Source organism: Delphinus delphis, chromosome 10 (assembly GCF_949987515.2).
Source record: "Delphinus delphis chromosome 10, mDelDel1.2, whole genome shotgun sequence".
Lineage (NCBI taxonomy): Eukaryota > Metazoa > Chordata > Mammalia > Artiodactyla > Delphinidae > Delphinus > Delphinus delphis.
In genome coordinates this window covers 61,261,977-61,405,671 of record NC_082692.2, presented here as the reverse complement: position 1 = coordinate 61,405,671, position 143,695 = coordinate 61,261,977, and the positions used below count along the sequence as shown (strand labels likewise).

Here is a 143,695-nt window from a genome sequence, read left to right as displayed (position 1 = left end):
TGGGTGGAAGAGTCACACTTTGTGGTTCTTAGTAGGAATTTCTGTGTTCATGAGGTTTCTCAAAGGTAGTATTAGAGGTCCTCTAGCTATGTGAGAGTTTTTGAAAATCTAATAGAAACGGTAGATTTCCACGTGGTAAATCCACGGATCTTAAAATGTCAAGCTTCTTTACTACTTTTGGCTGGAATTTAACGCACCTGATTAGAAGCCCTGTTTAGCAGCACACGGGCATGACTGATTAAGTTTTTTGAGAGTTGTCATTTGTTTGTAGACAAGGAGTCGGTGAGGAGAGAATAAAATCAAGTGACTCGTCTCCTAAGGCTCCAGATAGCTGGGAGTCTGAGATCTGTGCTGCAGTGATGGAAAATGTCCACCAGATGACACCAAGGAGCTGCTTAACTGTTGGCTCCCCAGATAGTTAGTGACTGGACCACCTGAAGCCCATTTAAACTTCTCCCCACCTTGTAAACTAAGGCTCAGCTGCAGCCACACCTTCAGCTCTGGTCCTTGACTTCCCCTGCACCCGCCCACTCAGTGCTGCTGCTGCTGCTCTGTGTCGGCTGCGTCTCACCACACTGTGGGTGTTGACTCTTCCCCTGGATGGGAAGCTTCTTGAGAGCAGCGCCAAATGAGTTTAAAGCTTATTCCTTTCAGTATTTCCAGCAGTGCCGGGCACAGGACCTCTGAGGTGCAGTGTTGAATTAACATCTCTTGGTGATCCGTGCGCTAGTTGTGACCCTCCATTGCATTCATGTTCAGTATGTTTTTTGTCTTGAACGGCATGTTTATTTTCCCAGCTGCATAAATGACTTGCTGGAGGGGATTGTGTAGTTTCGTAAACCTTACTCCAAACTGCACCCTGACCAACCACTTTCACTAACTTCCAAGACAGTTACAGAGATCATTCCTGTGGAATGATGGGTCTTCCCTGCAGCCATGCAGTTGGCCTTGGCGGTGGGACTTCCCTGCGTGTTAGGCAGCAGATGGCCTCGGAGTTGTTAGGCTGTGCGCCGTATGGGTAGGAGCTTGGGAAAAGCAGAAAAGAATCCTCTGTAGCTCTCATCCCTCTGCCTTATCTGGGCTCCCAGCGGGGCCTCCCACAGCGAGCGGGTTTGGCCTGGAAGGGAGGCCTCTTGCCAAAGAAGGGCCGGCCCGGGAGGAGCAGTAGTACCACAAGCATATTGTAGCTGGATTGTGTCATTTTATTGGAGACCATTAAGGAAATGGACGTTCATTTTTTTCTTTTCCAGAAAGCAGATAATGGCTTCTAAGCCAATTGGAAGGAAATTTGAAAAGGTTTCATAACAGTGTTATTTCATTATTACAGCCAGCCTCCACAGGCAGCCAAGTTGTTTTCAGGCCCGACCCTGGCTCTGGCTTTTTCGTTGTGTGGATACCTTTCCAAAGTGTCTGATTTGATGACACATTCAGGGGTTCTGTGTTTGATAGCAGCCCCAAGAGTGTGCAGAACTCTGAGCAAACAGCATTTACATTTACCTAATGTAATTTTTAAAATGAGCCACAGTCTAGGTGATACTGGAGATAGTAATACTGATGTGGTGTGTCTGGGCGTTTCTTGAAAGGCTGTTTGTTTAGCTCCCTAGCGAATTTGATAAACCAAGGCCATATTTTTATTTCTAGAGCTGGGAGTTCCCCAAGCTGGCCATTTTGACCTTTGAATGTTAGGAGCCCCAGAAGTTCTGATTATGAGACAAGGAAAAGGCAAAGCTTTTCTTGTCCATTAAAAAACTCAGGACCCACTCCTGGCATTCCATTGTCCTACAAAGAGCAGAGAATGGGACCCCTGCTCTTTGGGGTGGTGTTACTTTAAAGACAATCAGAATCTACCTGTTAAATGCTCATCTTCTCTGTGAGTCTGTATCTTGGTTATTATTACCTTTGGCAGTTGAATTTAAATCCATTGGGGATGGGGTGGGGTAGTTTGTAAGTACATTTTCAGAAATGCATCTAAAAGTCTTTTCAGGAAAAATTTGGGACCTGCTAGTGCAAATTAGCATCACTAATACGGCTGCTTTGTTTTTAGGTGATTGGCGAGGACAATGTGGCGGTGCCCTCCCACCTCTGCAAGGCGATCCTGGTGCGCAGAAGCCCAGGGTCTACTGAGCCCCTGGCACTAGGGGCTTCGTGGTGCCCAGCGAGGCCACTGGCTTCCAGCCCCAATTAAGTGAGCTCCAGGTGAGCTTGCAGAACCTGGAGAAGTTGTCAGGACTGGTGTTTTTCCCTCATCTGGATGGAAATAGTGACATCAGGAACATCTGCTTGGTGGACACCTGTAAGCTCCTGGATTTCAGGAAGTTCACTCTGAGCACAAGAAAGATTCAGGGAGCCCGATCGGTACTCAGACTGGAAAATCCTTTCATGGAAAATTTGCGGAACGCAGGCATTGAACCCAGTGAGGACTTCATGACTCACTGCAAGAAGAAGCTGGAAGAACTCAAAGCTCAGAGCAGTCAGGGGTCCTGGAAAGAAAGCCCTCGTAGTTCACCTCTCAGAAGTGCGACATTGTCTGTAATGAAGCAGGTGCAGCCTCTTTGGGATACTATGTTTTTGTGGCTCTGCTTTAAAATGATGGACTCCTAAATTTCAGACTAAATTTCTCCCCAAAAGATCAAGGATGTCAAATGTTTTGGTTGGTATTTTATTTGACGTGGGAAACTAAGGAAACTGTTAACGCCTGCAGATCACGGGCTGGTCTTGTGTCAAGTTAACAGGAGGGCTGTGTCTGTAGGATGACTCTGTGTGCGTGTCTCTCTGGATGTATTGTACGTGAAGGCATTATATTTTCTGCCTCCACATCATACAGTGTCTTTGATGTATCTGCTCAGCCTTCGTGGAACCAAATATTGTACGTGTTCTTTCCCTGGGACTTGAGCTGGTCTTAGAGATGGCTTTTGGAGATCCCCTATGCATTGTCCTGACCATGTGTATCATATATTTGTTTCTTGTTCCTCCCCTCATGGGCCTGCTGTTCCTCCTCTTCTGTCAACTACATTTTCTGCTCACTTAGTATGTTCTATATACTAAGCTCAGTGCTTTACGTGTATTATCTTACAACTACCCCCTGAGGGAAATACCACTATCCTCATTTTACCCAAGAGGAAATTGAGGCTTAGAGAGCTGAAGTGTTTTGCCCAAGGTTCATCTTCCCAAAGAAGTAATCCACAAGGAATGGGCACACAACATGGGGTACATTAAAATCTTCCCTGACACAGAGGCTTTTGACTCAGAAAGACATATGTCCTGAGTGATGGAAGGGGTGTCTGTGATCCTGGGGCCTGCTTGGTAAGAGGGGTCTGGTTCCTTGTCTGCCATCGAGCCAGAGGGACTTTAATGTCCTCTGACTTGAACCCTCCTTAGTTCTTTGGGAAGAAACAGTCACAGGTATTTGCAGGTTAAAGGTCAGTGCTTTTTGGGGTTTATCAAGGTCCCCATTTGCCTTCAGAAATGCAATTCTTCTAGAGACTGGCTGGTGCCAAATCGATGTGTTCCTTGCTTTCCAGATGGGCTTTTTGTTCTAGAGACTGAGGAACCTTAGAAGGGTCTGTGCCCACAGATTCACCAGCTGGTGGCTCACCCACCTTTGTGCCAGCGTGCCTACCTGGATGGCATACATAGGGCTGGTGGTTGGCCCAAAGACCCAAAAACTGTTACCTCTGGGGGAAACAGTGGCTGTTTTCTGAGCCAGATCTCTAGATTTGGGTTTATGTGGAATCCTTTCATGGGCTTTCATAAGTGTAGGCAGTAAAATGTCTTAAAATAGGGCACAGGAACTTGTCTGACTGTGTCCTGTCACAGTCTTTCCAAGTGCTGTTACTAGAACAGTTTTCATGGTGCTTTGCGTTTGTCTCTAACAGACATGCCAAGGCTTTAAGATAAAGGTAAGATGATAATGATTGACATTATTCTGCTTTACTTGGGTAAAAAAGAAAGAAGTTGGGGGGTCAGAACACTGCAGCCCAATTAATACCTGCCTGTTTTATCACACTGTTCCCCATTAGCTTCTGCCAGTCTTTTTCTTCTCAGGGAGCAAGAGCCCAAATGTCACTGTGACCAAAAACTCTGTTACTTTCTCTCCTTGTTGGAGAGGTGACAGTGGGGTCTGGGTGTTTTTCCAGGAGCCTGAGGGCGGCTCTGTGGGAGAGGTCCTACCGCCCATCTCAAGAGGCAAGCCCCCATCCGCTGTCCCCGGGGCCTGTCACTACATTCTCCTCTGACCTGAATTTCCAGCAGCCTTGGGGTTATTCCCATGCTGTTCTCACTCCTGTGTCACCACCTCAATGGTAGAGAATCTTGATTTTTAGATCAATAAATTAAAGTGTCTTAACATGTTTTTAGTTCCTATGAAAAATGCTACCTGGTCATTGTGAAAAAGAAGAGATAACTACTTACAATTAAAAAAGCAGTCTCCCAGTCCTCATTTTTATACGTAAAAGTTTTGTTGATATACGACAAGTGATGCTTGAATTGTCTCAACACTTCCACTAAGAGTCCCTCCAAAACAAACTTTGAAATGTAAACACTGGGTAGAGCTCAGGACTTTCCTCTGGATCAGATCACTTCTGCCTCCCCCGTGGGACTGTTGAGTACTTGGATTCAGACGCAGCAGAGCCCTAGGCCTCCCCCCAAGCATCAGGTGTGTCCCTCTGGTCAAAGAAGGACCTCATTACTGACCTGAGCCAATCACCATCCAGCCGGGCCCTCTCCGGGTCCTGCCGCGGTCTCAGGCTGCACCTGGGACTCTGCCTTCCACTCTGTTTATGCTCAGGGAGCCCCTGGTCTGAGGGAGGCTGCCGAGGGAGAAGGACCCAGGCTCTGCTGCTGGGACCCCCCTCTGGGGGCGAGGGACTCACTCCCTAATCTCTCTCCACCTGCAGTAACATCTTTTTTTCGAGACTTCAGGCTCTTTGGTCTGTGGATTGAGACTATTTCGCCTATATCGTATGCAGCAAAGGGGGACCTTACACAAGTGGCAAAGGTAGGATGGGTGTGCTAGCCCCTTAACTACCTGCTAGTGTTTCTGCACTTGTGACTCCATCTTCAAATGACTGAAAACCTCCGTCCCTCCTTCAGGACTTAGAATAGAGCCCAGCAGGAGATACAGAGTCTGATCTTGAGGGAATGGCTTCTTGCAGAGCTGGGCTCAGCCTGCAGCCCTGCTCTTGGAGTGACTGTGAGTATTACCATGTCGCCTGTGTTCCCTGCCTTGATCGTGAGTCCATAAATGTCATTGGTGTTAACATGACGAATCTCCAATTTCCCGTCAGCGGCCTGTCCCCGACCCCAGGGTCTGCTGTTCTGTTCCCTGCTAACTCCCTACCACATCCACCCTGTGTGCCCTTCCCCTTTCTGGGCCCTCACTCTCCTCCTTGAGCCTCTAATTCATTCTGGTGGAGCTGGTCAGGGGTAGCCTCACATCGACCATGGAAGCCCTGCTCTTGCCCACATCCATGCCCAGCCTCTCCACCTGGCCTGCTTTTCTGGTTGTCGTCATGGACATGGTCTATCAGGAGATCCAGTGCTGCTTTTTCAGTCCAGCCTCACCTCCAGGGACCAACCCTCAGGTCATCAGAGGGCCGAGTGGGATGCACTGCACTCTGTATAATTTGGGGCAGGGGAGATGGGGTGCTTGGATAGGCTTCTCTTCCATGTTCCTGAACTTGACAATTCGGCCAAGGGCTGGTTCACCGTGAGTGCACAGCACCTCTAGGGGTCACTGTGGCCTAATGCCACACCGCTGGGACCTCGCCCCAGCACAGAGCCTCAGTAGGCAGGCTCCAGGCTCTCAGGCTGGATGGGACAGGAGGGGTCATCTCTTCCAGTGCGCCTCATGTTTGGCTCACATCAGAGAAGCCTAGAGAGTTTAATTTTTCCCCCCAATTTTATTTTGAATAATTTCAAGCTTTCAGAAAAGTTGAAAGTGCAACGAATGCCCTCTCCCTCCATACTGTGTTTCATTTGCGTTCTTGTCTTGAACCATTTAAAAGTAACTTATTGTCTAAAAAAAATGTAAGTTGTAGACACAGCACTTCACTTTTCTTCTTTCTGTTTTTTTTTTTTTTTTTTTCTTTTTGGCTGCGTTGGGTCTTTGTTGCTGCACGTGGGCTTTCTCTAGTTGCGGCAAGTGGGGGCTACTATTCATTGTGGTGCGCAGGCTTCTCATTGCGGTGGCTTCTCTTGTTGCGGAGCACGGGCTCTAGAGCGCAGGCTCAGTAGTTGTGGCGCACGGGCTTAGCTGCTCCACGGCATGTGGGACCTTCCCGGACCAGGGCTCGAACCCGTGTTCCCTGCATCGGCAGGCAGATTCTTAACCACTGCACCACCAGGGAAGTCCTTTGCTGTTTTTTTACTTTATTTTTTTAAATTGAAGTATAGTTGACTTGCAAAGTTAATTTCTGCTGTAAGCAAAGTGATTCAGTTACACATTCTTTTTTAAATTATTCTTTTCCATTATGGTTTACCATAGGATATTGAATACAGTTCTCTGTGCTATACAGTAGGACCTTGTTATTTATCATCCTATATATAATAGCTTACACCTGCTAACCCCAACCTCCCACTCCATCCCTCCCCCAGCCCCCTCCCCCTTGGCAACCACAAGTCTGTTCTCTATGTCTGTGAGTCTGTTTCGTAGGTAGGTTCATTTGTATCATATTTTAGATTCCACATATAAGTGATATCATGTGATGTTTGTCTTTGTCTGTCTTACTTCACTTACTGTGATCATCTCTACGTCCATCGTGTTGCTGCAAATGGCATTATTTCATTCTTTTTTATGGCTGAGTAATATTTCATTGTCTATATGTACCACATCTTCTTTATCCATTCACCTGTCGATGGACATTTAGGTTGTTTCCATGTCTTGGCTATTGTGAATAGTGCACAGCACTTCACTTTTTCATACTTCAGCCTGAATTACCTAAGAAAAAAGACATTCCCCTATTTCCAAAGTAACTATTATCACATCTAAGAAAATTATCAAGCATTCGATATCGTCTAATAAACAATCTCAATTAGAATTTGCCTGCATGTTCCCCAAATGTTTTTTATACTTTTTTGAAACATCCAGGCTTCAATCAACGTTCCTATATTATATTTTGTTAATTATGTCTAGTCTCTCAATCTAGAATAGTCTGCCTGGTGAGCTTCAAAAGAATAGTAGATTCTCCAACCCCACACTTGAAGATTTTGATTCAGTAGATCCGATGTGAAGCTGGAATCTGTATTTTCTAAACAAGCAACACTGGCAATCCTGAGGAGCAACCAGGATTTGGAACCAGACCATATGCCCTTCTTTGCTCCCACCCTCCCCCAAGGCACACATTCCTTAGACAGAAGTCTTCTGGCAAGCAGGTGGTCTTTGAGTTTGACCTTGTGACTATCAAGGGAAAACTTTCTCCTATCCCATTAGGCCCCCAGGTGCCCAATTTTCTTTATAGAAGAGCTGCATAACATTCAGCTGAAACCTTCCCCTGTAACTCCTGCTCATCAATGACAGGCCCTAACCGCCTTTCCAGGCTACACAGAACTGGCTGGCACCTACTTTCACCTGATAGCCCTTTAGAGATAAGGTGCTCCTAATGACATCAGGGCATCTCATTTCATGCCCAGGCATTCATGGATTTCAGACCCTTCACCATGATTTCACATGTCTTCCTGGTGTGGCGACCACGTCTGGACAAAGCATTCAGGGTGAGGTGATAGCAGTGCTGAATCGAGGCGGGGGATTGACACCCCACTTTTCTCACTATACCACTGGTTCACGTGGGACTCGCTGCAACTAACGGCTTCGGGTCTTTTCCACATGATCTACTGTCAAATCACTTTCTCATCATGTGCTCACGTAGTCAATTTCTGGAACACAAATATGGCATTTTATGTATGCCCAACTATTAAGATTCCACTTGATTATAATTCCTACCCATCTTCAGGCGAGTTCACATTCTCGATGATCCTGATTTGGCCATCTGGCATGTTAGCTATGCCTCCCAGCTTTGAGATTGCAGATTGGAAAAACAAGCCTTCAATGTGTCCGTTAAAAACATTGAAGGAGACAAGAGCCAAGGAAGGTCCCTTTGGTAAAAAATTCATTTTACATGGCAACCTGCTTCACATACCCATGCAGCAAGTTTCACGTGATAATAATGGGCTCTGATATTTTCAGAACTTACATTCAATTCTCTTCTATGTCTTAAAAAAAAAAACACTAAATTGATTGTACAATGCAGAAATAGGTCTCCATGAAAATTTGCCTGTGAGTCACTCTGGGACAGGGAGATTGCCCACTGCACCTCTGGTTGCACACAGCACGGCTGGGCCAGCGTTTTGGACACCTGTGCTATGCAGGGAGACTGCCCAGCCCATCTTCCCACTTACACATGTAATGTTTGCCCTCCACCCCGCAAGGCTGTTGCCGTTACTTTACTTTGCTTTGTAGTTCAGTCATTCATCATTTACTTGTCTTTGCCCTCCAGGGCCTGCTAACTTCCTGGAGGCAGGCAGATTGCAGAGTTGACTCCTTTCTGCGGCCTCCAGAGGGTTCTGTAAACAGCACGTGCCCAAGACGTTTTATGGAGTTACCAGCAAGTCGGAAATGTTGAGCTTATCCTGCTTGAGTGTCACTGCGCTCATGGTCCCTGTGAGGGAACCCAGGAAGGCTGAGGACTAGGGCCTGGCTGGGGGGCCAGTCCCCCTGCAGGGAACACAGAGACTGGCCTCTGAGATGATGGCTTCTCAGAGGAGGGAGGAAGGCATGTGCATTGTTCTGGCTGTGAGCTTGTGGGCAGGCGCTGCGTGGAGCAGGGCCCTGTGCTGGGATGACTCCCAGCGGCGTGCTGAGCACTGCTTCCAGCCGGCTGGAGTTCCCCGGGCGCTTTCCCCACTCACTTTTCATCAGGATCCACAGGGTCTGGTCCTGAGGCCGCCCGTCCCAGTGGGAAGATGGGAGCACGGAGGTGCCCGTCAGAGTGTGCTGAGCAGGGCTTTTGTGTGTTTGGCCCAGAGAGAAGCGGAGTTAAATTTAGGTCTTCCAGCTGTGTGCAGGTGTGGAACCCTGCCCTCTCCCCTGCCCCCAGCCAGGATCTTGGAATTATTTCTCTCCTCTGCCTCCCCCAGCCCCAGTTCCTCGACAGGCACAGGATGAACCGTCATGCCTCTGGTGATGCCAGGGCTCATTTCTGCCCAAATGTCTTCTAAGTCTGGGGACAGTGGCAGACAGTGGCCTTGAATTTGCCAGGCCTCCCCAGGAGCTCCGAGGCCTTGGCACATCTGGGGCCCAACTGGCTCTTTCTTAGCCCACTAGGCAGGACACATATTTTAGTTCCCACCACCTCCCATGATGGGCCCCTGACTTCTCCCCCGGCCTCCTGATTTCTGTGCTGTGTTTCCCCTCTCGCCTCTCTGCCCCGCACTGCCCCACACTGCAGAGGGAGCCTTCAACCTCTCGCTGTCATTGCCATTCAGACACGGGCAGAGACCTTGGATCTTCTCCAAGGTCAGTGGAGTCCAGGACAGTGTGACGTGTCTATGTCCTCTTTCCCCATATGAGGCTGAAACTTGAATAGACTGGGATTCCTCAGGGGTAAGTGTGCTGTGACGTCTCCTTCACTGTGGCCCTGGGACCCTTCCTCCGGGCTCCCTGGCTGAGGCTCGGAGCCTTACAAGCTCTGGTCTAGGGTCAGAGCCTAGCTCTGCTCCTCTGCATACTTGCAATATGATTTCAGGTAAGTGGCACCCCCTTACGCCTAGTCCCCTGTGTGCAACGTGAGATTGGGCCGGACACTCTCCAGGGTCCCTCTGTGTTCGGTGTTCTGACTGCCCAGGGCAGAGCACTCCTTCTCATAACGCAGCCTGCAGGGGTGCTTTGCAGGGAGATATGCAGGGGCAGCCTGGAGGTGCGGGGGGTAGTGGGCTGAGGGGCCTCAGAGGAGGCGTGAATGAGGGAGAGGCAGAGCAGGCCGGTGTGGACAGCCCTGTCCCAGTCCTATCTCCCGTCCGCGACACCCTCTCCACACCCCAGCCCCGATAAGCGGGTGTGAGCCACGGCCGCCTTGTGACAGGTCCTTCAGTGGGGAGGGGATGGCGGGGGTCCAGGTCTCTGCTGAATCCGGACGTCAGCGCCTTCCTCCCCCACCCCCTTTTCCCTGCTGGGCTGGACAGGCCCAAGCAGCCCCATCCTCCCTGACACTCGGCCAGCGAGGTTCAGCCTCCTCAGGGGTGCAGGGAGCAGAACTCCCTCAGTCCTTTCTGGCAAAGAGCCGAGGAGGACAGCCACCCCTGCCAAGCTGCTCCTGCAGTGACCGTGGGGCTGGGGCCTGGATGGTCCTCTCATCTCCTGCCCTCACCCAGTCTCCTCCAGTCTCTGTGGCCATCAGCTTTCAGTCATCCCCCCTCAACTCTGACTTTGGGGCCACTGTTTCATCGGGGCCCACCTTCTTTCCTCCAAGGCCCCAGCCAGTGTTCACCACCAGCAGGCCAAGGCCAGAAACCCCTAATTTCTGGGTTTGTGGGCCTAGGGGTCTGAGAAGAAGAGAAACTGAGCTTGGAGCTCTCAGGAAGGGGAAGGGAAAGGCAAACAGGCTGGGCTAGAGGCTGCAGGACACCCCCGGGAAGGAGGGTCTTTGCCCCCAGGCCTAAGGCACTCAACTCGGAGCTTCCTTCTGCTTTCTCAGAGGCTCACTAACATGTTCAGAGCCGAAGATTGCTTTGATTCTCAGTCTGCCACCATTGTGCATCGGGCAGCCCATCCATGTGCATTTGGGTGTAAAGATGTACGTGTCCTCTGTGTATGTTCCCATCCCCGGGTTCCGTTCTCAGCCTCCACACAGCTTATGAGGCATCAAGGCCCACTGGCTAAGAGCACAGACTCTGGAGCCAGGCAGATTGACCTGGGGTCAGATCTCAGCTCTGCCATCTTAACTGCTCTGTGCGTCAGTTCCCCCATCTGCAAAAGGAAGATGACAACGTGGACGATAGTACCACATTCCTTGTAGGACTCTTGCAAGTATCAAATGAGTTACTACATGTAAAGTATTTGAACAGCACCTGCCACAGAGTAAGAAACATGGAGTTGTTGGCCATTATTATTATTTGTGTAAATTTTACTTTAATGTGATTTCACATATATCCTTTATGCAGAGTCACCAATTATTTATATTTTGCTCATTAATTTTATAATTCTCTCTCTACATATATGTATGTATAATATACTGTATATTCTATATTGTATATATACTATACATAGTATATACACATACAGATTTTTTTCTCTGAATCACTTGAGAGTAAGTTGAAGACATCACGCCTTTTTACCCCTAAATACTTGAGAGTGTATTGGTGAGGACAAGGATATTCTTTTACAAAATCACAATGCAGTTAACAAAATCAGAAAATTTGTTATCTAATCCACAGGCCATATTCAAATTTCATCCGTTGTCTCAATCATGTCTTCTTTCTATTTATTTATTTTTCCTGGTCCAGGGCCACCTGTTGCATTTAGTTGTCACGTCCCTTTAGTCTCCTTTAATCTGGAGGAATTCCTTGGCCTTTCCTTGTGTCTCTTGAACTTGACAGTTTTGAAGAGTTTAGGCCAGTTATTTTGTAGAATGACGTTGCTCAAGTTCTGTTGCTGTTTCCTCATGATTTGTTTCAGGTTATGCATTTTTGGTAAGATTACCACAAAGGGGATGTTGTATCTCTCTCGGAGTATCACTTGGGGAGGCACGCAATATCCATTTTCCCATTTGGTAGCGATGTTGTCCCCGATCACTTGGTTTAGGACGTGTGTGCCAAATTCCCCCGCAGTTAAATTAAGTAAATTAAAGAGCAGCTGCGGGAGGATACTTTGAGACTATGTTCCTCATCAAACTTTTATCCTAATTTTCATCCACTGATGATTTGCTACTCCCTCCCTCCTTCTAAACTTACTAACTGGACCATTCAAACTGGCTCCCATGTCTTTTGACATGTATATACCAGTCTAAGCACTCTCTTACTTTCTAGGATGGTCCGGGGCTCATCTTGTATTTTTTCTCTGCTCTAGCGATGAATCAGCCATTTCACCAAGGAGTCTGATTTCCTGTGAATAGAGAATGGTATTTAGAAACCAAGACTTGGGGCTGCATGTGCTCATTGATACTGGTGTATTATTGTTCCTCCTTGACCATTTTATCATCTGTTCACTTGTATGCGAATGTTGGGGCAGCACCAATGAAACTGCAGCTTGGAGATGGGAGGGGCAAAGGAGCAAGGTGACCTGCATAGAGTCCCCTCTCCTCTCTGGCTCTCTGAGTCCTCCCCACCTTCTCTTTCCTTCTTTCCCTCTTCATCATGACCTCATGTGCCCTTTCTTGGTCAGAATTCCTCTGGAGATTCCAGCTGTGGGAACCTCTGAAACCATTTCCCCAGCTACGTGTGTGATATCAGAGACAGACAACTATGTAACCTTTGTGTGTGAACAGTCAAAGGCAAAGATAATTTACAAGAAAGTTTTTGCTTAGAACAATCTGGTGACAGGGTGATTGGGGAAGACACATTTGGAAGATTTCCACATGGAAATGTTCCTTTTTCCAGCATGGAAAGCACACAGACCCAAACCTGTGCTGAGGTTAAGGCTGGGGTACCGTTGGAGGTCTGCTCTCCAAATAAGCCTCTGCAAAGCCCAGGGGACCCGCAGGAATGGTTACATGCCTAGTGCAGCCCACTTGCCATGTCCACAGGTAGCAGGTACAGGTGTGGCTTAAGAAGAAACTGCCTGGAGTCCGGGGAAGGCCACTTGGCTGGCTTTGTTCGTTATTCAAATGTAGGGTGAGTACCTATCCCTGGTCCCCCACTTGGGAGTTAGTTAACTGTTTTGAGACTATATTCAAGGCTTCCTCTCTCTGAGATCTGGGGTATGGAAAGCTGGCCTCTGGAGGAAGTGCATCAATTTACAGAAGGACCCAGAGCCTCTGGGATGGAGGAAACAGTATCCAGCTGCTACATCCTGAGATGAGAAGGGAAGGAGGTGTATTGTGTGGGAGTGGCATGACCACAATAAAGGCCTTGGACCAGTGGCTTCTGAAATGAAATCATCTTGGGGAAGCAGAGGTCGGGGTAGTGACAGGATCCCAGCAAGGGCTCCCCTGTGTTTCATGGGGGAACGCTGGCTTCAGCGTGGAGTCAGGCTACTGCTGGGAGGTGCTGAGCTGCGCTTGTGCTCTCGACTGGAGACTGTGGTTATTTATCCACAGGAGTGTCACCTAGAGATGAATCAAAGTGGGGTTCCCTCCCTGGGCTCCCCGTGACTTTGAGGAATGGTACCGCCTTCTGGTAGCCTGGGCTGGTTCCTGTGAGGTGTCCAAGTGTCCTCAACAGTGACATGGCAGTGCCGTCAGACCTCAACCCCAATTTTGTTTTGTAAACAATTCAAGCAGAAGGGGAAGTTCCCTCAAGAGAGGGACTGGATGTGTCATGTAAATTCTTGATAGGTTGATAGAAAACATTAAAAGCTGATTGAGAGTATTCCCTGCCAGTCCAGTGGTTAGGACTCTGAAGCTCTCACTGCTGAGGGCCCAGGTTTGATTCCTGGTTGGGGAACTAAGATCCCCCAAGCCACACAGCCAAGAAAAAAAAGCTGACTGAGGCCGCCTTTGTGCTCTATGCTCAGGGGGCAGTTCATATAGCTACATTCACAACGACCAGAGAAGCAGTGTTTTCCTATCAGCAGCGACATAGTGCAATGCTTCAGGCGGGTACAGGAACTTGCTATCTTGTGGAGCTTCTGCTGTCTGTGGTAGACATAGGAGGTTCTTTTCCATTATGGGTTATTACCAGATATTTTCCATTATGGGTTATTAACAGATATTGAACATAGTTCCCTGTGCTATACAGTAAGTCCTTGTTGTTTATCTATTTTATATATAGTAGTGTGTATCTGTTAATCCCAGACACCTAATTTATCTCCTCCCCTTTCCCTTTGGTAACAGTAAGTTTGCTTTTCTTTATGTCTGTGAGTCTGTCTCTGTTTTGTAAGTAAGTTCATTTGTGTCATTTTTTAGATGCCACGTATAAGTGATATCATATATTTGCCTTTCTCTTTCTGACTTACTTCACTTAGTGTGATCATCTCTAGGTCCATCCATGTTGCTGCAAAAGGCCTTATTTCATTCTTTTTTATGGCTGAGTAGTATTCCATTGTCCCTGTGTACCTCATCTTCTTTATCCATTCCTCTGTCAATGGACACTTAGGTTGCTTCCATGTCTTGGCTATTGTAAATAGTGCTACAGTGAACTTTGGGGTGCATGTATCTTTTGGAAATATGGTTCTCTCTGGATATATGCCCAGGAATGGGATTGCTGGATCATATGGTAGCTCTATTTTTAATTTTTAAAGGAACCTCCATACTGTTCTCCACAGTGGAGAATTAATTCTTAAATAGAATAGGCCCCCAGTGAATCATCCACCCTGCTTGCCAAGTACTCTTTGGGGCAGATGTCAGAGGCCTGAGGGCCAGCCCAGGAGGTTGCCTGAGGAGGCCGACAGCCTCTTGTGGCACCTTCCTTGTTGTCCTAGTCGGAGACCAGAGGCACCTCCTCACCCATTTTTGGGCGCTCTGTTCTCCAATTTTGCATCCCAAATTGCTCCCAAATTTCTCACCCTCCACCGTCATCTCTCCCTACAGAGACCACCTGACCTGTTTCCCCTCATCCATTCTTATGCCCCACAGATCTTTCCCTCAGAGCAAGAGGTAGGATCTTTCTAAAGTACAAACCCAGCTGGCAACCTTGCCCCTCCCTGCAAATAATAGAAAGCATGTACAACAAGGCACCTCTTTGTGTGCCGCTGGATCACGTCCACACTCTGCTCCTGGCTCGTCCTCACTCCCAAGCCAGCCACGTGGGCCATCTTTCCCTTCTGGACCAGGCCACGACTCTTCCACCTCAGGACCTTCACACCTGCCCTTCCTGGTCTCTGCCTGGAAACACCCACCTCAGTCGACAAAAATGCCATGTCTTCATCAGAGGTCTTCCCTGATGTTTGTACTCATTGTACTTTGTCCCACCCCACCCCCTCACTGTTTTGTAATTATAAAGAGCTCTGGTTTGTGGATTTTGAGGTTAATGTCCGTCTCCCCAGCATGACTGAGTTCCATGAGGGCGGGGGTCTTGTCTGTTTGTGCTCATTATTGTGCTCTCCAGAATCTGGGAGATGTTCAGCACATGTTTGCTAAAGGAAGAATGGACAGATGCCTCAGTTTCCCCAGCTGGTCCCGTGTGTAGGCTGACATCACTTAGCAGGAGTGAGTGAGTGAGGAAAGGGACTCCTTTGGCTCCGGGGCCTCCTGTCCCTCGCACCTGGGGAGTTTCGCTGCCATCAGGCCCGCAGGCCAGGCTGTGGCCCCACTGCTCCATTTTTATTTATCCTGCAAACACCAGAGTCTCTACAGGAGGAGGAGGGTGGTCACGCAGCAGCTGGGGCTGGCGGGAAGCAGACACATGGGGCCAGGTGGTCTTCAGCCGGGGCATAGGAGCAGAGAAATTGGCACGAGGGGCTCTGCAGCTGGGGCCTGGCAGCAGGTGGGTGGCGAGGGTGGCACTGAGTTGGTGACTTGCCTTGGGGAGAGAAGGGCACTGTGGCCAAGGTGCCAAGAGAGTCTGGGCTGATGGCTAGGAGGGCTGGCGGGCTGCCCATAATCGAGGAGGTGACAGTGGGCGTAAAGAGCCCACTTAGTGTAAGCGAAATGGAGGACTGGGGGTAGGAAGTCCAGAGCTTCAGCACCCCGAGCCAGCCGTGCCCCTGGCCTCTGGTCTTCCTCACGCCTCCTGTACTCCAGCCCCTCACTGCCTCCTAGTCTCCATGCTCTGGGCTTCTAGAACCCCCAGGCCCCCAGCCCCTGTGACGCCGTCCGCTCTCCCAAACTCCCTGTCCCTCAGCTCCCCAGTCGCCACCTCTGGCCTGTCCTGCCAGCGGCCTGGGCCCTGCTGGTCAGCCCCCTTCTCTCACCTCCTTCCACTCCCTGTGGCGCCCTGGCACCAGCCCCAGGTCTGTGTGGACTGATTTCCCAACACTCCTGTCCTCCCTGCCCCACACCCCCAGGGAGGGGCTCTCTTGGGGATCCAGCCCCCCAGAGATCAGGTGGGGGGAGGGTGTGGCTGATGGAGGGCCTGGTCCCCCACCCCCCGACCCTGAGCTGTGGAGCTGAGCTAGGGAGAGGGTGGTGTGGGGAGAGGGAAGGGCATGCGGGGCCCTGCGGGGCAGGGGATGGGGTCCCAGAAAGGCCACACTACCTTCCCAGCTTTCTTGGTCTTGCCTGGCGCCATCTGCCCTTCCCAGCTCTTCCTCAGTCTCCACTGTCCCCGCCTGGTCCTTCCAGCTTCTCACAGTCTCTCTCATTGGTGACTGAGGAGCTGGGGCCTAGGCCATTCTGCGTGTCAGGAAGGACGGGCTGCAGGGAGCTTTCTGCTGCATTGTGTGTGTAACTAGTGTCCCGGGGGGTGGGTGGCTATCGGGGGTGCCCCTGGGTGGAGGAAGGGACCTGTGAGGGGTGTGTCAGTAAACAGAGAGCAGTTCAGGAAATCAGTGAATGTTACTGTGGAAGGGGTTTAGAGATTGTCCCTAACCATTTACAGATGAAAACACAGGGCTCTGGAAGAGGGAAATTGGATTGGCATGAACAAGTCACATGGGGGCTGGTAATCATGCTCATCATTATCATGCTGGATATTTATTAAGTGCTACTGTGTACTAGGGATTATTGTAAATTCTTTATGTGTCTTAGTTTACACAATCCTCACACTACCTTAGGAGGTAAGTATTGTCATGCCTATTTTACAGATGAGAAAATGGAGACTAGAACAGTGAGGTCAGTTTCTCCACATGGTGCAGCAAGCCCATGCAGAGTGGTGGAATGTTGTCACACTACACAGGGAGTTTTGCTCCTTCAAATGGTGACATATATATATGTCACATATATATATAAGTGACATATATATATGTCACTTATATATATATATATATATATATATATATATATATATAAAGTCTGTCTTTAGAGCTCCTTAAAAACAATAGCAGACGTTTCACCAAAGAGGATATAGGAATGGCCAGGAAGCACACGAACAGATGCTCAACATCATTAGTCATCAGGGAAATGCAAATTAAAATTATAGGATACACCCACCCAACTGGCTAAAATTAAAGGAAAAAAAAAGACTGACAATTCCAAATGTTGGCATGGATACGGAGCAACTGGAACTCTCATTGCTGGTAGGAATGGATGATGAACAACCACTTTGGAAAACATCTGACAACTTCTTATAGAGTTAAACATACACTAATCAGATGAAACTGATTAGTTGTCCCCTGAAACTCAATTTCTAGGCATTTACCCAAGAGATAAAAACATATGACCATACAAACACCAGTACACAATGTTGATAGCAGCAGCCTTATACCTGATGGTCAAAAATTGTAAACAACCCAAATGTCTATCAACTACTGAATGCAAAACCAACCATGGTACATCCATATAATGGAATACCTCTCAGCAATGAAAAGGAACAAACCAACACAGGCAGCAACATGGATGAGGCTCAAATGCATTATGCTGAATGACAGCAGCCAGACACAAAGGTTACGTGCGATATTATTCCATTATATGAATTCTCCAGAAAAAGTAGATCTATAGGAACAGAAAACAGCTCAGTGGTTGCCAGGGGCTGGGGTGGAGGAAGGGGTTGACTATAAAGGAGCATGAGGACGTGATGGAAATATCTGATATCTTGATTTTGGTGGTGATTATACTGCTTATACATTTGTCAAAACTAACCACACTGTGCATTTTAAAAGGGTGAATTTTGGGACTTCCCTCATGGTCCAGTGGCTAAGACTCCATGATCCCAATGCAAGGGGCCCAGGTTTGATCCCTGGTCAGGGAACTAGATCCCACATGCTGCAACTAAGAGTTCATATGCTGCAACTAAGACTTCGCATGCTGCAGCTAAGAGTTCACATCCCCCTGATTTAAGTATAGAAACAGTGGGCTGGAGAGGATAGAAAGTACGATGGTCATTGTTGCCTCATTGCAAAAGTGACATCAGATGAAAGAGGGGAGCCATGCACTCTCTGGGAGAAGACTGTGACAGAGAGGGAACAGCCACTGCTGAAGCCCTCAGGTGAGGCGTGCACAGCCTAGGCAGGAGCCAGCAAGGACCTGGTGTGGCTGAAGTGGAGTAAGAGCCGGGGTTGTAGACGGGCTCAGACAGGCCCTGGGGAGCGGGGTGCATTGGGGGGCTGCAGAGGGCTCAGGCTGTTCTCTGTGTGTGATGGGGGCCACTCGAGGGTTCTGTGCAACTTGCCTTTTTTTTTTTTTTTGCGGTACGCGGGCCTCTCACTGTTGTGGCCTCTCCTGTTGCGGAGCACAGGCTCCGGATGTGCAGGCTCAGCGGCCATGGCTCACGGGCCCAGCTGCTCCGCGGCATGTGGGATCCTCCCGGACCAGGGCACGAACCCGTGTCCGCTGCATTGGCAGGCAGACTCTCTACCACTGCGCCACCAGGGAAGCCCCAACTTGCCTTTTAATAGATGCCACTGGCTGCTGTGTTGAGAACGGTCTGGACCAAGGACCAACCAGGAGGACTTTGTAAGAATCCAGGCAAGAGGCGGTGGTGGCTCAGACCAGCATGGCGACGGTGGTGTTGAGGAGTGGTCTGACTTGGGATATATTTTGAAGGCAGAGCCGGCAGGATTTCCTGCTGGATTGGATGTGGGGTGTGTGAGAGAGAGGAGGTAGGGATGATGCGAGGGTTTTTGGCCTGAGCAGCTGGAGCTCCAGTTGAAAACCCCATGGGGGCTGCTGACCGGTGTTACCTGTCGCCTGGGGCCTGTGGCTGAAGTCAAGACAGATACAGGGGAGGGCTCAGCCCTGCTCCTGGCTCTGGGGCTCAGGGGATGGGCTGCCTGTACTGGTTATTCCATTACCCTTTATTTATTGGCCTTATTGGCTTTTGTCATTTCCTCGTTGTCTCCTGTCTGGAGAGAAGACTATAAATGTGATGGATTGATACAGGATACAGGAGGCCCAATTATCTCTGTCGAGCCGGCCTCTCCTCTTGGTCAAGCCCTCCCCGTTCTCCGTCTTTGCAGCATCTCCCATTGCCTTGAAGGCAGAAGCAGCCTGGTCCCTGGCTGTCCAGGAAGAGGGAGTGCAGCCCAAGAGGATGAGTGGCAGACAGACGGTCCCCAGGAGACACGGCTCCAAGAGCAAAGACAGGAGGCAAGCTCAGCCCCACAGAGGCCGCGCCGGAGGACAGCGGGGTGGGAGGGCAGGACGTACCGCCGCCGGTCAGCCCACATCCGGGGAGGGGGCTCTGCTTCGACTTGCACGCCTTTCTGGAATCCGAGCTGGCGCCTCCCTCCACGAACACCGGGGCGATGGGGCTTTTCTCTCCGGCAGCAGGTGCCTGGCAGCTGCCCGTGGATGCCAGCCCCGTGAACTGGCCTGGGAGGAAGTGCCTGTCGGAGTGGTGATTGTACGTGCTGGGCTTGGGCTTGGCCCTGGCCCGTCCCCGTCCCCTGCCCTTCAGGCTGACTTGGGACGCCCACAGGAGAGTGGCACCTTGCGTGGGGGCCCCCCGGGTCCCTCTGGGATCCCCCCAGGATCCCCTGAGACAGAGCTTGGCAGCTGCCGGCCTTTGAGTGTCATTTCTGAACCAAATCCCTCGGCCCCCACCTCAGGCCTGTCTGCCTGCCTCTGTCCCTGGGAATGTCCTGAGGCCCCTGGTCCAGGGTGGTTGGAACAGGAAGCCTGAGGTTCCTTCTTGGAATTTCAGGCATCTCCCTATGGTCACGCCCTGCTCGCTCTCCAACACGGATCCTGGTTGCTGTGCCTTGAGTGTGCATGTGTGTGAATCCGCACCTGCCTCTCCATGTAGGCGAGGATCTCATGTAGGTGGCGTCCTTCCAGAAGAACAGAATGGAAGGTGGGGCTGTGGATGAGAATAGGAGCCAGGGACCTAAGAGAACAGAAGGGCAGGAAGGACTCAAATGGAGGAGAGGATCCAGGTGAACCCAGTGGACGGTGAACAGCTGGGTTGAGGGGGTGTCTCTTGTGCCAGCACTCCAGGGCTGCTCTCTGTGCCAGGCACGGGGCGGGGGCCAGAGAGTGTGGTGCGAGCGGGCCGGCCTGGCCTTCCCCAGCCCTCAAGCAGCGCACAGGACGGTGAGCTGGAGGGGTGTGCAGGAGACACAGTCCTGCGGCTTCCCCAGCCCATCCGCGGTGGCCTTTGGCACCTCCTAGCCCTCGGCCGCTGCCCACTCTGTCTCCGCCTGTAGGAGTGAGCGCCTGTGCTGTGTCCCTGCCCCTCCCAGCCGCCCAGCACTGAGTCTCGTGGCCGTCAAGGCTGAGGCGGAAGAGCGGCTGGCACGGGGCAGGGAGCAGCCAGGGCCCTGGCCCCAGGGTGAGAGCTGACGTCTGTCCGGGAGCATCTCTCTCCCTGCCAAGGGTTGAGATCCTGGGCTGCATGCCTTCCTTCTGACACAGGAGCCGGCATCCGTCCCTCGTGGAACCTGGACCTCAGCCTCACCCCAGAGTGGCCGGGTGACAGCTGGTGGTGTGGTGACCGCAAGGCCCACTCTTGCCTCCCTCCAGATGTACCTGACACCTCCCAGGCCAATATTTTATATTGGGAGTATAGTTGATTTACAATGTTGTGTTAGTTTATTGTCATTTTCAGGTGTACAGCAAAGTGATTCGGTTATACATATACATATATCCATTCTTTTCCAGATTCTTTTCCCATATAGGTTATTACAGAGTATTGAGTAGAGTTCCCTGTGCTATAAAGTAGTCCTAGTTGATTATCTATTTTATATATACTAGTGTGTATATGTCAATCCCAACCTCCTAATTTATTACCCCCACTACCTTTCCCGTTTGGCAAACATAAGTTTGTTTTTTTTATGACTGAGTCTGTTTCTGTTTTGTAAATAAGTTCATTTGTATCAATTTTCAGGTTCCACATATAAGTGATATAATATTTGTCTTTCTCTGTCTGACTTACTTCACTTAGTACCATCATCTCTAGGTCCATCCATGTTGCTGCAAAAGGCCTTATTTCATTCTTTTTTATGGCTGAGTAATATTCCATTGTATATATACACCACATCGTCTTTATCCATTCCTCTGTCGATGGACATTTAGGTTGCTTCCATGTGTTAACTATTGTAAACAGTGCTGCTGTGAACACTGGGGTGCATGTATCTTTTTGAAATATGGTTTTCTCTGGATATATGCCCATGAGCGGGATTGCTGGATCACATGGTAATTCTATTTTTAAGTTTTTAAGGAAACTTCATACTGTTCTCCATAGTGGCTGTTACGAATTTACATTCCCACCAACAGTATATAGGGGTTCCCTTTTCTCCACACTCTCTCCAGCATTTATTCTTTTTAGACTTTGTAATGATGGCCATTCTGACTGGTGTGAGGTGATACCTCATTGTAGTTTTGATTTGCATTTCTCTAATAATTACCAACGTTGAGCACCTTTTCATGTGCGTTTTGGCTATCTGAATGTCTTCTTTGGAGAAATGTCTATTTAGATTTTCTGCCCTTTTTTTTTTTGCGGTACGTGGGTCTCTCACTGTTGTGGCCTCTCCTGTTGTGGAGCACAGGCTCCAGACGTGCACGCTCAGTGGCCACGGCTCATGGGCCTAGCCGCTCCGCGGCATGCGGGATCTTCCCGGACCGGGGCACGAACCCGTGTCCCCTGCATTGGCAGGCGGACTCTCAACCACTGCACCACCAGGGAAGCCCTTCTGCCCGTTTTTTGATTGGCTTTGTGTTTTTTTGATATTGAGCTGCATAAACTGTTTGTATATTTTGGAGATTAATCCCTTGTTGGTTGCATCATTCGCAAATATTTTCTCTCATTCTCTGGGTTGTCTTTTTGTTTTATTTATGGTTTCCTTTGCTGTGCAAAAGCTTTTGAGTTTAATTGGGTCCCATTTGCTTATTTTTGGTTTTATTTTCGTTATTCTTGGAGGTGGATCCAAAAAGATACTGCTGCAAGTTATGTCAATGAGTGTTCTGCCTATGTTTTCTTCTAAGAGTTTTATGATATCCAGTCTTACATTTAGGTACTTAATCCATTTTGAGTTTATTTTTGTGTATGATATTAGAGGATGTTCTAATTTTATTCTTTTACATGGAGCTGTCCAGTTTTCCCAGCACTTATTGAAGAGACTGTTTTTTCTCCATTGTATATTCCTCCTCCTTTGTCAAAGATTAATTAACCACAGGTGTGTGGGCTTATTTCTGGGCTTTCTGTCCTGTCCCATTGATCTATATTTCTATTTTTGTGCCAGTATCATACTGTTTTGATTACTGTAGCTTTGTAGTATAGTTTGAAATCAGGGAGCCTGATCCCTCCAACTCTGTTTTTTCTTTTTCAAGATTGCTTTGGCAACCTTTTGTGTTTCCATACAAGTTTTAAGATATTTTGTTCTAGATCTGCAAAAAAATGCCATTGGTAATTTGCTAGGAATTGCATTGAATCTGTAGATTGCCTTGGGTAGTGTAGTCATTTTGACAATATTTAGTTTTCCAATCCAAGGACATGGTATATCTTTCCAACTGTTTGTGTCACCTTTGATTTCTTTCATCAGTGTCTTACAGTTTTTGGAGTATGGGTCTTCTCCTCCTTAGGTAGGTTTATTCCTAGGTATTTTATTCTTTTTGATGTGATGGTAAATGGAATTGTTTCCTAATTTCTCTTTCTGATCTTTCATTCGTAGTGTATAGAAATGCAATAGATTTCTGTGTATTAATTTTGTATCTTGCAACTTTATTGAATTCATTGATGAGCTCTAGTAGTGTTCTGGTAGCATCTTTAGGATTTTCTATGTACAGTATCATGTCATCTGCAAACAGTAAGTTTTACTTCTCCTTTTGCAACTTGAATTCCTTTTCTTTTTCTTCTCTGATTGCTGTGTCTAGGACTTCCAAAACTACATTGAATAAAAGTGGCAAGGGTGGACATCCTTGTCTTGTTCCTTATCTTGGAGGAAATGTTTTCAGCTTTTCACTGTTGAGTATGATGTTAGCTGTGGGTTTGTCATATATGGTGTTTATTATGTTGAGGTAAGTTCCCTCTAGGCCCACTTTCTGGAGAGTTTTTATCATAAATGGGAGTTGAATTTTGTCAAAAGCATTTTCTGTATCTACTGAGATGATCATATGGTTTTTGTTCTTCAATTTGTTGATGTAGTGTATCACACTGATTGATTTGTGGATATTGAAAAATCCTCACATTACTGGGATAAATCCCACTTGATCATGGTGTATGATCCTTTTAATGTATTGTTGGATTGGTTTGCTAGTGTTTTGTAAAGGATTTTTGCAAGCAGCTGTGGGCTCAGGAAGACTGTAAGCAGCCTGTCTGCTGATGGGTGAGGCTGTATTCCCACCCTGTTGGTTGTTTGGTCTCAGCACTGGAGCCTGCAGGCTGTTGGGTGGGGCCAGATCTTGGTGACAAAATGGCAGCCTCTGGGAGAGCTCACACCAATGAATACTCCCAATACTTCCTCCACCCGTGTCCTTGTCCCCAAAGTGAGCCACAGCTACTCCCGCCTCCCCAGGAGACCCTCCGAGTCCATCAGGTAGGTCTGGCCCAGGCTTCTGTGAAGTCACTGCTTTTTTCCTTGGGTCCCAGTGTGCATGAGAACTTGTGTACATTCTCTAAGAGTGGAGTGTCTGTTTCTCCTGGTTCTGTGGAGTTCCTGCAATCAAGCCCTGTTGGCCTTCTAAGCCAAATGCTCTGGGGGCCTGACATGGGGCTTAGAACTCTCACTCCTGTGTGAGAACCGCTGAGATATAATTATTTTCCAGTTTGTGGGCCACCCACCCTGCGGGTATGGATTTCATTATATTGTGAATGCGCCTCTTCTACCATCTTGTTGTGGCTTCTTCTTTGTCTTTGGATGTAGAGTATCTTTTTGATAGTTCCAGTCTTTTTTGTCAATGGTTGTTCAGCAGCTAATTGTGATTTTGGTGCTTTCGTGCGAGATGGTGAGCTGAAGTCCTTCTACTCCGTTGTCTTGTCTCACACTCCTCTCCTCATGTTGTTTTCACTCTTTTTGCTGCAATTTCTAATACAAAATATATTTTCTTTCACCACCCAGTGTACATACAGGCACTCACCCAAGTTTTCTATGTATATCTGAAACAATAGCTTCACAAAACAACACTTATCCTAAGCACATAGCATCCACTGCTATTTTAAATTCTGATATCATTTTAAAAAAAGCTGGTCGTGGCCCACTACACTGGGACATGGCCTGCCCTTTGAAATGCCCTGGTCCGGCTGGGGAGACAATTAAACAAGTGTCACAGGAGGTTAAAGTGGACTGTCTCTGCCCCTGTTTTGACCAAGGGACCAATACCAAGGGTTTCAGGTTGCCAAACCATGTGTCTCTTGTATGCAGATGGCTTACAAGGGAAATGGAGCCGGACATGGGGACCCCGTAGTCACATCAAGGATAGAAAAAGGGGTCCAAGGGAACCTGTTGTGAGTGGGTTTCTTGCAGAGAACTGTCATGAGTTGTTTCCAGGACGCTGTGGCTTTCTTCTTGAGGATGGCCAGTGTGTGGAGGGTGCCACCTTCTAACCCTGGCCTGCTGAGGGGGGCTTCCAGGGCCTTCTTGGAGAGCTTTGACATGGAGGACTGGGCCTCACTGGGCCTGAGAAAGCTCAAGTGGACCAGCCCTGGGACCTGGAGGGAGGGTTGCTCTGGTGGTGGCCTTGGAGCACACTGCTGCCGGGGCCTAGCCACGGGCCAGTGTGGGTGGGGCAAGTGTGCTTAGTGCTTCCTGAGGACCAGAGGCAGCAGGCAGAGAGGGCCTGTGTGAGCCTCCACAACAGGGCTACCGGGAAGGTCCAGGGGCTTGGCAGGAAGAGGCTGGGAGTAGACCCACAGGTGCCCACAGGCAAAGGAAGGGTCACGGGGCACCTGGAAGAGTGCATTCCTAGGGCTGAGGAGACTACAGGGAGAAGGCCCAGTAGGGAGTCTCCAGAAAGCCAGAAGATGCCCGTATGAGAGTCCCCTCTAGCCGTCCAGCCACCCTATCTCCGACTGTCGTAGGACTGGACACTCTCAGGATGAGGCTAAGATGGTATTTACAACAGAGTGGCTGAAGGCTGCTGTTTCACCCAAGACTGAGTGGAAAAGCCCCAGCATTGGCCTGGTTTTTACCCGGGGCCAGGGAAGATTGTCTCCACTGAATGAAGCTGAAAGGGACAGGAAGAGGCAAAAATAAAGGCTGGATATATAAAACTGAATCACTTTGCTGTATACCAGAAACTAACACAATATTGTAAATTTGTAAATCAACTATGCTTCAATTAAAAAAAAAGAACAGGGTCCAGGCCAGGTCATGTAAGCCATTTATTGGTTTGTTTTAAAAATATGTATCTTATTTACGCACGAAGTTTGGTGAGAAGTGCTTGGGTAGTTCAGACAACGGCTGGCACTTGGTGCAGCCAGCGTCGTCTGTCAGCGGCCGGCCCCGGGCACCTGCCTCAGGCTCCCAGGCTGTCCCCACATATAAAACCCCAGTTGCCTTCTGGTCAGCTGGGCCTGCAGGCCAGCCGGCCTCCCAGCCTCATCCCCGTCCATGCAGCAGGCTCTGGGTGCCAGGTGCCAGGGAGGGCACACACCTCTCCAAGCCTTAAGAGCACAGCACAGAGAGCTACAAAAATAAGATTTCCACTCAGAGAAGTGTCGCTGGGACAGTTAAAAACCACATCCCACGCTGGACTCAAAGGGAACATGGGAGAAGAGAAATCACTGGGGTGGAAGGGGGTGGAGGCTGGGGCTGCCACCAAGGGAACTCAGGTGACAAGAAGAAACATAATACTTGTCTCGCCGGCAGTGTCCCCTTAGCTCCCCACGGCCAGCTCCCTGACGGCTCGGCGAGGTAGGTTAGGACAGCCAGCTTCTGGCTTCCCGGGCTGCCCTGAGAGGTGGCTGCCGCCGGGTGGAGGGCGGCTTTGCTGGAGAGCGGATTTGGGCAGCCGAGCCCCTGCCTGCACAGGCTCCACCAGCCACCACTGTCACTCTCAGGGTGACAGTTCTCTACATTAAAAGATTTGCATATGCTAAGTAGGATTGTCAGCAGCTGAAGAGGCCCTGGGGGTGGTAATTGGACTAGAAAAAGTATTTTTCCCTGAAAAGCCCTGCTCACAAGACCTATGGGCAGCCTGGCCGCTGCCCCAGAAGGTCCTGCATGCGGGTGCCACCAGGACCCTGGGCTGAGCGGGAGGGGCTGGTCCAGGGTCACACTACTCCCTTTCCCAGGGGGCCTGGGGTCCATTCCCCTCCCAGGGCACAGGGACTGGGCCTGAGCCTCCTGAGGCCCCTTCTCTGCACAGGGCCCGAACAGCCCTCCCCACTCCCATGCCACTGCATCTGGAGAGGAGCTGGAGGCCACACGGGCATCCCCTCACAGCTGGGCAGAGGCAGAAAGGTCTGGAGAGAGAGCCTGGGTGATGACAACAGACTCCCTTCTCCACATGGGCCAGGGGCCCCCGCTCTGAGGGCTGTTGTGTTTCTCAGCCCTAACCCCACGGGCTCAGCCTTCTCTTCCTCGCCTGTGGGGCAGGGCCGGCCAGGCTGGGCAGCAAGGACAAGCTGGGTGGCAGGAAGTGAGTGGGGCTCCTCCCTCAGGCCCTTCGTTTAACGTTAATACACTAACAGAGGCCACGCTCTCCAGGGAAGAAAGGCAACATCAGTGCCAAGGACCAGCCCTGGGACCTGGGACACTCTCTTCTGGAAGCTTGTTGTATCTGTAGAACTGACCCCAGGGTGGCCTGCATAAAAATACAAGGGGAAAATGGACCTTGGGTACAATGGAAGGCCAGGATGAGCCCCGGCTGACAAGAATCCCACCCATGGGGGCCGGGAGGAAAGGCCTGTCTCCCTTAGGCTAGGGCAGAAGAGGCTGCCTGGTGCTCACCTCGGGGAGCCCAGGCCACACGTGGCCTGTGTCTGGCCTCTGTGTGTATGGGAGCGTGCACACGCATGAAGGGGAAGGGGTTCAGCCCTCTTGGCACCTTAGCCCAACCCCTGGGCAGTGAAGGCCTGTGGGACCCACACTGGATTTCACTTTTGCTTTGACAACAGAGTCCCAGCAGCTCCATAGACACTCTTGTGCAGAGTTAAGAAGAGGCAGCAGGAATTGCCTCCGATCCGTCCATGAAAAAAGTTAGTTCTTTGCTCAAGTAAAAAAATATCAAATATAATAAATTTATGAAAGCCCATTCACAACACCTACAGTCTCAGTTTTGTATTTTGTCTCAGCAGCTGGGATGGAGTTGCTTGTCAGAGCCCTGGGGTGTTGCCTGACCAGAACCTTCCGCCAGGACTGGTACACTTGGGGCCTCTAGGGGCAGGCCACCCCGAATGGCTGGCGTAGCCAAATGCTTCCAGGCATCAGCATGGTGCACAGGGCTCTGCCTTGTCGGTCCATGGGGCTGAGGCTCATTTCTCACTCCTGAAGCCCAAAGCAAGGACAGATGGCCCAACGGCTGCTGGTCTGGGGCTGCATTTGGGTTTGCCATGACGCTGTGCGCTGGCCCACCGGGGCACGCTCACACGACAGATTCACGGTCCCTGTCTGGGGACGGGGGGATGTCCGCGAGATCTTCACTGGGGCTGTAGTCAGATGCCCGCGCCTGGGGGTTATCGCTGGTGGCCCTGGTAACGCTGTCGTAGGAGGGTGGGAAGGACGTGGAGGAGATGGAGGAGCTGGAGGGCGGGACAAGGCGCTGGGAGAAGTTCTCGTTCATCATGTAGGCGATGAGGCCCTCCTGCTCGGGGGCATCCTCCTCGGAGAGGCCGCTGCCGCCCGCCTGCTGGCGGAAGAGGAAGGAGGCGTGCTTCATGGAGCGCCGCAGCAGGTGCCTGCGGAAGGCCCGCTGGATGATCGAGGCCGACACCTCCTCGTGCTTGCGCCGGAGTGTGGTGGTGATGGGCTCATACGAGATCTTGGACGGGTTGGCCGCCATGAACTTCTCCTCCATTTGGATCTTCAGGGCGTCCATCTCCCCAGACTCGCCCAGGACCCTCTTGGTGAAGGCAAAGAGGATGTCCATGCAGTGGATACGGTCCCCGCTCACCATGGGCAGGTCCATATTGATGAGGCTTATCTGGTTGGGCTTGGCGATTCGGAGCGGCTCAGACAGGGCGTCAGCAAAGTCGGACAGGGCCGAATACTCAATGAACTGGGTGGCCTCCGGGTCAAACTTCTCCCAGATCTCATAGAACATGTCGAAGTCATCCTCGCTCAGGGGCTCCGTGCTCTCCTCCGTGGCCACACTGAAGTTCTCCAGGATGATGGCGATGTACATGTTGACCACGATGAGGAAGGAGATGATGATGTAGGTGGTGAAGAAGAGGATGCCCACGGCGGGGCTCCCGCAGTTCCCCCGGGAGCCGTTGCTGTTGGGCAGGGTGGGGTCGCAGTAGGGAGGCCCCGTGTTGAGGATGGGGCTGAGGAGCCCGTCCCAGCCTGCCGACGTGGTGATCTGGAAGAGGCAGAGCATGCTGTTGGCGAAGGTCTGGAAGTTGAACATGTCATCAATGCCAGCCTCCCACTTGACGTAGGCGAAGTTGGCCATGCCGAAGATGGAGTAGATGAACATGACCAGGAAGAGCAGCAGCCCAATATTGAAGAGGGCGGGCAGGGACATCATGAGCGCGAAGAGCAGCGTGCGGATGCCCTTGGCCCCGCGGATCAGCCTGAGGATGCGGCCGATCCGGGCCAGGCGGATGACTCGGAAGAGCGTTGGGGAGAAGAAGTACTTCTGGATGATGTCTGAGAGCACAGTGCCTGTGGGAAACAATGCAGACTGTGGCTACTGATGGCATTGCTGTCCTCCCTCCAGCCCAGCATCGCTGGGAGGGGTCTCTGTACAGCGAGGAGCCAGGAAGTGGAGGCCTGGGTCACCTGGGGCCTGCAAGGACCCTGCCTCCACCCACCTCTTTGAGCCTCCATTGCTGCATCTGTGGTCCAGAAAAGGAGGACCTACAGTACCTGCATCTTTTGCAAAGTGCCTTCTTAGCTCTCCTTTCCTTAGGCTCCTGAGAACACCTGCAGAGCCGTACCAGGCCCATCTTCCAGATCTTGGGTTCTGAGGCCTCAGGGGACTTTCTCAGCATCTTGGTGGCCCACCTTGGACCAGAACTCGGGAACTTTTAGCTCCTTGCTACTCAAAGTGTGGTCCAAGGACCAGAAGCCTGATCTCCTGGGCACTTATCAGGAATGCAGAATCTCAGCTCCGCCCCAGACCCACTGTGTTTTAACAAGCCCAGGTCGTTTGTGTGCACACTGAAATACAAGAGGCACTGGCCAGGCAGTCGGCCCACTCCCCGCACCTCACCTGTCACATCTCAGCCTCTCTGAGGTGCTTCCTATGACCCTCTCAACTCTGCTAGCTGCCAGGCCTGCCCACCCATCTCCACTGACTACTCTGGATTTGGAGTTTCAAGAAGCAGGGATGTAAGTTATAGGGGACAGAGTGGAATGCACTTGCCTCGTATTGGCCCAAGTGACCTTTCCCAACTCCTCATATGATAATAATGTCACCGGCTGACATATGTCCAGTGTTCACTGTCAATAGGGCACTGGGCTGAGCAATTCATACCCATCCATTTAGCCCTTCCAACAGAAGAAAGGGCTTACCCTAGAAGGAAAGCTGATACCATCATCCTCATTTTCTGGAAGAGGAAACTTATCTAAGTTACCACCTAGTCAGTGAGAAGCTGCGATTTGACTCAGACACTCTGGCTCCAAGTCGACATGTTAACTATGCCTCTCTGGTACACAAGCTCTGGGATCACCAGGTGTTCCTGAGGACAGACGGCACCTCCTGGAATCTCTGAGACTATGCCTCAAGGGCTCTGTTCCTGTTCCTGACACCCGCATTCTCTAAAGCTTCTCTCCAGTCCTACCAGGCACAATCTCGCCCTCACCCCTGCCTGGGACCTCTTGGAGCATTTCCTGACCTAACTTCCAGCTTCTAACCATCTGTCCATCACTGCAGCCATAGCAGCCCCTGCTTTTGCCTCTGAGGCACTGAAGGCAGGGTCTGAACATGGCAGAAAGATGAAAGCCAGTCACCCCAAGGCAGCGGTCTGTGGAGGCAGGGTCAAGACTGGGCCCTGAACACAAGTGACAAAAGAAAAAAAATATTGATAAATTGGACTTAAAAATAAAAGCTTTGTGCTTCAAGAGATAACAACCAATAAAGTGAAAAGACAACCTACAGAATGGGAGAAAATATTTGCAAATCATATATCTGATAAGGGACTGGCCTCCAGAATATATAAAGAATTCTTACAACTCAATAAAAACATAAATAAGTCAATTAAAAAATTGAGCAAAGGATTTGAAGACATTCCTCCAAGACATTTCTCTTATTATATACCAAGATATACCAAGATATACCAAGGAAAATGACCAATAAACACATAAAAAGATGTTCATCATCATTAGTCATCGGGGAAATGCAAACCAAAACCGCAATAAGATATCACTTCACACCCACTAGAGTGGCTATAATTAAAAAATACAGAAAATAACAAGTGTTGGTAAGGATGTGGAGTAATTGGAACCCTCATACATTGAGGATGGGAATGTAAAATGGTGCAGCCACTTTGGAAAACAGTTTGGCAGCCCCTCAAAATTTTAGATGACTGGTTGCCAAGGGGCTGGGGAGAGGGAAAATGGGGACTAATCGCTAAATGGGTACAGAGTCTCTTTTGGGGATGAGGAAAATATTCTAAAATTAGAGTGTGATGATGGTTGCACAGCTATGTGAATATACTAAAAAGTACTGAAGTACACTTGAAAGGGTGGATTTATGTTATGTAAATTATATCTCAATAAAACTGTTGTTAAAAAAAGAACTTGGGCTCTGAAGTTAAACAGATATGGGCATGTGCTATGGTCTGAATGTTTCTGTCTCCCCCTAAATTCATATGTTGAAATCCCAACTCTCAAAGATGATGGTATTAGAAGGTGGGACCTTGGTAGGTGCTTAAGTCATGAGGGTGGAGCCCACATAAATGGGATTAGTGCCCTTATAAAAGAGGCTCATGAAGCTCCCTAGCCCCTTCCACTTTGTGAGGACATGGCAAGAAGGTGCAGGTTATGAACCAGGAAAAGGACCCTCACCAGAAAACATTATTATGCTGGTGCCTTAATCTTGGACTTCCAGCATCCAGAGCTGTGAGAAGTAAATTTCTGTTGTTTATAAGTTAACCAGTCTGGTATTTTGTTATAGCAGCCTGAGTAGACTGTGTATGAATCCTGTCTCTGCTTCTCCCTAGTTGTATGACTTCCCTGCCTCAGTGCTGACTTTATAAGGTAAACTGCCTGAGGCAGGTGATGTCTGAAGGAACCTGGCATATACCTGGGTGGCTAGACTCCAGAATTTTCCATCTCCAGGGATAACTTCTACTTTAGAGGGCCACCTGCCTCCCGACTCTGGAACTTCTTCCTCCTTCAGTCTAAGGGGCAGGCTTCCCTTGGGAAGGCAGGAAAGCCCCCACAGGTCCCATTCCCTTTCCCAGACTCATCCTTGAAGCTCTCCAATCAGAGAGCTGTGTTCCAGGGTTCCAGGGAGGGTGGGGCCAGGAAGGGGTGCTGGGTCCTCTACCAGGTTGGCCCCTTGGCCTGATTGGGCCCTCCCAGATGTGTGTGTGTGTGTGTGTGTGTGTGTGTGTGTGTGTGTGTGTGTTTATGAGATGGGGGTAGAGGCAAGGAATGTAGAGAGAAAAGAATGTAGGAGCCTGGTGTACTTGTTATGGTGAAGTACAGATCCAGGGCTGGCGGAGAGGGAAAGGCCTGGCCTGGGGAGGGCTTTTCTGCCCAGCCAACTTGCATACCCACCCACGATGGAGAGGATGACAACCACGAAGTCAAAGATGTTCCAGCTGTTGGTGAAGTAATAGTAGCGCAGGGCAGCCATCTTGACGATACATTCGCCTGTGAAGATGGCTACGAAGAGCAGGTTGATCTTGGCCAAGATGTTGACCTTCTCAGGGCTCTGGTCATCTGTCTCCACCATCATGGTCACCATGTTCAAGCAGATGAGAAACATGATGGTGACATCGAAGGCCTGCTTGGTCACAATGTCGAATATGAAGCCCTGGTACTTGTTCTGAAAGGAGGGGCAAAGGACGGGCTCAGCAGGGGTCTCAGACAGGCTAGCACGCCCCCATTGCTGCCTCTCAGCCCAGGCCAGCTACCCTCCTACTTCATCCTCTGCGGGGGGGCCAATGCCCCCAGTCACGGGAAGAAGAAGAAGTCAGGATGCTGGCCAGCCTGGCTCTCCTGCTGAAAGTTCCCTGGGCTTCCAGGCCCAGTCCTAGGCTCTCTCTTCCCTGAGACCATCTCTGATGGCTCTTCAGAAAGGGACCTCTCTTACCCCGAGTTTCCTCAGCACATCGTTCATCATGCTTCCCTTTTTGTTCCCACTGTCTGAAGGCTCAAGGTCAGATTTAAATTTCAGTCCTAGTAATTGTCTCAGTCCTCAGGTTAACAAATTTTCTCCACCCTTTTTATGGAATTTATTTTATTTATTCTACTTGGGACTCCCCCAGTGGTCCAGTGGATTCTACTGACTGTATTTATATGTGTCTTTAATTGTAAGATTATTTGGGGGAAGAGAGACGATTATAAATAAGTGAAAACACACGTGTGCGCATGCACACACACACACACACACACACACACACACACGTAACCTAGAACCGAGCATGGAGAACAGGAAAGTATCAGATGAAATGGATGAATTAGATGCAAAAACTGGGGCTGCCACTTACAAGCTAGTGATTTAGGTACCATTCACCTAATTAACCTCAGTACTGCCCCCATCCTGCTCCAATACACACACACACACACTTTTTTGGGCCAAGGGAGTCAGCCTAGCAGAGAACCCAGCACCCCTCTGGGCCCCACCTACTAGGGAACTCTACTGCTCAGGGAGTTGCAAGGATGAGGTTATGCACGGGGGTGGGGGCAGGCTGCCCTGTGCTCCCTGGGGAAAGCCTGCAGCCCTGCAGGGGAGAAGCGGGCTCACTGAGAGGTTCCTGTGGGAGGGGAGTGTCCCCTGGGCTGCCATAGCTGTCTCATGCCTTCCCTTCTATCTCCGTGAGACTGAGGCCCCTGTGTGTGGTTACAGGTCCCTCCTTTCCTGGACAGGCTGAGGGCCCTAGGCTGGGCCAAAAGACTGTGAAGAGGCCCTGATAGCTGGTCTTGTGGCATGGGGCCTTCCCAGGGTCCCCTCAGCTGGTCCTCCCCACTCCCACCAAATCGAAAGCCTGACTCACCAGGGGCCGTGGGATGGGCTTCTGGGGCTTCTTGGAGCCCAGCTTTTTCATGGCATTGTAGTACTTCTTCTGCTCCTCTGTCATGAAGATGTCCTGGCCCCCTAAGTGCAGAGAGACAGGCACCAGCTTCATTTTGGAGTTCTCAGAGCCCCCAGCATGGAGGGCACAGGGATCTCGCCTCCTTGATGAGGATGCCAGGGTTGCGTTCCTCCGCACTTCCTCTCCTGGGGGAGAAAAGTGTGCCTCTATCCTGCACCAGAGATTCCCCCCACCCCCGGACCTGCTTCTCCTGGGTCCCTGTCCCCATTCTCCTTGAGCTCTCTCTGACTTTGTGACTTGCAAATCCAGTCCCTACTCCCATCCTCTCCCCTGCTCAGCTCAGCCACCTTGGAAGTTCTCTCTGCCCACTTGGTTTGCCTGCCACCCAATCATGGCCCCTCTGATGGAGCTCCTGGAAGACCCTGGCCTCTGTGCAGTACCGCCCCCACCATTGTCCCTGATCACGGACCAGGTAAACAGACACAACCCTCACCCCAGGTTCTCTTAGGAGCCTCATCTCTCAGACTACGGCAGGCGTGGGGCCCCTTGTTACAGGCTTACAGCCCTAAGCAGGTCACATTATAGACACACCCCTCTCCCACCCTATCCCAACAGGAGCAAGAAGAGGACCATCCCCAAGAGGAAGGAAAAATGGGGCCAGGAGCTGGAAAGGCTCCCAAGTCCCTGGCATCCAGCCTTGCCCTGCAGCCTGGGGAACCTGTGCTCTACGTATCTTTTTCTTCTGTTGGTTGAAGTTGTCAATGATGACACCGATGAAAAGGTTCAGGGTGAAGAAAGACCCGAAGATGATGAAAATAACAAAGTAGATGTACATGTAGAGATTGTATTCCCACTGGGGCTGCTCTTCATACTAGAGGGGAGAAATCAGACGGGAGGTCAGACAGGCGGGAATGGGGGTGGGCTGGCTGGGTGTGTCAGAGGAAGGTCACCACACAGGGTGTATGTCTGAGTGTGTGTGATGGGTGGGTGGGGATGGAGTTGAGAAGAGTGGGTGGTGGCAGGTGATAAGGGCAGGCATGCTGGGCTCAGGGCTGGTACAGCGTCCCTGCATGGCTCCTTCCCCTGGGCCACTGGGAGGTTTGAGTATATGGGGGCATCTCTCAGCCTGCAACTCTCAGTGTGATGGGGGTGGAGCACAAGGACAAAGGAGAAACTTGATTTATGTCTCTGTTGGTTCCACCCCATCCTCCTGGGGTAAGACTTTGATTCAACTAAATTACAGTGAATTTAATTTGAAAGATATTTGTAAATTTGGGGACTCCTTGGGAGACCACACAACCTTGCCCCAGGGCCAGGCCTAGGCATTCCAGAGAGGCTCAACTCTGGGTTGACACAAGAGACCTGGCCCTTATGGGATGTAGGCCCTGATTCCCTGGGGGCCAAGAAGCTGGGAACCTCGGGTGCCTGACTCAGGCAGAGAGGCCAGTGTGACAACCTACCCCCCTGGAGTCCACAGCTGCATACATGATGTCCATCCAGCCTTTAAATGTTGCCTGGAAGGAAAAAGCAAAAGTAAGGAAATCATTTAATCCTGCATCTATGGAGCTACTTAGGGCTCCCGTCTGGGCAGATGAGGCCAGGAAATAACCTCCTACAAGAAGCAATCAGTCCATCCCACCCTTTCAGCAGTATCCAAACGGCTGGGCGGTCAGGGAAAGGCCTTCTTGTTCAGGGCTGAGGAGGAGGGGAAGCCAGCCAAGCAGACACCCCAAGAAGGTCATACAGTGGGGGAATAAACTTCTTGATGTTGGCCAAGAGACTTCCCTTCAGATCCACATTCATTTCAGATTCTAAAATGACACAGAAGCGCACAGCAGGTATCAGGGAGAGAGAGGTGGCTCTTGGGCTCTCAGTTCTTACTTAAGGTGGACTCCAGGGCTGACCTGGTCCCCTTTGTCATGAGTCTTATTGCTTCTGCTTCATAGCTTTTCAAAGGAAGTCCCTGAAGAATCCCAACCTTCCCTCATACTTAAGGGGGTCCTTTTGCTAGTGGTGTGTTGGCAAATGGCTAACAAATGGCTTTCCAGAAGAAAAAGAAAAGCCCTGATTGTTGCGTTTGCCAGCTTCTCTGTGTAAATACTCCCATCATTGCCATCCTTAAGTTACCAACATGTCACTACTGAACACAGAGTCAGGAAGAGATGCACAGGAGCACAGTGTTGCAATATTTCCACTGCATGGATATAATAGGTGTGAATAACCTCAGGAGCATAGATGATAATAAGTGGTAATGGTGAGTTCTGATTTCGTTTCAATATCATTGAGTTAATTACAAGTTTAAAAAATCTAATTTTTAATAATGGCTTGCCAAATATTGGAAAATGTAGCAATTGGCTCTTGTGAGTCCATACGTGCCGGCGCTGGCATGGCACACAAGGCAGGAAAGAGGAGGCCGAATAGGACAAGGTCCTGGCACTGGCTGCATGGACTGCCCAAGTCTGGGATGCTATGATGATTCAGAAAGAGCCTGGGGGACAGGCTTGCTGGTGAGACCAATTGCCTAGCGGACCTCACTTGTGTCCTTGGCAAAATCCGATCGTGTCCTGAGCCTACTTTCAGGGTATAAGCTGGTCTGCACAGACTTTCCATGTCTAAGAGTTTTCATGAGTCAGGCAGGGCAGAGGGAAACCAAGGCAGCCGCAGAGAAGGCAACTGCTTCAGCTCCCTGTGCCATGGGGCCCTCACCTGTACAGAGAGGCCTGGAGATGCTGTGGGACCTGCTGGGGACCACCCAAGGTTACGAGATGCCCATGACCGAATTCTTCCCAGCCACTGTGCGGTTCTGTCTGCAACAGAAAGGGGGCTTTCCTTCCAAGTTCTGACATTCGGAAGGGACAGCCACAGGGATGGAAGGTGCTCTGAGTTTGGCTCTAATCATGTTCCCCACTATGTATTTCAGGGCTCTAATCATGTTCCCCACTATGTATTTCAGGGGAGTCGTTGGAGAAAGCTATCCCTGTGATTTAAGAGGTGCGTGGAGGTGTGAGGGGATGTGCCAAGCTTCCCTCCGTTCTGGGAACTAGAGACAGGTGTCTGGGCTTTTGGTTGGGACAGCAAGAAGAACAAGCTGCAGCTTTGCATGTTATGGTTCAGACTGATTTCTGTTGTCAAGGTTATTTGTATGCTGTGCATTATAATCACTGAAGCCACTGTCCTCACAAATCAATGGAAACTTTGGAAAGACTGGGGAAGGCCATGCGTGTTTAAACATCACACATCTTGCACATTAGAGATGAAAGGAAATATATTCTTTTAACAACGCAGGAGGTATCACTACCTTTTATAACAGAGGGGTGGCCAGAGTCACAATTTTGCTACTAGTTCAGTCCCTGGGTGTCTATGGTCGTTCACTTGCAATCTGTGCCATCGTACTGCCAAACTGACTGCTGTCTGGGGAGCTGGTTCTGCCGTAGTGCTGAAGCCCCAGGCCATACTTGGAGAATGTAGCATCTTCCTTAGAATGGAAAATCTGGGGCCTTCCCAAGCAGCCAAGAATTCCCTGGAGAATCCTACGCCTCCTTTGGGCAACATGATCCTATCGTGAGGATCCAGAGTGGCCTCGCTCTCCCTCACCTGCCCACAGCACAGGGGAAGGTGCCTGTTGCTGGTCAGCCAGTAGGAGGAAGGAAGGCCCTTCCCCACCCCCACAGAACTTACCACCTGCAGAAGGGCCAGGTACCCAGCCCCCACGTTGTCAAAGTTGACTTTCACCTTGGTCCAGTACAATTCACCAGTCACGTTGAAAGACATACAGTCGCTCTTGTTGTTCACGATGGTGTAGTTCAAGGGCAGGTCTCCCTCAGTCTGGTTGATGCATCTCCCAAACTTCCCCGCGAAGAGGTTCACGCCCATGATACTGAAGATGAGCCAGAAGATGAGGCAGACGAGGAGGACGTTCATGATGGAGGGGATGGCGCCCACCAGGGCATTGACCACAACCTCAAGTGGGCAGAGAAGAGGCTCAGTTCCTGGGGGTGCCCAGAACACACACCCTTTTCAAGAGCCCCAAACTACTCAACCTCCTGGGTATAGGTCCCTATGGGGGTGGGGAACAATTCCTGTCCCCAGTGAAGCCCATGGCTAGAAGCTCTGGTGGGCAGCGAGGGGAGTGAGAGAGAACACACACGCCTTTTGCTTTGCACCCTAAAGTCTGACACAGCTCAGAACATCTGCCTTTCCCTTCTTGGCTCTGCCCGGAATCCATGACCTTCAAACTTAATTTTCAGCAGGGTCTCTGCTGGATGAGTATGCCACAAGTCTGATGAGAAAGGGCCTCTGGAGATACACTCTCTGAGCTAAGCTTCTGATTTCCTTTGGGGTTGCTGCTACCGGGATGGATGGGTGTTCTCCTGTAAAGTGTGCCCAGGGGACCTCCGGGTGGTACGTCTGGAGGGTGCTCTGACAGCCCTCCCATGCTGCGGTGGGAGCAGGGCTGGCAGGGAGGGTGGTGTGCGCGCTCCCTGTGCCTCTGCCCTCCCCAGGGAGAGGCTCTCTGACCCCATGGGGCCATGGCCCCATGCTCTTCATTTAAACTCACAGCACCCAGGAGAAGTATCATTGGCAAAAATAACTGGGGACTCCACTCCAGTAAGGGACCTAGTTCTCAGCTGTCTGTGAGCCAGGAACATGTTTGCCACACAGACTAGGAGCGGAGCTGGTGTGGGGCTGGGCGGTGGATATGGTAATGCTGACACACGCAAAGAAGGGGGTCAGTCCGTGGCCCCCCAGCAGGCATGATGAACATGGGAACAGGGTGGGAAACCAACTCTCCCGTTTGCCCTTCTCTGGCTCTGTGGCCAGCAGCCACAGCAGAGGCATTCCTGGCAACTAGTGTCTCCTCCATGTCCCCTTGTCCCAGAACAAAATGTCCTTGCTCCCGAAGAGACATTTAACTTAGGTCGGATTATTCACTTGTGAACGGCTTCCCACCAGAAATAAACAGCTTGCTTCTCCATGGATTGGGGGTGTGAGCAAAGTTCAAAACCATCAACCAAATTGGGGCTGTGTAATGGTGCCTGCTGGGTCAGTGAGAGACACACAGATATGTCTGCTAAAGTCACAACAGAACTGTGAACATTTTGTAAAAACAAGAAACAAAAAAACCCCACACACTCAAACACATGGGTTCGTTTTCTTGCTATATAAAATGGATAATGATTTTTCTTGGTGGGCTTTTCAATTTGCCTTATATGTGCACATTCTTTGGTAAAATTTGGTGACTTGAAACAAACGCAGAGGGCTCTGCACTTAGAAAATAGTGCCAAAGAGTTTACTAAGCAAATACAAGCTGCTCTCTCATGGTGAGAATACAGCTGGCTCCTTCCTTGCTTCCTTCATCCTCCCTAGCACTGCCCTACTGCCTATCACAGACAGAGGGAAGGCAGCCTGTGATGGCCAGGAGGCAGGGGACAGGGATGGACACATGGAGCCGGGGCGCACACAGACACGAGGCCCCGCTGGAGAGCAGAAGCCGAAGGGGCCCTGGGCCGGTGGGGCTGGCTGCAGCTGAGACGCCTGTGCCCCAGGCCTCACTTCCTCTCCATTATCCAGGGCTCTCTGGCCCTCGTGGAGCCCACAGGGCTGGGGGTGGCAAGCCTGGGGGGAGGTTCGCACAGCTCTCCATCTCCGAGTGCCACCAAGCCCAGCCGTGCTTCCTGGAGATCCTGCACATGCTCCCACCGGGTCAGGGCCGCCTGGACAGCAAGTGGGCCTGCGGGTCCCCTCCATGGAGCCACCCCCCACTGCCCCTGTGGAAAGAGCCACCCCTCTTACCCTCATGCCCTCAAATCGTGACAGGGCTCGCAGGGGTCGGAGCGCACGCAAGGTCCGCAGTGACTTGATGGGGCCCATCTCAGCAAAGCCCAGTGCGTTGGCCACCAGGCTGATCAGCGAGACCTGTGGGAGGCAGGGTGGGAGTGGAGCCACGGGGACAGCTCGAGACAGTGGCAGGGCTCCTGGCCCACCGAAAACAGGCTGGGTGTGAGAGAGCCAGCAGGTCTTCCTGTGTCCAGTCTTTCTGATTCCCGGCTGGATCGTTTTCACAGGCTGTCCTGCGTTGGGCCAGCCTTCCTGCGGCCCAAGAGGCTGGGGGCAAGCCCAAGCATGTCCCAGCTTTCAGACCTTCACTGAGGGCCTGCTATGTGCACTTCACACACACACACACACACACACACACACACACACACACACACACACTCTCACACGTCTGTAATAGCCGCAATCACCCCAGGACGTGTAATGCACCTCCCAATGCTACAGATGAGAAAACTGAGTTCCAAAGCCACCCGCTAGTGTGGAGGAGCAGGGTCACAAAGCCTGGGCTTTAGGTCCCATGTGCTTTCCTTCAAGTCAGATTCTTGGGCCTGCCCCTTCCCTGCCCCGAAGTAGACTCTCTGGGGAAGAAGGACTGTCCTGAGTTGAGTATGAGCAGACAAGACAATCCTGGGGCATTTCCCCAAAGCTGGACCTCACAACATTCTGCCGTCTTCAAAGAAGGGAAGCGCAGATGGAGCCCCTGAGGGCTGTTCTCTGCTGTCTGCTTTCTCTGCCCCGCCCTCACCAGGGCATTTCCACCCAGCAGATTTTATCCTTCTAAAGTTCCAGGGGCATCCAAACCCTTCTTATGTCAATGCTGGCCGGTGATCACAGGTTAGAAGTGGCCTCCTGCCTGACCTCGCCGGCAATCACCATTACCACCACCCTAGCTCTGAGGGCAGCCTGACGGTGGCGAGGGGCTGCAGGCGGGGCCCTGACTCCCGGACCCTCCTCCCAGGCTTGGAAGCAGCAGGTTGGGAGAAGGCTGGGCAGAGGGGCTTGGAAGAGGAAGATTCCCAGGATGGACTTCTGTGCTGCCCCCACCCGGGAGAGGATGAGGGGCATCTCTCAGGGACTTGCTGCTGAGGGCAGCCAGGTCCGGCCAGTCTCCCCGCCTAGCTCCCAGCAGGCCAGCCTTGTCTGTTGCTTCCAAAGCTCGCCCTGCCTGCTCCACCCAATGTCAGTTGATGGCAACTCCATCCTTCCAGCTGCTCAGGCCACAGGCCTTGGCATCATCCCTGCCTTCTCTCTGTCTCTCACATCCTACATCCAACCCATCAGGATTTCCTGTTGGCTCTGCCTTCAAAATATGTCAGAAGTCCAAATATTTCTCACCGCTTCCACTGCCACCATCCTGGCCAGGCCGCCATCATCTCTCCCCTGGATCACTTCCACAACCTCCCAACCTTCTCCCTGCCTCCACTCCCCTCCCCCACCACCCTGACAGGGTGATTCTTTCATAACATGAGTCAGATGATGTCGCTCTTCTGTCCAAAGCCCTTCAACGTCTCCCCATTTCATTCTAAATAAAGGCCCATGCTTTTCAAAGGCTGCATCCGTTCTACCCCATGCAGTCTGGCCTCATCTCCTGCACTTCCCTTCCCCACTCCTCTGCTCCAGCCACTCTGGCCTCCCTGCAGTTCCTCAAGTATCCCAGGCACCCTCCTACCATAGGACCTTTGCACTGCTGTTCCAACCTCTGTTTGGAATGTTCTGCAGACATCTGCCTGGCTAACCCCAACCTCCTTCAAATGTCACCACAGTGAGCCCACTCTGGCCAGCCTGTTTAAGGTTCTAATCTCTACCTTCCTTTCTCCCTGAGTCCCGGCCCTCCTAACCCCCTTCCCTCTCTACTTCCTCTTCTCTATGTGTATACATCACCAGCGTAATATAAAGCTGGCTCATGTATTATGTTTCTGGTTCACAGTCACCTTCCTGCGTGCAGGCAGGGGTTTTGTCTGTTTTGTTCCCCAAGATCCTCAGCATCTACAATAGCACCCACATACAGTAGATGCTCAATAGTATCGAAAAAATGCATGAACTGAACATGGAAACATCCTTTTCCAGACCTTGAGGCCTGAAGTCCACCATTTCCATGAAGTGTGGGGATAGGGGGGCATGGCCAGTGTCTGGAAAGCTGGATTCCAGCACCCACTTCCTTCTCCTTGACCTTGGGCCAGGCCCTTCTCTGCTGTGAGCCTCAGTTTCCTTCTCCACAGGCTAATTCTCCAATCTTGAGAATTTCAGGCCCTTAGACCTGGCCTCAGCGGAATTCCCCAAGGTGGCAGGTGGTGGGAGGTGGGTGGGCTTCCCCAGAAGTCTTTGCAAACTCTATCTGGCCTGCCCTGAGGGAGTCCCAAAAAGCTGCAAGAACAGCTGGGTGAGGGGGCCTCAGGGCAGAGCTGCCAGGATCCCAGGCCTTCCCCTGGCCCTTTGGCAAGGAGGCTTCAGGGGTCCTCTCCCTCATCTCAGGGAGGCTCTGAGGGCTCTAGGCTGTAAGAGCATCCTGAGCTCCCCCCGTCTCTGCCAACCCAGCACCTCTCACCCCAGCATTACCATCGGCCACTTGGGGTGATGAAAGAGGCCTGGGCTGGAGGTCCAGCAACGTGGATCTGTGTCTCCACACATACTCTAGCCCACGGAGCCATTCAAGTTTGTCCTCCCACCCAGGCCTGGACCCTGGCCAGGCCCACTGGCAGCTGAGCCCCTTCCTTTAGCTTCTGGGCCCGAAGTGGGGACCAAGCACAGGCTAAGCTCTTCTATAACTATAGGAAGGACAGCCCCTGCTGGTGGGCAGAGCTACGAGTGTCTTCTGGAAAGCTCTTCCCAGCCTGCAGATCCTGACCCACATCCTGCTGTGCGAGACCCACCACAACCAGATGCTAAGTCCTCGCCTGAGCCCTTCGCCATGTTCCCTCTGCCCTTAGGGAGCACAGATCCAAGGCTGCCCCGCATTCTGAGGCTCAGTTCTCACCCCGCCATGGCTACCCTCCCACCTGACTGTGCTCAGGAGCCCCACAAGACCCTGCACTCACCCTGCTTGGTACCCAGAAGTGTCCCGGGGCCTGGGGAATTGTGGGGCAGGGGCCTCCCATTCCATCTGCCAACTGGGTGCTCAGGGGATACGCCAACCTCCTGCCCCAGGTCCCCTGGGCACACCGGAGGTCAGGCAAGCCCTGCCAGCTGCCTGATCACCCAGGGGAGCCACCTGGAACCCCTCAGCCAGTGTTCATGCTTTCCTCCTTCTCACAGGGGACTGCAACCCCTCTCATCCTCCCCAAGTGGTACCTTCTACCTGAGCCAGGAGGACCTCCTGCCTGCCCAGCACTCTTTCCCCAGTCCCATGCCCTCTGGCCTTTGGCTCATTCCATCTCCTATACAACACCTCCTCTGTGTGTGGACATGTAGGCTCTTAACCGGTCATCTGTGTGGTGGGCCTGACAGACACTTCACAAGGTGCCGTGGTGAGGGCTGCAGTACGGGCTCATCGCTCCCCCTTCTGGACGTCCTGAGAAGGTGGGACCCCATTCCTACCCTGGCTCACACCGTTGCAGGAACTGCACTTCACTATCCCCCGTGGTGAGTATAGTTTCTCCCAGAAGCCTAGGTTTCCCTGTGTCCCCAGTCGGGGGTTTTGATGGCAGAGCCCAGGTATCCGCTCTGTGACCCCAGACTCAGGCTTCCTGCCCCTTTGCCCACCCCGTGGCACAGCCAAGATGCTCCACTTCGTCCTGCTGTCTCCTGCTGCCCTGTCCTTCTGTCCTTCTGTCCCTCGGCCTCAGCTCCTTTTCACACTGGCAACGGGCGCCCCCCTCCTCTCTTCCCTTCAGGGGCCACACTTACACCCACAATGAGGAAATCGAGCCAGCACCAGGCATTGGTGAAGTACTTCTTGAAGCCATAGGCCACCCACTTGAGCAGCATCTCCAACACGAAGATGTAGGTGAACATCTTGTCGGCATACTCCAGCAGGACCTTGATGGTCTTCCGCTCCTCCAGGTAGATGTCCTCGAAGGCCTGCAGACCAGGGTAGACAAGGTAGACATGATATCCTGACCCAGCCAGTCCCACTCCGCACAAGCCTTCATCTCTGACAGTATCTGCTGCCCAGGAGAGCGGGGCAGAGGGGAGCCATGTCGTGGAAGGGATTCCTGAGTGTGCCCTCTGAGCCGCGTGTGCACCATTGCTGGGTTAGGAAATGATGTTATGTGGTGTGTGGACAACAAGGCAGAATGAGTAGTGAGAATGCTTCTTCCTTCACTTTAAAGAGCAAGTCTCAGTTCAGTGCTAGTGCATTGTTAAGACCTCTCTAAAACAGCTCAAGGCCTGCTGCTAGAAACAGCACACACTTTCCCCACCCCCTCTACTCCACTGTGTTTTTACTCAATTTACTTTGGCAATTCCCTACTTTTCATAGGAAACAATATTTGTTTCCAATGACAACAATCATTCAAAGTTGCCCTTTAAAATAAACTTATTTAAACAAACAAAAAAACAGTGAATGTTCATTTAAGGCAAAATTTTAAAGAAATGATAGTAAAGGCGGTTTGTAGATATGAAGATTAGGAAACACAGGACTAGATGAAGTCAAACCTCCTGCAATCCTCAGCATCTGGGAGTCAACATTCCTAAAATGCTAGAAGTTGTCGGTCTTTCCCCACCTCCTCACTGCTGCCTCAAGCCAAATCCCCGAGCCAACAGAGAGACTCAGATGGCCCCGCTGCCCTCTTCTAACTCCAGGCTTCTGATCTGTACCTGCCCCTCCTGAGTTACCTTCCCCTATCCAGAATGTGCTCTGAGGCTCCCAGTCTAGGCAACTGAATGCGTCACTGAGGGCCCCAGGGAGCTGCCTCCACCTGTCGCTCTGGGCCTCCCTGTCTGACTGCAGGGCCCCTGTGAGCTACAGTGATCCAGGGGGCCGGTGCTGTCAGCAGTCAGATTAGCAGACCACATAGCTAATCTGGTCCATGTAGATATGACAACAGGATAATTCAGGCCCCAAAATGGACTTTGGGAGTTGTTCAAGACAGAAAGTAGGCCTGTTTTTTTCTGAGTATAAAAATGTATGTGTCCTATAAAAAATGAAATAATACAGAAATTATAAAAAAAGAGAATAAACAACAACAAAAAACCAAACAACCCAATCAAAAAATGGACAGAAGACCTAAATAGACATTTCTCTAAAGAATACATACAGATGGCCAACAGGCATATGAAAAGATGCTCAACACTGCTAATTATTAGAGAAATGCAAATCAAAACTACAATGAGGTACCACCTCACACTGGTCAGAGTGGCCGTCATTAAAAAGTCCACAAATAACAAATGCTGGAGAGGGTGTGGAGAAAAGGGAACACTCATACACTGTTTGTGGGAATGTAAGTTGGCGTAGCCACTGTGGAAAATAATACAGAGGTTCCTCGGAAAACTAAAAATAGAATTACCATATGATTCAACAATCCCACTCCTGGGTGTATATCCAGACAAAACTATAATTCAAAAAGACACATGCACCCCCTGTGTTCATAGCAGCACTATTCACAATAGCTAAGACATGGAAACAACCTAAATGTCCATCAACAGAGGAATGGATAAAGAAGATGTGGTACATATGTACAATGGAATACTACTCAGCCATAAAAAAGAATGAAATCATGCCATTTGCAACAACACAGATGCAACTAGAGACTATCATACCAAGTGAAGTAAGTCAGAAAGAGAAAGACAAATATATGATATCACTTTTATGTGGAAACTGAAATATGACACAAATGAACCTATCTATGAAACAGAAACAGAATCACAGACATAGAGAACAGACTGGTGGTTGCCAAGGTGGGGGGGATGGGTTGGGAGAGGGAGGGAGTAGAAGGTTGGGGTTAGCAGACGTAGGCTTTTATATACAGAATGGATAAACAACAAGGTCCTACTGTACAGCATAGAGAATTATATTCAATATCCTATGATAAACCATGATGGAAAAGAATATAAAAAAAAGAATGTATATATATGTATAACTGAATCACTTTGCTGCACAGCAGAAATTAACAAACATTGTAAATCACTATACTTCAATTAAAAAAATTGATTAAAAAAGAGAATAAAAGGCATCTCCAATTTTATGGCACTAAAGTAACCTCTGCTAACATTTAGGTTAACATTCTTTCAGCCCTCACTATTTGTGTGTATATATTTGAGTGCACGATTTTATAAACAGGCTAAAATATTTTGCTTTAAAATTTTTTTCCATGAAACAATCTTTTGTGAATATTTACCTACTAAGTAATGTGAATACATACAAGATCTATCATTCTTTTTAAAGGCTGTATAATATTTCATTACTTGCATATACTACTGTTAATTTAGCCATTGTTTCCAATTTATCCCTAGTAGAAACAACATTGCAATGAGCACAGTGTCTGATTATGTTGAGGATAAATTTCTAGAATTGAGGTGCCAGGTCAAAGTTATACTTTTGGTACAGATTAGGAAAAGGACCTCCAAAAAGGGACACCAATTTGAGACTCCTTCCACAGTGCATGAATGTGGCTCTTTCCCCACCACCCATACTGGTGCAGTTTCTCCTTTGTCACATTTCCCAGACTAATGAATGAAATTTGTATTTGTTACATTTTAATTTATCTTATTACTAGTGATACTGACATCATTTCCTTGGATATTTGCAGTGTTCTCTTTATAAATTGCCTGTTCATGTCCTTTACCTATTTTTTCACTTGATGGTCTGGTTTATTTGGGGACATTAACTCTTTGTTTTATATACTTTATCCTAGTTCTGTGCCTTTAAATTTTGTTTACTTTTGTTTACCGTACTGAAGTTCTACACTTTACTTTCAATTATATAATTTAATATATTTATATCATTTGTTATGATTTTCATTTAGTAAAACCTTTGGCATCATGTTAAGAAAGTCCTTGCCAGAGACTCCCTGAACAAGATGGCAGAGTAGAAGGACTTGAGCTCATCACCTCTCATGAAAACACCAAAATTACAACTAACTGCTGAACAACCATCGACAAAAAATGATGGGAAACTACCAAAAAAGATACTCTACATCCAAAGACAAAGAAGAAGCCACAACAAGATGGTAAGAGGGGCACTTTTGCGATACAGTCAAATCCCATGCATGCCAGGTGGATGACATACAAACTGGAAAATAATTAGATCGCAGAGGCTCTCCCACAGGAGTAAGAGTTCTGAATCCCACATCAGGTTCCCCCAGCCTGGGGGTCTAGCATTGGGAGGAGGAGGCCCCAGAGCATTTGGCTTTGAAGGCCAGTGGGGCTTGAGTACAGAAGCTCCACGGGACTGGAGGAAACACAGACTCCATTCTTGGAGGGTGCACACAAGGTTTCATGTGCACTGGGACCCAGGGCAAAGCAGTGACACCATAGGAGCCTGGGCCAGACCTACCAGTTGGAGTGTTTAATCTTTTTACATTTAAGGTAATTATTAATATGTATGTTCTTATTACCATTTTGTTCATTATTTTTGTTTTGTTTTTTTTAGGTCTTTTTTACCTGGGTCTTGGAGGGTATCCTGAGGAGGCAAGTGTTGCCTGTGGTTCACTGTGGGGGCAAGGACACTGGTGGCAGAGGCCCCAGGGAATGTTCATCGGCATGAGCTCTCCCAAAGGTCAACATTTTGGTACTGAGACCTGGCTCAACACAGCATCCTGCAGGCTCCAGTGCTGGGATGCCTCAGGCCGAACAACCAACGGGGTGGGAACAGAGCCCCACCCATCAGCAGACAGGCTGGCTAAAGATGTCCTGAGCTAACAGCTGCTTGACACACCCCTGCTCACCAGAGGGACAAGACTCAACTCCACCCACCAGTGGGCAGGCACCAATCCCTGACACCAGGAAGCCTGCACAAGCCCCCGGACCAACTGCACCCACCAGGGGGCAAACACTGCAAGTGAGAGGAGCTACAATCCTGAAGCCTGAGCAATGGAGACCATAAAAACAGAAAGTCAGATAAAATGAGATGGCAGAGAAATATCTTCCAGATGAAGGAACAAGATAAAACCCCAGAAGAACAAATAAGTGAAGTGGATATAGGAAATATACCTGAAAAAGAACTCAGAGTGATGAAAGTAAAGATGATCCAAGATCTTGGAAAAAGAATGGAGGCACAGACAGAAGATAAGATACAAGAAATGTTCAACAAGGAGCTAGAAGATTTAAAGAACAAAGAGATGAACAATGCAATAACGGAAACGAAAAATACACTAGAAGGAATCAATTGAAGAATAAATAAGGCAGAAGAACAAATAAGTGAGCTGGAAGACAGAATGGTAGAAATCACTGCTGTGGAACAGAATAAAGAAAAAAGAATGAAAAGAAATGAAGACAGTTTAAGAGACCTCTGGGACAACATTAAACATACCAACATTACAAGGATCTCAGAAGGAGAAGAAAGAGAGAAAGGGCCTGAGAAAATATTTGGAGGAAGCACAAAGAGTCCCATACAGGATAAACCCAAGGAGGAACACTCCAAGACACATATTAATCAAACAGACAAAAATTAAAGACAAAGAAAAAATATAAAAGTGACAAGGGAAAAGCAACAAATAACATACAAGGGAATCCCCATAAGGTTATCAGCTTATTTTTCAGGAGAAACTATGCAGGCCAGAAGGGAGTGGCATGATATGTTTAAAGTGATAAAAGGGAAAAACCTACAACCAAGAATACTCTACCTAGCAAGGCTCTCATTCAGATTCAATGGAAAAATCAAAAGCTTCACAGACAAGCAAAAGCTAAGAGAATTCAGCACCACCAAATCACCTTTACAACAAATGTTAAAGGAACTTTTCTAGGTGGAAAAGAAAAGGCCACAACTAGAAACAAGAAAATTTAAAATGGGAAGGCTCACTGGTAAAAGCAAACATGCAGTAAAGGTAGGAAATAATCCACACACAAATATGACATCAAAACCAGCAATTGTGAGAAGAGGAGAGTACAAATGTAGGATATTGGAAATGCATTTGAAATTAAGAGACCAGCAACTTAAAACAACCTTGTATATATACAGACTGATATAGCAAAACCTCATGGTAACGACAAACCAAAAATCTATAATGGATACACACACGGAAAAGAAAAAGGAATCCAAACACAACACTAAAGATAGTCATCAAATCACAAGAGGAGAGAACAAAAGAGGAAGGGAAGAAAAAAGACCTAAAAAAAACAAAACAAAAATAATGAACAAAATGGTAATAAGAACATACATATTAATAATTACCTTAAATGTAAAAAGATTAAACACTCCAACTAAAAGACACAGACTGCCTGAATGGATACAAAAACAAGACCCATATATATGCTGCCTACAAGAGACCCATTTCAGATCTAGGGACACATACAGACTGAAAGTGAGGGGATGGAAAAAGGTATTCCTTGCAAAGGGAAATCAAAAGAAAGCTGGAGTAGCAATACTCATATCAGACAAAATAGACTTTAAAATGAAGACTGTTAAAAGAGACAAAGAAGGACACACAAAAATGATCAAGGGATCAATCCAAGAAGAAGATATAACAATTGTAAGTATATATGCACCCAAAATATATACTTACAAAAAATAGGAGCACCCCAATATATAAGGCAAATACTAACAGCCATAAAAGGAAAAATCAACAGTAACAGAACAATAGTGGGGGACTTTAGCACCCTACTTTCATCAATGGACGGATCATCCAGACAGAAGATCAATAAGGAAACACAGGCCTTAAATGACACATTAGACCAGATAGACTTAACTGATATTTATAGAGCATTCCATCCAGAAGCAGCAGAATACACATTCTTCTCAAGTGTACATGGAATATTTTCCAGGATTGACCATATGCTGGGCTACAAAGTGAGCCTCCGTAAATTTAAGAAAATTGGAATCATATCAAGCATCTTTTTCAAACAAAACACTATGAGATTAGAAATCAACTACAAGAAAAAAACTGTAAAAAACACAAACATGTGGAGGTTAAACAATATGCTACTAAACCACCAAAGGATCACTGGAGAAATCAAGGAGGACATCAAAAAATACCTAGAGACAAATGAAAATGAAAGTACAATGACCCAAAGCCTATGGGACATGGCAAAATCAGTTCTAAGAGGGAAGTTTATAGCAATACAATCTTACCTCAGGAAACAAGAAAAATCACAAATAAACAACCTAATCTTACACCTAAAGCAACTACAGAAGAACAAACAAAACCCAAAGTTAGTAGAAGGAAAGAAATCATAAAGATCAGAACAGAAATAAAATAGAAACAAAGAAAACAGTAGAAAAGATCAATGAAACTAAAAGCTGGTTCTTTGAAAAGATAAACAAAATTGATAAACCTTTAGCCAGGTTTCATCAAGGGAAAAAAAGAGAGAGGACTCAAATCAATAAAATTGGGAATGAAAAAAAAAGAGAAGTTACAGTGGACACCACAGAAATACAAAGGATCATAAGAGACTACTACAAGCAACTATATGGCAATAAAATGGACAACCTGGAAAAAGTGGACAAATTCTTAGAAAGGTACAATCTTCCAAGACTGAACCAGGAAGAAATAGAAAATGTGAACAGACCAATCACAAGTAATGAAATTGGGGCTTCCCTGGTGGTGCAGTGGTTGAGAGTCCGCCTGCCGATGCAGGGGACACGGGTTTGTGCCCCAGTCCAGGAGGATCCCACATGCCGCGGGGCAGCTGGGCCCGTGAGCCATGGCCGCTGAGCCTGCGTGTCCGGAGCCTATGCTCCGCAGCGGGAGAGGCCACAGCAGTGAGGGGCCCACGTACTGCAAAAAAAAAAAAAAACTTCCAACAAACAAAAGTCCAGGACCAGATGGCTTCACAGGTGAATTCTATCAAACATTTATAGAATAATTAACACCTATCCTGCTGAGACTACCTCAAACAATTGCAGAGGATAACACTCCCCAACTCATTCTATGAGGACACCATTACCCTGATAACAAAAACATATAAAGATACCACAAAAAAAGAAAATTACAGGCCAATATCACTGACGAGCATAGATACAAAAATCCTCAACAAAATACTAGCAAAGCAAATCCAACAATATATTAAAAGGATCATACCCCATGATCAAGTGGGATTTATCCCAGGGATGCAAGGATTTTTCAATACCCACAAATCAATCAGTGTGATACACCACATCAACAAATTGAAGAATAAAAACCATATGATCATCTCAACAGATGCAGAAAACACTTTTGACAAAATTCAACACCCATTTATGATAAAAACTCTCCAGAACATGGGCATAGAGGGAACCTACTCAACATAATAAAGTACATATATGACAAGCCCACAGCTAACATCATACGCAGTGCTGAAAAGCTGAAACATTCCCTCTAAGATCAGGAACGAGGCAAGGATGTCCACTCTTGCCACTTTTATTCAACATAGTTTTGGAAGTCCTAGATACAGCAATCAGAGAAGAAAAAGAAATAAAAGGAAATCAAAGTGGAAAAGGAGAAGTAAAACTGTTACTGTTTGCAGATGACATGATACTATACATAGAAAATCCTAAAAATGCTACCAGAAAAGTACTAGAGCTCACCAGTGAATTTGGTAAAGTTGCGGGATATAAAATTAATATGCAGAAATCGGTTGCATTTCTATACACCAACAATGAAAGATCAGAAAGAGAAATTAAGGAAACAATCCCCTTTACTATCGTCTCAAAAAGAATAAAATACCTAAGAATAAACCTACCTAAGGAGGCAAAAGACCTGTACTCCAAAAACTATAAGACACTGATGAAAGAAATCGAAGATGAAACAAACAGTTGGAAAGATATACCATGTCCTTGGATTGGAAGAATCAATATTGTCAAAATGACCATACCACCCAAGGTAATCTACAGATTTAATGTAATCCTTATGAAATTACCAATGTTATTTACTGAAGAACTAGAAAATTTTTAAAAAATTTGTATAGAAACACAAAAGATGCTGAATAGCCAAAGCAATCTTGAGAAATAAAACCGGAGCTGGAGGAATCAGACTCCCTGACTTCAGACTATACTACAAAGCTACAGTAATCAAAACAGTATGGTACTGGCACACACACAAAAATATAGATCAATGGAACAGAATAGAAAGCCCAGAAATAAGCCCACCTGCAGTCAATTAATCTAAGACAAAGGAGGCAATACTATACAATGGAGAAAAGACAGTCTCTTCAATAAGTGGTGATGGGAAAACTGGACAGCTACATGTAAAAGAATGAAATTATAACATTCTCTAACAAACACCATACACAAAAGTAAACTCAAAGTGGATTAAAGACCTAAATGTTAGACCAGATACTATAAACTCTTAAAAGAAAACATAGGCAGAACACTCGTTGACATAAATTGCAACAATATCTTTCTGGATCCACCTTCTAGAGTAATGAAAATAAAAACAAACAAATGGGACCTAATTATACTCAAAAGCTTTTGCACAGCAAAGGAAACCATAAACAAAACAAAAAAGGTAACCCACAAAATGGGAGAAAATATTTGCAAACAAAGTGACCAATAATGGATTAATCTCTAAAATACACAAACAGCTCATGCAGCTCAGTATCAAAAAAATAAACTCCCCAATCAAAAATGGGCAGAAGATCTAAATAGACACTTTTCCAAAGAAGACATACAGATGGCAAAATGCACATGAAAGGATGCTCAACATTACTAAATATTAGGAAATGCAAATCAAAACTACAATGAGGTATCACCTCACACCAGTCAGAATGGCCATCATCAAAATGTCTACGAACGGTAAGTACTGGAGAGGGTGTGGAGAAAAGGGAACCCCCCCTACATTGTTGGTGGTAATGTAAATTGGTACAACCACTATGGAGAACAGTATGGAGGTTCCTTAAAAAGTAAAAATAGAACTACCATATGATCCAGCAATCCCACTCCTGGGCATATATCTGGAGAAAACCATAATTCAAAAGGATGCATGCACCCCAGTGTTCACTGCAGCACTATTTACAACAGCCAACACATGGAAGCAACCTAAATGTCCATCGACAGAGGAATGAATAAAGAAGATGTGATACATATATACAATGGAATATTACTCAGCCATAAAAAAGAATGAAATAATGCCATTGCAGCAACATGGATGGACCTGGAGATTATCATAGTGAGTGAAATCAGACAGAGAAAGACAAATATCATATGATATCACTTATATGTGGAATCTAAAAAAAATGATATAAATGAACATATTTACAAAATAGAAACAGACTCACAGACATGAAAAAACAAACTTATGGTTGCCAAAGGGGAAAGGTTGTGGGGGGGAGGGATAAATTAGGAGTTTGGGATTGATATATACACACTACTATATATAAAATCGATAATCAACAAGGGCCTATTGTATAGCACAGGGAACTCTACTCAATATTCTGTAATAACCTATATGGGAAAAGAATCTGAAGAAGAATAGATATATGTATATTTATAACTGAATCACTTTGCTGTACATCTGAAATGAACACAACATTGTAAATCAACTATACTCCAATGTAGCATAAAAATTTAATTAAAAAAAGACTATAGGGACTTCCCTGGTGGTTCAGTGGGTAAGACTCTGTGCTCCCAACGCAGGGGGCCTGGGTTGGATCCCTGGTCCAGGAACTAGATCCTGAATGCATACCATAACTAAGAGTCTGCATGTTGCAACTAAGAGTCCATGTGCTGCATCTGAGAAGTCTGCGTGCCGCAACTAAAGATCCCGCATGCCACAACAAAGATCCTGCATGCCACACCTAAGATCCGGTGCAGCAAAAAATAAAGAATGAATGAATGAATAAATAAATAAAAAATTTTAATGTATAAAAAAATACTACAAAAAAATTTTAAATGAGGTACATATGAAAAAAAATGAAAAGAAAAAAGCAAAAAGAAAGCACTTGCCTATTCCAAGGATAGAAAAAAAATGACGTTCCTTTTCCTTTTCCTTTTTTCCTTCCTTCCTTCTTTCTTTCCTTCCTTCCTCCCTCCCTCCCTTCCTTCCTTCCTTTCTCATTTCATTGTTTTATATTACAATTTTTTAAATCTAATATATTTTGGTTGGAGCAAATATATATTTTAATTTTTTTTTCAGAGTGACTAGTCAAGTGTCCTAACACTTTATTAAAGAATCCACACAGTAGAAGTCAACACTATCATCTACCACATTTCTATATTTGCTTAAATGTATTTCCAACCTCGGTGTGGTTCTACTACTGTCTTGGTCTATTTCTGAATTAGTGTCATATGAATTTTCCTGGCCATTTTTCATAATATTTAAGACAAACTTAAGCAATGTTTTGTCAAATTCCCTTTAAAATGTTAGAAATTTATTACTGCCTTGAGTTTAATAACTCATTAGCTTTAGGAACTAATACAGTCTTTCTGCCCAAGACGAGAGTATATTTATAGTATGTTTATCCGTTTGTCTTCTTTTACACTCTCCTTAGGCAAGTTTAATAGTTTTCTTCATGTACCTCTTATACATTCCATGTTATATTCACTCCCAATTATTTTATGGCTACAATGCCTGGCATGTAAGGACTATTGGAGAAATGTTACTTGTGACTAAGTGGTTCCTGTTAGTATAAAACAACAGCAACAATTATTTGTGTATTTGTTTTATAACTGGTCATATAATATTTTTAATAGTTTTTAAAATTTTTCTAAGCAATCACTATCTACAAGTAATGATATATTTCTATTATTTTAAACTCATTTTATACTTGAATATATTAACTTAAATTCTTCTGTTTTTCTGATTTTTATACTGTATGTTTAATTTTCTTGATTAATTGCACTGGCTAGTACTTCAAGATTATTATTAAATAATGAAAAACAGCTAAAAGGTAGTTAAATCATCCTTTTCTTATTCCTGACTTTAATAAAAATGTTTCTAGTGCTTTACTACTAATGATGATGGGAAAAGTTAATTTGAAAGTAAGTTTTTCATTAAGTAAAGGAAATATGTTTTATTTCTATTCTTACCAAAGTTTTAAAAATCAGGCATTCATTGAGACAATTATATGGTTTTTCTTTGTCTGACTCATATAAATAGATTTCCTAGTAGGGCATCGTTCTGACTCTTTAGGATATACCTAGCTATGACTCATTTAGTCTTTCAAATATTTTACTGGATCCTATTTGCATGTATTTTAAGAATTTTGTATCACTATTCACTAGTATAGAGTATGAAAACTGGTCTGTGGTTTTACTTCTGGTATACTTAAGGTTTTAAAAATCAGCACTATTTAGCTTTCATAAAAAGAATTTGTAGGTTTTCCATCTGTTTTCATACCCTAGAAGATTTTAAATAGGATTGAAATTATTTTCTTCCTTGAAAATATGAAAGAATCCACTCTTGGAGATGTAAGAGATTAGACCTAGTGGTTTATTTAATTGTTTTAATTTTTGAAGGAATCAGCTTTGGAAATTTTATCAGATTTACTATTTATTTTCTAATTCATTAATTTGTGTTTTTATTTTATTAATTATTCCCTTTATTTAAAAATTTTTTTTTACATTTGTTTATTTATTTATTTATTTTTGGCTGTGTTGGGTCTTCATTGCTGCACGAGGGGTTTTCTCTAGTTGCGGTGAGCTGGGGGCTACTCTTGTGGTGTGCAGGCCTCTCACTGTGGTGGCTTCTCTGTTGCTGAGCACAGGCTCTAGGCACGTGGGCTTCAGTAGTTGTGGCACATGGGCTCAGTAGTTGTGGCTCGGGGGTTCTAGAGCACAGGCTCAGTAGTTGTGGTGCACGGGCTTCGTTGCTCCATGGCATGTGGGATCTTCCTGGACCAGGGCTCGAACCCGTGTCCCTTGCATTGGCAGGCAGTTTCTTAACCACTGCACCACCAGGGAAGTCCCTCCTTTGCTTTCTTTAAGATTAATTTGTTGTTGTATTTCTAATTTCTTGAGTTAATGAATTTATTCTTTCTATTTAATAATGAAAATGATTAAGTCTATTAATTTTACTCATTACAGCTTTGGCTGCATCCCACATGCAGTATTACTGATACTGTTATTTTCTAGTTTCTTTCCCCCTCTCCCAAGTCGAAGTTTTTTCTATACCTCTATTTTTCCGTTCTTATTTTTCTAGATTTCATGTGGACAAAACTGGTTGAACTGTAATCTTTGATTTATGACACACTGTCATCTTTAGTCCATGAATAGTCTCTATTTATTTGCTTACTTATTAATATAATGAACACCCATGAACCCACCATGAAACTATTTTCTGTTTGATCCAAAGTTTAAGAATAACTTTTACATTTTTAAGGGTTTGTTTTTAATCTTTCTATTTTTGCTACACTTCGCAGTCTTCTTATCTGTAAAACAGTGCCTATTTCACAGGGTTATTATGAGAATTAAATGTATTAATGTTTGTAAAATGTTACAATAGGGCCTGGCACATAGTCAGTGCTATTTAAGTGTTAGCTATTATTTTTATTATGTTAGGTCAAATTTATTAACTATACATATTTTTTACATATCTCATTGTCTTGTTCTTTCTACTAGATTTGTCAAGCACTAATAGAAGTGTGGTAAAATCTCACTGTACTACTGCACTGTTGCCACTTTTTTTCTGATTTTGCTTTGTATAAGTGCTATGAAATCCCAAGCAATATTCATAATAGTTGTATTTTTATTATAGGTTGGACCCTCTTTGTTTTATCTCAATTTTTACCTTGAATTCAACCTTGTTTAACATTAACAAACAAAAACACTCTGATTTTTGTTGTCATTGTTTGCATTTGTCTGCTATATCTTATTTCCTTTTACTATTTCTGAGTCACAGTGTTTCAGATTTGTCATTTGAGAACACATAGCTGAAGATTTTTTTCTTCAGTCCATTTAGAGTCCTTTTCTTTTAAAAGATGAATTTTATCCAGTTACATTTATTATTAAAACACATGCTTGATCTTGCCTTTGCCATATTGTTTCCTGATTTAATGCTTCCTTGTTCCTTTTTTCCCCCTATCTTTTGCTGTAAAATCTCTGTGTCCTTAAAAATTTTTTCCCTTCAGCAATTTCAAAGTGATACATACTCTGCTTTCTGTTAAACAAGTTTATAACTTTAAATAACACACTCTGACTTCTTTTTCTCTGTATATCATTGATGTTTTTTTTTTTTTTTTTTTTTTTTTTTTTTTTACAGTGCTTGGCTCTCTACCCTGATGAGATTCACCATTCGCTTGCCAAAACTCCTCCTCACTTATGCTAGTGAGCTTTTCCTCCACAGCCCAGACTAAATGGCTCTGGCTGCCCTTGTTTGTGGCTGTTTAAAAACAAAACTCGTTAACATATTGTCAAATCCTCCTTCTCTGAAGCCTACAGAGATTTGGCTCTAGCTGCTGATGGTAAAACAGCATGTAGCCTGCAAGCCATGGCTCCAGGCCCACTCTGGAACAGGGGCAGGGCAGTACAGGGTGGGATGGGAGGCCCAGAGGTTTAGAAGTGATAGCTGCAATGTCTCCCCATGGCCTGCCCCGACAGGAGGCAGCATGTGCTGGAGGCAAACAGCCTGGGATCAGAGCGGCCCCCTCCCTCTCTATAGTCTAAAGCATTCCTTGTTAGTTGCTCACCCATGGGGTTCTAAACTCCTCAACAATATCAGGTGCTTGCTCCCTCTGGGCTAGGAAAGTTTCTGTTTGTTCTGATCACCCTTCTCTCTGCCCCCCAGCACCTTTCACAACCCTCTCCAGGGCTGTTCCATCTCCTAGAAGGGCTCTGAGAGATGAATAAGGTACTTGGGAACCAGATAGGGCATCCCTGGAGTGCCTCACTGCTCCTCCCGGCCTCACCAAACCTCCCTATTTTCCATAGTCCAGTTCCATCTGTTTCCTCCAGGAAGTCCTCCTGATTGCTCCAGTTCCCCCTGACCTCCCATCACCCTGAGTCATCTACTCCATTCTTACTCAACTCTCTCGAACTGATATCTGACTATCTCAAACCTGCTGAATCTGATTTCTCCAACTAGACTGGGAGCCCCTGAGGCCAGAGCCAGAGTCTCTTCCTCCTATTGCTCCTCCACGGCTCACAGAACCACTAGATACAAGGAGAGCTTAGTAAAGATCTATTGAACAAATGGAAAGTCAAGACAAAGGACTCGGAATCTGACTCTCTTGGCTCAAATGCCACATCTGCTGCTTGTAAGTGGTGGGGCTTTGGGTGAGTTACTTAATGTTTCTACAAAGGGTTGCTATGGGGATTAAATGTGATAATGCGTGAACTACATAGCTTGGCCTCTAGCCCTAGAAGACACGGAATGAGTGGAGCTACCAGTGTAATATCAGCCTGCATTGTTAATTGCATTGAACCAGTCTGATGGAGTGTCTGACGCTGTGTGCAGGTGGGTGTGTCACCAGGGCTTGGGTGTAGGTGACTGGTGACCTGCGACCTATGCCAGCTGTGCACTGTGATCTGGGCAAATCACTTCCCTTTGTGGAACAAGGAGGCCTGGAGAGACGACCTCTGTGAGCCCTTTCTGCTCTGACCTCCATATGTGCTGTGCGTGTTGACAGTTTATGAGTTGGTCCTGATCTGAGGCCCTGGGGGAATGCATTTTCAACAGAGGCTCCGCCCCAGTTTCTGACCTGGTTTTCCAGCTGGAGATCTCCTTTCTCTACCTCCCCTCCTCCTCCATACCTCCCTGCCCAATCCCCAGAAGGGTACCAGCGCTCCACTGCTGAGCAGGATCATGAAGATGATGAACGTCTCGAACCAGCTGTGCTCCACAATGCGGTAGCAGGTCTTGCGCAGCCTCCACCAGACCTTCCCTGGGGCCTGCGTGGTGTCCACGGTGCAGCAGGGACAGCGCTGGACACAGCCTTTGGGGGAGGGAGAGGAGTCAGACCCAGTCCAGGGCCTGCAAATGCCCACATCTGATGGCAGAAAGTTGAATGGTTGAAAGAATGACTGAAAGAGGTTACAATGATGGGTAATGAACTGGGTAACATGGTGGGTGGGGCCGTGGCAGGGGGTGGGTGGCAGGGAGGGGTGACTTTGAGTGCCGCCCTCAGGAGCCCACACTCAGCAGGTACCCTGTGGATAAGCTGGATGAACTAGGCAACCAGTAAGTAGATGAAGGGCCTGGCAGTTCTGGGCAGGGGCAAGGCTGGGGTTGGGATGAGCTCCAGCTTGCCCTGTGCTCATCTAGGAAACTCTCCCCCTGGGGGAATGTACCAGAACCCCCTGGGGTGCTGTGTCCCTGGTCTTTCTCCATGTTTGCAGTTTCTGAGCCTTAGGAAGGGCAGACTCCTCACTGATAGCCCCAAATGATGTGCCACATGGAGGGCAAACCCTCATCTTATCCCCAGCGGCCCTCCGAATATACCATGGATTCATAAAAGCTCTAGATGCCAATCACCAGCACAGCCACATGCCACACCCACCTTGAATATTTACAGAGGGCCTATTATATGCCAGGTGCCGTGCCAGGGCCTGAGGGAACAGGGGGAATTAGATCCAGTCCTTGCCGCTGTGGAGACACCTGGTCATGCTACCGTCCCACACACGCAGCCGACCCACAGCGGCCCAGCCCAGCACGTCACGGGCACACTTGCCATGACTCATGTCACAGGCAGGTGGAGGGGCCCCCAGGGTCTCGAAGAATGGGGGAAAATTGGCAGGCACCCAGGTCAGAGTGGGGTGCGACATGGCCCTCTACCCCCAGGAGCTGCAGGTCCTCCTGCCCCGGTGGGCAGGGCTGAGGCTGGGCCAGAGGCCCATCCAGGGCAGTACCTTTAGTGAAGCAGTCCTCTGGATCCTTGACGTCCTCTCCGAGGTCGGGGATCTGCTCCAGGAGGTCAACAGTGTTGGTCATGTCTGCTGTGCTCCCCTCAGAATAACTGTTCTCATGTGTCTGTGGGCAGGACCGTGGGGTAGGGTGGGTGAGGGCATGAGTGTGGGCTGTGTAGCAGCCTCCAGCCTCAGGCCCAGAGTCTGTGGGAGCCTGGGGCTCCCAGAGTGGAGGCGCCCAGACTATCCTCCATTGCACACCTGGGGAATCTGAGCCCGGGTGGATGGGAACCTCCCATGAAGGTCACCTAGCCTGGACCTTAGGGCTCCTGAGTTTGTGATTCTGGTCTACTGGTGTCTAGGGCAGGGTACAGGGGGTCGGGGAAGGGTTCTGGGAAAACCCTGGGAATGGGGAAGGCATCCAGGTGGAAGTAAAACAGACATGGGGTGCAACAGGGACACACACTGGGACACGGACACAGAGTGTCAGCTCGGCACACACAGAGGAAACAGGCATGCCACACCCAGAACAGAGTCAGAGCCAGGATCATGGGCACACACAGGTACCAGGTCAGACATGCAAAGGACAGGCCAGCAACCCAGCCCACATTTCTCACTCAATTCATGTGGGTGCTGGTGTGATGCACAGAGCCTGGAACAAGAGTGAGAAGGTGCTGGAAGCTTTCCTGCCCGGCTGTGCAGGGTTCTGCTGCCCTGATCCCACATAACTTGATTATAGAGAGGTGTGTGCAGGTGCCCTTATGAGTGTCTGTGTGTGTCACATGTGGGGTGCCAGTGTATAGGGGTATTGTAGTTCTGCCCACTTCCCCTCTTTGGGCCAGTGCACCCACCTCCAGCTGCCATGAATACTGTTTAGCCAGCCCCTTCTCCAGAAAAGTGTCTTTAGCCAGGGACCTGCAATCCCTGGAAATGGCTTGGTGGTTACATCGAAGCCAGGGGTGGCTGACGCCTAGTGACTGACTGATATGGAGGACACCAAGCTGAGGCTGGAATCCAGCCATCATGCCATCTGGAGCTGCTTCTTTTGCCTCATCCTGCTTCTCTCACTTCCTTATGGGTCTCTCCTGAGGGCACTCCCTCAACGAAACATCAGCACAGGAAGCCAGGCTCCAGCTCTGCTTCTAGGAGCCCACCTTAATGATAAGTATGGTGGGGAAGGGGGTTCTGTAAAGGAAGGGCAGCCTTCATTTGCTTCAGATCACGTCTACATTCCCCAGCGCAACTGGCCAGCCTCATGCCACTCAAGCTCCACTCCACTTAGGGGCGAGCTGGTTTGAGTTCTTGGGCAGCCTCTGCTCTCAAAGTTGCCTTCTTTTCCCTTCCTTCCACTACTCACTCCACCTCCACCGCTGTCTCAAAGTCCTCTTTAACCTTGAGGTTTGCGATAAGGAAGGGCTGGACCCTGGTGAGAATGCAGAGAGTGCTCCTGGGTGCAGGGTGGTCTCCCGTGGCTTTGAGGGTCATGTCCTTCTCCCAGCTTCGTTGAGCGGCACTGAGCTGGGAGAGGCACAGTCAGAGGTCTTCATGCAGCTTTTCTTTTCAGACACTGGAGCTGTCACGTGGGAGGACAAGTTCTCAGAATCCCGCTGCAGATGGGATGAGGTGTCCTTCGCCCAGGAAAGCCCCAGCCCACCTCATTCTCCCTCGTTCCCACCGTGACCTGATTTGAAGAGGTGATGAAGTTACAAAACTCGTTCAAAGGTCAACGTTCTAGTACAGGAGCTTCTTCTGTCCGTGACCTTCTGCTCCTCCTATGTCTTCCTGTTCCCACAAGCCTTGGTGTGTCAGACTCTCCAGGGGGAGAAGTGTGACCTGTACAGTCAGGATGACTGGCCCTCGTGCTTACAAACTGGCCATGATCACAAAGCCTCCAATGGGCCCATCTCACGTAAGCAACAAGGCAAAGGAGAAATATCCTGTTGGAGCAAGTCACAGCTGCCGGGATGAGGACCGAGGTCAGGCAGCAGTTCAAGGGCCCCTGAGTGCTGTCTCTGAACATATGACCTCCATCTTCCTTGGTGCTTGGCAGAGCCGAGGTGGGGTGTAGTCAGCTGTGCCACAGTCCAGTTAGCTCAGGGGTTGCAAACTCAAATGTTTACAGGGCCAGGTAGGTGATGGAATGAGGGCAGGCAGGTGGGAACTGGCAAACCGGAGCGCTCCAGCCGGTGTCAAGGAGGCGGCGGTTACCACTCGTCTCCAGCAGGGCGGCTCTTCTTGCAACTTTTGTTTTTCAAGAGAAATCAGAAATGCAGATGTTTTTACACAAAAGCTTCTGGGTTTTAAATGTTGGTAGCAAATTCAAATTAAAACCCTTTTATGTCCCAAAGCCCTCCAGCAGGCCTTGTGTTTGCTGCCTCTGCTTTTCTCCAGGTGAGAAGCAGCTGGTGGCTTGTGTGCCAAGAACTTGTTCTCAGAGCTCCCACAGCCCCCTGGGATGGGCTGATTCACAGGACAAACATGTGCCGACAGGACCAAAGCACAGGAACCGAGTGAGGAGGGGGTGAACAAGCAGAAGTTTGGGGTTAGTCCTGCATCGTGGTCCTGAGGGGCTGCTTCCAGAAATTCCCCATGGCTCTGGTCCCCAAGCCGTGTCTCCCCTAACAGGACAGGGCTGCCCATGCCCCGCTCCGCAGACGGGTCTCCCACACTGGCTGTGACGGTGGCTGTGGTTCCCAGCAGCAAATGCAGGCCTGTGCCCAGGGACTCTCACGGCCTCTAGTCCCAGCAGCAGTGCCCCACCGGCTTCAGGGACAAAGGTGTGCATTACCTCACTGCACCCTGGGGCTGGGGCCTCTGTTCTCTGCTGCTGCCGCAAGTCTGCCTGAGCTGCACTGGCCTCGGCCCCAGAGGAGGTGGTCTCTGACACCTGGCTCCAGGACCTGGGCTCCGGGAGGGCCTCTGGGCTGCCAGACATAGGCTGGGATTCCTGCTGAAGAGACCCCCCCAGCCCATGAGCTACCAGGTCGGAGTATTTCTAGGACCCTGGCTCTGCTTCAGGCCCTGCCCATGCAGCGGGGCACTGCCTCCTGCCCTCTTCATGAGGTCTCATCTCACTGAAGACCCCTCCCTCGGCCGTCCTGAGGCTGAAGGAGGCTCCTGATAGGTTCGGGCAAAGGGCCTAAGGCTAGACAAATCTCCCTCTCCTCCCACTCCTTGAAGGGTACAGCTGGGCTATGATGCCCAGCTCCCAGATGCTGGCAACTCTACTTAGGAAGGACATGCTGACTTTTCCCAGGAGTTCCCATGGCACCCCAGCTTGCTTGCGTGCCCGCACGTGTGAGCGCGTGCGCACACGCACATGCACGCGCGCGCGCACACACACACACACACACACACACTGGCCCCAGGGAGCCAGGGCCAAAAGGCTCAAGAGAAGGAAAGGAGGAGGAAAAGGAGAGGCAGGCGGAATTCCACTCCTATGCTGGGAACGTCCTGGAGCTAATTGGAAGCTGTGGTCCTGGCAACGCCAACGCTCCCCCTCCCCCAACCGACACTGTGGCTGTCCTGCAGCCCGACTGAAAGGGCAGAAGCTGGCCTCTGGGACCACAGGGAGGCAGGAGGATGTGGAATCAAGCCTGGAGCCTCAGATCAAATTCCATGCAAGGGAACAGCTGCTCTTCTCAGCCAGACCCACCCAGTGCAGGCCCTGAGGAAGCGGCCAGGATGGGCCCAACGAAACAGAGAGAACCAGTCCTCGCTGTTTGACCTGAGACCTATAGGGAGAAGCCATCTAAGCCTAGCTCAGGCCATGAGAAAACTGAGGGAGCTGGGGTGGCGGTGAGGGGTACCATTCCGTTTGTCCAGACTCTAGTCCTAAGTGTTAAAAATAACAGGTTGGGAGATAAGATAGTGCTGTCTCTGACACCTGCCATCTTAGGGATGCTTATTTTTAAATCTCAGAATTAGCCCTGGGCCTGGGAGGAGGGGAAGGGGCAGTGGGGAGGTCTGGAGGCCACATTCCTCCCTCACCAAGACATTCCACCTTGTTAGTCCTGGAGGTGACAAGGTCAGGGCAGGGTCTGGGGGCCAGGTGTCCTAGCTCTGTCCTAGACGCATGAGGAACTCCTAGCAAGTCTCTCTCTTCTCTCTCTTGCTGTGCTTCAGTTTCCCTTTCTGTACAATTAGCTGCCCGTGACCAGCCAGGGGATGAATGATGGACAGCAGTCCCTCCCAAGATGCCCTCCTGGGCTGGGCTGGGCTGGGCTGGGGAGAGAGGGTTGAGAGCTGGTTTCAGCACGCCTCCATGAGGCTGGTTTTTGGGGGATGGCCTGTCTTCTCTCTCCAGGCCACACCTGCTGGGGCAGATGCTCTGAGTGAGGCTGGGTCCCCTGGACAGTAGGTGCTGCACACACGGTGCGGGGCTGGGATGTGGGATGGGGCTCACCTGCTTGCTGGACTCTTCCTCTGTGCTCAGGCTCTTCTCCTCATCCTCCTCTTGGTCATCCGTGTCTGACTCGGCCACGGCGATGGGCACACACACGGGCTCCGGATCCCCGGGTGTGCCCTGGCCTGGCCGTTGGCCTTCCTCAAACCGTGTCTCCTTGCGGGCTGGCAGCGCCTTCTCTGTCTCTGAGGGTGGTGGGGGGCTGGAGGTGGTGATGCAGCCGGGCAGCTGGCCCTGGGTGGCGAGGGCTGCAGGCTTCTGAGCCCGCTGCTGCAGAAGCCCACAGCAGAAGTCCCAGGTGGTCCGCTTGAGGAAGCGCAGGCCCCGCTGGATGCGGGCCAGGGCCAGCTGGAGGTTGTTCATCTCCCCGTCCTCGTCAGGGGCTGTGAGGTTGTCTGCACTGAAGGAGCTGAGCAGCAAAGCCAGGAAGAGGTTCAGGACCTGTGGAGATAATGCCGTGCCCTGCGTGCTCAGCCTCGGGGCTATGATGAGCACTGCCAGAGGCAGACAGCTCGAGGCTTAAGCCCTGGGCCCTAGGCTCTCATCCTAACCCCCCATACTCCTGAATATAGAGTTTGGCTATAAAAGGAAAGACAAATTCTCATCCTGAGGTAGGCGATAGGCCCAGGCTGAGCAGCTGCAGCTGGTCTCCTGCTGATGCTTCAGTTGGGATACCAGCGGGAGCATTGGGCCCTGATTGGGTGTCTTCTCATGGATTTCCTGGCCTGACACATGCTCAGAGAAGGTCCTCAGTCTAGGGGAAGGACAAAAGGAGGGAGAAGACGCAAGCTGGAATCCATCTTGGCTGAGAGATGCGTGCCCACACCAGGACCAGATCTGAAGAGAATTGGCCAGAAAAAAAATCCGGAAAACTGGCCCTATTGAAGCAACCTAAGCCCCTCCCTCTGAGCTTGCCTGTGTGCTCTTCCACACATACTTTGTTTTTTCCACACTTACTTTGTTTCTTCCACAGATATTTTGTTTTTTCCACATGTACTTTGCTTCTAATACATGCTTTTATCTTTTTCACAATCTTGGTCTCTTTGCTGAATTCTTTCTTCAAAGAAGAACTGAGGTCCTCCTTCCAGCGTTTCACTGCCAGAATCAATCCCTCCTCCCAAGGACTCAGATACAGTCTGAATTGAGGGCGTTCAAACCCATGTTTCTTGGGTGTTGGCCCAGGTTCAATGGGAGAACCATGGGTTCATCTGATGTCAAAGCCTGCAGATGGGGCCTTGCTGTCTTGGGGGTAATGGGGGGCAGTGAGGTCAGGGTGAGCACAGGGCTGCTCCCTGGGAAGTGAGATCCAATCTGGGATCAGCAAGGCCCACCCGTCCATTCATTCATTCATCCATCACCCATCTGCTCTTGGGGCTTTCCTGGCAAGAGGCCTCTGCATCTGTTGGTGAAGGAGGGGCAGTGATATGTCTCTGAGTTCCCCACTGAAGCTGGGTCACCACTCAAAGATCTGGGGCTCCAGCTGTGGAGCACTCTCCACTCTCCCCAGATCCGACCATGCTTTCCAGGTGAAGGACATGGGAGAATGAGCAGAGAAGAGGGCGATGCCAGGAAAAGAGGCCAGGTGGCAGCCCTTGGGGGCCTGGGCACCTGTAGGGTCAAGCTACTGAGACAGAGTTGTGTCCAGGCAGTGAGGGGTGCTTGGATGGGTGCTGCGTGCAGGATTAGACACTTGGATAGAGGAGAGGGACCTGGGGCTGAGGCTTCAGAGGTGCCGGAACACACAGTCTTTACTTAAGTTATTTATTAGGGGTTATGGATTTGATGTCCGTCCCTAAGGGGGGTTTGAAAAATCTCTCTGTCTTTGGATGGTTCTGGACTACTGCTTGTTGTTAAACCACCCTGCAAGTGTGAAGTTTTAGCTTTTGTTAAAAAAGAGAACTTTTACCGAGTGACAAGGGACTGGGCTTGGGGAGGGTAGCTGAAGATGGTGGTGGGCTCGTTCCACACAGGGGTCAGACCGGCTCATGAGCATCGCCAGGCCAACAGGACAGAGACACAATCTCCCCACCTTGGGCTCGGGTCTCCCCTCCGCAGCCACTCCCAGAAGGGAGTCCAGTTGAATGGGGGCCCCTATAGCAGAGTGGTGTGTGAAGGTGGACACCCAATCTGAGTCCCTGCTCTGGCTTCTTACAAGCCCCTGAGACATGCTTGTTAGAGAGCTGGGAGTGAGAATTCTGGCGAAAGCAGTGGGCAAGGTTGGAGTGCCAGGCCTCAGAAACGTGCCTTTGCTTTAAACATTAACATTCATGTGGACAGTATGGAAAGCTTAAGGAGTAGGCTCTCCTGTTCTATCTCCACAGAGAGATGATCACTTTTGACACCTGGCAGTCTCTTTTATGTCGTCACTGGAGGGGTGACACATGTGATGTGATGCAGAGCTGCTGTCTACACTGACCTCTGGCCAGGCTCCCGGCCTCTGTCCACACTGGCCCAGGCCTGGCCTGCCTCAGCTCCTGGTAGCCCACCCTGGGTTCACATCCCCTGACCTCCAGGCATCTGGGGCCAGGCTGGGGGCAGGGCAGGGGGTGCCTGGGCAGCCTTGTCCACCCACAGAAGATGCTAGGGCCTCCCCTGCCGCCGGCTTCAGAAGTTCGGCTGCTTCCAGTGCTTTCCCTGTCAATCACACTGCTGCTCCCCAGCCCCTGCCTGATGATCACTTCCCATTTCAATGACAATCTTGCTTCCACCCACGCCCCGAAGCAGCCCAATTCCTGAGGCAGCCAGGGAGGGGGCCGCGTGGGCTGCGTTAGCTTCCCTCCTCCAGCAGCCTCTAATCTTCTCATCCCCAGGCAGATCTGCTCGGAAGTCGCAGGCTGTGTGTGCGTGAGGGCAGCTCAGCCTGGCCCTGGGCTGAAAGCGCTGTGTACTCGCATCCTCCTTGGAACACACAGAGTCTGGCAGCCCCAGAGCTGTGCCAGGGGCTGAGTGAGGGGCTCCCTGAGGGGCGGCAGGTTTGAGGGGATGGGAGGGGGGTTGCAGGGCCCGCCAAAGAGCTGGGTTCCACTGGCACTGTGCACTCTGCTTCCTCTCTGGGCTCCACCTATGGAGGCTGAGGAAGACCGACCCCAACTTGGCCTGGTTAAGTCACATGGGAGGAGAAAGCAGGCAGGTCTGGAGAAGGGCTCTGGAATCTGTAGCCCACAGTACTCACATCACCTAAAATCCCTCTATGAGCCGCTGTGAGCCTGAGCTGCCCACACCATGGGCAGTGGTAGCCAGACACTGCAGGTGTGACGTTGGAGCGTGTGTGGTCCCCCTGTGTACCCAGGAAGGTGGCTGCATGTCCACAGTGGACACTGACCTCTCCCTGAACAACTGACCCCTCTCAAACTTGCCTCTTCCAAAGTCTCCTTCTCTGGCATTTAGATTTTGATCTCTCTCAACTCCAGAATTGCCCACATTGTAAAGACACAAGGCAAGATGCACTTTCCCTGGGACAGACAGGTGGCCATGGGAGCAAAGACCTGGGCTTCTCATTACAGGACAGCAGGAACTCTCACCACAGCCATTCAGGATGACATACAAGGTTCTCTCGGGCCCCACCTCCCCTGGACCACCACTACCTGCCTGAGCCTGTGCTTTGCTTACCTTGCTTCTTCCCTCTCTAGCATCACCTGTCAATCAGGTCAGCGGGAAACCCCCTCCACCAGGAAGCCTTCCTTGATTTCCCCAGCTGAAGGGGCTCAGCACCCATGGGGTCCCTCTTAATGGCTCTGACCATTCTGACCAGCTTGAGAGTTATCTCAGGCCTGTTTGAACTCTCCACCTCCTCACTCTCTCAAGGTGGTGAGCAATGTCAGAGCCACATTCATCTCTGTATGCCCAACAGCATTTGGCACAATATTCTGCATGCAATGGGAGCTCAACAAATGTTTGTTAAGCTGAATTGAACCAGGTGATAAATCACTGACAGTGAATAACTAATAAAACAATGAGTAGATGAGAAAATAATTAATTAATGGATATAAAATGAATCCATAATGAATAAATAGGTAAATAGATGGGTAAATGGAAGAATGAGGAAATGGGTGATGTGCATGAATGGATAGTTAAATGAGTGAGTGAGTAGATAGCTGGATGGATAAATGAGTAGATGGATGGGACTGATGAATGAGAGAATAGATGAGTGGGTTGACAGATGGATGTAGAGGTGGATGAATCAATAGAGGGATAGATGAGTGAGTGGAAAGATGGGTGATGGATGAATGAATGGATGGATAGGTGGGTGAATGAATGGATGGGTAGATAGATGGGCAAATGGATGGATGAACAGGTGTGCACATGTGTGTGTGAATGGGGGTTGATGGATGGATGGTTGATGGATAGATGAATGGATGGGTAAGTGAATGAGTAGATGGAGGTTGATGGATGAATGGCTGGGTGAGTGAGTGCATAAATGGGTAGGGAGATTGGTAACTGAGTAGGCAGATAGATGAAAAGGTGGACAGGTGGATAGGTGAGTTGGTGGGTGGGTTATTGATGAGTGGATCGATGGCTGGATAGGTAGATGTATGCATGAGTAGAGAGATGAAAGAGTGAATGGGTAAGTAATAGATGGATCGATGATACATGGATGGATGGGTAAGTGGGTGCACAGATGGGTGAATGAATGAACGGGTGAGTAAATAGATGGAATGATGGGTAAATGAATAGATGGATGGATGGGTAAATCGATGGATGGATGAGAGATTGATGGGTGGATGGATTGTTTGATAGATGGCTGAGTGAGGGAGTGGGTGGATGGAAGGAAGGGTAAGTGAATGGACAGATGGATGACTGGGTGGGTGGGTAGCTGGGTAGATGAATGGATGGGTAGGTGAGTGAGTGTGTGTGAGGCCACCGGCCAACTTACCACGAGATTGCCAATGACCATAACAAGCAAGAAGACCAGCAGGCACAGCGACTGCCCAGACACCTCCATGCAGTCCCACATGGTCTCGATCCACTCGCCACAGAGGATGCGGAAGATGATGAGGAAGGCATGGAAGAAGTCCATCATGTGCCAGCGGGGCAGCACACCTGGGTCGCTGATGCGGTGCCTCAGCTCTGAGTAGTTCTTGCCAAAGAGCTGCATGCCCACCACAGCGAAGATGAACACGATGATGGCCAGCACCAGCGTCAGGTTGCCCAGTGCCCCCACTGAGTTCCCGATGATCTTGATGAGTGTGTTCAGGGTGGGCCAGGACTTCGCCAGCTTGAAGACCCGAAGCTGGGGAGGGAGGGGTCCTTGTGAGGGGCTCTGGCTCCCACTGCCCATAGACACCCTCAGCCCCGACAGCTCCTGCCTGAGAACCCAGGGCACCCTTAAAGGTCACCCACACCTGTTTCTCCTCGTTTGTCCAAGAGCACACATTACTGCTTCTCTCCACAGCCTGAGGGCAGCTTCATCGGGCCCTGCTCTGGGAGTCAGGTCAACAGCTCCAGACTCCTCCCCCCAACCCACCCCATCTCTCTGTCCCCACACCAGCCTCCTACCCACCTTGGTCTCACTTCCAGGAACCACCCAGTAGATCCCCCATCATGGAATGTCCCTCTTCCAGAACCCTCCTCATCAGGTATCCTTCTGGGCGAGCTCAAACCATCCCTGACTTGCCCAGTCACCTCCATCTTTCCCTCCTCTCAGTCATCACAGAGAAAGGGAGCTGGGGTTTAGCATTTATTGAACACCCACTGTGCCAGGCCTTATGTTTAGGATGGATCAGCTCATTCAGAACTCCAAATAACTACATGAGGGTGGTACTATTATTACCTCATTTGACAGATGAAGAAGCCAACCCTTAGAGGTGGAGTATGTTGTCTAGGTCCCTTGGCTCTTGGCAGTGGAGTCGGAATTAAAACCCACAGCCTAGGCTTTCTATTTTGCCCCCAACAGCCTGCCTACCTAGCCCCAAGTGAAGCCACTTCCTCCAGAGAGCCTTCCCTGACCTACCTCTAGCCCCATGCCTGGACCTCTTAGACATTTTGAACTCAAAGCATGGTCCACAGACGCATAGCTTTGACATCATCCGAGACCTACTGAATCCACATCTGCACTTTAGCAAGATCCCCAGGCAATTTGTGTGCACATTAAAGTTTCAAAAATGCAGATTCCAAAACCAGCAGGTAGAGCCTCAGCAGACTTGGCTCCACCTGTTGCTTGCCATGTGGCTTTGGGAAATTGTTTCATCTCTCTGAGTGTGGAATGGGAATGTAGCAATACTAGCTCCTCTCCTGGGATCCTATGAGGACTAAAGGGGGCACGGTGAATCACAAAGGGCTTTGCAAATCGTCATGATGGATGGGCACCCCAATTGCCCCTCTGGAGGGAGGGCTATCTCCCTCTGTCTTGCCCACCTCTGTGTCCCCCACATCACCAGCCCTGGGGTACCTAGCAAACAGCTGTTGGGTAAGGCATGAAAGATCACAGTAGGGGTGATTGAGTGGTGACCTCGGAGGGGGTGTGGCTCAGTACCCCAGGCCCCCACCCACTCGCCCCCTGCCGGGCCCAGCCGTGTACCAGGCGGAAGGAGCGAAGCACCGACAAGTTGCCCATGCGGGACAGGCCCAGCTCCATGAGGCTGAGGATGACGATGATGCTGTCGAAGATGTTCCAGCCCTGCTGGAAGTAGTAGTAGGGGTCCAGGGCGATGATCTTGAAGGTCATCTCTGCTGTGAAGATCCCTGTGAAGACCTGGGAAGCAGCGGGAATCAGGGGTTCCCGACGTTTAGGCTGGAAAAAGCCTCTGGCAGCAGGGGCTCCCTGCCTCCTGACTCTTGCTCCTGTAGGGTCCCCCTTCTGGGCTGCCAGCTCTGACTGCGCCCAGAACCCCAGTGGGTGCCTGCTCAGCCACGGCCCAGTCCCTTGGGGACACCTCCAGCCTGATGCCTCCAGCCAACTCTGCTGTTTCCCAGGCATGACCCACCAGCCTGGGCCTCAGAAACAGCCGGGCCCACTGCAGGCTCTGCAGGGACTCACAGCTCTGGGAGGCACCTGGGATCAGGCGAAGCTGGGGTGGGCCTTGACACCACAGCTCTAGACCCCTTCCAGCCCGTGTGGCCACAGGAAGTTTCACACATGCCAAACACACACATTCCCACAAACACGCTTTCATGGCTCATGGCTTTTGCCCATGCTGTTCCCACTTCCTCCCTGTCCACATGCTGACTCTTCCCACTGTGATAACAACCAGCCACCATCTCTGGAGGCTTGACTAGGTACCAAGAGCTGGGCTAGAATGCTTTGCATACATTGTTTCTTTTAATCTGTCCAACAACCCGACGAGAAAAGTATCATTAACCCCATTTTACAGGTACAGAAACTGAGGCACTGAGAGGTTAAGTAACATGCCTGGGGTCAAGTAGCTCATAAATTTGAGAACCAGGAGATGAACTCAGTGCAGTCCTTCAAGATTTAGAGCAACCACTCTCCCTTCTAGAAACGATCCTGAGGTGGGCAGGGGCTGGGCTTCACCTGGTTCACTGACTCATGAGTCCCTGAGCAGCCCAGCTTCAGAAGGCAGAGACTCAAGGTTAAGGAGTCCATCGTGTGATGGGCCAGGCAGCCCCGACCATGGCCTACGGCTCTGAGCTGTGTCAACTGCTATGGCAGGAGGGCGCATGGCTCTGTGAGGAGGGGCTATCGCCTGAGGGTGTGGCTAGCAGGAAGTTGGTGCCATTATATATCAGGCCTTCCTGGAGCCAGGTGGGGTAGTGGGTGGGGTTATCCTGAGGGTGGTGAGGAGGCTCTGCGGTCTTCTGCAGGGGAGGCCTGAGGTCCGAGGGCCTCAGTAGCTGTGGAGGTCAGAAGCAGAGGCATGGCTGAGGCATCTCACTGAGGTCAGCACTCAGGAGTGGGGGTTACCTTGTCCTTGGCACCTGCCCTCAGGAGACTCTGTGCTGAAAGGAGAGAAGGAGAGGCATCTGCACCTGTTGGTGGCCCCAGCACCAGCCCTTTCCCTTCTCCGGAAATGAGGCCCTGTGGCAGTGGGCTGGGGGGCAGGGGATTGCTGTTGGCCCAGGGAGGGCACTAGGATGGCAGGTGGGTGGGCACCTCTGCACTACCATACAGGGCACCACCCATCAGCCCAGCCCATGTGACTTCAGTGGTCCCTTTAGTGCTTGTGCCCAGAGAGAACTGTCCTTCCACCAGCTGGGGTCTTAGGGAAGGGAGAGCCCCCGAAATCCTCCAGCCTCTGCTCAAATTCCTAGGCTGCCCTCACATGTGAAGAGGCATCCTTGGGTTCTGCCGCTTTCCCTGCCCCCATAACTTTTCCATCTCTCTGACCCCATCTCCCACTACTCTTCCAGCCACACTTGCCTCCTTGCCATCACCTCCTCAGGGCCTCTGTACCTGCTGCTCCCTTTCCCTGGATCCTCCCCTCCCCAATCCACAGGACTCACTCCCTTCAGGTCTCTGCTTAAAAGCCACCTAATCAACTCAACAAAACTTCTCAACACTTAAAATCGGGGCCCCACCCACGATTGTGCTTATCCTCTTCCTTGCTTTATTTTTTGTTCCCTCATATGCCACCCTGACATACTGTACGGTAGCTGTGTGTTTGTATGTTGAGTCTCCTCTGGCTAGACTGTAAACTCCACAGTAGGAGGGACCTTTCCTGTCTTACTGTACCTGGAACAGTGCCCAGCCTACAGGCGGGCCATCGATATTGGCTGAATAAGCATGCCAGTGGTTGGGCCTTAGACCTCCTGCAGCGCCCAGCTCCATGTCCCTGTCTTCCTGAGGCCTTCCCTACTCAGCAACGGCCCTCACCCAGCTGCATTCCCTGCGTCGGGCTTTGCTGAGAGCTCCTAAGGGTGGGGCCTGGATTTGCCCTTCCTTGGCCCCAGCCCTCTGGTCTCCCCGGCCACTGCCTGAGGATGCCAGGGTGAGTGAGTGCGTGCTTAAGACCCACGAGTCTTAAGCGAGACATACGCATGTCTCGGTAAAGGAGCTCAGGGAAGACCCCCCACCTCACTTTGCCCAGGTTCGCAGCTGTTCTGGCAGCAAAATAACAGATACAAGGTGGTGTTGGAAGTCAGCAAGAAAAGGACAGCAGAGGGAGGCTCTTGGGGATTGCCTTTGGGGAGGTGATGAGCAGAAGAACCAACAGCATCACCTGGAAGGTCTTCAGAAATGCAGAATCTTGAAGGCCCCAGACCTGCTGAATCTGAATCTGCATTGTGACCAGACTCACAGGTGATTTGAAGTTTGAGAAGTGCTATTTTTGAGCCATGGTTCTTAAACTTGGTGCGCTTTGAACCCCCTAAGGAATTTTAAAAGTATTGATGCCTGGGTCCCACTTCCACAGATTCGAGTTAAGTTGGACTGGAGTACCCAAGTAGCGAGAGTTTTATCAACTTCCCAGGTGATTCTAATGTGCAGCTAAGCTTGAGAACCACTGCTTTAGAAGTACATGAATTTTGGTGTGACTCCTTTCAAAGGTTCACCACTGGCATTGTAAGGACAGGAGATCAAAGCTGGATGGTTTAAGATGTGCAAAGAACGGCAGCCAGACCCGAGTTCCAAAGCAGGGTCTGCCACAGTGGGATCTTGGGCCAGTTTCCCCATCTCTCTGAGCCTTGAGTGTTCCCATATGTAAAATGGGGATAATAATAACACCATAGATGGTTTCTAAGAGTTAGAGCTAATGGACGTCAAGTGGATACTGCCTAAGAGAGGGCGGTTGTTGTTCTCATTGGCCTCATTTATTATAGCTGCTGAAAACTCCAGGCCCAGGCAGGGGCTTCAGATACAAACGGCTCTGCATGATTTATAGGCTCACTGGGATCTAGCAGGCAGGCTGTGAGTGTGGGCACCCACCTCCCCCAACTCCTGGCAGGTGGCACACGGAGTCATCAGTGCTAATGGTGGCTTCCCAGAAAGTGGGAGGACTTTTGAGAAACCCCAAACTCTCCTGACCTTGGCTAATGTCTTTAATGGGATCATCCTGTACACACTGTAAACTTGCTTTTGAAATGTAACACCTTGTGAACATCCTTCCATGCCATTTAAACATCACTTACAGCATTATTTTCTTTTTCCTTTAAAAAAAAATAGTTGTGGGATATTCCACGGTACAGATGTGCCATAAGTAGTTTAACCATTTCTTTGTGATGGGCATTCTTTTGTCCCTATTACAAACATTGCCAGGACTTCCCTGGTGGTCCAGTGGTTAAGACTCCTCCTTCCAATGCAGGGGACACAGGTTTGATCCCTGATTGGGGTACTAAGATCCCACATGCCTCGGGGCAACTAAGCCCGCGCACCACAACTACTGAGCCTGCGTGCTGCAACGAAGAGCCCTCACGCCAAAACGAAAGATCCTGCATGCCTCAACTAAGACCCCACATGCCGCAACTAAGATCTGATGAAGCCAAATAAATAAAATAAATAAATTTTAAAAAACCATTGCCATAATAGATATCCTTTCACATACATATTTTAAAACAACTTGCCCAATTATTTTCTTAGTATAAATTTCTGGAAATGGAATTGCATAGCCAACAAGCATTTTTAGAGATTCTGACACATAACTGCTAAAAGATCCTCAGAGATCGGTTTTAACCAAATCCATGAACCACATGGGATAACTGTTTCCCTCATAAAAATGTTAATTCCTGTCCCACTAACCTTTCCAATCCAATAGGACAAAAGCCATCTTTTACTGTTGCTTTGTTGGATATTTCTTTGATTTTTGTATTTCTCCTTTTGTGAAATTGCCTGTTCATATCCTTTACTTGTTTTCCTATTAGGGTGTTTGCCTTTTTTTGTTGTTGTTTATATATATACTTTATATATTAAGGGTATTATCCCTTTATCTACCATGTGCATTGCAATTTTCTTGGTTTGTCATTTATCTTTGTCGTTGTACTTTCTAAAAATTATAAAATATTTTAAGCATATAAACAAGTATAGAATAATATGATGCGTCCTTTGTACCCACTACCAAACTCTACCAAATATTAACATTTTGCCATATTTGCTGCAAATCTTGTTTCATTTTTCCCTCAAAATAATAGCAAAGACTTAAATAGCATTTACTATATGCCAGGTACTGTACTAGTGCTTTACATATATTGAATCACTTAATCCTCACAATAACTCTATGAGATATTATTGTTATCCCCATTTTACAGATAGGGAAACTGAGATACAGAGAAGTTAAGTCACTGGCCCACATGATGGAACCTGACATGAACCTAAACAGTTGTCTTCTTCTGCATAGTCTTGATCACCACCTGCCATCGCAGGTAAAACCCATAGGACTACATTCACTCCAAGGTAATCACCATCCTGAATTTGATGTTTATCATTCCCATGCATGTTTTTACAGTTTTAATGCATAGTATTTTTGCATCGTTTTAAGGTTTCTATAACCATATGTGTTCTTTTTTGCAAGTTCCTTTTATTCTTAACATCATGTTTGTGAGATTTATCCATACTGAAAGATGTATACATATTCCTTCTAATTGTGCACAGTATTTCACAGTATTCATACGGTGCACTAACTGTGCACAGTATGAAAACACCACAATTTATTTATCCATTTTTAAGTGGAGGGATAGACATTTAGATTGATTCCAATTTTCCCTGTGACTAACAATGCAGCAAAGAGCTTTCTTGTACATGTCTCCTTATACAGACGTGTGGGACTTTCTGAAGAATATGTATATCTGAAATTGTTATAGGGTATGCATATCCGTGACTTATCAGATACTGTAAAACTGTTCCCTGAAATGGTTGTAACAAATTGACACTCTTACAAAGTGTGAGTTGCCGCTGTTTCATATCATTGCCAACACACAGAATTTTACTTCTGATTCTCTAATGGGTGAGAAACAGTATCTCAGTGTTGATTTAATTTGCATTCCTCTGTGTTTCTTTTCATCTGTTTATAACTATCTGAATTTCCTCTTCTGTCATTTCTTCTGTCCATTGTTGTGGTTGTGTTTTTGCCAGTGGATTGTCCCTCTTCTCTTTATTGATGTGTAAGCATTCAATGCATATTCTGGATTCCATGTCTTTCCAGTTAAATACTTTTCATAACATCAATTTCCAGTTTGGGGTAGTGATTTCACTTTGTTTACCATATCCTTTATGGTACACATATTACAAATTTTTTAACATAGGTAAATTTAGCAATCTTTTCTTTCATGGTATGAACTTTTTGTATGTTGGAGAAAGCCTTCCTAAGCTCCAAATTTTAAATATTCTTCCACATTTTTATTCTAAAAGCTTTAAAATTTTATTTTATTGCTTTTAGGTGTTGAATCCATTTCCCTGCAACTAATGAATGAACATGGTATGGGGTAGGGATCTAATTTATTTTCTTCCATAGAGATAACCATTCTGGGGACTTCCCTGATGGTCCAGTGGTTAAGACCCCATGCTTCCAGTGCTTCCACTGCAGGGGGCGTGGGTTCGATTTCTGGTCCAGGAACTAGGATTCCGCATGCCATGCAGTGCAGCCAAAAAAAAAAAAAAAGGAGATAACTATTCTTCCCAATCTTATTTATTGAATAGTCTGTCATTTTCATATTGATTTATAATGCCATCTCTGATATTTATCAAGTCTCCAAATATGCATTTCTTATTTCTGAGTTCTTGATTCTGTAGTACTGGTCCATTTTTCTATATTGCACCAATACTATAATGTTTCAATTACTATAGCTTTATAATACATCTTATACATGGTACGGTAAGCTCCCCAGCTGATTCATTAATTTGCTTCATAGACATTATTTTTCCATATTAATTTTAGGATCGCCTTTTCAAATCCCATGGGTAAAAATGTGTTGGGATTTTGATCAGAATTACATTAAACATCCAGGTTAATTTGGTAAGAACTGATATCTCTACAGTATTCAGAATTTTATCCATGAAAATGGCATATCTCTTCACTAATTTATTCTTTTATATTTTTCAATGGTTTTGTAATTTTTTTCATATAAAATTTACAATCTTCTGCTACATTTATTCCTAGATTCCTCACAGTTTTTATTGCTATTGTAAGTGTTAACTTTTAGAAATTACTCTCCAAATGATCATTGATGGTGGCTAGGAGCAGAATTAATTTTAGTATGCAGAGTCTGTACCTACCAACATTGCTGAACTCTCTTACTGGTTCTAATTGTCTTTCTGTAGATTTTCTTGGATTGTTTCTATAGATAATTCTTCTTTTTCTTCTCTTACCACACTGACAAGGACTCCAGTATAATTTGGACTCGAAGCAGGGAGATGGGAGAAAAGCTAGTGCTGCAGCACAGCAGTGTAAGGCACTAGGTAAGAGGATGAACTCTAGATACAAATGGCTTGGGTTTGAATCTTGGGTCTTTCACTTCCTGGCTGTGTGACCTTGGTTAAATTATTTCACCACTCTGTGCCTCTGTTACCTTATTAGTAAAACAGGGGTAATAATAATACCATCCCCCTTACTGGTTGTTATAAAAATTAGGTGTTCAACAAGTATTAGCTATGATTGCCAGGATCACTTCGTGTGTTAATTTTTCAGACATAGCTTCCAGGAACACCCAGGTATAAATCTGAACTCCAAATCTGTATAAGGTCAAATTCATAGTCACAAGCTTCTGGAGGTTACCTTCCCCACCCCCTCACCCGCCTCCAGCCCTGGCTGAGACTGACAACCTTCCTTCCTTATTGTTTCCCAGGGTCAGTGTGTGGATTTATTTGAGTTCACCACTTTACTGAACATAGGGTCATATTCTTATGGGGCTACTCAGTTCCAAACCCTACCTGCACTGTCCCAAATATGAGTCCTGTCCCTGCGTGTTCACAGAAATCCAAGCCCCCAGGATTACTCAAATCAGCACCCCTCCCACCCCCTAGGGCAACTACAGAACGATTTCACACGTTTACTGCTATGGTTTTTAAGTACCTCTTTGTTTTTGGCACTTGGGGGTTTTTGTTACTTTCTCATGAACTTTATTATGCATGTCAAAGAATGTTTGCTGTATTTTTGTTTCACAGTTGGAAACATCTCAGGTTTCCTTGTCCACAGTATTGCTAGGAACAGACGTTTCATTTGCCTTTTGCCTTTGTTTATATGATGGGCTAAACATTAGTGAAATCTATCATTCTTCTCCTTTATGGAATTTGTCTTTAGTGACATGCTTGGAAAGGATTTTTTCACACCAAGATTATTTACCCATGCTTATTTTTGTGATTTTGTTTCTTTACATTTAATATTTAAACCATCTAGAATATATTAACTGCAAGACAATCAAAACCTTACATACTAGCAATAAAGCTATCCAAACAGAACAAAATAGAGCTGTAATCCAATGACATGACCCATTACTAATAACTGAACCACAAATTTAACACGACTGCAATTCAATCACAACTTAATGCTCCAGGGAAGCCACCAGTGCTCTTCATCACCTCGACTGCTGCTCAGTCCAACCCAACGGTCACATTCCATTAAAACTGTATTCAACTGAAATCCTATGTACCCACCCTCTGAAGACCACCCAACACAAGGCAGGCACAACTGTGCCACAAGACTCTTACAGACTGATACCTAGCTTTTCCTTCTGTTTGTATACAGAAGAAGAAAAGAAAAGCAGAATCACAGCAAAACGGACTCACATTTGTGAAAAAGTTTGAATAGACCCTGTAGAGAACTATCTAGAGTTCTGGATATGGTGGTAAGTAATAAGGGAAGAAAATCCTCACACTCCACAGTGTAGGAGACATGTCTACGTGTGGGGGCCACCTGTGCAGCTGGGACCAAGACAGGGCTGGGTCTGCAAGAGGAGAGAGCTTGGAATGAATGACCCCCTCCCCCCACTCAACCTCAGTGATGATCCCAGGAGCTCCTTTCAGAGGCCAGTGGGCTCTCTGCAGCTTTGCTCTAGGATCTTCTGCAGAAGGGTCGACCCTTTTTTACCTGGACAGAGCCAGTAGGACCCTGTCCCCCAGAGTCAGGAGACAACAGCTACATGCCCAGCTATGCCATCACTATGTCACCTCTCTGGCCTCAGTTTTCCATCTTCAGAGTGAAGAGCTAGGACTTGATTTGGTGTCAAGAAGAAAAAAATCAGAATTAGAACCCAGACATTCTGACTTCCAGGGACAGTCTCCTTAATAACAACAACGAAGATAATAACCACAGCTATCATTTATTTTGAGTGCTTATGGTTTATCAAACTCTGAGCCAAGCACATTATACACATTATCTTATTCAATCCTCATTAGCTTCCTATGAAGTTGATATTGTCATACTAATTTTACATTTATTAAATTCAACAAATACTTACTGTACCAATTACTGAAACTAAGTAATTTGCTAGAGGTCACATAGTAAGAGCTGAGTCAGAATTCAAATCTGGCTCTGCCTGATTTACTCACTCCATCCATCCATCCATCCATCCATCTGTCTCTCTATCCTTCCCTTCCTCCTTCTCTCCATCCAGCCATCCATCCATCCTTTCCCTAAGAGAACTGCCTCTTTTTGCATGCACTCTCCTCCTCCGTTACTAACTGCCACACCTCATGTCCCCACACATTTCAGGCTCACACTCAACTCACTTTTGTTTTCTAGCTTTTGGGCATCTTTATCCCTAACCTCTCACTCCCAATTACATCTGTCACGAAAGCTGATCCTGAGGCTCCGCCCACAAGGTCTTCCACAATGACTCCTATCTTCAGAAGATCCTTTCGTGTTCTGAGTCACTCCTCCCTTACCCACAAAGGCTGTGCCAGCTGGCCAAGAGCCCTTCACAACACGATGCCCATTTGAGAGTCAGCTGCCAGCAGCCCTTACCAGGTTTCCGACCTGCAGCATCTCCTCAAATTCAGTTGTCATGTTGTAATGCTCCAGTGCCATGAAGAGTGTGTTAATCACGATGCACATGGTGATGGTGAGGTCAGCGAATGGGTCCATGACCATGATCTTCACTCTCTGCTTGATGGACATCCACAGTGGACAACACTCCCAGATCAGGTAGCGCTGGGCAAAGCGATTCCAGCATGGCGGATACTTGCGGTGAGACTCCAACTCTGGGTGGGAGGGGGCGGGGCAGAGAGCCAGTGAGCTGGTTTGTTTTTGTTGACCAACTCTTATATAACTCGTGGTATTCCAGAAAAGATGTATGACCTACCCAGGAGATGACAGGGCTGCTACATGACAGGGGGACAGAAAGAGGGGCAGGGATGACTAAGGGAAAGAGTGGCCTATGTCCTGGCTCCTTACTCTGGGAATACGGGAGAAGAGGGCCACAGGGACAGAAAACCAGGATGGATGTGGGGAAAACTGGGACAAGATAGATTTGGACAAATGTGGGCTCTCTTGAGACAACACTCCCACATAGATCTGCGGACACTCAGGGGAGGTATAGGCTGAGACAACATCTGAGACAGGCGAGTTCAGATATAAGGACACCCAGGACCCAACAGGTAGGAACAGATGTGGATATCTGAGACATGTCAGGACAGATGCGGGGGGGATGCCTGGGACAGAAGTCATGTTGGACAGGAGAGGACAAATCAGGGGGTGCCAAGTTCAGGATGGATTGGATGTGAGGTTGCCTAAAGTGGGACAGGCTTGGACAGATGTGGGAGGCTTGGAATAACCTGCGGTAGATATGGGGATGGCTGGGATAAGCTAGAACAGGCATGCTTGGGATGGGATGGTCCCAGCAGACATGGGAATGCTTGGGAGAGGACAGGATGAGACCAATGAGCCCCTAGGACAGGCCAGGACAGCTGTGGGGATGCTTGGAAGAAACACAGACATGGCTCCTGAGGATGCCCAGGAAAAAACACGCTGGAACAGACGAAAAGACACCCAGGACAGGCCACAGAGACTGAAAAGTCTGGGACAGCTGTGCGGATGTCCAAGGCAGGCAAAGCAGCTGGGGTGAACTTGGCTCAGGCCTGGCTAACTGTGAGGGTGCTCAGACTAGAAGTGGGGAGTGTTTGGATGACACCAGGGCTGACCTTCCAGTACGCTGGTGAGGACGCTGACTGCACTGAGGGTTCGCCGCCGCTCTCCTGGCTCCTCGAAGCCATCCACACACGGAGCCTGGGGGGTCAGCATCTGAGGCCTGCCTGGCTCCTCCGACGGTGTGGTCTGGGTGTAACCGGGAGATATGCATCAGCCTGGGGACGGGGGTCTGCCTGGATCTGGGGCAGCTGCCCCAGACTCAGGTTGGAGAGGTCACAGGGGGCCACATGGGGGTCTTGATGGGACACTGGGTGCTGGGCTTCTTTGCTCCCAACTCCCTCCCAGCTAACAACTCCCCTCTCGCCAATCATTATCTCCTTCATTCTCTTTTTTTTTCACCATCTCTCATTAGTGGTGATTCCTGAGTGTGGACGGGAAATGACATGTACCAGGTTCTTTTAACCAGATGCTGACATATACATTAGTACATGCAAAAACAATCTGGGAGTCTTAATTGACCCCAAGCTCCCCAGAGTCAACAAAAGCTGAAAAAAAATCCACCGTGCTCTAAGGTGACATTAATGGAAGCATAAAGCACAATGTTCAGACACAGCTGGTGGGAGCTTTTGTGGAGGCAGGTTGGCTACATCTACCAAGAAAATTTTACATTGGCTCTGCATTTCCTTGTCTAGTAATCAAACTTCATAAATAATTATACACGTGCACCAAAAATACGTATGCAACAATGTTCACTGCAGCGTTGTTGCAAATACCGTAAAAACAAAACAACTGATCAATAGGAAGAATATTAAAATCAATTATGGATACAGTCCAACTCGGGACTCTGACGCAGACAATAAGGAGAACGAGGCTGTTACACATATGTTCCCATGGGAGCACTTCCAAGACAAACAGTTTGATGAGAAAACAAGAAAAAGATCTGGAAGATAACACACTAAATTGTTAAAGTGGCTATATCCGGGGAATGGGATTGTGTGGGAAGGGCAAGGAGTTTTACTTCTGCACTGTTGGATTTGTTTTCAACGTGCTTGTGTCATTTTTGTAAGTAAAAGAACCAGGCCTACAAATGGAGACGGGGTGTGTCCTAATGAAGGGGGTGGCAGCAGACATTCCCGAGGCTTACTTCAGAGCCCCCCACAGAACCAAGAGGGGCCTGCAAAGACTTCATGTCAGCATGGCCGTGCATGACCACAGTCCGTGAGCCCAAGCTGGGGCTGCTAAAGGCACTGCGCTGTTCAGCGTGCAAGAGTGAGGCTCCATAATCTGTCAGAGGGAAGATGGGCCTAGACAATGCAGGGTGGCAGAGCCAGGGCCCGGGGTGGGTACCAAAATGATCTGGGCTCAAGTTCAGGTCAGCTTTTGCGATTGGTAGGACTGCCTTGAACTGTTGCCTAGGGAGGGAGTGAGCTCCCAGTCATTGAAGTATTCAAGCAGAGGCACCTGAGAAAGCTGAGATAGCTGGTGGAACAGTAGTACCCTAGGTCCAATGCAACTACAAATCTGGCCAGCTTAACTCACAAGCATGTCTTAAATTCTCCCAACTTCTCTCCTTTACCATCTGTGATAGTTTGGGTTATCACTCAGCAAATATTTACCTTTTCCTCTCCCACTGTGACTGAAGCAAAATTCCCTGTCTTATTGGTGACACGCCTGCTTTGGCCAAGGGAGTGTTAGTGGACATGATGTGAACAGAAGCTTTGAATGTGCTTGTGCCATTTGCCTTGCTCTTGTGCTCCAGTAATCCTCCAGGAAAAGAGCTTCCCCAAGTAGCTGCCACACTTTCAGCCCGGGACAAAGACAAGGGGAGCAGCCCTGAGCCTAACCTATAGTATGGAGCCAGGCCATGTGCAGTCTGAGGCAGAGCTGCCCAGCCAAGGTCAACCTAGACCAGCCAAACCATGGTCAACTTGCAGAGAAGTGAGCGTGAGAATAAAGGCTTGTTGTTAACCGTTGACTTTGGGGGTAGTTTGGTACACAGCAGTATTGTGGAAATAGCTGACTGATACACTGTCCTAGTGCAAGCTGTCATCATCTCTTTCCCAAAACTACTACAACAGCCTCCTAACTGGCCTCTTCTCTCCCCTCTATTCTCTACACAGCTGAAAGGGATTCCCTTAAAAAGTAAATCAGATCATGATAATCCTCTGATCAACAACTCCCCCCATCTTACTCAGAGTAAATCCAAACTTTTCTATAGTTTACAAGGCCCTGCATAGCCTAAATCCTAACTCCTCGAACTCATTTGATATCCCCTTCTGTTTCCACCACACCCAGCCCTGCCTGGCCCCTCTCATCCCTTAAACATGTTGAGCTTATTCCTCTTCAGTGCCTTTACACTTTCTGTCCCTTCTGCCTAATACACTATTTTTCCACATCTTCGTGGCTGGCTCCCTAAAATCATCTGTTGGTCAATTTTAACGTCACCTCCACATAAAGGACTTCCCTGCATATTCTAACTAATAGCCCCCATTCCCAGCCCTCCCCCTAGCAACTATCAATCACATGACCCTTACTGGTCCCTAGAAATATTGATCAGTTTACTCTCTGTCTTCCTGCCTACGATGCCAACTCCATGAGGTCAGAGCTCTTGTCTGTTCTGTTCACTGTTATATCCTTGGAGCCTTAAAGACTGGCACTCTACGCAGAGGGCTGGCACTGGATAGATATGGGTTAAATGGATAAATACCTGGCACTCAGGGGCTTGAGTTAAGTTCTAGCTCTGTCCCTAAGATGACGGGGGCAGGGAGGGGCATGGGTAGGAGGGAGAAGAATCTGTTCAAGGTGCCTCCCCCACTCCCTCTGCCTTTGGGGCCAGGCACACACACAGACAGCAGGCAAAGTAAACCTTCACCCTCTGCCCCAAATTAAAGTGAGCTGTCTGTTGGGCCTGCCGCCTCCTATGTTGATGAAGAAACCACTATGTGCCCGACACTGTGCTTTGTTTTCAGACTAGAACTGGGCAGAGGTGTCACCAGGGACCCAGTTGAAGCAGGGAAGGCATCCTCAGAGGCCTACAGCCTGCTAATCTCTTTAACTTTTCAACATCTCCATCTTGGTCCACTAATTCCTTTAACTTTGCAGATAACCCCCTTGGCCCGCTAATCCCTTTAAGGTTATAAATGGGCCCCACAGAAGTGAGAATGGGTGAAGTCAGAGTTCCCGGTAATGAAGTGTTTGAACTTGGATTCCTCCGGACACGTGCAGTACAATGAGATGATTTTCTCCCTAATGAGATTAGGGAATTCTATTAGCGCTCCAGCTGTTGACCTGATTCCACAAGGCTGAGGCTCCAGGGCTGGACCTGCAGCAACTGGGAATCTGTGTTCTTGGGAAGCCAGACCCCCACCCTCCAGGTAATGGCCAGGTGGGTCCCCAGACCCACCCAGAAGCTATGGTCTGCACCCAGTGCATTCCCAGGACCCTCTCCTTGACTCCCTGCTCCAGAGGAGCACGAGGGCCCCAAGTCTTCACTCCTTCCGTCCTGCTCAATAATAACAATCAGAGATAATAATAATTATTATTGAACATGAAGCAAGTACTGGTCTAAGCACCAGACAGGTATTAACACTTTTAGTCCTCACCACCACCTTCTGATGTGGATATTATTTTTATTTCCACTTAACAGATGACGAAATTGAGGCAGAGAGAGATTAACTGCCTGTGCAAAGTCCCACAGCTAGAGCAAGTGTCTGAGCTGGAGCAAAACAGGCCATCTGGCTGTGAGCACCCTCTTCAGCCTGCCTCCACCTTCCTGATCAGGTTTCCCTGTCTTGCCCTGCTTCCTCAGAAGGTCTGCCCTCCTCCACCTCCTGCAGGCCTCAGGGTCTGAGACCCACATTTGCCCTTTTCCTGGGTGGGCTGCTCTGAGCCCTGTGCTGGGGGCAGGGGTCAGCAAGGGCACTCGGTGACTGGTTGGGCAGACATCAGCCTGTCATGGGATAGGCTGACTGAGCGATCAAAGCTCTGACTGGCCTCTCATGATCTGGCCCTCCCTTCCCGTCACCTTTCTGACAATTGCTCCAACTCCCCTCCGGTTTACTCCCTGGTTTCCAGCCACACTGCCCTCGTGGCATTTCCTCTAGGAAATACACTAGGCATGCTTCTGTCTCAGGGCCTTTGCACTTGCTGTTCCTTAGGCCTGGAACATGTTTCCCACAGATGATGCAATGACAGTATGTTACTACAACATTATCACCACATCAACGTACTCGTGCGTGTCCTGATTGCTTTACGCGTTCATCCTGGCTTCGATCCTGAGGTGGGTATTTTATTTTATTTTACTATTTTATTTTATTTTTTGGCTGCACCGCGTGGCATGCGGGATCTTAGTTCCCTTAGCAGGGATCAAACCTGCGCCCCCTGCAGTGGCAGTGTGGAGTCTTAACCACAGGACCACCAGGGAATTCCCTGAGGTGGGTATTTTAAATCCATTTTACAGACAAGAGACCTGAGGCACAGAGAAATAAAATAACTTGCTCACAGCCAACCAGCTGGTAAGCAAACCCCATCTGTCTCCAGAATCTGGGTGCTAACCCCTCTGCTACACCACCCCTCACCTGGTTCCCCGCTCCTTGCCTCCTTCAGGTCATTGTTTAAATGCCTTGTAATAAGGGGGTTTCCCTTTCCCTCTTCCCCACTTTCGTCCTCGCACAGTACTTAGAGCTTGGGCTAATATTACTTGACATGTATCAGTTTGTAACGTGCCAAAATATTTTGAATTTGATGAATAACTGTCGCCCAGAAGCTCAGAAGTGTTCCCTTGCCACTCTGGCCCTTCTCCAGATTCTCCATGATCCGCAACTCTCCAGGGCTCACACCTGGCACACACAAGACCTCTAGGGCGCTGGTCCTGTGTCACCACAGTGTCTCAGTGCCAATGCCTTACTCGCTGCTAAATATTTAACTGTCATCCCTGTTTATCATCATTACATACCATATATGCATACATACACACTTGTCTTCTTTCTTTAACTTTTGTCTGTCTGGAAGCTCTAGGAAGCAGAGATTTTTTGGTAGGCTTATTCACCCCCAGAGCTCAGTACACAATAGGCGCTCAATAAATACTTGGTGAATACTTGACTTTACTCTAAAAGTAAAATACTTTTAGACCTGGCTCTGGTGACCAGTCTGGGAGATGGGACCCGCCCGACGCTGCATGGCGGGGCGGACTCACCGTGTCCAGGGGCCGCTCCAGCATCATAGGGCGGAGGAGGCGGCTCCCTGGGTAAGTGGCCTCAGGGTCGCCTGCCCCCAGCAAGGAGACCACCCCGTTGCAGTCCACAGCGCTGTCCCTTTTGCCATTGAGGACGTGGCTTGGAGTTGAGGTTCCGGGACTGGGTTGTCCCTGGGCACTAGGCCGGCGCAGGGGCCAAGGCACCAGCAGTGATGTGCGGCGGCTCTCACTGTCCCCGGCTGTGCTGTTTTCATCATCTGCAAAATCTGTCTCAGAACCCACGTCCCGTCGGCGGAAGGTGAAAATGCTTCCATGGCTGGAGCGTGGCTTCAAGGAGGTCCTGCTGAGGCCGTGGGTGATGCTGAAATGATTCTGAGGGCACACAGAGAGGGGACATGATGAAGACGGCTCTCCCCGTGCTCCCAGCTTGTCACTTGTGGCTTTGGCCCCAGCTCAACTTGGAGCATTGAGGGCTTTTGTCAGCCACATAGGAACTGGATGGGCTGAGCCGGGGGTGCTCAGAGGAGGGGTGCAGCGTTAGAGGCAATCCTGCATCTTCTGGGATCTCTGCTTACCTGAAGCCTGTGCCTCTGGGGCTTTGAGATTGAAGCTTATCTGGGGGAGAAGGGGGCAGGAAGGCCCCTGCAAACAGGCCTGGCCCGAGCAGGGCCTGGGGCAATCAGTCATGTCCCTCACTCATTTGGGCACATCCTTGAGCTCCTACCAATCCACACCATGGGGAGACCCTCAGTCCCAGCCCCAATGCTGGGGACTTAGCTGAGGTTGGGGATATCCTAACACCCAAACCTACCCTATCCCTCTGCCCAGGGCTCCTCCACTCTAAGAGTGGCCATGGGAAACAGGAGGGGCTGGGAGGGGGCTCAAGGAATATTCTCCTTGGGGAGCAACCGTGGGGGCTGTGACAGCACCAGGGGACTAGCACGATGGCCTTTTGATGCCGGATCCACCCTGAAAGGGCCAGAGCCACGGCCGGAGATTACCACTGCTCGGGGACCATCCTCCGAGTCGGACTTGGGGAACCTGTCATCCCCACACTCCTCCGACCCTGAAGACATTTGTTTTCTCTGCTTGCTCCTTCCCTCGTGGGAGATTACTGCAGCCAAAGGGGACATCTCCAAGGAGCTGCGGGACACGGTGTCCACACCCCTGATGGTGAGGGCCTGAAAAACGGTGGAAGAAGGGATGTCTTGGTCATTGAGACATGATGCAACCTCAGGCCAAGGTAGGCCAGGCAACTCTCAGCACCTCTGTTTTCCCCAACAGTTAAGTGGACCTGCCCACACCCCCCCAAACGAGTACATCATGGAGAGGTGAGCTCAGACAGACCCAGGATGTTTTGAGAAAGATCCAGATCCAGGGATGAAGAGAGTAGTGGCTTAAGTGGGCAGTTCTTGCAAGAGTGGAGGGTTGGGGCAGGTGGGAGAGGGGGTGTTGATGAGCCGAGGTAGTGACAGAACTAGAGGGCAGGGGATCTTCGAGAAGGTTCGGCTGGTCAAAATGGCTGCTGCAGGATGTGGCATGGAGCAGTGAGAAGGAAGTGGATGTCCTTGGCCTAGCTTCTAAAAAGTTTGCTCTGCAGTTAGCCTCCGGCACCCACCACGTGTGGAACTGTGGGGACAGCCATGGCAGCATCGCCAGTGCTCATTTGCTGAGCCTGTTCAGGCCTCCGACCTTGGATCTTCCTCACTACCCCATCAGAAGGCATCCGTTGACTAGGATAAACTATGTCTGTGGACACATGGTTCTCTCCTACCCAGCATGCACTAGGCTCACGGCGACCACCTTTAGCCGGGAGCTACCACATTTACCCACCTGGCACCACCATCACCCAGAAGACACCACGGTCATAGGGAAGAGCGTTCCTCAGCAGGCACCATACTCACAGGACCCACCTTTACTCAGCAGGCACCACTTTTACCTCCCCATGAACAGGCTCTTGTCTTTACCCAGCAGGTAACAAATTTTTACCCAGCAGACACCACATTCACAGGAAATACCTACACCCACCAGACACTTGCTTTACCCAGCAGGCGCCAGTTTTACCCAGCATGCATCACTTACAGCCACCAGCTTTTACCCAGCAGGCGCCACACTTATAGGCATCCACAATCAGGTGAAGGCTTGTTCTGGAAGCTCCTTGGCCACACTGCTCACCCACCTCATGCTCTTTCTTGAGCATCTCCATGGCTTCCTGGAATCGCTTTTCCTTCTCCTCTGTCTCAGCAATGGTGGCTTGGTTTTGCTCCTCGTAGGCCATGGCAACCACAGCCAGGATCAAGTTCACCAGGTAGAAGGAGCCCAGGAAGATGACAAGCATGAAGAAGATCATGTAGATCTTCCCTGCAGACCTCAGGGTCTGGGGGAGCAAGGGGGCAGAGGTCATCTTCACTGCGGCCCCTTCCGGGTCAAGGTCATAAATCCCAAGTTGCCCAGCCTGGCTGTGCCAGGGGTTCAAATGGCCACAGCCTGGAGAACAGGTAGAACATGTCCCACCTATAGAGGGAAGTGTCCTAACCTACTGAAGAGAGTGACCTGCACACAGGGGGCAGTACCCCACCCATGGAAGGAGGCAGAACATTTCAGTTGACACAGGAAGTGTCACATAGGGTGGACCAGTGTTCCACTAACAGAGCATGGAGTATCCTATATAGAGGGCTGGGTACTTGGTCACCAGCTAAAGGAAAGTTTCTTTGCGTGCTGAGTCCCCATCCCTCAAACGTCCCCTGTGCCTCCTCTCTTCTGACCAGTGGGGAAGCTGCTGGGGCGCTTGTGACTAGTCATTTGTGCAGCCTGGGCCCTGGTGCTAGACACTGAGCCCATTCCTGGCAGCTCTCTGCTGGCCCCATGCACCCACGTACCTGCTGGTAGAGGCGCTCCCAGCAGTCCTGCGTCATCAGTCGGAAGAGTGCAAGAAAGGCCCAGGCAAAGGAGTCGAAGCTGGTGTAGCCGTGGTCAGGGTTCTCGCCTGCCTTCAGGCACCTGTAGCCCTCGGGACATGTCCTACGGCCAGACACACAGACTTTATCCCATGCTGTGGGGGGCCCTCTGCCCCTGAGACGCTAGCTCCACAAACCTACTGCCACATTGCAGGGTCCTGCCGCCGTGACTTTTCATGCTGTGCCTCCCACCCGGGACACCGTCTTCCTCTTTTCTCTACCCATCTGTATGCTGCTAGGCCTAAATCCAGCTCCCTCTGCCCATGTGACACACCATCCCAGCTGCTGTCTGCATTGCCTCTCCCCTCCCAGAGGAAGTGCCAAGGGCCTGGCTCAGATTTCTTCCCTGCCTGCCTACCCCAGGGGAGCTGGGCACAGTGCAGACACACAGGGGGAGCATGAGGCTGAGGTGAACAGGATGGAGCCCAAGGCAAAGATCAGGCGGCCGTGGGGCTGTGGGATGATTCTAGGGTGGATGGGCTGGGGCCCGGCCATGTCTGGAGGGGACAGCCTCTCTCCCAAAGAGGGAGCGCTGGTATGGAGTCACGAGTGGAGTGAGTGTGTGAGAGAGAGGATGGGGGCAAGGGGAACTTGGCAAGGAGGAGGATGCAGCCAAGGGGCCTCTGTGTCTTGCTAATGTCCTAAATTAAGAAATTAAGACTTTTTCTTTAGAGATAGGAAGGGCTCTGCGGCCATTTGAACCCCTGGCACAGCCTTGCTCCCCCAGACCCTGAGGTCTGCAGGGAAGATCTACATATTCAGAGATGCGGGACTACAGCCCCGAAGAGCACCTCCCTTAGGTGAGCCTGTGTGACCCTCCCCATAACAACCTATGACACAGTCACACTGACCCAGGTGCCGGTGTGCACAGGGCCCTGGAAGCTGCACGTGGCTACTGGGCATCTCTGGGTACCACACCCAGGCTGCAGGTCCAGGCCCTGCTTGCCCTGGAGGAGAGTCTAGGCTGCCAGGGGAGGCCATACTCACTTTTGACCTAATGGACGGATGAGGAGGGAGGAAGTGAAGACAGGAGGGGGTGGGTGCCGCCCTGGGGGGCTTTGGGAAGGGAATGGAGCCAGGGTTGGGCTATTGTGGGGCCCTGCAGGGTTTCCTGGGCTGCCCCCCAAGTCCAGTCCCATCTTCAAGGCTCTGTTTGCCTTCCCTGAAAAGTCAAACCCCCATCTCTTTCTTCACCCCTTCCCAGCTGTCTCCCTGTGGAGGTGGGGGGCAGCTGCCATGGGCCTGGGAGGGAAGGGAGGCAGGGAAAGGTCTTGCTGTCCCTGGGGTCAAGGGCATAAACTGAAAGCATAGTCAGCTGATAAAGCACTGGAAGGAGACTCCCCCAGCTGGGTGAGGTGGCCCTGGGGGGGTGGGTGCTACGTACCCAGCGTCAGAGCTATTCCCACACAGTAACACATCAGAGGTGCCATTCTTGAGCAAGTAGTTTTCTGGAAGAGAAGCATCCAATGGTGAGAGGCACGTGTGGCCCAGACTCCTGGGGGTTCCAGACTGCACCCTGGGATTTGGGGAGGTAGACACTGCTGGGGGTCTTCCATCCGCTCCTCTGCCCTCTGCCTGACCTCTGCCCTCTGCCTGACCAGGTCTGAGGCAACTCTGGCTGATTCCCTGGGCTTCCTCTGGCTCCTCCTCCGACGTTCAGCTGCCAGTGTCCCCAGGTGCACTCAGGAAATCCCCACGAGGAGCTTCCGGACCCTGCCCCAATCACTCAGGGGGCCAACCTGGGTCAAGAGAGGCCCCGAACAGGAGGCAGGGGTTTGTTCAGACATGGCTGGGGCTGGACCAGATGAGACGTAGGACATCAGTCCTGTCGCCTCCACTCTGTGACCATCCATCAGCCCCCATCACTCCCCACTACCTGCCTTAGTCTTAGGTGTCAGTTCTCCAAGTGTGGTCCCCAGACCAGCAGCATCAAGCATCAACTGGGAACTGGTCAGAAAGGGAACTTCCCAGAGCTACTGACTCAGAAACTCGTGGGGTGGGGCCCAGCAGTCTGTGTTTTCCAGAGCCTTCCAGGTGACTTTGGTGTACACATATGTTTTAGAACAGCTGCTACGTGGCCACACTGAATCACAAGCAAATTTACTCATTGAGTTTCCATCTATTTCTTTTTTCTACAGTGGACTGCTGGTGTATGTTAGAGGCCTTAACTTCAGAATGGCCCTCGGGGTCCTTGTGGCCTGGAATCTGGCCTTGTACCAGCATCTACCTTTGGCCTAGACTGATGGCTCTAGTCAAGAGAGGTGCTGGTCATCAGCCCGGAGGATGGAAGTGTAACCCATGGGGCAGTGAAACAACTCGAGGGGCTCACGTGGCTTTGTACAATCACCGAGCTTGTCCTGGGGTGCATGGGTATGGATTTAACATCCTGACAAGGATCACTGAAGTCAAGTGACAAAGCCCATGCCAAGCAAATGGGGCCTCTACTCTGAAGCCTCACAAACTACCCCAGCTCCGTCCCCCCACCCTTTCCCAAGCGAAAGCCCTCTCCCTGCTGGCAGGCTGTTCTCCTCACCATTCCTGACCCTTCAAATGTTGTAGCTGCCGTTCTCCTATCTACCTCTCCATACTTCCCATTCTTCAAGTGTTATCTCCTCATCTAGCCTGAGAACTCAGGAGGATAGGTGCTGAGTCTGCTCCTCTCCTGTCCTCTCTCCCAGAGCCCCAAAGGGCAGGGGCTGGGATCCCTGACACGCAGCTGGGTCTCTGGGGGAGCAGGTAGGGCCTGGACATCCTCAGAAGGAGGCCTGTGTGGGAGATGCTCGGCCCTGGTGGCCCCACAAAGCCCTGCCTGGGCCACGGAGCCAGTCAGCACCTGGGTCGTTGAGGTAGAGGTCCAGCGATTCCCAGACCAGGCCGTCGGCTTCCACGGAGCCGTTGGTGCCGCTGAGCACCGTGAAGTTGCGAACGCACTTGTGCCTCAGGTTGCCCATGAAGAGCTGCAGGCCGATGAGGGCAAAGACGCTGAGGCAGAAAACCGTGAGGACCATCACATCGGCCAGCTTCTTCACAGACTGGATCAGGGCCCCCACGATGGTCTTCAGGCCTGGGGGAGACGAGGAGGAGCTCGGAGTCACCCACGGCACCCGTGCTCCCCGCTCCAGTGGACAGGGGCCAGGCCTGAGGGGTGCCGGGCTGGGGGAGCCATCATGATGGGGGGGCAGGGGAAGGAGGCCTCTCCTGGGCTTTTCAGACCAAAACCTCCCTTTCCTCTGCTGCTGAGAGTCTGTCCTGGTCCCCCTGGGGCGGGAGTCCAGTCTGGCTGTGTATTTTCAGAGGGGCCTAGTTCTCTTTGCTGTCCATAGCCAAATAAATGAAATAAGTATGGAAAACGCTGTTTCCTTGCAGGAGAAAACACTCAAAGCCTATCCCCCGCAGTTAGTCCCAAGTTATGCCAGGCCTGTTCCTTTAAATGTAGTTCCTGGAAAGGAGACAGAGGGCCAGGCCCCCTCCAGGGCAATGGACAGCCTTGGCCTTGATCCTGAGATGGGGAGAGACTCAGCCATTCTTGGTAGGGGAATGTGGTGTGTGCACTGGGGAGGTTGATGGGGCGGTGGGGGGGGGGGTAGGTGGGTCTGGCTAAGGCCATGGTGGGTGATGTCCTAAGGGGCCTGCTCTGGCTCAGGCCCCACTTTTGGGAAAGGCACAGGGGTACCTGTTTTGTATTTTCCTCCTCTGCCCTGTCCCCCTGGAACCCACCCCCGTCCATCCCACCCCCCAAAGCTAAGAGGCCGTGATCTGTTAGCTGCACGGCCCAGCTCCCTGCAGAAGCCAGCGCCGCACAGAAGAGCAAGTGTAGACGCCTCTGGTCTGACACTTGGCTGCGGTCCTACAGCAAGTTCACAAGTTCGAGCAGAGCATTGGGAGCGAGGGGGCTTCTCTGCCAGCAGCAGGGACTCACCTCCCATCCCTCCTCCCCACCCCTCCCCCCCATCAAAGCGGCCAGATCTCAGATTAAGCTCCATCCATCCATCGTCCAGCCGGTTAATGTGTTAGGAGCACCTGTGCGGCTGTGCCCGCAGCTGCTGTGCCCATGACTCAGAGACAAGGAGGCAGCGATGGGCAAACATGGGAGAGGGGAGAGGAAGTCCTTCCCACAGTGCCGCCAATGCTGCTGCCTGCCCAGGGCTCGGAGGCACTCAGCGTTCTCTGTGAAATCATCCTGGCAGATGTTGGCAACCGCCTGGGCACTGGGTGGACCTTGCAGGGGTCTGGGCCCAGAGTGGTGGAGGTGGTGATGGTGGTGGCGGGGTTCATGAGCCCTCTGTAGTCCAGAACTACGCTTCATCTCTAGCAGAGCTTCTAGGACCCTCGGTGGGCATCTGGTTCTCCTCACCACGCTTGGAGATCCACCCATAGTGTGGGGCATGGTGGGGGCAAAGTGAGGGGCCGTGGGCAGCAGCTCACATACCCAAATTAAACTCTGCCTCCAAAGTATCTGTGGCCTGAATCACTCAGTCCAAGGCTCTGAAAAGCACCTCCTGGTCTGTGGAGATAGTGTCCTTGGGGACAATCAGTTGGTGACCCATTCCTTTAACCATTTCTCACATTGATGAGAGTCCACTTCTGGCAAGAATGATTCCAACCAAGTAAAGGGATTCTTTCTGAGAAGACCCAGGAAGAGATGGGTGCTGGGGGATCAAGTGGGAAATTCTCCCTCCACTGAAGTTCTAACAGGCTGGGCGAAGAGCCCTTGGAAACTAACCATTCCGATTCATTCCCATTTTAAAGGAAAGGAGACTGAGGTCTGGAGAGGGTCACGGCTATTAAGCCTCACCTCAGGGAACACCTCCTCAAGGGAGACGTCGGTAATGCTGTGACCACAGCATCTTCCTAATGACCGCTTTCAGCAGCTGCTGTGTGCTGCCTCACTGGGCTGCTGGCAGCTTTGATGAGATCCAGTGGGACTCGGTTGGGGTTGGCTGGCTCCCTCCCTTAACCCCGGACTGAGAAATATTTTCCTTTGTCAGCCTTATTTTTTTTTAATAAAACAAACTGGAAGATGATTTTTCTTAATTGTTGTGGTCAGTGTGCTTACCTATCCTTGCCAGGTGTGTGCTGTGAAGTCCCCTAGAGGACAGACCCTGGCTGATGACGCCTGTCACAACGTTGGGGGGCTCCATGGGGATGGCAACAGAGTGCCCCACTCGCTACGGGCTCTTAGCAGAGGTCTGGGCCATGTGCGGGGAGTGTGCGGGCAAGTGGCTCCTGTGCTCACCCCATGGTGGCTTCAGAGCCAGGAGGAGTATTGAGGCTCAGTGTGAAATCAGCATAAGTGCGGGCTCCTCTTATTAGATAATTAGCCCCACCGGGGGAGTCTGAACTCCTTCTGGGAGCTCACAGCAGGGCCCCTGCCTCCCTGGGGGCAGCAATAGCAAATGCAGGCCAAGGGCCCAGGATGCCCGGGCTTTCCAAGTCAGGAGTGGATACAACCATCTGGCTCACCAGCTCTGACATCTCTCCAGATCGGTGACATGCAACCTGTTTCCAGCTGCCTTCTTAAAAGAAATGCCTTCTCCAGCTCTGAGTGGGGATGCACTCAGAAAAGTTTCTGGAAGGGGCCTCTAGGCTCTGAAATCATTATAGTCTTTGAGAGCTTTCCTAGATGGATGGGGTAGACTGGCTTTCTAGAGAGGTCGTCTGGGCCTCAGAAGGTTTCCCGGGACAATTGCCAACATGCGTCAAGGAGAATTTCTTCCCGAGGCTACCATGCACGGTTTGCTAAACCTCTACCGCACATGCAGCAAGGGCTGTTAGACGCCAAGGCCCGGTGACACCTGTCCACAGAGTACTCTCCGTGTCACAGAATGGGGTTGCGGTGTCGGCTGTGTGTGTATCACCAAAGGGGGCTCAAGGCAGGGAATGGGCACTCAGCCATGAAAGGCCATGCCTGAGCTGTCCTTTTTTACTCTGGGTGTGGTTTCCCTCACAAACAGTACTTTTAGTTTCCTTATCGGAGGATGATGCTTCAGGCTGAAGCAACTCACATACAAGCTTTCAGCTATTCCAATAGTTGAGTTCAGTTTGGGAAATAAATCACTACCTTGGGAAGAATTTGGGTTCAATCCAGGACCTGCCATGGAGTACTCTGTGCCCCCGGGGGTCTATGGTAGTGGGCTTTGCTGAGGTGGACAGTCCGAAGCCCATTCTGAAGCACGGAGGGGACAGCCGTGTCCACTGAAGACAGCCCCCATACCCAAGCTCTGGGAAAGGTATTCTGGGGACAGGCACATTTGAAGGGGCCTTCCCGAGGGTCGCCTTGGCTCCCAGGTAGCTGGAAAGGCCCAAGCGTGTCCCTCCAGCCTTGGCGTTTAACCTGATTTTCACCTGAAATGACCGATATAGTTTTCAGGGCCCGGAGGACTCGGAAGGTACGTAAAGCTGAGACATTGCCCAGGTCCACAAATTCAGTGGTGTATCTGTAACAAGGGAAATTCACACACAAGACAGTGACAACACGCCAGTAGGACACACAGTCAGAGGAGGGGGGTGGGGGAGACGGAGAGAGAGTCACTTGTAGCTGAGATCTGGGAGGCAAACCTGGGCATCTTACCTGGGATAACTGAAATAGTTTTTAGAGCTCTCAGGACTCTGAAAGTTCGAAGAGCCGACAAATTGCCTAGTTTTATATTTTCTGATACATACCTGTAGAATCAAATCACAGTTATTGGGAATTACAAAGCGGCACCTCAGCCCGCCCCCCCCGACCAGCCCTCTCCCTTCTCCCCCTCCCACGGGGAGGGCTGTGCATGACCCGGGGCCTCCCCTAGGTTTTCTTCTTGATCTCAACCCTCCTGCCACGGGGAACCTCAGTGAGGGTGCCTTAAGGATGTCCTCAGAACAAGCTCCCAGGCGGCTCTCTCGGTGGTAGTCCTGTGAATAACCAGCGCCACGAGGGAACGACTCTGCCACGTTCTCCATGCCACTTGGGGACTATGACACGAAGCCACATGGGGGGGCGTCTGAGACTGGGGATGCAGCAAAGAGGGAAACTCCATTTTCCAGGAGGCTCAGGCCAGGTGATATAGGAAGCAAGCGGGTTTCTGGTCCTGGTTTTGCTCTATGTCTTCTGCAGTGTCACCAGCTTGTGCCTGGCAGCTCTGATCCGTGGGACCCTGAAGTCTAGCTGAGACCGCTGTGGAGCCATGGCTGGGTGTCCGAGGGCATCCCACTCCCTCCTTCCAACCACAAATCTCTGCGCAAGGCGTGGCTCAGGAGTCCCTGAAGTCAGGAGGTGGAGGTGACTTGAGTACTCAAAGGGAGAAGAGTTCCCAAAATGATGCTTTGGAAGATGAGACGGGAGGTTGCCCAAATATTTAGCTCTTAACTACTCACGGGCAACGGCCAACACAAGAAAAGAAAAAAGCAGGTTGAGGGGTCCTAGGGATGTGCCAGCCCCTCTCCCATGAGTCCACCCCAGTCTTGGTGTCTCTTCACGATGGCCCTGGGTGTCCACAGGAGTAGTGACCTCGGGAAGCAAGCAGCCCTCCTCGGTGTGTGTCCTGCTTGGGCCCGAGTGGTGCTCAGCAGGGTTGAGTGGCCGTGGGGCTCCCACCTGCAACTTGGACAATCGTCCATCCATAGCTTCCACAATCACAGGAGGAAGGAGTCGGTCTCTGGCTGGCAGGGACCCGCCCAAGCAGAGCGTGAAGACACGCGTGGATGGGTCACATGACCAGGATGTCTGCGAGATGGATGGATAGTGTGTGACCAGGGCTGTTGGGGCAGTGGCAAGTGACTTGTGATATTTAACCAAAGGTTTCATATCCAGGGTGTCTGAGATTTAACCAAAGGTGTCTGATGTTTGACAAAGAACAGCAGACTCAGGATGTCTGATGTTTAACCAACTGTGTCCGACCCGGTGTCTGAGTGACGTCAGTCCAGGGACACTGGCTGAGTGTCGACGGTGGGCTGACAGTGCTGACAGACTCACTCTGCCTATCATTGTGGACCTCCAGGCCCTTCCACTCGGCTCAGAGTTTCTGAATCTGCCTTCAAGCTCTGGGGTCTGCAGGGAGGGACTTGGCACGCTGTGACAAGGGACTCAATGTCCTCGGGTCAGCCAGGTCCAGCTCTGACTCTGGGCTGACACCAGCTTCCTCTCCATCCACTCATGGGGCTATTCCGTCTTTATGGGGCCCCGTGGACGAGGCCTGCTCCCTCCTTACTCTCCACATCCTTTCAGAGCTGGGAAGTCAGCAGACTCCTTCTCAGCAGAGCTTTCCTTCTGTCTACACCAGATCCTTTCCATCATGTGGTTTCCATTCCTTCTGCTGGACGCACTGCAGCTTGCAAATCTTTCTTGGGCGCGACAGTGAGATGCAGCCCTGTGTTCCGGGGGGCGTAGAAGTCACCTCCCTTGTTCTGGCCCATATACATCTACTGATTTAGTCGAAGCTCCCTCTCAACTTTTGATGGCTATTCTACTTTCTGTGAGGGCTCTGACCCTCAGACCTCTGTCCCACACTCTCCTCTCAGGCTTGGACTCTCTGTCCAGACATGGTGTGGCCATGGGACTGCCAGGTTGAACCTGGACCACTGCCGATGTCGCTGTTACATGGAAGCCACAGTTTCAGCCTGTGGATGGCTCTGGATCCATTTTCTGCTGCTACTCCAATGGGTGTGGCCTGGGACAAAGTTTTCTTGTTCAGGACACTGGCTTCAAGGCTGTCTCTTCTGGTTAGAGGGAATGGGCAGAGAACTGTGCCAAATGGAGAGGGAACCAACCGTCCCTGCTTCAGCCTCTTGTCCCTTCCAGACCCTGCCTGTCCTCTCGTGTCTCCAGTGAAGCCCTGCCCATCTGCTTGGATTTAGCCTGTCTTCGCCTGTCCCAGTGTAGACCCTGCCTTCCCCACCCCCTCAGGGCCCCCAGCGCTGACAGTGCCCTTTGCTCAATACCTGCTGGGCATAGGAAAGCTGAGACCCCAGGGTATGTGCTTCCGGCAGCCTTCAAGGCCAGCTGTGTGGCTGAGAACAGGCTGGGGCCAGTGGTTGAGTGTGGGTGAAGTCAGGTCACACGTGGGAGAGCAATACTGAGGGGGAAGAAGACTTGACGGTGGGGCACAGAGCAGGGTGAGGACAAGGTGTGTCTGTGACCGTGTCTGTGACACGGGGGCTGCTGCCTCTTTTACTTGACCCAGAACCTAGTGCCTGGCTACTTCCCGTTTGGGGGCCCTAGACCCCCACCAAAGCCTCTCTTGGGGCCCCGGAGAATGGCAAGGCAGGAGAGACCCTGTATTTAGCAAAGGGCCAGCTTCAGCAGTGGCCCAGGTCAGGGTGGAGCTCTGCTCCTGCCAAGCTGGCAAAACGCTCCTCCAAGTCCTTCTACTCTTTCTGCTGTGGCCAAGCGGCTGGGCAGGGGCAGACAGCTGCGGGGGTGGATCATGGGCCCTGACACAGAGAAAGCAGCCGGTGGGGGGTGAGAATTCTACCCCATCACACCAGCCCCAGCGCAGGAGGGAGCCTTTTGGAGGCCGAGGAACCATGAGGAAGGCAGACCCTGGCCTTCTTCCTGCTCTGCCCCTATCTTGCTGTGCAGCCCTCCCATTCCATGCAGACGGCCCCTCCTGGGCTGCCAGGCAGAGGTACAGACAGCACAGCACGTTAGCTACTGCGGTGATTGCCACCCTCTCCTCTCTGCCCTCCCTCCCTTCCCCTCCATGTTTGGTTTCCATAACAACCCCAGAAGGTGGGAGGCTGCGCTAACTAGCAGGTAATGCCCAGCTCAAAGGGGGCGACAGGAAGAGCTCTGGCTGCGGGATTGCAAGTGGAGCCTGGCAGGCTTCCTGGCACCCCCTCCAACCCTCCACAATTCTAAAGTGGGTGGGGTTGGGGATCAGGTGGAGGCCTAGCCAGAAACATCAGAATAGGGGTGCTTCTCAAGGTTACGAGTTAGGAGACTTGGTTTGAGCCCCAGCATTGCTGCTGATTCATTCTACAATTTTAGGCAAGTGGTAGGCTCTCTTTGAGCCTCGGTTTCTCCATCTGTAAAACGGAAGGTGGGATGGGGAGTTTCATCGAATAGAACTTTGTTGCCACTTTAGGCTCCTCTGATGATTCTAAGAGCCCCTTATTATTGAATCATTTTGGCTATAGCAGAACACTTCTCACAGCATTACCATGGCAGTAATTCATTGTTTTCATAAGGTAGCAGCACTGTCCATCAGAGTACCAGGACAGTCCAGCCCAGAGCACAAACCTGGTGTGCCAATGGGCCCAGGCAGCCCCAGGGGAAGTCAGTGGACCATTTCCGTGAGATGCTCAGAAACCTGGAAATAGTCTCGTGGCCTCTGAGGCCCCGTTCTGCTTTTTCTCGCCTGGTTCTGGTCCAAAGTGAAGGCAGGAGGGCTTGGTGAGGAAGGGACTCCTGCTCTGCGATTCCCAGTGGAGGGAGACGTTTTCTGCGGGATTCCACGGGGACTGACCAGCATGAGACAGGACAGGAGGACTGGCTAAGGGCTGGATGGGGAGGACTCAGAGCAGCTCCCAGAGTCGTGGGCTGAGGACAAGCCAAAGCCTGGCTCCTGCCATCAGACAAGGGGCCCGGGTTCTGGGAGCATTGCTGCCATGACACAGTGCTGCTGAGGCTCCAGGATGGGAAGGTAGAAAAGGCTCAGGCAGATGCTCTATCCTCTTGAAGCCCCTTCCTGTGACTTCGGGCCCTCAGGGGCCCATGGATCACTGCCCACCGCCCCCCCACCCCACCCCTGCCGTAGGGCACCTTGGAGCCTGGGCCCGCCTTAGCCATCCTACTCCATTCCCATGAGTGCAAGCCCCTGGCTCTGACAGAGAATGCTCCTCCCGTCCTCACACATCAGACCTGCCTCCCAACTCTGTGTTCTCAGATGATGATCCTGCTTCTTACCACTGAGAAAACAGAGGCAATCAGAAGAGAAATTCCTCCTCTCACTATCGGCTCTATCAATCTACCTCCACTGCCACTTGAAATTCTGCCTTCCCTGCTCTTACGGCCAACACTCCATCCAGTCCCTGGATTCCTACCCCTCGGGCCAGCTCAAGGGCTTTGCTCCTGCAACTGCCCCCTCTGCTCCATCACCAACTTCCCCTCTCTCGTGGATTGTTCCCATCAACTTGCAACGATGCCTCCCTTCTTTAAAGGTCCTCCCTTCACCCATCCTCCCCTCTGGCCACCACCCTACTTTGGGTCCTATTTTAGAGCAAACCCCACAAAGCAGATGGGTACATTTGCCTACCCCCGCCCCGCCCTCTTCCCACCCTCCCTCAAGCCTTCTCTCATCAGCCACGTGTCCCCCACTCCCCTGGAAGCCATCTTGTCAAGGTGAAAATCGTCAACCATTTTTATGTTGTTGACTTCAACGGTCCATCTTGGTTCTCACCTTCCTCAGCCTCCTTGTGGTTTCTTTCAAGTCGAGTCACACTCCCCCGCTGGTTTTCAGGATACTGCTCTCTCCTGGTTTTCCTCAGCCCTCCCTGGAGGCTCCCTCCAGTTTCTTTGCTCCATTCTCCTTTTTCGGGACTTCAGGATGTTAGAGCGTCCCAGGGTACAGTCCCCAGGCGGCTTCCCTTCCCTGGCGACACTCCCAGATGATCTCATCCGGTCTCCTGGCTTTAAATACCATCTGTATCCCGACAGCTTCTAAATTTATACCTCTGAGTGGACCTCTTTCCTGAACTCCAGGTTGGAAGATCCAGTTGCCGACTCGATATCTTACCCTGGATGCTTTCATACCTAATACATTCCAGACCGGATGTTTGATTCTTCTCCTCCCTCTGTTTTCCAGGCCAACGAATGGTCGCACCAGCCACCCAGCTGCTCAAGCCAATAGCCACCCTGAGGTCTCCTGTCAGGCCTACCTTCAAATATACTTAGAATCTGACCACGTCTCTCACCTTCTCACTGGGACCCTGGTCCCAGACACAATCCTCTCTCTCCTGGCTAAGAAAATAGCCTCTGAGCTCCTCCATCACTTCCGCCCTTATCCCTCCACAGAGTCCTGTCCACAGAGCAGCCAGGGTGATCTTCCTAGAATGTAAATCAGACCACGTCCCTCCCTGCTTTTAACCCCCACAGGCTCCCATCACACTTGGCTTTGATCATGGCCTGTAAGGCTGCACAATCTGTCCCCCACACCCCACTACCCTTTCCCTTGTTCACTTAGCTCTGCCCAGGCCTAAATCTACACTGGCTTCATGGCAAGCGGTAGCCTCTCTCTGAGCCTCAGTTTCCCCACCTGTAAAACGGCAGGCTGGAGTCAGCTCACAAGCAGCGTGCCTAGAAACAGGGGTTCTGATGCATGTTCTGACCACCGGGCAGAGAGCACCCCATCAGCAGGGTCGTTTCCCTCTTCTCCTCTCTCCTCCACTGCATGGATGAGCTCAGAGCCGCTCACATCCAAGGGTAAATAAAGACTTTGTCATGAACAGGTGGGTTCAGTGAATCTGATCCTAGAAAGTGGCAGTTGAACTAAACCTCTGACACCACCCAGCTCAACACCGACCTTTCACCAGTGGGGAAACTGAGGCTCTATAAGGGTAGGGAGTATAACCCTCATCAGCTCTGCTCTTGCCGAGGTGCGGTGCCCAGCCCTGCACACACTGGGTTCTCCACACACATCAGGCTTTCATAAAGGGTTTGACGGCTGAGCCCCTGACCATGACTCCTGCATGGGAGGCCTGCCCTAATTGTTCATCCCCACCAGAAACCAGCATCCGTTGCCTGAGACATCCAGAGTGGCGTGCCTCAACCCAACCCCTAAGCAAGGGTCCCTTCCCTGGCAAGGAAGTGGGGCCTCAGCTGGCATGGCAGCAGGCCTGGGGTCACATTTGCTTACTGTGTCCCTGGCATCAGTTTTCTCATCTGTAAAATGGGAGTAAGGAACCCCCATCCAGGTGACCTCTCTGGCTGGTGTGAGGACCCAATGGATCATGTCAGTGACCAGGCATCTCACAATGTGCCAGACATTGACTCTCTGAGTGGAGACTGCAGCCATGCTGGGGCACCTGGCATAAGCTCCTGGGGATGCCCAGCCACTTCTCCAGCTCCTTTGCTCTCTTTCCTGCAGTTTAAATCACCTTGGAATCCAGATCACTGTTCATAGTGGTCCAGAGATTTCAGGTTGTACCATTGGTTTCCCTTGACAGAAACAGCAGAGGATACTAAACCAGAATCTTAATGAAGTTCCTTGAGCAAAGGGCTGCCACGGAGCCACAGATGAGCCAGGGGGCCTAACCAGCATGGCCGCGTGAGCTACTCTGAACCCGTCTCTCCCCACCAGGGTGAGCCGAGGGCCTCCACGCCATCTTCCTCCTGCAGAGCTGATGTTGCCTCTGCAGGGAGGCAGAGAGGGCTGGGCAGCCTGGGGCCGGGAGTGGCGCCCACGCCTGTCAGTGTGGCCACACCCCGCACAGCACAGGGGCGAGGTACTTACGCCATGACGATCACACTGAAGTCCAGCCAGTTCCACGGGTCCCGAAGGAAGGTGAACGCATGCAGGCAGAAGCCTCGAGCCAGAATTTTGACCAGACACTCAAAGGTGTAGATGGCAGTGAAGGTGTACCTGGGGAGGAGAGACCGGTGGGCTTTCTCAGGGAGGGTGAGGCCCGCAGGCCAGGCTGGCAGGAGACCTATGCAGCTTCCCTCTCGAGGGCTCTCAGACCAGGCTCCCAGCAAAGCCCCCATGGCAGAGCTGGAGTTGGGGGCCGGAGCTTCGTTCCAAACACCTGGTCAACTTATGCATCTTCCCGTTTACTCAGCGTTGTGCATGCCCATGTGAACCCTCCATCTTCTGTCTCTCGGTTGTCTTGATGTAAGAAGACCCTCCACGTATCTCCTCACCCCAGCCCTGGGGGTCCAGGTACACAGGCATACGGTGGCCACTGTGGGACAGTTAGGACACTCAGAGTTCTGGCCCCTCACTCTTGTTTGTGGATCCTCAGTGATGGGAGGCTTCTCATCCTCAACCATCTACAGGTAGGTGGGTACAGCTGTCTACCTTGGGCTCGGAAAGGGGGTTGATGTTCTAACACTTGAGGCTGGGAGGTTGCTGTTCTCTGTGTCCGGGGTCAGCTGAGCAATCCCAAATGTTCGGATGCTGGGACTGCGGCCCACAGGGCCACAGCCATGCTTGTCTCCAGGTCTTAGCAGCTGGATGCAGACCCCAGCACCGGCCGTGCTGCTGGGTCCTGTGTGAACAAGGAGCACCACCAGGCAAGCCACTTAGGTAAGAGAGGCTGTCCCCAACATTTCATTGGTCCCCTAAAAACAAGGCCTGTTGGGTTCCACTTAGAACCTATGGGTCAGGTACGTTCATGTGGGAAGAAAGAACCAGGCACAGTTTTCTAAAACTGTGCAAACGGTTATAGGAAGCAGGACTTAGGGAAAAGAGGCAGCAGAGTGTGGTGTTGAGGTCGGAATAGTCCTGGGCCTTTTCCCGGCTGCCATGCCCCCTAGCTGCAAGGTCTGGGGTGGTTACTTCTCCAGTTTTGTCTCTCATCTGTCAAATGGGCATAGTGTCTGTACCTGCCCTATGGGGTTACATGATGCTTATTGCTCCAGGATAGTGGCTGGCATGCACTAAGTGCTCAGTTATTAGTAGTATTGTCTCAGAGCCTTCTCCAATATCATCAGTCCTCTTTAAGGTGGGTCAGGGGGAAACCCTCACTTTGCCAACCTGGAGAGCTTCCTCTCCTGAGGACATAACTCAAAGCATGAATTTGGCAGGACTGGAAGCAGCGAAAGAGGGAAGGGCTAGGGCAAGGACCACCCCCCCCCCACCAGGTGGGTGAGTCCCTGGGCCTCTGCTGGGGTAACTTTGAGGCCAAGAGTCTGGAATGGAAAAGGCAGGGCGGGAGGGGCTGGCTGGAGAGGCCCTGAAGATACTCACTCGACATACTTGGTCCAGGGTGGAGGGTCGCGCTGGGCCATGAACACGCAGTTGGTCAGGATGGTACACATGATGAGCATGCTGAAGAGCATGGCGCAGGGTCAAGGAAAGCCGCCTGCAGGGGGCCGGACAGGCTGCCACCGCCAGGGGGTCCCGCCCCAGGTGTCGGCACCGCCAGGCCAGGGCTGCCAGATCAACGAGACAGGGGCTCCCAGGAGACACACCGGGGCTCTGCCCAGTCCTTGCCAACCCCTCCCCACCGAGGCTGGACGCCTGCCCTGTTCCACAGCCCCCGACAGGGACCAGACACCTGAATTCAAACAGCAGAGTCCCTTGTAGGGCCCATCCTGGAGAGAAGGGACGAGGGGCCGGCCCCCAGATCTCAGAGGTTTTTACCCATGGCCTAGTGGGAGCCCTGTCCTTGGCCACAATTAGAGGGAGATGGGTGTTTATAAACAGCTCCTCAGGCGCCACTGTTTCAGGGAGAGGAAAGCCACGGTGGCAGGGCCCCGAGTTCCCTCCTCCACTTCTATGGGAGCAGCCCACGCTGACCTTTGAACTAGGACCTCTGCCAAAACGTTCATGCCTTGTCCGGACACAGTGACCTGAGGGGAGGCAGGGGACCACATCTCTGGCTGCTTCCTCCTTTGCACATGCTCTTCACTCGTGGCCTCTTCTCCACCTAGTACACTGCTTCCCTCCTTCAACGAGGGCCTCCTCTGAGCAACCTGCCCTGACTTCTTGCTTGCTGCACCCCCATGGCACCAGGCATCCCTCTTTTAGCATGTCTGGCTCCCTGAATGGCAGTGCCCATCTGTCACCACCAGAAGGGGAGCTCTTCAAATGCTGGGATTGCGTCTCGGGCATCCTCTGGGCCCTTAGCCTCACGCTGAACTGCTCCAGGCCTTGTCTGATCCCTGAGTCTTTTTTTTTTTTTTTAAATATATTTATTTATTTTTGGCTGTGTTGGGTCTTTGTTGCTGCACGTGGGCTTTCTCTATTTCCAGCGAGCGGGGGCTACTCTTCGTTGCGGTGCGCGGGCTTCTCATTGTGGTGGCTTTTCTTGTGCAGCACAGGCTCTAGGTGCACGGGCTTCGGTCGTTGTGGCTCATGGGCTCAGGAGTTGTGGCTCGTGGGCTCTAGAGTGCAGGCTCAGTAGTTGTGGCACACGGGCTTAGCTGCTCCGCCGCATATGGGATCTTCCCAGACCAGGGCTCAAACCCGTGTCCCCTGCATTGGCAGGCGGATTCTTAACCACTGTGTCACCATGATCCCTGACTCTTTGGCTCCAAGTCCCAGACACTGCTTCAGGCTGAACAAAGCTCTGACTGACCGCCATGGCCTCCCTTACCTCTACTGGACCTGCAGAGGAACAAGGGCCAGACCCTGGGCCTCTTGTGGGTAGGGGCACCCCCGAGAGGCCCAGCCTAGAACAGGGACACTCTGCTGCCCCACAAATCCTCTCCCCAGCCCAAGAGAGGAAACTGGGCCTCCCTTCCCTGCAGCTGCCCCCAGGCTCACCACCTTGTCCCGGCCTCAGCCCTGCGGGCAGCAGCTGCCAGCCAGGCGATTCCCACCGGAAGCCCGGGAGCTGCAGTAATTGAGCTCCGGGGGCCTGCCTCTTCCCTCCCCATCACAGTTCCACCCTTTCCCATGGCTTGGCCCAGCCTCGGGCCCGATGGGGAGCCCCATGCAGTCAGACTGGAGATGGGGCTGAGCTGGGGTACTGACTTTGGTGGCCCAGCTGGAGAGAGAGGTGGGATATCTCAAGGAATCTAGGTGAATGCCCTCCACACCTCCAGCACTCCTTCTAGGGAGTCCAGGGTATCAGGCAATAGCATGTCAGACCTGGCCCCCAGTATATAACGAATTCTCCAATTTCTCATCTGAGATGAGAGGGGTCAGGTTTTGGGACACCCCAGGGTTTGGATACTCAAACCAGAGCTGCTCAGCTCAGCGGCCAGGGCCTCAGGGAACCTTGATTCCTCCCCGGCCAGAGGGTGTCTCTCCAGACACCGAGGTCCCTCCCTCAGCTTGGTATCTGTGCATCCCTCTGCCCGGGGGAGGGTCTCCACGGCCAGGCCTAGTTCCTCTCCAGCTTTCACGGGTAGGATCAGATACCCAACTCAGCAGCCCTTCTCCCCTACACACGTGCGCATGTGTGCACACACATTCCCGTTCCTCACACCCCAGCTCCCTGCCAAGGCGTTCCTCACTGGGCAGTTAACAAGCCCCTCAACCAGACTTTATTCATCCCCACAGATCCATTGCTAAACCAACTGAGGATCAGATGATTCCTGAAATATGAAAGTAATGATGCTAAGAGCAAGACTCCACCAGCTGCTGTTGACTTCGGAAATGGAAGGGGGCCAGAGCCGAGGATTTCCCGTAGCCCTCAGAAAACAGAAAAACCTAGAAAACAGACTCTCCCCTAGAGCCTCCAGAAATGATTGCAGCCCTGCCGATACCTTGCTTTTAGCCCAGTGAGAACTTTTTTGGGCTTCTGACCCCCAGAACTATAAGGTGGTAAGTCTGTGTTGTTTCAAGTGGCGAAGTTTGTGGTAGTTTGTTACGGCAGTCACAGAAAACGACTGTGGGTACAAACCACAGGGTGAAGGGCTCTGTAAAGTGTGAGCAGACGGCCACCCAGGAAGAGGAACAGAATTATTTGTCATTTTTAAGAACAAACCTCATGTGAGCACATGTGCGTGGCTCTGTGCGGGAGATAGGGAGGCCTCTTAGCCATTGAACTGCTCCAAGATAGGGTATTATGAGAAACCAGACCCGCCTCTGGCTGGGCTGGGCAGGAAGGCTTCCTGGAGGAGGCATTTAGACAGGCACTGAAGGTTGGTTAGGGTTCCTCCAGCCGTCAGTCCTGGTGAGGCTCAGAACTGGGGAGACCCCTGTCTGGGGAGCCAAGCCTCTCCCAAGCCCTCTCTCAGTGCACACACCACTCATAGCTCTCATTAGAGAGGAGAAAAGGTCACTTGGCAGACAGCAGCAGTGCGGACAGGCCGCCTTGGACCAGAGGACTTGGCGGGACACAGACAGAGGTGAATCAAGGTCTAGCATCAAGACTTAGGGAAGAACCAGAGTAGACAGCCCTGCTGAGCCCCGCTAGCCAGGGCCTGGGTCACACGGTGGGAAAAGACAAGTGCTCCCTGAATGAATTTTGGCTTTTCCAGACACAGCAATGGCGGGTGAGGTGCACAGACTCTAGTCTCTGCCACCTGACTGCTCAAAACCCTGCCTGGCTCTCCTATCCTTGAGGACAGCCCTTCCATTATTCTCAGTCTTTCCTGTGTATGTGATCTTTTCCTACCTAGACTGAGCCTTTAGTCCCTGTGACTCAGCCCAAGCATCCCTAGGTCCCCCATGGAGCCACGCACACAGCCAATACCAGAGAGATAAGTCAAGTGTACTCCTGGCCAGGGCACACCTGTTTGCACTGCCTGGTGGTTTCAGGCCGATGATTGAGCTGGTTTCATGTGTGGGCAGAGGCAAAGGCCAGCTCTCCGGGGCTGAGTTCAGCTGAACATCTTCAATCCTGCCGTGTCATTGTCCCCAGACACCCACTCCCAGCCTCATAATTAAAATGCCAGCAAGGACTGCCAGCCTGGGTTGTGGGGAAAGTCTGAAACTGGGGCTGCCTGTCTTCAGATCCTAAGGCATCAAAGAGAAGGGAATTAATGGTCGGGGTATTTTCATATATTTGTGCTATTAAATTAACACACACACACACACACACACACACACACACACACACACACACACAAACATGTGGTTTGATTGCCCATTTGAATCTTCCAAGGGAATGTGGGAGGATTTTGTGAACAGATCCTATGCACCCAGGAAGGCAAAATGCTGCTTGCCATGAACGTGCGGCCTCTCTGAATGTGACTGCAGTGGAATTTGGCGTTCTGTTGGTTTCTTTTATTTAATCCTGGCAGGAACACATTCTGCAGGATTATAACAAAAATACTTCAGAAAAAAAAATTCTACATGCCCATATTTACTTTTTAGGCAACTTCCCAGGGACACGCTGCAAGCGTGGAGCCCAGAGCAAAGCTGAACTGAGGTATCGCACGATCACCAGCATGTCACTGGGAATGCCTGGATTGTCGCAAGTGAGCGGGCTTTCTTTCTGGAGAGCAGGGACTGCATTCCTGCCCCCTCGTAAGTTAGTCTTTGCCCCTACTGCCCTGTCCAAAGGGCCTGGCACAGAACTTTGCACACTGGGGACTGAGATGTTTGAATGGCTATAGAAATGTAGGCCAACAATCAGTTTCGGTTTTGCAACATGAAGAAATTCTAGAGATCTATGGCACAACAATGTGCCTATAGTTAATATGACTATACTGGACACTTAAAAATGATTAAGATGGTCAATTTTATGTTACATGTTTTCTACCACAATAAAAAAAAGTGTAAATGGAGAGAAAGCTCCTAATTCAAAACCTGAAATCTGTGGGCATTAGAAACGCACGGTGACTGCCAATGGGCATGGGGTTCCTTTTGGGGGTGACAAAAATGTTTTGGAATTAGAAAGTGGTGATGATTGCACAACCTTATGAATATACTAAAGTCCACTGAATGGTACACTTTAAATGGTACATTTTATGGTATGCGAACTGTATCTTGATTGAAAAACAGGGAAATGCATGAAGAGCTTGTAGATTTCTAGGCCTCACACTGGTGATTCTGGTCTGGAAGGCGCTAGGAATCTGCATTTTTAACAAACTTCCCAGGTGCCACTGGCAGACTGACATTTGGAAATGACTGCCTTAGAGCAGTGTGTGCAGAAATCATGGAGACCTTCCTGAAATGCGGGTTCTGGGCCCAAGTTTCAGCAATTCCTTTAAGATCCTTGTGATACTGCTGCTGCTGGTTGGTGTACCACACTTTGATGGCAAGACTCAAGGACACAGAGGGGCTGCTCCCAAACCCCACAATCCAGGTCCCTCTTCTCCCTCAGTGCCCCCCAAGCCCGCTAAGGGGCGCTATTGGAGGCCAGCAGTGTGCTCCCATCCCCAGGCAGTGGAGCGTCAAGGCAGCTGCTCAGAGCCCAGCACAGGGCCTCCCAGATGCTGAGCCACTTCCCTGGGACAGCTGCCCTGGGACACAAGGTCCACCTCAGTGACCTCAGGGCCAGTCCTGCCGGGCGGAACCAGCCCTACACAGCCTCAGTGCCACCGCTCGGTGGACCCTCTGGCCAGGCTGGGGACTGCATTGCCCCTACCGCCTCCCTGGCCTCAGCTGCCCCATGGCCCAGCTTTGCAGGAGCCCTGGGGCTGCAGCTTCATCCCTAGGGGCTGCAGTGGCTACCAAACAGAGCTGGGTTGGTTACATACCTGGAGGAGAAGCCCCAGGTGGGAGCCGGAGCATGCTTTCGGGGACGCCACGCCCTTGGAGTGAGGCCGGAGACAGGCTCAGAGCAAGAAGGCTGGCCTTTCCTCCCACTGCACTGCTCTCACCAGGCTATGCCCACATGCTGGCAGAAATGACAACTCCTCGTGTGGTTGTCTAATCACGCTGAGGGGACTGTAAAATTCCCAAGGGGGCAAGGACAGTGTCTTATTCAGCTTGACATCTCCAGGGTGCCGGGCAAAGTGCCTGGCACCTACAGGGAGCTTGGGAACAGTTGCAGAATGGCTCAAAATTAAATCCAGGACCACCCTTGCCTCATAAAGTAGGATGCAGCTGTGAATGGTAGGCTGCCCCTGAATATAGTCTCTCCCCACAGTGTCTGCCCACCCTAGAGACCACCCTACTGACGCCACAGCCATGGCCTGCATGGGCTGGGAGCAGGGGGTGGTCCCTGGACATACATGTGTCTCAGCATCTCCATGAGAAAGGCAGGAGCCAGTTGGAGGGGGCTGGAGAGCGTCTGCAAGCAGAAAACAAACGGGTCCCTGGGGCCCTCTGACTGGTCCCTGGGTTTGGGATCCGGCACCGGGGCACAGGTGGGCAGACAGTGGAACCAGGAAGGAGCATCCCTCATCCCTGCCTGGACAGGAAATGTCCCCCGAGCAGTCAGCATCTGTCTCTGTTACTCAGTCCCCCACTGAGCAGCTGTTTTCCTGAAGCCTCCTGCCCTGACCAGAGGTTAATGGGTGAGACCTTCGCCTTCGCCTCAGAAGAGGTCCATCCGGAGGGGGGAACTGAGGGGGGACCTTGGGGAGCTCTCGGGCCAAGCCACCAATCTAACAGCTCATCACACCACTGAGCCCAGCATCATCGATTCAATTAACAGGCAAGTCAGCTGCAGCTAAAGCAAAGCTGCCCAGGCCCTCACAGTGAAACACAGATGCCTCTGACTCCACAGCCAGATACCTGCCCCCCCGCCCCGAGAGGCTCCATGTATACAGCCAGATACCTGCCCCCCCGCCCCGAGAGGCTCCATGTATACAGCCAGATACCTGCCCCCCCGCCCCGAGAGGCTCCATGTATACAGCCAGATACCTGCCCCCCGCCCCGAGAGGCTCCATGCATAGGGCCCTTTTTCTGAAGTCCAGAGAACAGCCGTTTCCCTGTCCCATGCTCGACCCGAATGGGGTCCTCCTAGGGCCCAAAGACCAGTACCCGTCCCTTACCATACTGCAGCCGTCCCAGAGCTCTCCTCCGCAGCCTGAAGATTTTTTAGGTTGTGGTTTATGTAACTTAACGCTAACCAGAGTTCTTTGAGATACTCGGAAACTGCAGACATTTTGTCAACACCTAATCAAAAAGCAAGCGATGCCTCCCTTGGAAGAGGCCCACATGTGAATAAACCAGAGGCCTCTTTACTGGGAAGCGTTTTCTCCTTGGCTGAGCACCGGGGACCTGCTTGAGGTCCCAGCCGGTAGGCGGGGAGGTGCAGGCCCGGGGGTGCAGTGGGAGGGGACATGTGGAGCCAAGACCAGAACCAGAGGACACTGATCGGCCTCATTTCTTCTGGGATCCTCAGTAGCTGAGCTTCTAGGACATTTCTCTCCTGAAGGATCAGAGCCGAATCTCCCAAACTTTCATGGGTCCACGATCCCCTGGGATCTTGTTAAAATGCAGATGCAGATTCGGGGTGGGGTCCGAGAGACTGATGTCCAACTGCTCCCAGGTGAAAACTGTGTGCTCGTCTGAGGACTGACCGGCAATCAGCACCACCCTCAGCCCTAAACGCCCCATCCACCACCCGCCCCCCTCTCCCGCCCTGTTTGGGGCCCACACAGCGGGGACGGACTGCCAAGGATATGAATGAACGAGGATCTTCACGGCCGCTCTCCGGATGGGGTGGAAGGGGCTGAGGACATACAAGGCGTTGGTGGCACTGAACCGGAAGATGGTCTTGCCTTTGTTCAGGACGATGAAGGTCTGTGGACGGAGAGCTGCTTTAGGTCGGGTGGCAGCCCTTAGGCCCTTATGGAGGACAGAGGCTTTTGGGGGGCAGCTGTTGGCTCAGAGCCCTAGAACTCTGGAGAAAGGGTAGGGTGAGAGGAAGAGGAGAGGGCCTGAGGGAGAGGTGGCGGGTAGGGGCAGTCGGCACATTTGACAGGTGAGTGGACCCTTGCTGGGTCACCCACGGCTGGGGTGGGATGAGATCAAGTTTAAGGGATTGTCAGGTTGGGTGGATTTAGTTTCGTTTGAAAATTACAGTCCCAGCCAGAAGAGGCCTTTCACGATCCTAGCCGAGCTGTTATCATAGCGGAGGCCAGGACCCCGCTGATGCCCCCTCCTTCCCCTCTCCCTTCTGACCCCTCTGTGCTTCCCCATGAGGCCCACTGAGGAACGAGGGTCTGATAAGGGAGCTGGGTCAGCAGGGAGGACTAACGGGTGAGAGGAGGGATGAGGAAAATGCAGAGCCCAGCCCAGGAGAGTGAAGCTTTCCCGGGGACCGTGTCTCCTGGAGTCCAGACAGATGGCAGCCCCACCTGACCCCAGAGGACACAACCTAGTGTCTTCCTCGGGGGATCATGTGCAGCCCAGGGTAAACCCGCTCCCTGTGCTTCCAGAAGATTCTATCTACACAGCTCAACGGGGCATTTGAGCGGACAATGGGTGCTAGAGGCTGAGCCACGAGCACATCGAGTGGGCATTTGAGCCAGATGCCACCCTTGAGGACAGCAGTCCATTCCCCCTGCCCTGGCTCAGCGGGCACAGCTGAGGTGGCATAGCCTGGGGTTGTGCTTCTCCAAGGGCTGAGCTGTTGAGATAAGGTTCTTTTTACTCGGGGCTGGGGAGAAAGCTGACCAGAGAGATGAGGACTGAAAGTTCTGCTGTGGTGCCTGAATCACCCGGTGGGGCTGCAGGCAGTGTGACCGGGGGTCAGCAAGGGGAGACGGGAGGTTAGAGACCAGAATCCTACCTGGGGCCACCACTCAAGTGTCCCCGATCACAGGGACAGGAGAGTGTCCCTGACTCCTCCCAGGCTCAACTGCCACCAGCTCCCCAAAGCCCAGCCCGGCCCTGGCCTACTCTCAGCCGGGTCCCCGTGCCAAGACTCCTCCTGTCCCAGGTAACTTCAACCCCATCGCCACTTTGATGCTCCACTCAAACCTTGACTCGTCCCCAGCTGCGGCCTTAACCCGACCCTAATTCTCACTTCCAGCTCTGACCAACCAGGACCTAGGCCCACCCAACCTGACTAATCCCAATGTCTAGTCTAACTCTGACCCCAACCGTGGCCCCAGGCCCCCACCTTAACCCAGCCTGAGTCACTCGAACTCTGGGGGGAATCGAGACCAGGTTCAAGGTCTCTTCTCCCGCCTGTGCATATAGTCTGGGTGGGCTTTCCTTCCACCTACCCACTCACATGTGCGTGTACACACGGAGACAATTGGCACCTCTCCCACCCTCAGACTCCTGGTCTCCTGAATGCAGTCTCATTGCACAGTGACACACAACTCAGACGCCCGGTGACACTGACACGCAACACTCATACCCGCCAGGTGCTCACATTCACTTCCTCAGCGCTTCCTCAGCCCTGGACCAACTGCAGTGACGTGGGTAGGAACCATCCTCCTCGGCACCCAGCCTTCTGGGGAAAGGCCTCCCCCAAATTCAAACCCGCCTTCTTCCGGCAGTGAGGCCCGAAGTGTGGGCAGCTGGGGTGGGTACCAGGCCTCTGCAGGAGCCCTGCATGCCCGTGGTCTGGCTGGGTGCAGGGCTGAGCACACGGTCTTGAGAGGTGAGGCCGGGCAGGGGACCCAGACGGGGGAACTGACCTCCTGGGCAGAAATCCACACCTGAGGAAGCCTGGGTTACCCTGCCCTAGTGGACAAAAGCCCCTTCCTCTCCCTACACTCAGGAGGGACAATGGCAGGACCACCCCTCCCTACCCCTCTCAGATTTCCCACTGGCCATCAAGGTCCCATCACCAGCCCACAAGGCCCAGGATGCTGCTGCCGTGGCCCCCAGCCTGAGCTGTCATTACACAGCCAGTGCCTAGCAAATTCCGTGGGGTGGGGGATGGGGGCTACATGCTGTCTCTGGTTAGGAGAGGGATCACATGCTGTGCTCTGGGGCCCAAATTGGACTCAGGGCCCGACTCCAATTCACACATACCACGGGACCGGGAGGAGTCCTCCAGGGGTGAGAATAATCTAACCACAGATGATTCCCAAAGTAGATACTCCACAGGGAGGCAAGATTTCAAGTGTGGCTGCCTGCTCTTTCTTTCATAGCACCAAACCATCTCAGGCTGCATAATTCTGGCCTTTTATTCTGGAACTCTAACATTAAGGTGATGGGAATATAGATCACTAATGACTCACTCTCCCAAGGCCCAGGGAAGCCAGCCCCAAACAGAGCCCCCGTATGCAGGTGAGGCCCTCTCGCTGTCTGCTGTGCTGACAGGGATGCTGCAGGGAGGTGGGGGTGGGGGGTGGGCAGCAGTCACCTTTTGGGTGCTATAGAAGGGGTCCAGGTCCTCCAGGGGCTCCCCAATGAGCTCTTGGGGTGGGTTGCCATAGAGATCCGGCAGCTTTTTGGAGGCCTGCAGGTCCAGCTGGGGCTGGGGAACCTCCTCCTCGGGCAGCCCGTCTCGGCTCTCCTGCGAGGCGGCCGAACCTCGGGCCTGCTTCTCTGCCATGCGCTTCTCAATGGCCGCCAGAGACTCCCGGGTGAACCTGCGGAAGCTGCTGGTGACCCGAGGTAACAGGAAGTCTGCCATCTTCTCATCCTGCTTCTGGGGCACAGGCTGTCCTCACGCTACCTGCAGGGAAGCTGAAAGACACAGACATGGGGCTGATGCTGTGCCCACGGCCAGGGGTCACGGTGGCCAGACCTGGGGGGAGTGGCTGGGCTGGTGGAGGCAAGGACCAGCACCTTGGCAAAGATGCTCCCCACCTCTCCACAGGCACACTTGGCGGATGCCGGCCTGGGCAAACCCAGAGCCCTCCAGGCTCCAGGGAATGCATGGGGACCTGCAGGAGGGTCGTTCCTCCCTTTCCCATCCCAACGAGCACGTTTGAATGCAAGTAGGCACGAGTGACTGGGTCATCGGGGACCCTTCATTCTACCCCACTTGATATAAAAGGGCACACTCACACCTGTTGGTTCCTTAACCAAGCCCACTCTGAGACACTTCTCACAACTGATCCCGACACACCCTGGGCTGAAGGGGACACTCCATGGGGCAGGGAGGGGGCCTGTCACCTTTTTATTTCAGATCTCTGGCCAGGCTGGTCTTGAACAAATGAAGGATGGAATGAATGACGAATACGTAGATGAGGGGCAAGGGCGTTAGAAGATACCCACTGCTGCCCTTCCTCTCAGCTTGTCTCTTCTACAGGAAACCCTGGGACCCTAGGAGGGTGATCAGAGCCCTCCTGGGCCAACGTCCCAACCCTGGGCTTCTTTTTCAGGCAGATCCTCGGCCTGAGTGGTGGGACCAGAGGGTGGGGGACAGTCTGTCTGGTCTTCCCATAGCACCACGCACCTGCGTGGGGGAGGGTGCCCAGACTTCACCTGGGGCATGGAGGTTCCAACATCTGGCCACTGAGGGGGTATCTGGATCTGCTCACCGAGGCCCAGGCAAGTCCTGCAGGTTTTTGGCAACAGCTGGGTAACAACCTGGCAGCTGCCATCCAGATGTTGGCACCGCAGAGCTGTGTACACAGCTGCCACAGAGCCCCCTGAGAGGATCTCAAAGAAATCCCCAGAGTGAGGCATCCTTCCAGAGATGGAAAACGCTGATGGAGCATCCCAGACTCCTCACTCCCCTCCTCCTGAGTCTGAACAAACCAGGGCCCATCTCGAGTAATAGCAGAACCAGAACATGGTGACCGCACTTCCGCTAGGACGTCCAGCCAGCAGCTGCATGTGACGCCAAACAGGGAGAATGTGGCCCCCGGTGGCCTCAGATGATCCAGGACCTGGTGTGAACAGGCTCTGACTCTGACACGGAGGCCGGAGAATGTGTACCCGACTGCCCCACCAAAACAGGATGTGGTCGGCGTAGCTCCTGACTGGGACGCCACTGCCACTAGGAGGGGGAGGCCGTGTCACTAATTACCACATCAAACCCGGGCAGGGCCGGGCACCTGTTGGAGATCTCTGCCAAGACAGAATCCCTTTCTGTCAAAGACAAGCTCTGCCTTGATCTGACTCCTGGGACACATGTCACCAATGACCCCAATGAGTGGCTGCCACCCCGACCCCTGCACACACCCCGCCAAGGGCCCAGGCTCCAATCACCGTGAAGTAGGCACCTGGCCAGGTAACAGGTAAACAGTGAGCAAACACAACACAGCCGGGTCTCAAAAGGCCGCCTCTGGTCCGCAGGGAGATGCAGCACGGAATGTGTGAAGGGAAGCCAGAGGAGAGAGGTCCCGGGACAGACACTGTCAGAACCACCCCATCCTTCAGCCTCTTGTTCTTCTGGTTCACTCCAGTAAAGTTAAAGGAACATCTTTGTTGAAAACAGCAGGTGAAGGAGTAGATCCCTATTTAATAAAAGCCTGTCCCTGTCTAACTCCATCTTTGCGTGAATAAAGAGAGGCGTCCGTAATACTCGCCACCAAACATGAATGGTGACGTTTTTTCCTCGGCTGGTGGAAGTTTAGGTAATTTTAAACTTTCTTCTTCGTGCTTTTCTTCAGTTTTGAATTATTTATGATGATCTTATATTATTTTTCAAAAACAATAAAGTCATTATTCTTTTTATTAAAAAACAAGGCAGCCTGGATGACAGCAGCCCCTTCCTTGCAGGGCAATCCTCTCCACTGTGAGCCATCACTAGTCCTGTAAATCAAGAAGTCTCCTCGTTTACTTGGAATTATTTCCTAAAAATAGTGTTCTCTGTCTCACTGTATCCATCTGTGTCCACATGCCTGCGAGCGTTCTGGAGACACGTGGACACCCATGGACCTAGGGCCCCTGGTACATAGCGGCGTGTGTGTGTGTGTGTGGTGGTGGTGTGTGTGGTGTGTGTGCGTGCATGTGTGTGTGTGCGTGTGCACGCAAGCTTGCACCTGCATATACATCTGTTCTGGTAAAGGTGCTTTTAAAATTTGTATTGAAGTCAACTGTTCATACAGATTGGTGCCCAAATCCTAAGTGTACACACAGGTGGATGAATTTCCACAGACTGAACTCGCCCAGTCACTAGAGCCCAGGTCAAGAAATGGATAATTTCCAGTCCCTCTGACTGGGGTTCCCCTCTAGTCAGCAACTGGATAACCACTCTCCCGACTGCTAACAGTCAGGAGACTAGCTTTGTTTGCCTCTGCAGCTCAGAGGAACCTAACAGACCTCTTGGAGTGATGGGGAAAAAATCTGGGGGGAACTGCATCTCGTTCTCATTAACCTCTATCTGAACTTTAACATTTCCTTCCATTACGAATGCAGGCAGCAAGATGGAAGTGTTAGCGATACCTGTGACCAATAGAAATGCAGCTATTTCTCTGTTCCATTACAGGGGCTGCAGTATCTCAAATAGCATTAATGCCATGGCTACTTCAAAATTACAACACTTATTAGATATTATTATTTAATATAGTAATAACGAAGCCCCAATGACAGGGCCCCGGGTCCTCGGAAGGGTCTTGCCCCAGCTGGCCTCCAGCAGGGCACCAGAACCCCTGGGACTCGGCAGTTTGTGAAAGCAGATTCCAGATGAAGTTCCCTGCTCCCCAGCAGCCAGGCAGCTTCAGGTTCCAAGGTAAACCTGCCAAGAGTGTCCTCTGTCTCTGGGTCCCCACAGGTGGCTCACTGTGAGTGGGTGGGATCTGTTTTCTCCCTTGTTCTCCCACTGCCTGCACCTGGCTCTGGCCCTGCCCTTCCTTCAGCAGCTCAGGGCCCACGCCCTGTTGAGGCTGAGACTGGCTGAGCCCTGGCTGCAAGCTTTCTGGTGATGCCAGGGTAAGGAGAGATCGGGGTAGACCTGAGGACACTCCAGGCTCAGGCCCAGCCATACCCCTCAGGCCTGGGAGGGCAGGCCCCCAGCTTTGCAGGGAAGACCCACTTCTGGCTGGGGAAGTGCAAGGAGCCTCTATCTCACACAGCTCCATCACGTAGGGGAGCCTGGACGAGATTTGACTCAAAGATCACACAAAGATCATACTCTTCTAGATGCCGGCACCCCATGACTCTCACCCTCACGCAGGACAGCCTCTCCACCTGCACCAGCTTCTCCACCAGCAACAGTCTCTCCATCTGTACCAGCATCTCCATCTGTACCAGCTTTTCCACCTGCACCAGCTTCTCCACCTGCAACAGTCTCTCCACCTGTAGCAGCTTCTCCACCTGCACCAACTTCACCTTCACCAGCTTCTCCATCTGTACCAGCCCTACACCTGCTCCCCAGGCTGGGACAGCTTCTTCCTGATGATCCCTCTTCTTGGGCCAGTTTCCCCTGTCCTATCGGTGTCCCCTGAGCTCTAGGGACCCCCTACTCCATCTTGTCTCAAGTTCATCAGCTTCTGTTACTGGGTGCATCTCTCCCTCAGTTCTGCTGGCTCCTGAGAGTCACTGGGAGCAAACTGTGAACCCTCCTTTTCAAACTGGCTCCTCCTGACACTGGCCACAATTCCCTAGCTCCACCAAAAATCAGGCCTCCATCCCCAAGGCCACGGCCGTGGGATGGGCCTCCTGGCCCCAGCTGGGACCAGTCTGATCCCATTGCCACCGGCCTCCTCCCTCTTTCCCTCCACCCACCATGTGCAGCTCCCACCACTTCCTAGTTCAGACATTGCCAAACACTGTCCATGCCCTGTGCAACGGCAGAGCCACCTCATGCTCCCCTCGCTACACCACCTCCTCCAGGACGCCCTCTCTGATTGCCCACCCACACTGACCTCCCTCCTTTGGGTCAGGAGGCTGAGCCCCACATCCAGCCCTGGATCTCTTCCTGGCCTCGGCTGCTCTCTAACACTTGTTAGCGTGGGTCTGGTCTCCCCAAACATCTTGGAAACCTCATCTTAGGGCAAGGCTGGGTCCCCCCTCCTCTGAGTCGCTGGCCTGTAGGTGTGGGAATTCACATCAGGGCGGAGATGCTGTGGGGGGAGAATATGGACTGTTCACACCAGAAACTGGACCGCCCCAGACTGTCTCATCTTCTTGTCTCCTCCTGAAAGACGATTTCCTGAATGCACAGGGCACACAGCTGGTGCTCAATCAATGGTGGTTACAATGCCGTGACACAGGACACGACAGCCCGGCAGCCTGCAGTGCAGCCATGCAGTGCTGGGGTGGAGGAGGGATGCGCAGGACTTCCCTGGTTTTAGCACTAAAATTCCTGCATCCCAGATGCCCTTCAGTCCTGGACAAACCAGGCCAGTTGGCCGTCCCTGGGGTGAGGAGGGACCAGACTCCAGCCTAACCCCTCCTCGCAGCCCCTTCCTGCTCACTCCCCTCCCGGCTCCTGAAGGCAGTTCCTGAGTCACTTCTGGCATTCTGCTCGCCTAGGAATCGGAGCCTCTGGAACGCAACAGGCAAAGAATATTCTTTGCCATGTAAATTTATTCAAAGAGCTCTGTGGAAGTGATTCCCTGGCTTCCTAGAAAATCTCTGCTGGCTTCCTCTGCTCTGGGCGCCTCCTTCCTGCCCTGCAGTCCAGGTGACCTCGGGCTGGAGCACCCACAACCCTGGGCACTAGTTCCACCTGTGCCCTTCCACTGCCCCTCAGTCCTGAGGGCTCAGGGAGAGGGTGTGGGTGGCCCTGAAGCAGGGGCTCACTCCCCACAGGTGTGAGGAGTATCAGGAGCCACTTCATGTCTCCCTTGAGAACCCGCTGAAACTAATCAACACCTCAACCCATAGACTCATTTTGATGACTCAGTGAACATTTAATCAGCACCCACTGTGTGCATGGCCCTACAAATGACTTCTTAGAATACTTTCCTTCCCTAAGTGATGGGTCCCAAATCAACAGGTGTGATGACAAGAAAGGGGGAAAAGTCATCAGCAAGGAGAGTATGGTAGCTTTTAAGGAAATTTCTACTCGGTCTTGTTGAGGTTGGCAATGAGGAAATGCCCTGGGCCAGAGAACCCAGCCCTGTGACCGGGTCTGCTCACCCCTCTTATCTCTGGAAGACTTCCTAGTCCTATGCGGGATAGGGGCATGGTTAGGGCTATGGCTTGGAAGCAAGACTGCCTGTGTGAACCTGGGTCCTGGCCACTTGTATGTTCTTGGGCAAGTTAACTGATGGTTCTCTACCTCAGTTTTCTCATAGGTAAAATGGGGTTAATAATAGTACCTATTTCACAGGGCTGTTCTGAGGCATAAGTGTATTAATACTTGCACATGCTCAGCACACAGAAAGTGTTCAATGAGTGTCATTTGCTATAATCATTGTGGTTATTGTTGCCATTCTTTTTCTCCTAAGAAATCCAGCTCAGAAGACCCTTCTCTGAAAAACCTTGTCGCTGCCCACACCAGTCCTCCCCGCCTGGCTGGCTCTTCCCTTCTCTGCGTTCCTGGCACACTGCGTTCCTATACTGGCTTCATCACAGGGTAGAGTAATTTGCTTCCACATCTGCCTCTCCCTCTGGCTGTGTCCTGAGCTCCCAAAGCACAGTCTGGCCTCAGAGAGGTGCCTATAAGGGCCTGGTGAATGAAGGAATGAATGCATGAATGAATGAGTGCCAGATTAACCTTCCTACTGCCCAGCCACTAACCCACACTGTGACCTTGGGACAAGGTCACACTTACCACTCTCCCTCCCCCCTTTCTGGACCTCAGTTTCCTCAACCATGAGCTGGGGTGGGTCATCCCAGCAGCATCACTTGCTCGTTATGTGCCTGGGACTGCGCTTATTCCATCCTTATAACAATCCTAGGAAGAGGGGACGTTATTATCCCCATGGTACACATGCGAAATCTGATGCTTCAGTCTGTCTGAAGCCAGGCCTTAAGCCTAACCACTGCACGACATTGCCTCCCACCTCTGAGGACATGGAGAGCAGGGAGGAAGGGTCAGGGCTATCTGTGGCCTGCCTACCTGGGCTGAGTATGTCTGTGATCCTCGCTCCAAAGCTAAGAGCCGGCCCATCAGCCTCCTCTGAGGCTGGCCCTCCCTCTTTGCAGCCTGTGTGGCCAGATGGTCCCAGGGAGACCTAGCCAGTTTCTGCCCTTGTCTCTCCAGCTCTCCACACCAGATAGAGCTGCCCAGTCCCATAGGAAAGCCACTCTGCACCTGTGGCTAGCGAGCACCTGGCAGGCGGCTAGTGCCCATCCAGATGTGCTGTGTTACATCCACACTGGTTTAGAAGGCTTAGCATGATCAAGAATGTCACCTATTTCACTATTAACTTTTAAATATCGATTAAAATTTAAACTGGTCATATTTTGGATATATGTACTGGGTGAAATAAAACATATTAAAATTAATTTCACCTGTTTCTTTTTACGTTTTAAAATGCAGCTAGTAGAAAATTTTAAATTGCATATGTGACTTGCATTTGTAACTCAAATTATATCTCTATTGGATGGCACTGTCGTAGAGTTCCAGCCACGGGGCCCTAAACCCTTACAGAACTCCACCTGCTTTGGGGCTGGGCCTCAGGCTAGCCTGGGGGTGGGGGAGGGGAGGGAGCAGAAAACGGAGGGGAGGAGGGCTGGAAGGTGGGGATGGGTGGAAGGAGGGTTGGAGGGCGGGGATCCCACAGGTTGGGATGGTAGGGGGTGAGGGGAAGGGGAGGAGTCGACAGTGTGTTTCAGGCCATCCCTCCTGCCCAGGCAATTATATGCACAGTCCTGGCTCTCCCGGGGTAACCACTTGGACAAAGGCTCAGCGGGGGTGCCAGCTGGTGCCCGTGGCCTGTGCATTCAGGTCCCTGCTCCCAGATCAAAGGCACACTGGCACATCCCTGTGCGGGCAAGGCCTCAGCTAACCGGCTCCCTGCAGGCTCCTCTCCTTTGAGGCTGCACAGGCATTAACCCTGTCCAGTCTGGACCCCAGTCCTCGGGAAGGGGGCGAGGCATCGTGAAGGGGCTTTCCTTCTCTAGCTGCCATCCCAGCCCCCAGCAGTCTCGGGAAGTCCTGCAGAATCATCCCCATCCCTCCCAGAGGTGAACACACCCACCCCAGAAGCCGGGGATGCCCTCATTTACATGCATTTGCATCTCATTTATTCCAACAGTCAGGCTGAAGCCGAGGCTAATTCAGCTGACAGTAAAACCTCACCCTCTTGCTCTGCTGAAGTGATTCTCCAGGCAGGGATGAAAAGGGGGTCCCTGAGACCAGGCCCCCTTCTGGACTGGGAGCTGATGGAAGAGCTGTATGGAGGGAGGGGCACTTTTGACCTGAGCCCTGAACTCAGCCCAAGCCTCCTTCCTGCCTTTTCATCCCCCTTCCCCATTTAAGGATGGGGACCTGGGGGCTGGGAAGTGCCAGTTCATCCCATTATCTCATCTGAGTGTTCAGTGGTGTTTTGGTGCCAGGCCAGGGGAAACACAAACTCCCCAGGTCATGTAGGGCCCCTTCCACCGGGCACACAGCACCCACTTCCCCCAAGCCCGAGTCTTCCTCCGAACACCCTGTACCACTCCATGACTAAGGGAGCTATAATGTGCTGAGCAGCTCTGAGCTGTCAGAGCTGCTGGGGCCCTGGGTCTCCTGGGTGGAGACCTGGATGATCTACTATTCCGAGACCACAGAGCCCAGAAGTTGAAGAGCTGGCTCAGTCAGCCTGGGGCACTTCTGCCCCAGACCCTGTAGAGCTACACCCACACAATACATACAATCGGGCCAGAAAGGTGTCCACTTGTGGCCCAGGAAACACTCTCCTGGAACAGAGGTGCCTCTGAGACAGCAGTCAGCATCCCGTCTCTCTCCAGCCCAGTTCCTTCCAACTCACTTTCTCCATCTGGGCTGAAAAAAGGTTCCGCAGTGGAACTGCACAGACGCCACGGCAATCTAGGCATTTTGGGGCCACCTACTGCATGCACTGAAGGAGACAGAAATGCGCCCAGAGAAACCTAGGAACCCTATGCTACAGGGTCATTTACCTCCAGAGGGATAAGCCAATCCACTAATCCACAAAGTCCACACGGCAGAAGTGTCATGACACCGTATAGCCGAATGTGCAACCCTTGTGCCTTGATACTCTTTTAAATTGAGGTATAATACATATACAAGAAAATGCAAATTTTAGGTGTACAGCTGGATGAGTTTTAATAAATGTATACGCCTGTGTAACTACTACGCCAATTAAGACGGTTCCCCACTGTCCCTTTCCAGTCAACTTTTCTGACTTCTATCACCATAGATTAGTTTTGCCTGTTCTGGAACTTCTTATACATGGAATCACACCGTATGGGCTCTTGTGTGTCAGCTGTCCTTACTTAACATAATGCTTTTGAGAATTTTACTTTTTATTTGTCGGTGAGTGCCATTTAAGTTACTTGTGCAATACACTGGGAAGACAAGTGAACCATCTGGGGACAAGTCCTTGATTCAATCATAAAACTCGAGGGCTGGAAGGGACCAGAAGTGCAGCAGTCTCCGGGGACAGGCGGCCCCAGGGGATCCCTAGGGAGTTTTTTTCTCTCCTTCTCTCAGACATTTCCTGAAATGGAAGCTCAGCAATTACACACCTAATAAGCACCCAGGCCCAGCAAGTGAGTGGGGGCTTTCCCTACATTTCCAGTTTTGTTATCAACTAGCTGTCGCTTTATTTCACTGGCAGTCTGTGCTGCTTGTGACCCAGCAAGGTGGCAGGGTCGGCGCCGCAAATGGCCGGTTGAGCTCCTGTGTCTTCTGCTCAAGTCTGGCCGTGGTGGGCAGGCCTCTGTCGCTCAGCCTCCCTGCACCCACACACCAGTAGGGTGTCCCTTGGGTGGGGCCCTGGGCCCAGCAGGGAATGGACCCAGGGCTGGTATTCTTCCGAGGAAAAGCCCCAGAGGCAGGCAGCAGAGGGAGGGCACCTGGGCTCTGAGGGGCTCTTTGGACCACTTCTGGGCTATCGGTCCAGGTCGATGAGGCTGGGACTTTGATGGCCAGGCAGGAGGTATTGATTGGGCTGGGCTGGTCCCTCCCATGGTCTGATCTCCCCCTGCCCCTCATCTTAGATCCTCCCGGGGCACCTCCCAGGCCAGCCTGGATGGAGGGATGCTAAGGTAGCCTGAGAACTGAGTTGGTACTTCAAGCCAGATTACCCTTCCTGCTCTGCTGTCTCTCTGAGAACTGCCTCTTGAGCCAGGTCCTTCCTTCACACAGGCCTTCAAGGAATCAATACCCGCCAGAAAGGTGTTTACCACCCTCCTGATGCCACGAAGAGCCTTTCTACTCTTCAAGATCCATTCCCAGAAAGCACTGGGAATACCTGGGCAAGGCCTGGGTGGGGCAGGGAGTCACTGGCTCTGGGCTTAGTGCCACTTGCATGCCTGTGTGACCTTGAGCCTATGGGGTGACAAGTACCAGCCCTTGGCCTCTCAGGGCTGTAAGGAGGGGAGTGAAAGCCCTTGCAGATGACAACAGCGGGATCTCCAAGGGGGTGAGGCATCTTCTCGGGCCCACACAGACTCCGTGAGAGCAGCTTTGTCTTTCAACTCAGCTAATACCTCTGTGGGGACGTGACTTTCCACTGTCTCCCTGGGAGATTTAATCAGAAGAAAAACTGAAGGGGAGAGAAAGAGAAAGAACTCCAGCCTTGGAACATAAACATTCTTCCGAAAACAGGCCTGAAAACTTGATCTGATCCCTTTCACCTCTCCAAATGCTGTGCATCTTCCATGGCTGGGCTCCAATCCCACCTCCTCCAGGCAGCCTTCCCTGGCTGCTCTGGGCCACACTGACCTCCCACTGGGAAGGCTAAGCTTCCAATGCCAACCTCACATTTACTCCTGGGCAGACCTCTTTCTGGCCAGTGGGGTAAACCTGGGAAGCTCTGAGAGTCCTCTTCTGCCAGTAAACAGAGTGAGGAATGAACAAAAGATTGACAAACTGTCCCATCAGACTCTGGTTTCAACAATCACAATGAAGTTTTCTGTTGGGCTTGGGGCACACTGGATACCCCTCCAGGAAACAGAGCTGGAGATGGGTGGACTATGGGCATCCAAGCTCCCCAGCCCACGGCTGTGGTAACTCTGCAGGGATGGGATGAAGCAGGCCTGGCAAGGGAGGTGATACGAGTTTCAGAGTCCGTGAATCAGATGTCTCCAATGCTCTGCCAGATGCAGTGGCTGCCCCAGAAAAGCCCGGTCCTGGATTTCCTCCACTATCTGAGGGCTCCAGGTCCCAGGAATTCACTTGGGGTCTCTATAAATAGCACCCATCCCATATTGATCATCTTAAAAATACACAGGATGTTCCAGGACCACAGAGAGAAGGGTCTAAATATAGTGTCACCCTCAGGAACCGCTGGCAGCCCGAGGTGAGTGGTGTAAGCCGTGCATAAGCAAAGGGGCAGTCTGAAGGGGCTAACGACTGAGGGGGGGGGGGGGGAGGTGGAATGGAGGCAAGGGACCTCTCCATCTCCACCCCAGTCCCTTTGCTCCAGCACAGCAGCCAACCCTGTTCAGGAGCTTGGCCCTGCCTCAGGGCCTTTGTACTGGCATTCCCCTCTTTACAAGACATTCTTGCCCCAGATCTCCTCAGGATTGCTTCTTTCTTGCTATTCAGGTCTCAGTTTAGTCTCCTCCTTCAAGATGCCTTCCATGACCAGCCAGTCTAGCGTCACTCCCATCTCTCCATCACATCATCCTGTTTTATTTCCTTCATAGCACCGGTCACAATCTAAAATTATCTTCTGTATTTAATTGTTTCATGGTACCCAGACTGTCTTTCCCAACAGTATGTAAACTTCATGAGAGCAGTTATTGTATCTGAATTGTACAGCTTCTAGAATGTTCCATGACAGAGATTAGGTGCTGGATGCCCTGTCCAGGCTCTCTCCGACCACCTGAGGCTGAACTCAGCCTCAGACCTCTGCTGCAGGTTAGTCTGGGCTGGCAGAGGGCAGTGGGCATCAAATCCTGGGCTCACTTCGAAGCCTCACCACCCCTGTGACCCCTCCCTGCATCGTCCAGCCTCTCTCCACAGGCTGCCCCTGGCTTCACCTTCTCTTCTCTGTCTCCTTTGTGGATTTAGCCACAGGACTTTTAGCCCAGGCCCTCTACTCCTGGAAACCTGCTCTAGACGACCTCATCTTATCCTCAGACACTGGCTTTCTGGAACACTTTTCTCTCCTCAGAGCAAATCTCCCTCTCCTTCCTACTCCCTGCCCCCAGCAGGAGTCACAGCTCCTGTCATCAAAATCACCCTCTCAGAGCTTCATAGGAAGAGTCATTTCACCCCAGGCCTTCCTGACCGGCCCACTGGACAAACCAGAGCAACTGAGACCCCACGGGCACACTTTCAACTCACAGATCTCTGGCCCTCCCTGTGAAGGAAAGCATCTTCCCCACAATCTCACGCTCATGGACGCACGGCACGGACGCACACGCCTACAGTGTCCACTCCGGGCTCTTCCTACAGCCCTCCCTCGACCCCACCCTCCCCCCAGCTCCCCTCTATCTCTCTCTTCGCTCTTAAACCATCAAACTCTTTGGAAAAGCTGTCTACACATGCTCTCTCCACATCCTCACCTTCTGCTCACTCCTCAACCCACTCCAAACTGGATTCCATTCTCACCAATTCATTCATTCATTCATTCATTCATCAAAATCCATCTCTACCCAGCACCACATTCTGTGGGTGCCAAGAGGAAAATTTCTGTTGTTAAGGTCACCAGCACCCTCACGGTCGCTCAGTCTAATGGACACTCATTTTTAAATTATGCATTCTTTTTCATCTTCCCATGAACTTCTCAAAACGTATCTTCTTAACTCTCCCAGCACAGACAGGAGACTTCCGGGACGCGCGCCCTCTGTGCTTTCTGTGACACCTCCCACTGCTGGCTGTCCTCCTACCTCTCTGACTGCTCCTTCCCAGCCTCCGTTGCAGACTTCTCCAGCCTCAAGTGTTGGAGTGCCTCAGGGCTCCAGACTGAACTCTCTTCCCTCCCACCCTCTTCTCCACATTAGGATCACCTGGGTGCTTTCAAGACTACTGATGCCTGGGCCTCACCTCAGAGTCAAATGAATTAGAATGTCTGGGGGTGGAGTCTGGGCATAGGTTGGTTTTGTTTAAAAAGCTTTCCCTGGGCGCCTGCAGCCTGTGCTCTGCAACAAGACAAGCCACCGCAATGAGAAGCCCAAGCACCGCAACAAAGAGTGGCCCCTGCTCTCCGCAACTAGAGAAAGCCCGCGCGCAGCAACAAGGACCCAGCACAGCCAAAAATAAATAAATTTAATTAATTAATTAAAAAAAAAACTTTCCAAGTGATGCTAATATCGCCAGGGTTGAGAACCACTGGTCTGCATTCTCACTGGAAAATCTAATTCACTGCCATGGCTCCAACAACCAGCCTCTGCGGATGATTCCAAGTTCCTACCTCCAGCCCAGATCTCCCTCCTGGACCCTGGACCCTTCCCTCCAACTGACTGCTAGATATCAGCATCTCCCTGGAAGCACTACACGTTCAGATCAGGACCCTGAAACATCCATCACCTTCTCTGTTCTGCATCAACCTTGCCAACCCAAACTCCACTTGCCCATCCACCCCACTCCCCACCGTGTGATACAGCAGCAGTGAATCTCACTTAGTGAGCAACCGATGTTGGGGATGGGAGAGCGCCATATCCCTTAACAGGGAAGGAAGTTGGAATATCACAGGTTGTATCACCTGTGATCACCTGCCTGTCCCTCTCCTTCAACTGAAAAACTTTGTACGGCATCCATGGTCTGCCCTGGAGAGGCAGCACAGTGCAAAGCAGATATACTGACACCTGGGCTCAAACTGAAGTCCCGCTACTTAGTAGATGTGTGACAGTGAGCAAGTTACTTAACCTTTCTGGGCTTTCAGTTTCACCACCTGCAAATTGGTCATTATTATGGTGTCTGCCTCCAGGGTTGATTCAAGGATTCAGCGAGATGAGTCTTATAAAGTGCTTAGTGCCGTGCCTGGCTGGCAGAAAGCACTCAGTGAATGTTAGCTATTTTTAGTACCATTACTGAGGATAAATTCCCAATTCCTGAGAGGAGCTCCAAGGGTCCCCGTGACTGTGACCTTGGCTTTAGCTTTTGCTCTTCTCTTCCTCACACCACGGGACCCAACGGGTCACTGAACGATTGTACTGTTTCACATCTCTGTGCTTTTGTACGTTGATAGTCTTGACGGCTAGACTGCACCTTCTCTATCTAGAAAACTCCTATTCATCCTTCAAAATCCAGCTGGAAAGTTATTTTTGTTAGATAGATACCCTTGACTCTCCTGGTCAAAGGCAATCACTCCTCTTTTGAGTGGTTTGTGGGCACACACTTCTATCGTTGTACACTTTTCCAGTAAGTTTCCCAAGGGTCAGCAGGAACCAGCCTCCTATGAACAGAACAGAGACTGCCATTTACCACTGTCCCAGGCTGCCCCCAGGACTCCCTTCTCCTTGGAATCCCTGAGCACCAGCCTCTTGTTCTCCCCAACTCCCAGTTGTCTCTGGTACTTCCTACCACTCCTCCGAACTCCATCTTCATGTTGAGCGAGTCAATCCCGGAAATTTTCCAGAGGGGCTTCAATCACCACCGCGTCGGGACCAAGCACCCCAAAGGCATAGCAGCTTCCCATGCCACACTGGGCTGAACGCTAGTTCTTGGCACCTCAGGACCACATCCCTTTCTGCTCAGATTCTCTGTGATCAGTCCTAGGTCAACTTGGCTCTCAGAAAGTAGATCTCAAGGCATCTTCACCCTGAGTGGGGCCCCCAATCCACTGACTCTCTAGGTGACCTTGGTTTAGTCCTTGACCCACTCTCAGCCTCAGTTTCCCCCCTGCCCCCGCACGATGTGGTGGTGATGATAGGGTTACTGAGGCTCATTTCAGCATGGGGCTGAACACTCTAGTGTAAAATCTGTGTTCCGCACTCTGGCTGTTCCCTGACCTTCCCCTCCCCTCGCTCCTGTGACTGCAGCAGGGCTTGAGCTATCAGCCCGTGCCAGCCTCATTCCACCTTCCAGCTCCATTACCACCCACTCACATGCACCTGCCCAATTCTAACTGTGAGAGGCTGAGGTCAGCAGCAGGGGCCTGGCCTCCTGATGACCTGGGCCTCTGCCGCTCAGGGCCCCTCTGGATCCTGAAGGGAATCGGGGAGAGAGCAGATGTGCTGTGGCAGGCACGGTGGGGTCATGTGGAGTGCCTGTCTCTACCGGGCAGTCTAGCCTCCCAGTGGAGGCGCCTGCGTTCTCAGCAGGATGGGAGGAGAGAGGTGGGGAAATGGAATGGCAGCCCAGAACCCCAAGAGGAAACTGATCCCGTCACCCACACTGGTCTCAGAGCACTAAGGAGAGAAGATCGACTCCTGCCACAACCTCGGCCACGGCCTCCTGATTCGGGGCTGTGCACTGGCCTCCAACAGGTGTTTGCAAGGCGGGCCTAAGGCCAGGGCCTTGTGCCCAGCACCCCACCACCACCAGCACTCTCCACACCTCCATCCCCCACAAGGCTAGGCACCTCTACTTCCTTCCAGGGCACCAACAAAGACGATCAAAAAACAAGTAGAAAACGGCCTGGCCTCCGGCCTCCCGGGTCAGAGCTAGGAGGGCAAAGAACTCTCCCCATCCCAGAGCACAGATATCTCCCCCGTTGAAGGCACACGGAGATCTCTCCACTTCAGGGCTCACAGAGACCAGATGTGTCCCCATTAGGGCGTCAAGAGGGCACAGAGATCTCTTTACGGCCGGAACGCGCAGAGATAGGGCACACAACATAGATCTCTCCCCCGTCAGGGTGCACATAGATCTGTCCCCGGTCAGGACCGGCAGAGATCTCACCCCAGAGAGGACACCCCCAGCGGACTGCTCCGCGGGGCCCAGAGAAAGGGGGGGCATAGCCCCTTCCTCCATTCCCAGCCCTTCTCGGTCAGTTCCCCCACTCTCTACGCGCCTAGTCGCTGTTCTGACCTTGGGGTCTCTGGCCTCCGGAAGCCGGGTGCCAATCCCAGACCCTCCCCGAGCTTGCGCCAGGATCGGCCGGGAAGCCGGAGCCGCAGCTCCCCCTCCCCCGGCCCTCGACAGCGCATTGGGAAACCCGGAAGGAAAGGGAAGGGGAGGGGGCGTGCGCCGATTAGCAGACGCCCCCCGCTCCCGGGGATCCCCTCCAGCCAGGCTGCTCTGCGCCCCTTCTTCTCCCCTTCCCACCCTCGGGGGCAGAGATGGGGGAGGGAGCCTGCCTGCGGACTCGGGGCAGGGGAGGGGGCGCGCAGCGGTTGGAAGCTCTAACCCTCGGGGAGGAAAGTTGGGCGGCGGCAGGCAGAGGGGGTTCCGGCCGGGCCGGGGCCGCCGAGCGCGTGTGTGCTCGCTCACCTGCTGGTCCCCCGGCCGGGGCCCCGGAATGGGCGGCTGAGGCTCGGCGCGGACTCGGCTCGGCGCGGGGCTCAGGACACTGGGCGCAGGCTCAGCGGCCCCGGGGGCGCGATCCCCGCATCCCACGGGCGCCGCCGCCGTCGTCTCGGCTCCGCGGCTGGACTCGGGCGCCTGGGCTCCGCAGGCGGCGCGGGCTCGTGCTGGGGGCGGGGTCGGGGGCGGGCCCCGCCTGGGATCGGCCTGGGGCTTGGGGCCCCGGGCTGGCTCCGCCCCAGAGCAACGCGCCCGGGGCTCCGCACGTGGCGCTCCGCCCATTCTGAGGGTGAAGCCCTGGGCACCCGCTGGGGCGCACACCCCCGCGCTGACCCGGGGCCGCCCCGCCACAGAAAGCGGCCCACGCGGACACGGACAGACGCGCGCAGACCCGGCACACGCAGGGGTACACACACAGCGACCTGGCGACGCTTCGCTACAGTTAGCCGCCTACGGCCGACGAGGACAGGCACACACCCCGGCACACGCGGAGTACGCACGCACACATCCTCACTGACTTGGTAACCTTACCCAAGCCACCCACCCCTGTGGACACAGACATACACTGACACTCGGAGACACCTGCTGTCACTGACACACACAGACTCCCACACGGGCACAAGCAGACACATCATTGACACACACCGACACTGAGGCAGGCATACTCTGACAAACTCAGGGACACCTGCATGACTCAGAGACACACATCCACTGACACACTGACACAGAGACACACACATAGAACCACAGTCAACTAGAGACACACACAGAGCACACAAGTCTGCACAATGGTAGACACTTATACTGATATATAGGCACTGACAGAAACACACACCCAGACCAGAAACAACCAACACCCAGACCAGAAACAACCAACAGACACAGCCACACTGAAACACATGCACTCACTTCACCCTGTTGAGCTACAGAAAACCTACACCTTGACACACACGGAGGCACTTACATGCTGACAATGAGATAGACTGTCTCTCATACATGGATGCAGAGACCCGTACACTGACAAGCACAGTCGCTCACACATGCAGGCTGACCCACAGGGAGATATACCCAGGAACACACATCCTTGTTTAAAAGAAACAGGCCACCAGGTTTTGCCCACAGGCCAGTAACATCATTGGAAGGGACCGGCTATTGCCCAGAGTCAACACAGGAGTACACACGTAAACACACATACACACACACACACAGCGTTTGTCTTCTTCCCCAGTAGCCTTCTAATCTCTCCTCACACACTTTCAAGGCTCCTAAATCGTTCTCAGAGGGCACCCAGGTGCTGTGTTTGGGAGTTCAAAGGCTATGACCTTCCTCTCCAGTTTTGGGATCTTGGAGAGGTCACCAGGGGGCCATCCTCCTTTTGGGACTTGGGAGAGGGGCTCCTGGGGTCACTGGGTGCCTTATGTATATGCTGAGGAGCTACCGGTTCCTGCAGGAGGGGGCGGGTCAGCCAGCCCAGAGTGCGGGAATCAGTAAGGAAGCCAGTCTACAGAAAAGATCCGGACACAGGACCCTTTCTGGCCCTCGGTCTGGTAGGGTGGCTGGCGACGGATAGATAAACCACGTTCTGGCCACCTGCTTCTAGCCCCATGGTGGGCCTCAGGTTGGCCAGCATCTCCCACTAGCGGCCAGAGAGGGAAGTGCAGACAATGTCAATTTTTCAGCCCAGTGTGGCACCATCTGAACCCACCCCTCCTAGGTGGGCGGAGCGGGCAGCAGACTGAGAGAGAACGGAGACTGCTGGGGGTGGGCTTAGAGAGACCCACTGCTTCATCTACATCTAGCAGAGGTGAGGTTCTCACATTCCTCCTTGGTGCTGGGCACTTGGATGTTGCCCGCCGGAGAGGCACGCACCCCGGATTTAAGCGAGGGGAGAGAAGCTCATGAGAAGGAGGAAATAGAACTCTGATTCGGTTCTAATTTGGAGATTCAGCCAACGTATCTGGTGGCCTGAGAGTGGCGGCAGAGGGCAGGAGAGGTCAACGGGCCAAAGACAGGGCACCTCCTACAAGGAGCGCTTGCCAGACTCCCTTCTCTTCACCAGACCCCATTTAATTAAAGAAGAAACATGCAGTCGGCAGTCAGAAAACAGTCCAAGGTTTTTAAAACTCCTATTGCTTTTATTCCGCCCTTCCCCTTAGCTCAGGTTCAAAGTTGGGTTAAGCACTTTGCTGTTGTGCATCCACACAGGATTCCTCTCTGGTATCACTTCCTTTTATTTCTGCTCCCTGCTACTACTGTCATCTACTCCCTCACTGTCCTCTCTCTCCCCACACAGGCACCCATTCTTATAGCTAGATCTTTAAATATGTACACATCTTTGTAAAATATGTAAAATATGTTTGTGTCTATGGATTTTCTTATGCGTTTTTACTGCCCCAGGCTTTTCTTTTTTATTTTTTTGCGGTACGCGAGCCTCTCACTGCTGTGGCCTCTCCCGTTGCGGAGCACAGGCTCCAGACGCGCAGGCCCAGCGGCCACGGCTCACGGGCCCAGCCGCTCCGCGGCACATGGGTTCCTCCCGGACCAGGCCACGAACCCGTGTCCCCTGCATCAGCAGGTGGACTCTCAACCACTGCGCCACCAGGGAAGCCCCAGGCTTTTCTTCTTATGTTTCACTTCTATTGAACCTACATATAGAAATGTGCACAAACCCGAAGGCTCAGCGCGAGAGGTGTCGCTAGTTGAACCCATCCCTGTAACCAGCACACAGGTCAAGAAACTAAACAGTACCAGCACCCCAGACATCCCCTTCCTGCCCTCTTCCTGTTACCACCACTTTGTCCCCAGGGTTAATTACTATATTCACATTGAATTCCCTAAGTTAGTTTTGCCCACTTCTTATATTTATTTAAATAGCGTCATACAGTACAGACTCTTGTATCTGATTCTTTTGATTAGCTTTGGGTTTGAGAGCTTCATTCCTGCTGCTGCTTGTAGTCGTATATATAGTTTGTTTGTTCTCATTGAATAGAATTCCACTGTGTGAATATCCCACACTTTATTTATCCACTCTTCGGCTGATGGGCGTTTGGTGGTTCTAGCTGGGGTTACTATGAATAGCACTGCTATGAACATTCTAGGGTGTGAATTTTGGTGACCGTCTGTGTGCATTTCTGCCAGGTGCCTGCCTGGGAGTGGCATTCCTGGGCCATGGGAGGGAGTATGCTTGCTTTTAGGAGACACAGCCAAACAGTTTTCCAAAGTGGTTCTACCAACACACACTCTATCAGCAGTGAATGTTAGAGAATTCTGGTTCATCTGCATCCTCTAGCACTTGGTATTTTTATCTTTTTCATTTTAGCCACTTGAGTGGGTGTGAAGAGGTTTCATATTGTGGCTTTAATTGGCATTTCCCTGATGAGTAATGAAACGGAACACTTTTTCACGGTTTATTGGCCATTCGTGTGTATGTGCTTTCCATTTATATAAATGCGCATTGTTCTAACTTTCATCCTTTTTCTTATGTTTCTCCCTCAACACTTTGCTTTTGAGCTCTATCCATGTTTTGGTGTGGGCAGCTAATTCTTTGCTTCTGATAGCTGCAGAGTGTTCTGCGTTATGCACCCACTGAATTTTATTTATCCATTCCCCTAGAGATGGATGCTAGGTAGGATTGAAGATGGAAGAGTAGTAACTGGCTTGTGTTTCTGTTAGCTTCACTCTGCTAATGCCTGAGGCAGGGGTAGGTGAAGGAGCAAGCTGATTAGGGGTTCAGAACCCATAAGCACTCAGGACTAGGCATCATAGAAGGTGGAGGTGCAAGTTGGGGGCTAAAATCAGGAGGCGTGGTGGAAAGCTCACACCAAAGCCCGTAGACCCAGAGACTCCTCCTCCCTACGCCCTAAGACAGAGGCTGGTCGTCCCCCATCCAGCCGACTAACTCTGGCTCTGGGAGGGGGCATCTGGCAGGAGTGAGGAGCTTTCCTGAGACTAAGGGGATCTAGTGAGATCCCTGGTTCCCTCTGCTAGGTGCCACAACTCTGGCAAAGGATTGGGGAATTCCACATTGAGAAAATGACCAGCCCAAGAGAGAAGACCTCTGATCGTGGGCACCCACCCAATCTCCCCCACTGGAAGCCCTCCTGTCCGGGAGCTCTGCTCGCTCCACATTCATTCCCATCTTATTTCTCCTTGCCTGTCTCTCCTATGAAGGCTGGACAAGCTAAGTATTTGCCTGTCCAATTTTCCTGTACCCGGTGCTGGCCACGTGACTCTACAACGGCCTCGAGCCATAAGCAAAGCTTGGCTGGGGAACGGTGGTTTCTGGGAAAGCATTCCCCCTCCTGATAAAAGAGGACAAGAGCACTGGAATGAGCTGTCTTCCCTCTTCCCCTTCCTCCTGCCTTGAACAAGGGCACAGTGCTTGGAGCTGACGAAGCCATCACACAACCACGGAGGTAAGGCCAGGAGATTTGCAGCTGTTGGTCCCAATGACAGTGAACCGCAGAGCCCACACCTTCATATTTTCTTTGAATCTTCGTGTAAACGAATGAGACTGAATTCTCTGTGATTTGCAGCCAGATTGTGTTGGGTGGGGAGGGATCTGGAAGCTCAGGTGCTCTCAATACTGTTCTCCAGCTCTCTTATTTTTGGTCCCAGCCCCCTCCCCACTTCCAGAGGTACCCAGTGTCTGAGTCCCAGAAACGTCCCAGGGTTTCGAGGCGGAGGGGTCCTTTGCTCTCCTTGGCACCCCTCCCTCCGAGGGCTCTTTGAATTCAGCCTTCCCCTCTCTGCTAAGTCAGTTACCATTCAAACTTCCAAAAAGTTGTTGTCGCATCCGCTGTTACTTCCGCTTCCGGACTTTCTGCCTTGTAGCGTTTATGCCTTTTAAAATTATTTCACTATAATTTTAGTGGAATTTTAAGAGATGTCTTCAATCCACTATATTTTGAAGAAAGTCCTCCATTTTAGTGTCTACCCCAGATAAGTTTAAGTAGTAATAAGATGGTACCCTTGTGGGTGGTCAGCATTCTCCTTGGAAGAGACTTTGCTCACGGTCAAGGGCAAGAACATGACTTGCTTCCAAAGGGTTGGTGACCTGATGCCCCCTTTATACCTAGATGATGGGCAGGCTAACGCTTTTATTGAGGGACTATTGCCAGGTGGGATCTGCTGTGTCCTACATCTACCTTCTGCCCTAGTCAGACACCCACCCCCTTACTCTGCCAGGTCTCCACCAGCCCAAATGATGCTGGCCTTCGAATGGTCCCCTTCCTCCAGACAGTCGACTGCCATCTGCTGGAGAGCTGAGAGAAAATAGACATAAACGTCTGATGCCTAGGAATGCACATTTTGCCCCCAAAATGTGTGAAGCACAACTGTACATGGCAGCCTGCTCCTGCCTCCACCTAGCCCATCTCCTCCTTGTAAAATGCTGTCCCTCACCCATCAGCTCTGGCCAGTGTAGTGAACTAGAGAGCAGGGCTTGGAGGGTCAGAAGTTCAGATCAGATCAATTACTATTGTCCATGTGACCTTGGATTACACATATAACCTTTCCAGACCTTACTTTACTCATATACAAAATGGAATAATCATATACCCACCTGATTGAGTTATTGAGAGAATCAAATGAAATAACATGTGAGAAACAGAATAAATATTTTACAGGCTGAACTCGGCATTCGTACTTACTAAAGCCTATTCACTCTTTGCCTTCAGTTGGGTTCCCTGGAAACACTCTGAGATGGAGATTTGCGTGCAGGAGGTTTCTAGGGAGCGCACCGGGGAAAACATCTGTAAGGATGTGAGGGAGACAGGGTTAGGCAGAGGGAGACATTGATCTCCAATGCAGCTGCAACAAAGGCTTCAGCCAAAGGCCACGGGAAGCTCTGGAGCTGGGTGACCCCCGTGGAGTTGTCCCCAGTTGAGACCAGAGGAGAGGGAGCAAGCTTTTCTACCTGCACTTCAATCAATCATTGGTGGTGGGCCGGCGAGGCAGCTCCCGCAAGGTAAGGGCAGTGCTCAGAAGGGGGTGCAGCTGCGAGCTGTCAGCAGCCACACTCCTGGCAGCTGGAGGGACAATAATACCTCAGCCCTAAAAGGCGCTCTGGGCAGCTTGCCGCAGCATCCCCCTACCCTGTGTCGTATATGTGGGGTGGTGGGTTGGTCTCGGTGGATGCGATATGGCAGGTATCAGAAAAGAGCCAAAGATTGATTCTGTGCACAGAAGAACCTTCCTGGGTTTGGTTTTGTGGAGTAAGAAGCACTAGACTGCTGTGGCCAGGGTGGGGTCTCCATTCAGCTGCCCTTTTCCCCGGTGCAAAGCATATTCCACAGAAGCATCCCAAGTCCACATAGGGCAACCTACGTCCTGTTCCATCGCATTCCACAGAGGACACGTGGTCACCCTGAGTCCCGCCACCTTCATAACGGTGATGCCGTTGCCCTGTGTCATAGTTTGCATCAACGCAATGGTGGATTTGAGGAAGAGGTTCAATGTGAGAGATTCAGAGCCTGTGAACCAGAGTCCGGGCACCTGAGTGCAGCCCAGATGTGTTTCTCAGGGGCGAGGGTGTTGGGGAGGCAGCTACAGTGTACCTAACAGTTTATAGTGTTACAAATGTCTTTAGGGAAGACATACACTGTCCTGTTCTCTTTGGTTCCCACCATTTCTTGTTGTATTATGTTTATTAACATTACCTGCATGGCCCTGCAAGCGTTTGAGTTTTTCTCTCCTGGATGAGGGCCCAGCAGCCCCATGAGGACTCCGGAGCACCCCATGTGGTCACGTGAACGAGGATCAGAAGTAGATGGGTGCTGATGGGAGGGCTAGGAACTCCAGGTTCTGGGTAGGCTGTGTGTTTGTGGGAGCCGGCAGTCCAGGGCAGGAATGGAATTGAGGCTGATGGAGGATGACGCTGGTTACGGGGGAGCTGGGGAGCCGTGCTCAGAGCTGGAGACCCCCGCCAGAGGGGCACTGGGCTTGGGCACGGAGTTACCACCACAGTTTTATTTTTCTACCTTTACAAAGCATTCTTACTGATATACATAACATGGATGAATCTCAAATGTGTTATGCTGGGTGACGGAAGCCAGCCTCAAGAGGTTACATATATCGGAAGACTCCATTTATACCACGTTCCAGAGAAGGCAAAATTAAAGGAACAGGAAACAGATCAGTGATTGCCAGGGGTTGGGGGTGGAGGGAGGTGTGGGATTGGAGGGGCAGCCTGAGGGAGGGAACGTTTTAAGATCTGGATTGTGACCGTGGTGGTGGTTACATGACTCTGCACTTGACAAAACTCACAGAACTGTACACTAAAAAGGATGAATTTGCCTGAATGTAAATTAAAATATAAATGGAGAAATTAAAAATAAAAAAGGAGGCACCTTTACCTTTTTGAACAGAAGTAGTACTTCCTTCAGCAATGTGTGAGCATGCGGGTGTGTGTGTGGAAGAGAAAGAAGAGGTGTGTGTGGTTCTCGAAGAGACCATGGTCAGAGCCACTATTCTGAGCCCCAGAGAGCTGGAACGGGGTCTCTGGGCTTCAGGTATTTGATCTCACTGCTCTGTACATGAGCTTGAACTGAAGGCTCTGGTTGCCCAGAAACAGGGGTTGTGGACTTTGAAACGAAAGACTGGATTTTTTTTTTTCTCTTTTGTCAGACATTTCCTCCCCAGTGCTGCCATGGTAGAGAATAGGGGAGCGAGCCAGCCAGTGAGTCCCTGTCCCACACCTAGGGAACGTCTGAGCCTCCCCAGCTCCTGCCCCTGTCTGGCATCCACAACTTCCTAAAAATAAAATCATCACAGATACAGAAAGAGGATGTGGGGTTAGCAGCGCCCATCGACTCAAGCCCCAGCGCTGTGCAAACCAACTACCAGACTCCTCTGGGCCTCAGTTTTCCCGTCTCTAAGAGGAAAGCCTGGGGATTATGAAATCCCCTAACATTCTGCAAGAATGGAAGCCCACAAGCCCACAGGTCCACAGGTACCCAAGGAGGGACTCTGTCCAAACGCTGACATAAGTCCAGGGGCGCCGCAGCTGGCAGGGCACCCGACACCCCAGCCCCACCCCCAGCCCTGCCACCTCCACACTCCAGAGAGAAGAGGGTGAGCCGAGGGGCCCAGGCCTGACGAGAGACTTCGGAAAACTTCGTAGGGAAACGGGTTTTTTCACTGGCAGCCAATGCTTTGGACCAGAAATGCTCCGAACTGGCAGCGGCTGACAAACGCTGCCTCTAGTCTGTGAGTGTATCAGCTTTTGAAGAGATAGGAGGCAGGGCTGGAGCGCAGTCTTCTCAAGTGAAGGCTGACAGGAGAACAAAAGAGCTGCCTCCCACTCTCACGGCTCGGCTCTGAGCGTCCGTGGCCGCCGGGGCGGGGACATCAACTGCGCCATCCCCTCACTGTTTCACCGTAGGAGACAGGTCCGGGACAAGGAGAGACCTGCCTTGGACCTGGAAGTGGCAGTGGCTGTTGCTGGGGTCCCTGGGGGTGAGTCCGGGGCCCTGGTATCTTGAGCGTGCGCCGTGGGAGAGTGGAGCTGCTCCGGACTCAGGCAGTCTTATAATTTCTGAGAGGTGAAGAGAACAGGAGCCCTGCGGCCCCCAATACTGGAAAGGAGTGTTGGGGACCAGATCAGCTGCACTTTGCAGGGAGCTTGGCTTCAGCCTGGGCCAATACCCAGGCCTCAGGACCTTCACAGGGGACAGTGAGACCACTGGCATGCCTTTTGTTCTTTCAGAAGTCCCTACTGAGTAGCTCTCACCAGCTCCAGAGTCCAGACCTCAGCTGTAAGTCCTTTATCTATAACTCTAGGGCCCCAGCTGGGATGCCTCTCCCAGGCAAACAAATATCCAATAGGAATGCCTTCTCCTAGGGTTGTATCCAGGCCTCTGGGAGTGGGCAGCACCTCCATCCACCTCTAGCTCACATGCATGGTCCATACCTGTTGGACCACACCAAGGAGCAAAATAGAGCTGTTGATGCTTCTGACTCCATTCAGTCCCTGCTGTGATGGACACAGTGGGTCAGGCACTCAGCTGCCACTTAATATCTTCTAGTGTGCCTTTCTGTACCCAAGCCAGAAGGTTGGTGACTAGATTTCTCAGGCTCCTTTGTAGATAGGGTTCTGAATTTGAATTTAGGTTCCACCAGTTAGATGTGCTGGCATGACATTTGGATAACAGAAACCACCTTCCTAGTGCTTTGGACGTAACTACTGGCAAGCATGGTCAGGGAGATGTTGGGCTTTTCTAGATCAGCATCCCAGTGAACCTGGGACTATATTTATGGATATAAAGAGGCAATCTGCAGCCATTGCAGTGGCTCCCGCCTATGGTGGATTAAAATGGCTGTAAATTCTTTGTGAAATCCCATCATGAGATTGAGTATGCGTTACTTCCTCCACAGTATGGGTTGTCCTGTGACTTGCTTTAACCTATAGAATGTAGCAAAAGTGATGCTGTGTAACTTCTGAGGTTTCACCTTAAGAGGTCTGCAGCTTCTCCCTTCATTTTTTGGAGCACTCTCTTGGAAGCCAAACACCATGTACCAAGTCTGACCATCATGCGATGAGGAAGTCCACGGTTGCCAAGTGGTGAGAAATAGTCCATGAAAAGGAGCACTAAGATGCCAACATGTGAGTAAAGGCTTCTTGCATTTTCCGGTTCACCCCAACCACCAGCTGAATGTAGCAGAGTGAATCACCCCACCAATGGCGCATGGAACAAAAGAACCACTCAGCTGAGCCCTGCCCAGGTTCCTGATACATATACTTAAGAGCAAACTAGATGGTAATTGTTTTAAGCCCATAAGTTTTGGAGTAGGTTGTTACATATCAGTAGACAATCAAAACACTGATCCTTGGATCACAGCTCGTGATGAGCTCTGTTTTTTAAAATAAGATATATAAAAAATAATAAGATATAATTTATATCGAGTAAAATTTAAAGTGTAAAATTTGATAAGTTTTGACATATGGATACATCCATGAAAATATTACCACAATCAACATAGTGAATATATCCATTACCTTCAAAAATTTCTTTGTGCCCCTTTTCAATCCTTCCTTCTTGTCCTTTCCTACACCCACCCCCCTGTCACAGGCGACCACTGATCTGCTGCTTTCTGCCATGACAGATTAGTTTGCATCTTTCTAGAGTTTTATAAAAATTCCCTACGGGGCCTGTCTTTCTCCAGATATTGAGTTAGTTGTTTGCCCTATAACCTCAGTTCTCTCAGGGATTTAACAAAAGTGATTAATTTCCAACTTTTCTCTTGTAAGGAGGAAAGCAGTGCTTTCTTTAGTTTTCTGCATCTCCAAGCTGAAGTTAGAAGTCCCCATCACTTATTTAGATAGAGGGAATTTAATATAAAGAATTGTTAATGAGGTAGTAAGCTGTTAACTAGGTAACGGAAAAGGTAGAAAGAGAACCCTTTCCATTGTGGATGGTGTGCCATTTCCTGAGGGTGCAACCAAAGCTGGTCTCCTGTGCTGAATTGTTACAATGGAGGACCAGAACTGGAAGGGATTGTGTTCTTGTTAGAACTTAGTTATGTGGCAACACCTAGCCATGAGGAGGGCTATGAGAAAAGAAATGTGGGCAACTTCCAATCATGCCTTTAGAAAGAGAGAAAGTGCCCTCCCCTTTCCCACTTCCCATTGGCTGGAATGTGGGTATAACTGTAGGAGCCAGGGCAGCCCTCTTGGACGAGGAGACAAAAGCTTCCTGATGAAGATGTCAGAGCAGCATGATAGAAGGCTGGTTCTGGAGCTGCTTTTCAGTCCTAGACTTCTCATCTGGACTTTTATGTGACAGAGCAATGAACCTCTCACTGTTCATTCATTAAGCCTCTGTTATTTTGGGTCTCTCTGTTATAGCAGCCAAGGCTATATTCTGACTAACACAGACCTATACCTCATATACCAAAGAATAAAATTCCAGGTGAACTAAAGACTGAAACATAGAAACACAGTAAACACAGAGAATTTTAAATCTTTAGAAGAATTATGGAATAATATCTTTATATTCTCCAATACATAAGGAATGATTTCTTAGATAAATTAAAAAAGGGAAAAGCTTGAAAAATATGACTATATTTGTATTAAAAGCCTCTTTTTATAAAAATCCTCAAAAGTAAAGAAATAGTAACTAACATATATGGTGAGGGCTTACTCTTTGCAAGTGATGGCTCTAAATTTCTTTTCAGTAGTTATATATTTATAGTAAAAAAAAAATGCTCTGAGGTCTGTGCTCTTACTATCTCCATGTTGTCAACAATTAAATGAAAGGCACAGAGAAGTTATATCATTTACGCAAGGTCACAGGCTTAGTAAGTATCAGAAGTGGGGCTTAAACCTTGGCAGTCATGTGCCAGAGGCCACACACATGCCCACCACATTTTACTGCCATCAACTGATTTCTAAATGGACCAGAAAGAGAGGGGATAGGCTGGAAGAAGACATATTTAATCCATGTAGCAGATAAAGAATTTATATCTGAAATATGTAAAGAACTCTTAGAATTTATAAGAAAAAGACAAACAATGCAATAGACAAGTGGACAAAAAATACAGGCAGACCATAGAAGAGGTAATCCAAATGGGCAAAAAAAATTTCTAAATGAATTGTATTTACACACTCTTCCAGAAGGTAGAAAAAGGGAGAATGCTTCCCGACTCAATTTATGAATCTAGCATTACCTCAATACCAAAATCAGACAAAGACAGCACAAAAAAAGGTAATATCACTCATGATCTTAGACACAAAAATCCTCAACAAAATATGAATAAATTTAATTCAACAATGTATAAAAATCATTATTCACCACAACCAAGTGGGATTTACTCCAGATATTCAAGGATGGTTTGAAAATAATTTGAGTCTTTGAAAATCAATTAATGTAATCACCCTATTAACAGACTAAAAAAGAAAAATGATATGACCATATTTTCTGAAACCAAAAAAAGCATTTGACAAAACCCAACACCTGTTCATGATAAAAACTCTCACTCAGTTAGGAATAGAAGGAAACTTCCTCAACTTGATAAAGAGCATCTACAAAAAACCTACAGCTAACATCATATTTAATGGTGAAAAACTGAATGCTTTTCCTCTAAGAGTGGGAAACAAAGCAAGGATGGCCATTTTCATCAGTCTTATTCACCATAGTACTGGAAGTTCTGGCCAGTGCAATAAGGCAAGAAAAAGAAGTAAAAGCATACATATTAGAAAGAAAGAAAACACCCTATTTGCAGGTAACATTATTAAGAATTAGAAAATCCCAAGGAATCTACAAAAACAAACTCCTATAACTAACCAATGAGTTAAGCAAGATCACAGGATACAAGATCAACACACAAAATACAATCACATTTCTATATATTAACAATGAGCACATGGAAATCAAAATTATCATTATAATTACTCCAAAGGAAATGAAATACTTATATGTAAATCTAGTAAAACATGTATAGGATCTATATGCTGAAAATTACAAAATGTGAATTTAAAAATATTCAAGAAGACCTAAATAAATGGAGATACATACCATATTAATGAATTGTAAGGCTCAATATAGTAAAGATGTCAATTCCCCCCAAATTAACCTATAGATTCACTGCAATTCCTCAAAATCTCAGCAATAGTTTTTGTAGACATTGACAAGTTTATTCTAAATTCTACATGGAAAGACCCAGGATTTACAATAGCTAAAGTAATTTTGAAAAATAAATGGGAGGAACCACTCTCCTCAATATTCAGGCTTACTACATAGCCATATTAATCAAGACAGTGTAGCATTGGTGAAGGGGTAAGCAAAAAAAATCCCTGGAATGGAATACAGAACTGTCCAACTGATTTTTGACAAAGGTGCAAAAGCAATTCAATGGCCTTTTGAATAAATGGTGTTGGAGCAATTGGACATCTGCAGGCAAAAATATGAACCTAAGCCGAATCTTCAAAATTAACTCAAAATAGATCACACACTTAAATGTAAATGTAAGACTAAAAAACTTTTAGAAAAATATGTAAGTGAAAAATTTCAGGACTTAGACTTGGCATCAAAAATATGATCCATAAAAGGAAAACTTGGTAAATTGCATCTCATCAAAATTAAAAACTTGTGCTCTGCAAAAGACACTGTTAAGAGGATGAAAAGACAAGCTACAGTCAAGGACAAAATACTTGCAGCCCACATACCTGACAAAGGACTCCTATCTAGAATATATACAAAATTCTCTAATCTCAACAGTAACACTAACACAGACAATCAAATTGAAAAATGGACAAAAGACATGAACAGATGTTTCACTGCAGAGGATTTACACATGGCAAATAAGGACATGAAAAGATGTTCAATACCATCAACCATTAGATAATGGGTAAATGAGAAGTGTTTGTGGAATTATCATTTGTACTTTTCTCTATATATATTTTTTGACTTTTATTTCATTTATTTTTTATACAGCAGGTTCGTATTAGTTATCTATTTTATATATATTAGTGTATATATGTCAATACTAATTTCCCAATTATTACCACCACCACCACCACCCCCGCCACTTTCCCCCATTGGTGTTCATACATTTGTTCTCTACATCTGTGTCTCTATTTCTGCCCTGCAAACCAGTTCATCTGTACCATTTTTCTAGGTTCCACATATATGCGTTAATATACGATATTTGTTTTTCTCTTTCTTACTTCACTCTGTATGACAGTCTCTAGATCCAACCACGTCTCTACAAATGACCCAGTTTCGTTCCTTTTAATGGCTGAGTGATATTCCATTGTATATATGTACCACACTTTCTTTATGCATTCGTCTGTTGATGGGCATTTAGGTGCTTCCATAACCTGGCTCTTATAAATAGTGCTGCAATGAACATTGGAGTGCATGTGTCTTTTTGAATTACAGTTTTCTCTGGGATTGCTTGGTCATATGGTAATTCTATTTTTAGTTTTCTAAGGAACCTCCATACTGTTCTCCATAGTGGCTGTAACAATTTACATTCCCACCAACAGTGCAAGAGGGTTCCCTTTTCTCCACACCCTCTCCAGCATTTGTTGTTTGTAGATTTTCTGATGATGCCCATTCTAGTGTGAGGTGATACCTCATTGTAGTTTTGATTTGCACTTCTCTAATAATTAGTGATGTTGAGCAGCTTTTCATGGGCTTCTTGGCCATCTGTATGTCTTCTTTGGAGAAATGTCTATTTACGTCTTCTGCCCATTTTGGGATTGGGTTGTTTGTTTTTTTAATATTGAGCTGCTTGGGCTGTTTATATATTTTGGAGATTAATCCTTTGTTTGTTGCTTCATTTGCAAATATTTTCTCCATTCTGAGGGTTGTCTTTTGGTCTTGTTTGTAGTTACCTTTGCTTTGCAAACGCTTTTAGATTTCATTAGGTCCCATTTGTTTATTTTTGTTTTTATTTCCATTACTCTAGGAGGTGGATCAAAAAAGATCTTGCTGTGATTTATGTCAA

The 143,695-nt window shown here is 50.5% G+C and overlaps 1 protein-coding gene across 1 annotated transcript; it reads right to left on the bottom strand.

Annotated features, from left to right (window-relative positions):
- Positions 1 to 25,428: 25,428 nt before the first annotated feature.
- Positions 25,429 to 128,850, bottom strand: SCN5A (sodium voltage-gated channel alpha subunit 5). The gene is made up of 28 exons (XM_060021402.1): positions 128,810 to 128,850; positions 113,270 to 113,595; positions 110,627 to 110,745; positions 103,399 to 103,488; positions 101,944 to 102,072; positions 94,862 to 94,953; positions 91,350 to 91,580; positions 89,901 to 89,964; positions 88,439 to 88,580; positions 87,739 to 87,936; positions 86,561 to 86,740; positions 85,560 to 85,931; positions 80,419 to 80,551; positions 79,244 to 79,479; positions 69,976 to 70,149; positions 68,332 to 68,688; positions 63,459 to 63,899; positions 61,842 to 62,003; positions 59,057 to 59,177; positions 57,989 to 58,143; positions 43,108 to 43,281; positions 39,223 to 39,345; positions 37,108 to 37,389; positions 34,890 to 34,943; positions 34,159 to 34,300; positions 33,391 to 33,491; positions 31,949 to 32,219; positions 25,429 to 28,885 (listed from the first exon to the last, which is right to left on the bottom strand). Exons 2-28 carry the CDS (start codon positions 113,540 to 113,542, stop codon positions 27,645 to 27,647), a joined length of 6,057 nt encoding a protein of 2,018 aa, XP_059877385.1. The 5' UTR covers positions 113,543 to 113,595; positions 128,810 to 128,850; the 3' UTR covers positions 25,429 to 27,644.
- Between the last annotated feature and the right edge of the window lie 14,845 nt (positions 128,851 to 143,695).

Coding starts and splice junctions, on each gene's coding strand:
- SCN5A (XM_060021402.1), bottom strand. CDS start 113,542: ATGGCAGACTTCCTGTTACCTCGGGTCACCAGCAGCTTCCGCAGGTTC. Junction 110,746..113,269: donor CCTTCTATAGCACCCAAAAG/GTGACTGCTGCC, acceptor CTCCGTCCACAG/ACCTTCATCGTCCTGAACAA. Junction 63,900..68,331: donor TGGTCATTGGCAATCTCGTG/GTAAGTTGGCCG, acceptor TTATCTCCACAG/GTCCTGAACCTCTTCCTGGC.